Genomic DNA, 144,179 nt, shown 5'->3' on the forward strand with positions numbered 1-144,179 from the left:
CAAGCAGTGGTACAGGAAGAAGTGTGCATCCTTCAAGAAAAACATGATTTTCATGCAGGACAATGCTCCATCACACGCGTCCAAGTACTCCACAGCGTGGCTGGCAAGAAAGGGTATAAAAGAAGAAAATCTAATGACATGGCCTCCTTGTTCAACTGATCTGAACCCCATTGAGAACCTGTGGTCCATCATCAAATGTGAGATTTACAAGGAGGGAAAACAGTACACCTCTCTGAACAGTGTCTGGGAGGCTGTGGTTGCTGCTGCACGCAATGTTGATGGTGAACAGATCAAAACACTGACAGAATCCATGGATGGCAGGCTTTTGAGTGTCCTTGCAAAGAAAGGTGGCTATATTGGTCACTGATTTGTTTTTGTTTTGTTTTTGAATGTCAGAAATGTATATTTGTGAATGTTGAGATGTTATATTGGTTTCACTGGTAAAAATAAATAATTGAAATGGGTATATATTTGTTTTTTGTTAAGTTGCCTAATAATTATGCACAGTAATAGTCACCTGCACACACAGATATCCCCCTAAAATAGCTATAACTAAAAACAAACTAAAAACTACTTCCAAAACTATTCAGCTTTGATATTAATGAGTTTTTTTGGGTTCATTGAGAACATGGTTGTTGTTCAATAATAAAATTAATCCTCAAAAATACAACTTGCCTAATAATTCTGCACTCCCTGTATATATACATACAGTATATAAAAAACTTATATACACTCTCAAAATGATTATCCAGAGGAGCATGAAATATTGTTGAGATACCTTTGGGGGGGCCCAAAAACCTTATTGGACGAGGGCCCTCTGTTGAGTGGGTCTGCTACTGCTCCTAGGATTAATTAATTAGAGAAGATATTTCCCTGGGAGCATGATTTATGTATTTAGATATCTTAAATTGACATTGTACTCAAAATCCTATCCTATAGTGAGTATTTTAAAACATTTTACTGTTTTTATCTTTGTAGGAAAATTGATTTTCATGTACTGAGAACAAAGCTTTTTCCTATTAGGTATGTAATGCGCACATCTTTCTCCAGCGTTAGAGTTTTTGGAGCTCTTCCTATCAACCAGTAAGCAATGAATACCTAGATACGCAAGATATATTAGCTATATAAAAGTGTTTGTCATAAAAATTTGTTAAAAAGATATAACAATATGATAAGAAAGGCATATTTAGACAAATGTTATGAATTGAGTTTCAAAGATAGTGCAGTCAAAATACACATAGTAGTAATCAGTGATAATATTTAGACATTTGGCAGCTTCGATAGGCGCCCCTCGTTGATTTCAACTCTTTTCGACAGTGCTGAATTGGCCCACCAGGATACCAGGAGTATTCCCGGTGGGCTGCTAGTGAGGCACGGCCACATCCTTTAGGCAGGGTGGAAATGGAACAAACATTGTGCGCATGAGTAGCTAATTAGTTCAAGGCGCCTCCGCTCCTGCCAAGGGTGTGGGGGCCTGTGGTAGCAGATAAGTGGCCCTTTAGAACAACTACATGGGCAGGCAAGGTAAAGGGGTGGAGGCTTGGCCGTGGGAGCTGGGGGTCTTTAATAAATTTTAGGGTCGGTCTGATTTGCCAGTCCGGTCCTGCTTTTTGGAACCGGATTTATGTTTTTGCCAATCCAAATTTTAGTGTGGTGATTTTTCACAAGCACAAATCAATGATAAGTCAACGAGGGGCTGTCTACTTCCGCATTCAGCAGCTAAAGAACGTGCTGAATGCCCATGTTTAATAATAGTACAACATGACATTTATTATCATATGTTTCAGACTATGTATAGGTAGGCAGTACAGCCGTTGCCAGTATTAGAGCTTTGAGAGTTCAGTCCTATCAGCCAGTGAGCAATGAAGCATTCCTACAGCAAAGTGTTTGGCTGTTATAAAAATATTAATTAAAGGGACAGTCTACTCCAAAATTTTTATTGTTTAAAAAGATTTATAATCCCTTGATTACCCATTCCCCAGTTTTGCATAACCAACACTGTTATATTAATACACTTTATACCTCTGTGATTACCTTGTATCTAAGCCTCTTCTGACAGCTCCCTTTTTAAGTTCTTTTGACAGACTTGCATTTTAGCCAATCAGTGCTGACTCCTAGGTAACTCCACAAGCGTGAGCACAATGTTATCTATATGGCACACATAAACTAACGCCCTCTAGCTGTGAAAAACTTTGAAATGCATTCAGATAAGATGCAGCCTTCAAGGGCTTAGAAATTAGCATATAAACCTACCTAGGTTTAGCTTTCAACTAAGAATACAAAGAGAACAAAGCAAAGTTGATGATAAAAGTAAATTGGAAAGTGGTTTAAAATTGCATGCCTTATCTGAATCACGAAAGTTTAATTTTGATTAGACTCTCCCTTTAAACAGCAACAAAAATTATAGGAAAATGTTAATTGTGCAAGTGTTATACATTGTGCTTTTTAGGAGATAAAAGAAACTGAAGTGAAACACAGAAGACAGTAGTAATAAGTGCTAATAAATTAATTTACTCATGGCATTTTGCTATCTCATTGGCTGCTTCATTTTTGGTTCTGTGACAGGAATCTAGGGCACACAATGGAATACTGGCAGACTAAATGAAGCTTGTGGTTCGTATCTGCTGCATAATCTATTTTTAATTATGGGCAATAAAAATGTTATATCTGCAAAGGTGCATAAAAAAAACAAACTAGTCCTGTCATTACATACAAACATACAGGGACTGAACTACAGCGGGTGCAGAGGTCACAGTTTCAAAAAAATAAAAAAAATTGTGTACTGAGACGGGTAGGGTCAGGCCAGCCATTTCACTGGCAGATTACAGACTGTGTCACTAACTCACTATGTACAGTACTGGTGGGTTAAACAGTGTCATTAAAAATGTGAATTTGATATTCAGTAATAGGGGGTCAGACCATCTTACAGACTGTGGGCACAGGGTACCTCTTTTTGCAGACATGTAATCTGATTAGCCAAGGGCTATTTAAGCTCTGGCTGGTGTTCAACTAACATGTCTATGAGTAAGGCACACTGCCGAAACGCGTAAGATATTCTTTACCAGCTGAGAGTATGTTTTTATACCATTTAAATAAAGTATATGGACTTTTATATCTGGAGGCTTGCTGAAGTTGTTTCTCAGGTTTATGTAATCTGATTCACATTTCCCCCCCCCCCCGTGTTAAATGTTAAAAAAAAAAAAGGATATGTATCAAATTCACATTTTTTGGGGGGGTGGGGGTTGGGTGGGGGGGCCTTCTTAGATCCTTGCACCTGGGCCCTGTGGTTTCTAGTTACGTCTCTGCAAACATATACTATCGAACCTAAATTCACCTGAAACTTCTGGTAAGTTTTGCTATATGTTAGCAAATTTAAGTAAAAAATACCCTTAAAGGGACACTCAAGTCAAAATTAAACTTTCATGATTCAGATAGAGCAGCAATTTTTAACAACTTTCCAATTTACTTCTATAAAAAAATGTGCACAGTCTTTTTATATTTACAATTTTTGAGTCAATAGCTCCTACTAAGCATGTGCAAGACTTCACAGAATATACATATATGCATTTGTGATTGACTGATGGCTGTCACATGATACAGGAGGAGTGGAAATAGACATATTTTTTAAATTTGTCAGAAAAAAATCAACTACTCATTTGCAGTTTAGTAAAGACCGCTGCTCCATAACCTGTCCACCTGCTCTGAGGCGGCGGACAGACATCGCCGAAAATCAACCCGATCCAATACGATCCGGTTGATTGACACCCCCTGCTGGTGGCTGATTGGGCACGAATCTGCAGTGGGCGGCGTTGCACCAGCAGTTGCACATTTGTTGATGTGCGGAGGACATTATCTGCAATATCGTATCATGTCTGCTCGCACATTAATAAATAGGCCCCTAAGGGGTAAATTTAACAAGCAGCAGATGCTTTCAAGCTCGTAAAACCGCTGCTCCTTAACTTCTCTGCCACCTTTTAGGTGGCGGGCTTCAATCATCCCGTATCCGATCAGATCGGGATGATTGACACCCACTGCTAGCGGATGATTGGCCGCGAGTGTGCAGGGGGTGGAATTGCACAAGCATTTCACCCCTGAGTGCTATTGCATTGTCTTGTTATCATGCATGTGTTGATTATGCAAATCTACTGTATTTACCGGTCCTTTAATTATTAAGATTCATTATGGTCTCTCAAGACACTGATGTGAGGCATCAGCAAGCTGCAGTTGGACGTGATGTGCCAACACATGGTTATACTTTCAGTATGAGTGTGCAGAGGTTGGCATCCTGTTTTGCTGGAGTGATTTGAGGGTTTTTTACCGGCGTCCCACATCAATGGTATAAGTCATAAGTAAGTTTTAGTCGACAAGCTATTGCAGTAGAATATTGAGCAATCTATAGACGGTTTTGGGTTAACTTTTATTACCTAACATTAATAGAGCCTGTATCAGCAGTTAGAAATTGCAAGAGCAAAGCACAGCGATATAAACTGTGCATAGGAAATATACAAAACTGTATTCTAAATATAAAATAACATCAGGTTTAATTACATCTGTGTATCGTGGTATAATGTGTGATGATGCATATGGGGTTATATAAAAGGGACAGTATTCACCAACTTTCATATAACTGCATGTAATAGACATTACTATAAAGAATAAGATGCACAGGTACTGATCTAAAAATCCAGTATAAAACTGTTTAAAAACGTATTTAGAAGCTCTCAGTTTAGCTCTGTTGAAAGGGTAGCTGCAAGGCCGGACTGGGAATAAAAAGCAGCCCTATTTTCCGTTGAGTCGGTAGAATGCACATACCCCATTTTTTTTAAAGGGGTTTACTGGGATACTCCTTCCCCAAAAAATTTTTTAGAATTAAATTATATTACTTTGTATTAAATAAAAATGTCAGATTGATGTTATATAGGCACTCTACAACCCAGTTGCATCCATTAGTCAGCCCCTTAAATTGTAGCTTTCCAGCCCTAGCTGCTGCAGCCCACCGGGAAATCTCCTGGTATCCTGGTAGGCCAATCCGGCCCTGGGTAGCTGGAAAGTCCACTGCAAGTGGCAAATAAGACACTCCCCCCTCTACCTTCTTTTGCATATGAAAAGACCCTTTACACAAACAGGAGCCAGCTGGAGTAGCTATACATCAGTATTCTCCTAATACTTTGGGGCTTGGTTAGGAGTCTGAAAATTAGAGCAATGTTATTTAAAAATAAGCAAAACTAAACATTTAAAAATAAAACTAACAACTTTCTGGGTTATAAAAATAGATCATCTACAAAACATTTCTGCAAAGAAAAAACAAGTGTATAATGTCTCTTTAAAGGGACAGTGTCACATAGGTCAAAGTACAATGTGTGTGTGGTTTTACTAGACAAGCAGAATGACCAGGAGCTATATAATTTGGAAGTATTAAATGGGCATTATTAATCATGTTCTGTATATAAAGTGAAATGTTTGTGCAGTTGCATTAACACCAGATAAATTATATACTGTATTTGTGGGATAAAGCGAAATGTATGTGCCTTAAAAGGACATGAAACCCAATTTTTTTCTTTCATGATTCAGATAGAGAATACAATTTTAAAAACATTTCCAATTTACTTCTGTTATCAAATTTGCTTTGTTCTCGTGTTATTCTTTGTTGAAGAGATATCAAAATAGGAAGCGTGCATATTTCTTCAGCACTACATGACAGGAAATAGTGCTGCCATCTAGAGTTCTTGCTAATGTATAACATTGCTGCAAAACTGCTTTGATATAGTGCTGCTGACATTTGCACACGCCTGAGCTTACCATCCTGCTTTTCAGCAAAGGATAACAAGAAAACAAAGATAATTTGATAAACAAATTAAATTGTAAAGTTGTTTAAAAGTGTATGTTCTATCTGAATCATGAAAGAAAATGTTTGGGTTTTATTTTTCTTTAAATTTATAGGTAAGAGTCACATGACTGACAATGCACTGCATATCTGGGATTATGTGAGATGTATATTTGCTCCGCTAATATAATTAACTGCTCTACGCAGCTGAGTGATAAGGTAGCAAATATTGGTCAGCGCTCTCACAAAATGTATTCAGTGAAAAGGAAGAAGTTGGGCAGAACAAAGTGTCAAAAAGCAGAAGGAACTGTGACTTCTGAAGAGCAATCACTAATTCTCTGTAAAACCGCACAACACGGGCAGAGGGTCCGGCACTACAGTGAGGAAGCACCAGGATTAGGGAGTTTATCTCTTCAGCTATAGGTGCACGTAGGGCAGCCTATAGGGCTGATTGATATCCTAGCTGATCTGTAGTTTCACATCACCTGACCCTCAGTGTGAGGCTGTGTGTGTGTTAAGGCTTCTAGAAACCACAAGGTCCTGTTTCCTTTAAGGTAAGTTGCCTTTGTCAGTGATTAAGAAATAAAGCAACATAATTCTTACTTCTGCTGCTTTAATAAAAGGCTTAGAAGAGAGGATAAAAAATATGTTTTATGAAAAATACTACATATTTATGGCTATGGTTTTTGAAATAAAAAGCACAGACATGGAATAGTTAAGTGTTTTGATTTTATCCTGTGGCGTTGAGAGCACATTTTCCTTCTGTCTCTTAAGTATCATTATTATTATTTTATATTATACAGTTTTCTTCTAATTTTATGCATCCATTTTCATGTGATATTTCCATAAACATGTAATTATTAAAAGAAAACAGTATAATATTTAAAACATAAAAAAAATATAAAAACAAATATTTTTGTGATAAACAGTTTTCTTGTGATACTTCCGTTATTTATTTTTGTATTTAGTTACTACTGATGTATATACCCTAAACGTATTTTATATAAATACAAATTAAAAGAAAGATTCAGATAGATAGGAAATAACAGTGTTTTTGTATGTCATCAGATAGCTCTAAGAATGAATGTAATGTGCTGAGCAAGGGTTAATCCAATAGATATTTATAGTGCAAGCAGCACCTATGTAGACATTTCTGCATACTTTTTTTACATACTCAATTTTTTTTTATCATGAAAAAACAAAGATCTAAGAATTGAAAGTCTTCGTAAACCATGTGGGTGTGTAATAAAGTTTGTAGCAAGTACTACAGAGGCTCTTTTGTTTTTAATCTATTGACTGGACAAATGTTAGACAGGTATACCTATGTATAACAAAATTCATTTTAGAAAACGAAAATTGATCATATCCCAAGAATGTACATGCGTACATGCATATATTGGTCTGAACAGCAAGCCAATTATCTCCCCTTAAAACTCACGTCTTATTTGTAATATCCTGAAACGTATTAAAGAATTTGTATCACATTTATCTGCTGTTACCAACCCAGTTTGTTGACTATTCATTGCAAGTATGACCTCCTTTACTTAAGTAGTAATTTATATAAAATTCAGCTTCTGTCATGCCCAGCTTGAGGGCAGAGTGGTATTCTACTTTATGTTTATCTGTAATTTTGAGATTATTTATTGAAAAGTTTTTCCAAAGTTAAACCCAGATATGTTGTACTTAAAGGGACATATTACTCAAACTATTTCTATCATGTAAATTTAAAAGCAGCAGTTAAACATTGTAAAAATGTTTTCTGTAGATAAGAAGAGCAAAGTAATAGCTATTTAAATCTATGGTGAAATTATTAGGAAGTGCATGATTTCCACAAATGACTCTACTGCTAACTGACTGATAGGGACAACATCTATAGAAAACATTTTTTTTTTTATTCAGCAGAGGAAATACCCACTTTTTAAAAACCAGAACAAATGAATACATTCTGATACATCCTTTTTTTAGACAGAACTGAGAATATCTTTGAGTATCGTGTCCCTTTAAGATCTGCTCAATTTCTGGGCTCAGCAGTTTTTCACTGGGTATATATAACAGGCCAGATTTAACCCTTTCAGTGCTAAGCACTTTCCAACCTGGGTGCTAAGCTGATTTGAGTTTTTTTTAAAATATATATTTTTCAGATCCCCAAGGCGATTACCATTCCAACGGTGGGTCTTGGGGTCTGTAGCTGCTGAGATGCCTGAGATACAGGCTTCTAAGCAACATGCCCCCTTTCCCTATACTTGTCATTTTAATTTTCCAATAAAGTTGTGCGGTAACGTCATCACGTCATTGCGCGTGACGTCACCACGCAAATCGTGAAGCCCCGGCGATGCCTGTCAGTATACAGGCCCGATCGCTGGGGTAGAAGCGGGTGGGAGCCCCCAGATCTCCCTCAAGGTGGGAGAGTGCTAGCGACGGCTCTGAGCCATTGTTAGCACCTGAATGAGACAATTTGCGACGGCTCAGAGCCGTCGTTAACACTCAAGGGGTTAAAGTGGCATAAACTGGGAATCTGAAAGCCACAGCAATTCATTTCAAAATATATCACAAGAAAAGCTACTACAAAAGCTGAATTCTGCATAAATAAATTTATTTCAAATTGTACTTTTTTCTGTTTTGTTACTGAACCCAAATAGGGAAATAGATCTAATCTGTCATGCTAGCGTTACTTGTTGGTGTTGAGAAACACCAAGTTAAGTGACAGCTATTGCTGTTGAGAATTGGGATTTCCTTATTTCGTGTTTGTCATTCTGTGCAAACTTAATGAAAGAACAGAGATTTTTTTTTGTGGTTTTTAATCCCTGGCAGAAAATGAGAATCAATAAAATATTATATTTTTTGTACAGTAGCCTGAAGAAGCAGCCCATAGGAGGCTGAGAAACCCGTTGTTTTTAATAAAGAATATTGTTTTCATGGTATTCACTTGCTGCTGCTTGGATTTTTTCATCCTTCATTTTGTGGATTGGAATGGAACCTGTTTGGCGTTGGAGTTCAGTCAGCTGGGCGGCTGAGTAGTCCCAGCCTGCCTATATTGCACCTGAAGGTGCTTTGGATGTTGTAAGTGTGCACTTAACAGCATATCCTACTTATTCTCAACTGTACTGGGCTATGGTAGTCTTTTTTTCCCATCCATATACAGGCACTGGCTGTGTTAGCTCTGTTATCATCCTGACCTGTGCAGCTGCCCCGCTTCAGACCATTTAGCTGGACTACTGCGAATTTCCAGTCTGCTCCACTAGCACCATTGGGTGCCGCTCTCTTCTGAGTAGTCATTTATCACATTTGTTTGATTACCTGTTGCGGTGGTACTAGGCCATTTTGGCGCCTCTGTGTTCTTCCCTTTTTAAATAATAAGCCTTGGTTCAATCTCTCAATATCCCAATGATGAATAGCTTTTGGAGCAGTAATATAAGGCAACTGCACACTCTGGTCCGCTGATAAGAACAACCGCTACGATACTGAGCGGTTGTTAGTAGCACATTCGCAAATAAAGGGAACGTGCAAATTTGATTACATTCAATTTTGGGATACTGAATACAACATCAGGATGACGTAGGGGTAAGAGGGCTCAGGCGACCATCTCTAAATGGCTGAGGATGAAATAATAAGTTGATTTACTTACACATTTCTTAACATTCCACTTTGGGATACTGTTTGATGTATTTAGGTTCAATAACCTTTTACATATATTTAGGATTTTTTTTTGGTTGACTGGCCCTTTAAATATATATGCATATGAATATACATTTTAACACATAAATATATATGTATATCTTCATATACATATATATTTACAGGGAACGCACAGTTCCCATAGACCACAATATAAAGGCAGTTTTCAGTGCCGTTTTATTTTCCCAAACACCCCACACCTGCTCACTTTAGCCCTCAAAAACTAGTGCAGCTATTCTAAAAAAATAAAAAAATGCTCTTACTTTTTATTTAAAAAAGCACAATACACAGTATTTTGGGGGCAATTGGGGAACATTTAAAAAATTACCTTGTAATATAGCTCATAATAGGTGTTATAAGAATAGTATGGAGGTTATTCCCTACCTCCCTCTTGTCAAGTGTGCCACCATCTTGAAATCTAGTTTTAACTACATTCCAGTGCTGACCTCTCTAAACATGTGCAGCAACTCTTCTACAGATACTTGCACTGTAACCTAGGTACCATAATGGCAGCACCCTTGATTAGAGGGAGGCGCATGAAATTAATTTAGTGTTTAGTGTCCCTTTAAAGGGACAGTCTAGACAAAATTAAACTTTCATTATTCAGATAGGACTTGTATTTTAATCAACGTTCCAATTTACATTTATCATCAAATTTGCTTTGTTATCTTGGTATTCTTAGTTGAAACTAAACCTAGGTAGACTCATATGCTAATTTCTAAGCCCTTGAAGGACACCTCTTGTCACATGCTTTTTAATTGCTTTTCACAGCAAGAGACTGATAGTTCACGTGGGCCATATAGATAACGCTGTGTCCACGCCCGGGGAGTTATTTAAAGGGACAGTCTAGTCAAAATTAAACTTTCATTATTCATATAGGATATGTAATTTTAATCAACTTTTAAATTTACTTTTATCATCAAATTTGCTTTTTTCACTTGGTATTCTGAGTTTAAACTAAACCTAGGTAGGCTCATATGCTAATTTATAAGCCCTTGAGGGCTGCCTCTAATCACATGCTTTTTAAATTGTTTTTCACAACAAAAGACTTGATAGTTCACATGGGCCCTATATATAACACTGTGTTCGTGCACAGAAAGTTATTTAAGATATAGCACAACACAATGCTAAATTCAAGTCAACAGTTAGTAAACAGTAACAGCCATATGATCAGGGGGCTGTCCGAAGGTTCTTAGATACAAGGTAATCACAGTGGTGAAAAGTGTATTAATATAACTGTGTTGGTTATGCAAAACTGGGGGATGGTTAATAAAGGGATTATCTATCTTTTAAAACAAAACAAATTATATTGTAGACTGTCCCTTTAATATTTACCACAACACAGTACTAAATGCAAGTCAATAGATAATAAATAGCCATGAGATAAAGGGGCTAATCAGAAGAGGCTTAGATACAAGGTAATCACAGAGGTAAAAAGTATATTAATATAACTGTGTTGGTTATGCAAAACTGGAGAATGGGTAATAAAGGGATTATGCATCTTTTAAAAGAATAAAAATTCTATTGTAGACTGTCCCTTTAAGGCTAAACCAGCTATATATCTCACAGATGCAGGTATGGACACAGCACAAATCTTTGAAGCAAACGGAGGAGGCTTACCAAGCCAAAAAATTCAGTAGAAACCGCAATTGTCCTCCAGCTTCTGAATTTACAAATTGACCTTTATTAAACAAATATGGGTCCAAAATACAACATAGTAATGTTTCAGCCTAATCCATGCATGATAAAGGGCATGGTATCCCGAAATGTTGCTGTGTTGTTTTTTGGACCCATGTTTGTTCAATTTTAAAATTCAGAAGCTGGAGGACATTGTTTGTTTGTACCAGCTATATATCTGCCACCAAATTGCCTCAGCAGATACCAACAGCAAAACAATGCACATTATACTAACATAATGACCATGACAAGCCTTGGCAGCCACCAATCAGCAAGCGCTACCCAGGTCCTGAACCAAAAATGGGCAGGCTCCTATGCTTACATGCCTGCTTTTTCAAATAATGATAGCAAGAGAATGAAGAAAAAATTATAATAGGAGTAAATTAGAAAGTTGCTTAAAATTGCATGTTCTGAATCATGAAAGAAACAATTTGGGTTTTGTGTCCCTTTAAACAAGCTATAATTTTTTTTTTCATTAAAAAAGACTAAATCTATCAATTTTGAAACAAAACTTAAAACAAAATGAAGTGAAATAAAGATATTTGCCATGCTTTTCCTTTGTGAATGACTGTTTATTTTACACATTGATAGGAGACGGGACAAAGCAGTGGTAACCTCCTCCTACGCGTTTCACTCCCAAAAAAGGTGCTTCACCAGAGATCAGTGACTGTTTTGTCTATTCTGATATGATGACCACAGACCAGGAGGAACACTATTAACCAAAGTTACAAAAGGCACTAAGTTGAAACACCATAAACACAAAGCACTTTAAGATTTATGTCCTGCACCCTGGAGAAAGCTGAGTTAAAGAACAACGTGGACTGATACTTAGGTAAGCTGATCCTAAAAGGCATGTTAGAGCAGTATTTAGACACAAACTGATATAAACAACTCTCATAGCTCGATTAGTAATTGCAATATGTTTTTAAAATGCCCTCTCACTGGACGATAAAAACTCTATTTGTGGAGAGGGAAATACCCCAAAATCATAAAAACAAAATGTACTTTTCAGAATCAAAACAGCCATTTAATAAAATAAAAAATGGACTATGTTTAAAATTTACTTGAAATTTTTTGCCATTTTTTTCTATTTATTTTTATTTGTCTTAATAACACAAGCAATCATACCTTGAATTCTATTTATAACCAGAAATGTATCCAAACCATTTTTAAATGTATCTAAGGTATTGGCATATACTACCTCCTTTGGTAATGAGACTACCTCCTTTGGTAATGAGACTACTGTCACGGGAGACCAGCACTCTATACCATTCAGGCAACTTGGAATAACTCTCTATTTTTCCCCATGCAAAGTGGTTCTGAAAACTGCCTATCTCTCTTGTCAGCTCACAACACGCCCCCCTAGCGATGATCTTAGTAACCAATCGTAACCCAGCACACAGAGGGGCATCACTGTTAACAGCTGTCAGTCCCAACCCCTGATCACTTGCTGAGATAGTAGTCAATTTGGCTGAGGATGTACAAATGCAGCCTTTTAATGTGCCAGATCTGAGGGTAATAGATGGACCAGATGCCACTTTTGTCCCTAGAAGATTTACAGCCATGAGTAATTAACTCTCTGCTTTGAAGCAGCCTGCACACATATATAAATCAGTCTTAAGCAGAGACTGTGAAAATCTTTCTTTATACACTGGCTTGTGACATAATTTGTACAAATAGCAATACACCACTGGTATTGACATACATGCATGAAAGGCAACCCCAAAACACAGAATAAGGGAAACCATGTGGGTCCAACCCCCCATCAGTGAGCCTGGGCACCCACTCTTCCGTCACAATTACCTCCTTTGGTAATGAGATTACCCTCTTTGGTAATGAGACTACCTCCTTTGGTAATTAGACTACCTCCTTTGGTACTGTAAAATGTAATGCCTCAACACCATTTAGAATATATTCATGGAGCTCAATTGCTCAGTTTTATTTTGTGACTTTTTGAAAATAAGAATGGAATTTGGAATTACATTTTTTGTTCAGTTCTACAACATTATAAAAATACAGTATCCACATCTAACATTCTGTACTAGGCGTACAATTTACATTGAAAAAAATAAAGTACCAACCTTACAAGCAGTGAATTAAAGGTAATATTTTATGGATAAATTACACTAGGAAATAACATGAAATTCTTCCAAAGTTACAATTGTAACCAAGGACTTTAGATATTTTTTTAAAATCTTAATAATAACATTAAATGATTATTGTTTAATTACAATTACATTGTTAATGGATTAGTTTAATTACAAAATCTAACTTTCATGATTCCGATAGGGCATGGAATTTTAAATAACTTTACAATTTACTTTTATTATCAAATTTTGTTTGTTCTATTGGTATTCTTTGTGGAAAGCTAAACCTATGTAGGATAAGCCACTGATCTGCCTCTTATCTCAGTGCATTTTGACAGTTTTTTCACAGTAAGAACTGCTAGTTCATGTGTGTCATATAGGTAACATTGTGCTCACCTTCCGTGGAGTTATGAGTCAGCACTGATTGGCTAAAATGCATGTCTGTCAAAATAACTGTAATAAGGGGCAGTCTACAAAGGCGTAGAAACAAGGTAACCACAGAGGTAAAAAGTGTATTAAAGGGACAGTCTACACAAAAATTGTTATTGTTTAAAAAGATAGATAATGGGGCCTATTTAACAAGGTGCGGACGGAAATGATCCGATATTACGGATCATGTCCGCCGCACATCGATAAATGCCGACAGCAATACCGCCCCCTTCAGAATCACGGCCAATCGGACGCTAGCTGGGGGTGTCAATCAACCTGATCATATTGGATCGGGTTGATTTCTTGCGAGTTCTCTCTGCCTCCTTTAGAGCAGACGGACAGGTTATGGAGCAGGGGTCTTTAGACCGCTGCTTCATAACTTGTGTTTCTGGTGAGCCGGAAGGCTCGCCAGAAACATGGGGCTTCAAGCTCCATACGGAGCTTCATAAATATGCCCCAATGCCTTTACTACCCATTCCCCAGCTTTGTACAACCAACAATGTTAGATTAATATACTTTATAACATTTAAACCTCTACATTTCTGACTGTTTCAAAGGCTCTATTGACAGCCTCTTAATCACATGCTTTTGTTTTTGCTTTTCACAACCGGAGACTGATAGTTCATGTGGGCCATATAGATAACAATCACCTAGATAACGAGTTTTGCGCTCCTGTTTTAACGCTGAAAAAATGGCCAATTCAGCGTTAAAACAGCAACGCAGCCATTACGAGTCTTGTCGGTATAGCTGTACCGCCAGCCTTTTAGCCTGTAACGCAACGTCAGTCCCGCACACAAAAAAATTACGTTTTTGTGTGGGATTCCCATAGCACTGCCATTACAAGTTTTGCGGTGAAGCTAAAAAGCTTGCGTTACACACTATACCGACACAATCCGTTTCGTAATCTGAGACCAGTAGTTATGAGTTTTATGCAACAAAACTGTTACACAAAACTCATAACTAAACTGTTACAAAGTACACTAACACCCATAAACTACTTATTAACCCCTAAACCGAGGCCCTCCCGCATAGCAAACACTTTATTAAAGTTATTAACCCCTAATCTGCCGCTCCCAACATCGCCGCCACTAATAACATTTATTAACCCCTATTCCGCCACTCCCCGACATCGCTGCCACTATAATAAAGTTATTAACCCCTATTCCCCCACACCCCAACATCGCACACACTATAATAAAGATATTAACCCCTATTCCGCCGCTCCCCGACATCGCCACCACTAAATAAAGTTATTAACCCCTAAACCTCTGGCCTCCCACATCACTACCACTAAATAAAGCTATTAACCTTTAAACCGCCAGTCCCCCACATTGCAAAAACTAAATTAAACTATTAACCCTTAAACCTAACAACCCCCTAACTTTAAATTAAAATTACAATATCCCTATCTCAAAATAAATAAAAACCTACCTGGGAAATTAAAAAAAACCCTACGTTTAAACTATAAATTAAACTAACATTACTATTAAACTAAAATTAAAATAACTATCAATTGGGGGGGCGGAGCTAACCGCCGAGACGACTGGTCGCATATGATACTAGCTCCTGCCTGTATTATATGTTTTTTTGGGGATATTCTTCATTGGAGAGCCCATAAACAATGAGGATGTAAATTACCCCTAACTGATACCAAACTACACAAGTTGGAGCGAGACCTGAGAGTGCTTTCCCGGTTTGCTGTCTGAACCACAGAGTGCGGCCTAACCACGAGGTGGTGTTATCATGGAGGACCCTCACACAGCTATACTTGCCCTTTTCGAGGAATATGGCCGCAACCTGCTTTCTAGACTGGACCGGCTTCTGGTGATCAGTAGGCGTCCGTGCACGGAAAGAACTGAGCCTCCTGGAGCCCCCGCTGCACATGAGGGCCCTACCCAAGTGTCTACCGCCAGTCACCTTGCTTCAAAGAAGATGTTCGCTGGGTCCCAGAGAGGTGCGAGTGCGGACTTAGCTAGGCGGTGTAACAAAACGCTGCTTGGAGGAGGACCGCGCTCGGATGTGAGAATGCAGGTATGCGAGCGACTGAAAGATTGTGTGCCCTCCCTACTTTCCTTGGTCCCCATCTGGGGAGCTGCCCCTGGCTCTTTGGAGGCTGGGGGTAGTGTGAGAGCTGGGACGGTAACGGGGGAGGAATCGCATACTCAGCCTGAGATGTTGCCGCTAGATCACTTCTTCTACTACACTAACGCTGCCCAGTCCCTGTATGGAGAGGCGGTCGGCTGGCTAAATACCGGGACTTGCTTGGAGGATACATCTGCGGCCCACATCTATCTGCTTTCCCGGATTGTCACAGTCTTCCCAGCTGCCCAGAATGGAATTAAAAGCTGGCGAGCAGGAGTGGGGTAACGTGAGGACTTAACTCTGGGACTCAGGATACTTATCTGCCCGGTCCTTACAGCCATATATCGACTGACTCAATTGAGGCTGACCTGTGAGCATTACCCATTGATATGCGCAAAAGAACTAATTTTTGCTTTCAGAGATATGTCTCCTACTCCACAGCCACAGCCTGCACAAGAGGGACTTATCCTTTTACTACATATATTACACTTCTCACTTTAATTATACAATACCTAGAGTCCTTATAAGTATAAGCCTACTGTGATAATGTCTCACAGATAGGTAGTATGTGCTACAGTCGCCTATATTATCTTCACTTATCGTGTATATCCATACAATTCTCTGACACTTATCTTATATAGAACCAAGTGTTTTGTAATAAACTTGGACAACTATGCTCTTGGGTCCAGCCCTTACTTTAGTGCTTGATGACGCCTGCTGCCCCTAGTGTGCTAGGCCACAATGCATATAGTCTATGTCCTTTAGATATATCTATTACTTTGGGGTGTTATCTACTTTGTATGTATAAGCTATATATGCTATGTAAGATAGCTTTCTAGTATCAGCACAATAACTGGAATTGTATACTCTAACACATATTAAGTGGGCCAATCGTTTAGTGGGCCCAGGAATTAACTGGGGATGTGTATTTAACTTTTTAAGTGATATGCCCCGTACGTAGATTATACTACATCTAATTAGCATTCCAGCAAACTACTATTACGCACAAATAGCCACATACTAGATCTAGTGTCCCTAAAGTTAATCTTAAGTGACATTCTGAAGCTCCAGGCTAAACGTAACGCTAAATGAGAATATTCCCTTGGCACTACTGTAATCCCCTCAAGAAAATATATATTCGTCAATTTTATGAGAGAGCACATTTATGATGTGAGTATCTTAATCTGTATTACCTTTCTAATGATGGGAAAGTCTTCACCGGGTCTGGATCCGCCCCCCCCCCCACACATCTGTGTGGCAAGGGACAAATAATTTATCCCCCACTCTCCCTTTTGGCAGAGTGAAGTAGTCTCTGCCCTGTCCTGTAGAGCCTTGGTCTTAGATTGTATTTATAGAAGTGAGAAGACGGCTCACCGGATTTTATTACTGATTAATAGCTGAAGTTTATCTATCTCCATAATTTTAATTTGCAACAAAACTTTTATCCAGTATATCTATTCACTATAGGGAATTTAGGTTGTGAGGATCATGGTTCCAGTGGATTTAGTTGCGACAAATGCAGAAGTTCTCAATGTGAGAACTCTTTATTTTTGTTACTCTGTGTCTGACGCAGTAATTGTAAAGTGAATAACTCTAATGTCACTTATTTTAGTACTTAGATTAATTAACGAAACCCATATAGGACCAACTTGTACCATTCCATTACTTGTAGTTCAAACATGTTACTATGTTTTATTGTGTTATGTCTAGTTTTTCTTGTAGATGTTTGGCTGAGATCAGTTTGAATCCATAGTATTCCCTGTCTTTCCACATGATGCTATTGTATAAATAACGTGTCTTCAACTATATTTTAGATTTCAGATCCCTTATGTGGATCTTTGTCCCACTGAGGATGCTATGTAGTTTATCAATAAAAGGAGGTGAAATGTTGTAGGGTAATATTTAGAACTGACTTGGTGAGATGTAATTTCCTACTAATTGGGATATTTAACTATGTATTCAATGTACCTTGCATTATTGTACTTGTGTTGCTGCCCTTCAACTTGTGATTATTTTGTGTATGTTTTCATCACCTCAATAAAAAAATATTTATAAAAAAAATAAAAAAAAATAACTATCAATTAAATAAATTAAATTACACATTAAAAAACCTAACATTACTAAAAAAAAATTAAATCTACAATTACAAAAAATAAAAAATACTAAATTACAAAAAATTAAAAAATACTAAAGTACAAAAAAATAACAAACACTAAATTACGAAAAATAAAAAAAATGAAATTATCCAAAATAAAAACAATTACACCTAATCTAATAGCCCTATAAAAATAAAAAAGCACCCCAAAATAAAAAAAAAACCCTAGCCTACAATAAACTACCAATAGCCCTTAAAAGGGCCTTTTGTAGGGCATTGCCCTAAAGAAATCTTTTTATTTCCCTGAAAAAAAAATACAAAGACCCCCCCCACCAGTAAAACCCAACACCCAAACAACCCCTCAAAATGAAAAACTTCACTCTAAGAAAAAACTAAAGCTACCCATTGCCCTGAAAAGGGCATTTGTATGGGCATTGCCCTTAAAAGGGCAGTCAGCTCTTTTTCCTGCCCTGAAAAGGGCATTCATCTCTTTTAAGAAAACCCCAAACCCTAATCTAAAAAAAAACCCCACCCAAAAAAAGTTAAAAAAAACCTAACACTAACCCCCGACGATCCACTTACTGTTTCTGAAGTCTGGACATCCATCCTCATCCAGGCGTCGAGAAGTCTTCATCCAGGCAGCGAGGTCTTCATCCATCCAGGCGCCGTCTTCTATCTTCATCCAGGCGGCGTCTTTTATCATCATCCCATCGGAGCAGAGCAGGTCCATCCTGAAGACATCTGGCGCGGAGCATCCACTTCATACAGTCGCCGCCGTATACTGAATCTTCAATGCAAAGGAGCCTTTTCAAAATTGCGTCCCTTACATTCCTATTGGCCGATTTGATTTTTGAAATTTAAATCAGCCAATAGGATGAGAGCTACTGAAATCCTATTTGCTGTTCAAATCAGCCAATAGGATGAGAGCTGGTGAAATTATATTGGCTGATTTCTAACACTCTCTCCCTTATTGATGTCTATGGGGAGAGCGTGCACGAGCATGTCAAAGCAGCATTGGATTTTGTGCGGTATGGAGCTTAAAGCCACCATATCGCACACACAAGGCGGCTTTTCCAAAACTCGCAATGGCAGCGCTATGGAGTGTGAAATAACGCAACTTTTGTTGCGTTCATTTCGCATCCTCTTTAGGGATTATCTATCTTTTAAAACAATAACAATTATATTGTAGACTGTCCCTTTAATATAAGGGTGTTAGTTATGCAAACTGGGGAATGGGTAATAAAGAGATTATCCATGTTTTTAAACAATAACAATTCTGGTATAGACTGTTTCTTTAAGTCAACCTTTAACCACTGATATAACTTAGTCCTTGTAATTGGCTGTATATATATTTTTTATATATGTTGGTCTATGCAAACCAATGAGGAAAACATTTATTGTTAAAACATTGTGTGTGTGTATTTTTACTTGAACCAAATGTAAGAAAAATATTTTGGATGTATATAATAAGTAATTCAGAAAGCTATACAATTCCATAGTCTTGCACTTCAAATTAATTGCAAAGCCATAGAAAACAAAAAAATCCCCAGAGAGATTTTAAAGTTAATACGCAGCAAATTCTAATGCACTGTGGGCTGTGAATATTATCTTTTGTAATCTAATATTTCTAATATCAGTTGTTCTAATAAAGACCAACATTTTTAACTAGTATTGTAAAATAACATTTCTAGGTGGCAATTTAGGATTCAAAAATTCTCATACTTGTATGGAACAGTTAACATAAAATAGGAAAAAAGTAAATAGTTGCTCCCTTACAAAAGCTACTAATTATTAATACCTTGGTGCTTAATTATTATAGAATTACAAAATTGTAAGCAATAAAAAATATATAATCATTTTAGGGTAGCTATTAAATTTATGCGCTCTGTCTTACCCAAAAATAGTACAAATGATTCAGCTTGTAGTGATGTCACTCGAGGAGGATGATAATGCAGGATACCAGCACAGTAGCAGGCTCTTTATACTTTCTATTATTAAGAGACCTAAGAAAAGAAAAAAAACAGTTAAGATTATTTTTCTTCCCAAGTAACACTACAACAAACATTCATTGACTAATTTAGAAGGCAGAACAAATTCAAATAGGAATTAATCATCTTTAACCATAAAGATAACAATAGGAAATCTCTAGCTACATTTAAAGGATTCTATAAACATTTCTGTGATTGCTAAACGTATGTAGTATACTTTTTTAGCTAATGATTTCGAAATAGTGTTGCAAAATCAAGTATGTTGCAATTTGTTTTAGAATTCTGAGACAAAGTCTTATAGCATAAGCACATTACATGACGGTGGATCTCATATTTAAAAAATGTACATTAGTGAAAATATTTCTTATTAAATTAAGTAGAATTTTATGAGCAATTTACCACTTTACTCATAATTTATAAATATGTTATTTTCTGAAAATCAAATTTTTATATTCCGAAAATGTAAGATACATGTAACACATTAGCATGAGCTGGTATTACAAGCGATATTTAGCGCTTCATTTGTAATCTAGGCCTAAATGTGAAATGTGCTGATGTCCGTTATAGTTTTAGTTAAAACATCTGCTTAACCTCTATTATTTGCCATTTTAGCAAGCCGTTAAAGGGATACTGAACCCATTTTTATTATTTCATGATTAAGATAGAGCATGCAATTTTAAGCAACTTTCTAATTTACTCCAATTTTTCTTTGTTCTCTTGCTATCTTTTATTGAAAAAGCAGTACTGTAAGCTTACGAGCCGGCACATCTTTTGTTCAGCCCCTGGGTAGCGCTTGCGGATTGTGGCTAAATGTAGCCACCAATCAGCAAGCGCTACCCAGGGTTCTCAACCAAAAATCGGCCAGCTCGTAAGCTTACAATACTGCTTTTTTCAAGAAAAGATACCAAGAGAACAAAGAAAATTTGATTATAGGAGTAAATTAGAACGTTGCTTATAAGTACATGTTCTATCTGAATCATGAAAGAAAAAAAAATTGGGTATAGTATCCCTTAAAGATTGGGTTTATGCACAGGACTATTATTATTTTAATTTGTATTACATGCCCAGGTCTACAGGCCATGTCCAGGCTAGCGACCTGATGGTAAATTATAGCTCCACCCACTGACTAGGGTAGGTCAGTTGTTTTTTTTTACCTGGCTGTCAGGCTGTCTAGTCCACATAACAGAAATTAGCCAAACTAAATGGAGTTTGTGGTCCTTATTTGCTGCATATTCTTATTTAGGGCTAAAAAAAATTTGCTTGTGCACAAGCAATGCTCAAAGTAAGCTTTTAATTGAAAGTAAATTGTTTGTACATGAGCAAATCTTCGGATAGCGCCACCATGTTAACTTCTTTTCCCCAAAGAGTTCAATAGAGCATGCTTTAAAAAAAAATAACACTTCATACTCGTTTGCTAACTCTACACACTGCATTAGACCTACAATGCTAAAGCCGAAGCGAGTTATTCACATACACATATATATATATTTATAAATAAAACGTTCATTTTGTTCTAAGTGAAGAACATTGGAATGTAAAATATTTACAGTAAAAACATAAATTATGCTTACCTGATCATTTTATTTCCATCTGTACGAGGAGAATCCACGGCTTCATTCTTTACTTGTGGGAAATACAGAACCTGGCCACCAGGAGGAGGCAAAGACACCCCAGCCAAAGGCTTAAATACCTCCCCCACTCCCCTAATCCCCCAGTCATTCTGCTGAGGGAACAAGGAACAGTATGAGAAATATAAGGGTATAAATGGTGCCAGAAGAAAAACAAAAGAAAGTTAGGTCTGCCCAACGGAGAACTGGGCAGGAGCCATTGACTCTCCTCATACAGATGGAAATGAAATTACCAGGTAAGCATAATTTATGTTTTCCATCTTAATATGAGGAAAGTCCACGGCTTCATTCATTACTTGTGGGAAACAAATACCCAAGCTCTAGAGGAAACTGAATGAAAACGGGAGGGTAAAAGAGAGGCGGACCCTAGTCTGAGGGCACCACAGCCTGTAAAACCGTTCTCCCAAAAGCTGCTTCAGCAGAAGCAAACACAACACATTTGTAAAACTTTGAAAAAGTATGTAAGGAGGACCAGGCAGCCGCCTTACAAATCTGCTCAATAGAGGCCTCATTCTTGAAGGCCCAAGAAGAAGCAACAGCTCTAGTTGAGTGAGCTGTAATCCTCTGAGGATGCTTATGTCCCACTGTCTCATAAGCCAGATGAATCATGCTCCTCAGCCAAAAAGATAGAGAAGTGGAAGAAGCCTTCTGACCTTTGCACTTCCCTGAATAGACAACAAACAATGCTGAAGTCTGACTGAAATCCTTCGTAGCCTGAAGATAAAATTTCAAAGCTCAAACCACATCCAAATTATGAAGTAACCGTTCTTTTGAAGAAGAAGGGTTAGGACACACGGAAGGAACTACAATCTGATTAATGTTGTGATCAGACACAATCTTAGGGAGAAATCCCAACCCAGTGCGAAGGACAGCCTTATTGGCATGAAAAATCAGGTAAGGAGGCTCACTTTGCAAGGCTGCCAACTCAGAGACAGTATCTTAATGTCAAGAGAATGCATAGGCTCAAACAGAACCCTCTGCAAAACCCTAAGAACCAGATTCAAATTTCAAGGAGGAGTAGAATGTCTAAATACAGACCTGATCCTGGATAGAGCCTGAACAAAGACTGTATATCAGGAAGCTCAGCAAGCTTCTTGTGTAACAACACAGATAGAGTTGAAATCTGTCCCTTTAAGGAACTGGCACCAAGTCCCTTCTCTAAACCATCCTGGAGGAAGGAAATTATCCTGGATACTCTGCCCTTATGCTAGGAATATCCACGAGTCTCACACCAGAGTAAGTAGGTCCTCCACACTTTATGATAGATGCATCAGGTGACCGGCTTCCTGGCTTGAATGAGAGTATCATCACACTCTCAGAAAACCCTCTCCTGGCTAAGACTAAGCATTCAATCTCCACACAGTCAGCCTCAGAAAATCTAGATTTTGATGCACAAAGGGGCCCTGTACCAGCATATCCCTGCGACAGGGCAACCTCCACGGAGGAGACAATGACATCCCCACTATATCCGCAAACCACATCCTCCGAGGCCACAACGGAGCAATAAGAATAGTTGATGCATGCTCCTGCTTGATGCGGTCCACTACTCGAGGTAGAAGTGGTAACGGTGGAAATATGTAGACTAGGTTGAATCCCCAAGGCACTGCTAAGGCATCTATCAGTTCTGCCTGGGGATCCTTGGACAGTGGCCCGTATCTGGATAGCTTGAAGTTGAGTCTGGACCCCATGAAATTTATCTCCGGAGTCCCCCATCTGTTGCAAATCTCCACAAACACTTTGGGGTGAAGAGACCATTCCCTGGATGAAACGATTGCTGAGAAATCCGCTTCCCAGTTGTCCACACCCGGAATGTGGATCGCTGACAGCGAGCAGTTGTGAGTCTCCGCCCAATCCAGAATCCGAGATACTTCCCTCATGGCTAGGGAGCTTCTCGTTCCCCCTGATGGTTGATGTAAGCCACCAAGGTAATGTTGTCCGACTAGAATCTGATGAACTGGGACGAACCCAGGAGGGGCCAAGCCCTCAGAGCGTTGAAGATCGCTCAAAAATCCAGGATGATAATCGGAAGAAGCAACTCCTCCCGATTCCACCTGCCCTGTGCCTTTCTGGCACCCCAAACAGCTCCCCATCCTGAGAGGCTTGCGTACGTAGTCACAATCTCCCAGGATGGTCTCAGGAAGGATGTCCCTTGGGACAGCTGATTTGGACGGAACCACCAAGAGAGGGATTCCCTTGACCGGTTGTCCAGAGAAATCTGTTGGGATAGATCTGAGTGATCACCGTTCCATTGCCTCAGCATGCACAACTGAAGAGGTCGGAGATGGAACCTGGCAAATGGAATTATATCTATACTGGATACCATGAGCCCAATCACCTCCATACATCAGGTCACAGATGGCCTTCAGGAGGTTTGAAGGGCTAGACAGCTGGAGGCAATTTTGCAACGTCTCTCGTCTGTCAGGAATATCTTTATGGATATGGAGTCTATTATCGTGCCCAGGAACTCCACTTTGGTACTGGGAACCAGAGAACTCTTTCCTGAGTTTATCTTCCATCCATGAGATCAAAGAAATAGAAGAGCTCTCAAATGGTCCTCTGCCAGCTGTCAGGACGGTGCCTGGACCAGTATGTCGTCCAGATAAGGTGCTACTGCAATACCTCTAGATCACGCCACTGTGAGCAAAGCTTCCAGAACCTTCCTAAAGACTCTTGGGGCAGTAGCCAGACTGAAGGGAAGAGCTACAAACTGGAAGTGCTGGTCCAGAAAAGCGAATCTTAGGAACTTGAAGTGATCCTTGTGTATTGGCACATGAAGGTAAGCGTCCTTCAAGTCTATCATAGTCATTAACTGACCCTCTTGAACAAAGGGCAGAATAGACCTTATCGTCTCCATCTTGAACGATTGGACTGACAGGAACTTGTTTAAGCACTTTAGGTCTAGAATTGGCCGAAACATGCCCTCCTTCTTTGGGACCATGAAAAGGTTTGAATAGTACCCTAGACCTCTTTCTGCTAGAGGTAGCAGTACAAATACTCCTAGAGAGGAGAGATCCCTCACGCACTCTAGAAAGGCATCTCGTTTCTCTGGTCTTGACGATGGATTTGACAAGAGGAATCTGTCCCTGGGAGGGTGAGTTTTGAAACCTATCCTGTAACCCTTGGCAATAACCTCCAGAACCCAAGGATCCTGTACGTCTCTAATCCAAGCCTCCGTGAAAAGAGATAGTCTGCCCCTACGAGATCCAGAGACGGATTGGGGGCGGCCCCTTAATGCTGATTTTGTCTTGGCAGGCTTCTTGCCCTACTTGGTTTTATTCCAAGACTGAGATGGTTTCCAAGATCCCTTGGACTGCTCGGGTTTCGCGGCAGGCTGCTGTCGTTGGGACTTGTCCGAACGAAAGGAACGAAAATTAGGACCCTTAGGTTTATTCTTCTTATCCTGCAGTTGAAAGGCATCCTTTCACCCTGTGACCGTGGATATGATAAAGTCCAGGCCTGGACCGCAAAGAACCTTTCCCTTAAATGGCAGGGAAAGTAATCTAGATTTGGATTTCATGTCTGCAGACCACAACTTCAACCACAGGACCCTCCGGTCCAGAACAGAAAAGTCTGATGTCTTGGCATGCAAGCGAATAATCTGCATATTTGCATCACAGATAAATGAATTAGCTAATTCATTTATCTGTGATGCAAATATGCACATTATTCGCTTGCATGCCAAGACATCAGACTTGGCATGCAAGCGAATAAAGCTACCCTCAGGGACTTAATTCTTTCCTGTATCTCATCGAGGGGAGTTTCCACCTCGATCATCTCTGACAGGCTGAAATATGAACCCTGTGTGCTGAAACATTTTTCTTAACAGGGTCTCTAATTTCTTATCCATGGGTTACTTAAACGACGAACTATCCTCGAGTGGGATAGTGGTGCGTTATAGCGAGCGTGGAAATAGCTCCATCCACCTTAGGGACAGATCCCCACAATTCTAGCTGAGAATCAGGAACCGGGAACAATTTCTTAAACGAAGAAGAAGGGGAGAAAGATGAACCAAGTCTCTCCCATTCATTCTTAATAATATTTGCCATCTTTACGGGAACCGGAAAAGCTTGGGGCACCACCCTGTCCTCATAAACCTTATCAAGCTTAGGAATAGAAGGTTCCTCCGGTAACTTTGGTTCCGGAATCTCTAGAGTAGCCAACACCTCTTTTAATAAAAAGCGTAAGTGCTCCATCCTAATCCTAAAGTCTGGTTCCTCTGCAGCCAGAGGTTTAGAGGCCGCAGATTCCAACCCAGAGAAAGAGTCCTCCGAAGTATCAGAGTCCTCTGCATCAGCGGATAATCTAGTCTCGGATATATCAATGGAGTAGATGACCCCTGGGAAGGATAGCAATGTTTAACCTTTCGCTTGCGCTTAGCAGTGTGAGATATAGCACTGAAGGCCGCAGACACCGCCGTTTGCAACTGATCAGCAAAATCTGGCAGCCACAGGGCACTGGGGAGCTGCAGGTGTAATCGGAGATGAATGTAGGGAACGCACCTCACGGGACAGAGACCCTTCAGAAGTGGACAGCTCAGTGGTACTAAACATCTTGTTCTTTTTAGATATCACTATTTTATCAAGTCATGTGGAACATTGTTGAGCAGGCGGATATACCGTAGCCTCCTCACAATAAACACAGGCATTAGATTTAGGCAAAGAGTGAGTACCCTCTAACGCATCAGAGTCCTCCATAGCTTGCGCCTTTAATATGGTCGAGAAAAAGCGTGCCAAACAAAACAGGCTGCGCAATAATCAAAATGAAGGAAGAACCTGACTGTTCACACATTGCAAAAAACACAGTAAAGCAATCATGTATAAATCCCCTCCTGTTCAATAATCACCTTTCGGAGATATTAACCCTTGATTCTATACAGATAAAAGGAGTCACACTTTGACCCTGTCTTCTTGCGTTATCATTACAGGTATAAAAAATGAAGTGATCTTACCAGAATCTACGCCGTGGGACAGGAACACGGCCTCTCAAGTTTGACAGTGTTATAGCATCACTCCTGACATGGACTTAAAGGGCCACTGTAAGTAAATATTTTCTATGCCTGTTACTAACTAACTACCCCAAATACGCTTTTTATCAATAGCATTTCATTAACATATCTCTACCGTATATCAGAAATCTTGTCTGCAAATTTAATTGTTTTCCAAACCCACTCCGTGGGTATCCTTTGCTCTGTACCAATCCGTTTACAATACCTAGGTTTCAAAATGGCGCTTTAAACACAAAGTTATTGGTTTAAGTATTTTGAACATGCAGTGCTGAAAATAGTGGGCAGGATAACGTGACATCATCGGCGAATAAAATATATAACTTTTAGAACGTTATGAAACTTCGTTTTGGAGAAAATATAGGTCAGTAGGTTTTAATTAATGTTTATTAACTTTAATATGTTAGTTGTTTAGCTTAAAAATTATAACAGAAAGTAATCCTTTAAGTGATAGAAAGCAGGCAGTGTCAACACTGATTGCTTAAGGAGCTGTTAATACAAGTCTGGATGGTTTTGCAGAAAGACTCTCCGTGCATCTCCAGACCCTAACATTCTTCAATGCTCTCACTGAGAGGCTGACAAGACTACTTAAAACGTACTTAAAACTCCAGTCCCATTCCGAAGAGTACTACCCTCTATAAGAAACTACTCTGATTCTTCCGACACTTCTCTGCCATCCTCCTGTGACAAAAGGCAAAGAATGACTGGGGGATGAGGGAAGTGGGGGAGGTATTTAAGCCTTTGGCTGGCGTGTCTTTGGGTCTTCCTGGTGGCCAGGTTCTGTATTTCCCACAAGTAATGAATGAAGCCGTGGACTCTCCTCGTATTAAGATGGAAAACAGAGTTAATCACATTATTAAATATTAAAATTAAAGAAAAAGGAGAGGGCGCCTCATAGTGTGAATAAGTCTTGATAAGACCGTATAATACAAATTGAAAAGGCTTACAGAATAATGTTGCACCGTACTTGTGACCGGTGCCAGCAGGCAGACTAACTCTTAACAGTGGTTAGCACACTGATATGGCTCGTTGGTCCACTGTGTCTGGATCTGCACCGGAGTAATCTCGGCCATGCTCCAGGAACCCTTGTTCAAAACAGTGAGTTTGATGTAACGATTTGCTTGCTGTGCGACCAAAAAGCAATGCAACTGTGTATGAACCAAATGACAACTCCCGATCAAGGTAAAAATAAAAGGCTTTTATTCCAACACTGCAATGAGTTTCTCGACCGTCATATGGTCGTTTCCTCAGACAATACAAACTTTAACTTGCATGCAGACAGGTATTTAACAGGTGGAGACATGCACCAGTGCAGCTTGATACTGAGACCACTGAGACTGAGATACTGAGGTCTCAGTATCAAGCTGCACTGGTGCATGTCTCCACCTGTTAAATACCTGTCTGCATGCAAGTTAAAGTTTGTATTGTCTGAGGAAACGACCATATGACGGTCGAGAAACTCATTGCAGTGTTGGAATAAAAGCCTTTTATTTTTACCTTGATCGGGAGTTGTCATTTGGTTCATACACAGTTGCATTGCTTTTTGGTCGCACAGCAAGCAAATCGTTACATCAAACTCACTGTTTTGAACAAGGGTTCCTGGAGCACGGCCGAGATTACTCCGGTGCAGATCCAGACACAGTGGACCATCGAGGCATATCAGTGTGCTAACCACTGTTAAGAGTTAGTCTGCCTGCTGGCACCGGTCACAAGTACGGTGCAACATTATTCGGTAAGCCTTTTCAATTTGTATTATACAGTCTCATCAAGACTTATTCAAACTATGAGGCGCCCTCTCCTTTTTCTTTGATTGCCCAAATTATCCCACACAACGGGAACAAGAGGAGCGGCCTACACTTCAGATCTTGCCAAGACGGTTTTACAACCATTGATCAGTCGCCACTTTGGGTGATTTCTCCCCTCCGGGAGTAAAACATTATATCACATTAGCTGAACATTGACTTACGTCTAACATTATATAAAGCACGCACCTTTCTAGTTACCACTCTGGGAATTTTTTCAGAAATATTAAAATTGTTAAAGGGACAGTCTACCCTAGAATTTTTATTGTTTTAAAAGATAGATAATACCTTTATTTTACCCATTCCCTAGTTTTGCATAACCAATACATTTATATTAATACACTTTTTACCTCTGTGATACCTTGTATCTAATTCTCTGCAAACTGTCCCCTTGTTTCAGTTTTTTTGACAGGTAACTCAACGTGCAAGAGCACAATGTTATCTATATGACACACATGAACTAACACCCTCTAGTGGTGAAAAAATGTCAAAATGCATTCAGTTAAGAGGGGGCTTTTAAGGTCTAAGAAATTAGCATATGAACCTCCTAGGTTTAGTTTCAACTAAGAATACCAAGAGAACAAAGCAAAATTGGTGATACAAGTAAATTGGAAAGTTGTTTAAAATGACATGCCCTATCTAAATCATGAATGTTTATTTTGGACTAGACTGTGCCTTTAAAAATGATACATTTTATTAATTTTATCAATTTTATTATTCAACTTGTAAGGCTTTTGAATGGAATGGGCTCCAAAGTGTATATGTATATATATATATATATATATATATATATATATATATATATATATATATATATATATATATATATATATATATATATATATATGTGTAGAGAAAATAACTCATTGTGTAAACCATTTACAAATCTAGACAAGTCAGAAGTCTTCGGACATGTCTAAATTTATAAATGGTTTACACAATGAGTTATTTTCTCTATATTTTGGATTTATTGGAGGATTTTAAACTCACTTTTCGCCTCCCCATATTTTAAATTGCTGTTGTGTGTGTATATATATATATATAAATATAAATAAATAAATAAATATACAATTGTATGCAAAAGTTTAGGCACCCCTGACAATTTCCATGATTTTCATTTATAAATAACTGGGTGTTTGGATCAGCAATTTCATTTTGATCTATCAAATAACTGAGGGACAAGTAATATTCAGTAGTGAAATTAGGTTTATTGGATTAACAGAAAATGTGCAATATGCATCAAAACAAAATTAGACAGGTGCATAAATTTGGGCACCCTTGTCATTTTGTTGATTTGAATACCTGTAACTACCTAGCACTGATTAATTGGAGCACACAATTGGTTTGGTAAACCCATTAAGCCTTGAACCTCATAGACAGGTGCATCCAATCATGAGAAAAGGTATTAAAGGTGGCAAATTGCAAGTTGTTGTTCTCTTTGACTCTACTCTGAAGAGTGGCAACATGGGGGCCTCAAATTATTGTTTTCAAATGACCTGAAAACAAAGATTGTTAAACATTATGGTTTAGGGGAAGGCTACAAAAAGCTATTGCAGAAATTTAAGCTGTCACTGTCCACCGTGAGGAACATAGTGAGGAAATGGAAGACCACAGGCACAGTTCTTGTTAAGACCAGAAGTAACAGGGCAAGTAAAATATCAGAGAGACAAAGGATGGTGAGAACGGTCAAAAACAGCCAACAGACCACCTCCAAAGACCTACAACATCATCTTGCTGCAGATGGTGTCACTGTGTCACTGTGCATCGTTCAACAATTCAGCGCACTTTGCACAAGGAGAAGCTGTATGGAAGAGAGATGCAGAAGAAGTCTTTTCTGCACACACGCCACAAACAGAGTTGCTTGAGGTATGCAAACGCACATTTGGACAAACCAGCTTCATTTTGGAATAAGGTGCTGTGGACTGATGAAACAAAGATTGAGTTATTTGGTCATAACAAGGGGCTTTATGCATGGCAGCAAAAAAACACAGCGTTCCAAGACAAACACTTGCTACCCACAGTAAAATTTGGTGGATGTTCCATCATGCTGTGGGGCTGTGGGGCTGTGTGGCCAGTGCCGGTACTGGGAATCTTGTTAAAGTTGAGGGTTACATGGATTCCACTCAATATCAGCAGATACTTTAGAATAATGTTGAGGAATCAGTCACAAAGTTGAAGTTACGCCGGGGCTGGATATTTAAGCAAGACAACGACCCAAAACAATGTTCTATACATTATATATATATATATATATATATATATATATATATATATATATATATATATATATATACACAATGTTCTGGAATGACCATCCCAGTCCCCAGACCTGAATATCATTGAAAATCTGTGGGGTGATTTGAAGCGGGCTGTTCATGCTCGGCAACCTAGAGGCTGTTATTTCTGCTTAAGGAGGCTCTACTAAATATTGATGCAATATTTCTGTTGGGGTGCCCAAATGTATGCACCTGTCTAATTTCGTTTTGATGCATATTGCACATTTTCTGTTAATCCAATAACCCTCATTTCAATACTGAAATATTACTGTGTCCTTCAGTTATTTGATAGATCGAAATGAAATTTCTGATCCAAACACACAATTATTAATAAATTAAAATCATGGAAATTGTCAGGGGTGCCTAAAGTTTTGCATACAACTGTGTATATATATATGTTTATACGTGATTATATGTGTATATATATGTATTTACCTGCAAAATGTGATATCATTTATAACATAAAGCAAAAAAATTAAGACAAAATAATATAAATTATCACCACTCATTATAGTATTTCAAAAGACTGAGTGAGGCATCAGCTAGCTGCAGTTAGAGGTGATGTGCCAACGCACGGCTGGCATCCTGTTTTGCTGGCGTGATTTGAGTTTTATTTAGTGGCATCCCACATCAATGATATGGGTGATAAATAAGATTTAGGTGACACATTATTGCAGTAGACTGTTGAGCAATCTGTAGAAGGTATTTGTATTTTATTAAACCATAAATAGAGGCTGTACCTTCAGTAAGAGGGTAGCACGGATATATATACTGCAGATAGGAAATACACAGAACTGTTTTATTAGATCTTCACTGCATATCGAATAGTCAATAGCACAGGATTAATTTGATCTTCTTTGTATCATATTACATGAGATATGTTCATGTTCCTATTAAAGGGACAGTATCACCAGGATTAATCACATGCTGTGTGATGTATGCCGTTATATTAAATGGACATTTTAATGCAATAATAAAAAGATATAATTCCCTAAAGTATTTTATTACTACACTAATGTTCCTTCGTTACTATGGTGTCAATTCTAATCCTGTAGAAAAACGTATCAACTGATTTATCTACAAAAATCATCATAGACTTTAATGGTGATTTTTCTGTAGGAAATTATTATGTTATTTTTCTAAAGGATTAGAATTGAGCCCTATGGCCCCAATTTAACAAAGTCTGGCGGACCTGATCCGACAGTGCGGATCAGGTCCGCCAGACCTCGCTGAATACAGTGAGCAATACGCTCGCCGTATTCAGCATTGCACCGGCAGCTCACAAGAGGATGTTCGACCACCCCCTGCAGACTCGCGGCCAATGGGCCGCCAGCAGGGGGTGTCAATCAACCCGATCGTACTCGAACGGGTTGATTTCCGGCGATGTCTGTCTGCCTGCTCAGAGCAGGCGGACAGGTTATGGAGCAGCGGTCTTTGTGACCGCTGCTTCATAACTGCTGTTTCTGGCGAGTCTGCAGGCTCGCCAGAAACACGGGGCATCAAGCTCCATACGGAGCTTGATAGATAGGCCCTTATGTGTCTAACCCCTTAAAGGGATAGGAAAGTCAAAATTAAACTTGCATGATTTAGCTAGAGTTGTCTTTTTAAGACACTTTTAAATTCACTTCTATTTTCAAATGGACTTCGTTCTCTTGGTATCCCTTGTTTAAAAATAATACGCACATATCCTACACTAGTAGGAGCTAGCTGCTGATTGGGGCCTGCACACATTTGTCTCTAGTGATTGGCTAACTACAGTGAGTAGATGTGTTCATCTAACTGCCAGTAGTGCAATGCTGTTCCTTCAGCAAAGGATAGCAAAAGAATGAAGCAAATGTGATGGTAGAAGTAAATTGGAAAGTTGTTTAAAATTGTATGTTCTATCCAAATCATGAAAGAAAAATTTGCGGTTTCCTGTCACTTTAAAGTAGACTTGTGCAGCACCAAATCATTTGCTTCAGACTAATCATTTGAAACAAATAGTTAGAAAATGTAGTTTTTCAGAATATTTGTTTGCTGCCCTATTCGGTATTCGTTTAGTTTAAAACAAAATAAAGACTGAATATCCGTTAACATTTCCATTTGTTTTTTGGTAAAACAATGTAAATGTTCCTTTATTTCCGGTGAAAAAGAATCATCTGCAGACTTATACTTACATATGTCGTGCTGGGCGAGCCGCGCTAATGCCGACTTCACAGAGGCGCAGCCCTAGGCCCTGTAAAGAAGGGTCACAATTAGCGCAGCTCCCCAGTAGGTAATTTAACAGAAACAAATGTATACTAAGGAATTTGTTAGTATATATTTGTTGGCTTTAAAGTTAGTTTGTGCATTTTCTCAGGTATTCGTTTTGTGAAAAGAATGAATATCCGTATTTTCATTACGAATATGCATTCGTAACGAAACTAATGCACATTTCTACCTTAAAGGGAAAGTCTACTCCAGATTTTTTATTGTTTAGAAAGATAGATAATCCCTTTATTACCTATTCCCCAGTTTTGCACAGAAAACACAGTTATATTAATATACTTTTTACCTCTGTGATTACCTCGTGTCTAAGCCTCTGTAGACTGCCCCCTTATCTCAGTTCTTTTGACAGACTTGCATTTTAGCCAATCAGTGCCCTCTCATAAAAAACTCCACAGGCTGGGGCACAATGTTATCTATATGGCACACATGAACTAGCATTGTCTAGCTGTGAAACTCTCAAATGCACTCAGAAAAGAGGCGGCCTTAAATGGCTTATAAATTAGCATATGATCCTACCTAGTTTAGCTATTAACAAAGAATAAAAGTAAATTGGAAAATTGTTTAACATTACATGCCCTATCGGAATCATGAAAGTTTAATTTTGTTTAGTATGTCCCTTTAAAGACATTGTTAAGGTCTCACTGCAGGAGATCTGATCAAGCAGAACACAGATGGTCACTGGTGGCTACATGTGTATGCTGATCATGGTTGTCTCACTGTGCAAGTCCAGTTTATAAGCAACAGAGCAATGTGGCTAATGAGCAGGGCTTTAGTTATGTGTTTAACACAAAGGGACTGGTTATCTAAATAGACGTGAAAACCCTTAATGACATTTGCAGGGGCTGCCTTCAGTGAATTCTCTTAAAAAACAAAACCTGTGCTGCGCATGTGATTTGTGAGATGCCTCCCTTAGAAAGCAAATACCTAACAGTCCAGATTTTGAGGATATGTAAACTGGAACACAGGTGAAATAATCAGCTGATTAGTAAACATGTAATTAACCTGCCCGTTAGGGAGAACTGAGGACAGTTTTGAAAATCAGTCCTCTAATTCATTAGAGCATGTAAGTTTTTCACTACTTGCTCTAGAATTCTATAGCCCCTATTTATCAAGCCGTCAACCGCAAATACGCTGGAATTCCGCAGCGTATTTGTGGCGAGCCTGATTCGCCTTATTTATCAAGGGCTACAGTCCGGCAAAAGTAGAATTTTGTGACGTAACATACGATCCGCCGGTCTCAGTCCGACACAGATCTATGCTTACGTCACTACAGATGTTCCGAATGCAAATTCGGCACTATCTGACTACTTTTGCTAGTTATCAAAATTCTACCAGGTACGCTCGGCACTATTCCGGCCCAGCATACGTGGATGCCATAGGAATCAATGGGAGTCTGAAAGCAGCGAAAACTCATGTTCGCTGCTGCCTGATATCCCATTGATTCCTATGGGAGAATAAAAGTTATGTTTACACCTAACACCGCTGCTACCTATATTATACTTAATAACCCCTAATCTGCCGTCCCGACACCGCCACCTATATTATACTTATTAACCCCTAATCTGCTGTCCCGACACCGCCGCCACCTATATTATACTTATTAACCCCTAATCTGCCGTCTCGACACCGCCACCACCTACATTATGTCATTAACCCCTAATCTGCCGTCCCCAATGTCGCCGACACTATATTAAATTTATTAACCCCTAAAACTAAGTCTAACCCTAACTCTATCACCCCCTAACTTAAATATAATTTAAATAAATCTAAATACAAATTACTATCATTACCTAAATTATTCCTATTTAAAATTAAATACTTACCTATAAAATAAACCCTAAGATAGCTACAATATAACTAATAGTTACACTGTAGCTAGCTTAGGGCTTTTGTTTATTTTACAGGCAAGTTTGTATTTATTTTAACTAGGTACAATAGTTATTAAATAGTTATTAACTATTTAATAACAACCTAGCTAAAATAAATACAAAAGTACCTGTAAAATAAAACCTAACCTTAGTTACAATAACACCTAACACTACACTATAATTAAATTAATTCCCTAAATTAAATACAATTAAATACAATTAAATTAAATTAGCTAATGTACAAAAAAACAAACAAACACTAAATTACAGAAAATAATAAACAAATTACAAGATTTCTAAACTAATTACACCTAATCTAATCCCCCTAACAAAATAAAATAGCCCCCCCAAAATAAAAAAAGCCCTAACCTACAATAAATTACAAATAGCCCTTAAAAGGGCCTTTTGCGGGGCATTGCCCCAAAGTAATCAGCTCTTTTACCTGTAAAAAAAATTACAAATCCCCCCCAATATTAAAATCCACCACCCACACAACCAACCCTACTCTAAAACTCACCCAATACCCCCTTAAAAAAACCTAACACTAACCCCTTGAAGATCACCTTTCCGGGAGAAGTATTCATCCAACCGGGCCGAAGTCCTCAATGAATCCGGCAGAAGTGGTCCTCCAGACGGGCAGAAGTGGTCCTCCAGACGAGCAGAAGTCTTCATCCAGACGGCATCTTCTATCTTCATCCATCCGGCGCGGAGCGGGTCCATCTTCAAGACATCTGACGTGGAGCATCCTCTTCTTTCCACGGCGACTGAACAATGAAGGTTCCTTTAAGTGACGTCATCCAAGATGACGTCCCTTAGATTCTGATTAGCTGATAGAATTCTATCAGCCAATCGGAATTAAGGTAGGAAAAATCCTATTGGCTGATCCAATCAGCCAATAGGATTGAGCTGGTATTCTATTGGCTGTTCCAATCAGCCAATAGAATGCCAGCTCAATCCTATTGGCTGATTGCATCAGCCAATAGGATTTTTTATACCTTAATTCCGATTGGCTGATAGAATTCTATCAGCCAATCGGAATTGAAGGGACGCCATCTTGGATGACGTCACTTAAAGGTACCTTGATTCTTTAGTCGCCGTGGAAAGAAGAGGATGCTCCGCGTCTGATGTCTTGCAGATGAAGCCGCTCCGCGCCGGATGGATGAAGATAGGAGATGCCGTCTGGATGAAGACTTCTGCCCGTCTGGAGGACCACTTCGCCTGGTTGGATGAAGACTTCTCCCGGTAAGGTGATCTTCAAGGGGTTAGAGGATAGCTATTTTAGGATTTATATTTATTTTACAGGTAACTTTGTATTTATTTTAACCAGGTACAATAGCTATTAAATAGTTAAGAACTATTTAATAGCTAAAATAGTTAAAATAATTACAAATTTACCTGTAAAAGAAATCCTAACCTAAGTTACAATTAAACCTAACACTATACTATTAATAAATTAATTAAATAAACTACCTACAATTACCTACAATTAACCTAACACTACACTATCAATAAATGAATTAAATACAATTCCTACAAATAAATACAATTAAATAAACTTGCTAAAGTACAAAAAATAAAAAAGAACTAAGTTAAAAAAAATAAAAAAATATTTACAAACATAAGAAAAATATTACAACAATTTTAAACTAATTACACCTACTCTAAGCCCCCTAATAAAATAACAAAGCCCCCCAAAATAAAAAAAATGCCCTACCCTATTCTAAATAACTAAAGTTCAAAGCTCTTTTACCTTACCAGCCCTGAACAGGGCCCTTTGCGGGGCATGCCCCAAGAAGTTCAGCTCTTTTGCCTGTAAAAGAAAAAATACATTACCCAAGCCCCCCAACATTACAACCCAACACCCACATACCCCTAATCTAACCCAAACCCCCCTTAAATAAACCTAACACTAAGCCCCTGAAGATCTTCCTACCTTATCTTCACCTCACCGGGTTCAACGATCTGTCCAGAAGAGCTCCTCCGATGTCCTGATCCAAGCCCAAGCGGGGGGCTGAAGAGGTCCATGATCCGGATGAAGTCTTCATCCAAGCGGGAGCTGAAGAGGTCCATGATCCGGATGAAGTCTTCTATCAACGGCATCTTCAATCTTCTTTCTTCCGGATCCATCTTGCAGACCTCCGACGCGGAACATCCTGCTGGCCCGACGGACTAACGACGAATGACGGTTCCTTTAAGGGACGTCATCCAAGATGGCGTCCCTCGAATTCCAATTGGCTGATAAGATTCTATCAGCCAATCGGAATTAAGGTAGGAATATTCTGATTGGCTGATGGAATCAGCCAATCAGAATCAAGTTCAATCCGATTGGCTGATCCAATCAGCCAATCAGATTGAGCTCGCATTCTATTGGCTGATCGGAATTTTGGGGGGCTTTGGCTGATTTTATTTTGGGGGGCTTTGTTATTTTATTAGGGGGCTTAGAGTAGGTGTAATTAGTTTAAAATTGTTGTAATATTTTTCTTATGTTATATTTTTTTATTTTTTGTAACTTAGTTCTTTTTTATTTTTTGTACTTTAGCAAGTTTATTTAATTGTATTTATTTGTAGGAATTGCATTTAATTAATTTATTGATAGTGTAGTGTTAGGTTAATTGTAGGTAGTTTATTTAATTAATTTATTGATAGTATAGTGTTAGGTTTAATTGTAACTTAGGTTAGGATTTCTTTTACAGGTAAATTTGTAATTATTTTAACTATTTTAGCTATTAAATAGTTCTTAACTATTTAATAGCTATTGTACCTGGTTAAAATAAATACAAAGTTACCTGTAAAATAAATATTAATCCTAAAATAGCTATAATATAATTATAATTTATATTGTAGCTATATTAGGGTTTATTTTACAGGTAAGTATTTATCTTTAAATAGGAATAATTTATTTAATAAGAGATAATTAATTTCGTTAGATTAAAATTATATTTAACTTAGGGGGGTGTTAGTGTTAGGGTTAGACTTAGCTTTAGGGGTTAATACATTTATTAGAATAGCGGTGAGCTCCGGTCGGCAGATTAGGGGTTAATAATTGAAGTTAGGTGTCGGCGATGTTAGGGAGGGCAGATTAGGGGTTAATACTATTTATTATAGGGTTAGTGAGGCGGATTAGGGGTTAATAACTTTATTATAGTAGCGGTGCGGTCCGGTCGGCAGATTAGGGGTTAATAAGTGTAGGCAGGTGGAGGCGAAGTTGTGGGGGGCAGATTAGGGGTTAATAAATATAATATAGGGGTCGGCGATGTTAGGGCAGCAGATTAGGGGTACATAGGGATAATGTAAGTAGCGGCGGTTTACGGAGCGGCAGATTAGGGGTTAATAATAATATGCAGGGGTCAGCGATAGCTGGGGTGGCAGATTAGGGGTTAATAAGTGTAAGGCTAGGGGTGTTTAGACTCGGGGTACATGTTAGGGTGTTAGGTGCAGACGTAGAAGTGTTTCCCCATAGCAAACAATGGGGCTGCGTTAAGAGCTGAACGCGGCTTTTTTGAAGGTGTTAGGTTTTTTTTCCAGCTCAAACAGCCCCATTGTTTCCTATGGGGGAATCGTGCACGAGCACGTTTTTGAGGCTGGCCGCTTGCGTAAGCAACTCTGGTATCGAGAGTTGAAGCTGCTTTAAAAATGCTCTACGCTCCTTTTTTGGAGCCTAACGCAGCCTTTTTGTGGACTCTCAATACCAGAGTTATTTTTATGGTGCGGCCAGAAAAAAGCCGGCGTTAGTTTTTCGGGTCGTTACCGACAAAACTCCAAATCTAGCCGTTAGGGTTTATAGGTAAGTATTTAGTTTTAAATAGGAATAATGTAGTTAATGATAGTAATTTTATTTATATTTATTTAAATTAGATTTAAGTTAGGTGGTGTTAGGGTTAGACTTAGTTTTAGGGGTTAATACATTTAATATAGTGGTGGCGACGGCAGATTAAGGGTTAATAACATAATGTAGGTGGCGGCGGTGTTGGGGGGGCAGATTAGGTGTTAATAAGTATAATGTAGGTGGCGGCGGTGTAGGGGCAGCAGATTAGAGGTTAATAAGTATAATGTAGGTGGTGGTGGACTCCGGGAGCAGAGGTTTAGGGGTTAATAACTTTATTTAGTTGAGGCGGGGTCCGTGAGCAGCGGGATAGGGGTTAAACAGTGTAGTATAGTGGCTGTGTTTAGTGACAGTATACCAATAAAGCTGTGAAAACGCCGAAGAGCAGCGAGATCAATGACTTTTAGTTAACAACAATCCGCTGCTCATCGCCCCGTACTTGGTGCGCGGCTTTTTGACAGCTTTTTTGATAACTTTGGAGAACGTATTCAGGTCCGCGGCAGCAATGTTAGGCGATCTTAGGCAAGCGTATTGGTGCCGGTGAATGCAGGTAAGTTGACTGGTTGATAAATAGGGGCCTATATGTTAAACCCCCACAGAGATCTGCAATGATCCAAGCAGCTGTCCCACAACCCTGCCAAACTTAAGCTGTGCAATGCTTATGGCTCATATATAGGACTTTACATATATGTGTAACACCTTTACAGTGGTTCAACTCATACAGGGCCGGAGTTAGGCAACAAAATCTGAAGTGCCCCACCATGCTCCCTGTTCACCGATGTGCCATAAACCATAACAAAGATTGCCGGCGGCAGTGAAATAACAGCCCCTCTCCCCTGGCCACATACTTTATCAGGGGTATGAGAAGGTACAATGTAAATCCTGTATTTAGTTTATGAAGAATACAGATATAATAAATCTATACAGACACATTACCAACTAGAAACAAAGCTGTGCTTATAGTTACAGACTTCTATTTGTAGGGGCTACAAAAGCATCATATATGCTTTAACATATAATAGTATCAATAATATGGAGCAGACTCAATTAGTACATAAATTATTTTATATTATTTATTATAAATAATAATGTGCTTAAAGTTACCTACATGAAGCCACCATATTGCGGGTCACTACGGTGGTTTCACAAAGGTAATTTTTAGCTGACTGGTATTTATAATAGGCAGAGACAGGCGCCCCTCTATGGAGGGCACCTGTAGGCATGTGCCTACTCTGCCTAATTATAAATCCGGCCCTGAACAGTGTTCTAGGGTGAGTAGTAATAAGGATTTTATGGGACAGTCCCGAATTTAGAGCCTCTGTCCCTAATTTCCAAGGGACAGTTCAGGACACCTGATTTTCGCTCTGGTGTCCAGCATCGGTCCCCCACAGCTGGCCGCTGTGAAGAAACATGCGGTTACAGAGTGCAGTTAGGAGGTGGAGAGCAGCAGTGGAGCTCCACATAGCGTTAGGACCATCTTGGACTCGGATACTCAGAGGTAATTGCAGCGGGGGGGGGGGGTGATCCACCACATTGTCTTTTTTTATTATAAGATACACTACTACAGAGTTCTCTCCCTCTCTCTGTGCTGTGTCCTCTCTCCCCTCTGTCCTCCCCTCCATGTCCCATGTCTGTCCCTGCCTTTCTCTCTCTCTCTCTCTCCCTCCCTCCCATCTCTCTTCATCTTGTTCCCTCCCTCTCTTTCTCACTCCCTCTCCGTCCCTCTGTGCCCTCTCCCTTTCTCCTTTTTTTTTTTTTTGTTAATGGTACTACCTCCTCAACATTTACTGTATGAGGTTTCCCAAATTTGGGTCTGAAATATCCAGAGTCACCTTAGTAGTATAAAAAAACTTACTCTTACAAATTATAGCCAGAAATGTTTTACACTACAAAGTCCCTTTAGGTTTACACTGTATTTGTGGGATACTGTGAAATTGTGTCTGGGATTATGTGAGATGTATATATGCTCTGCTAATAAATTTCACTGCTCTATGCAGCTGAGTGATACGGTAGCAAATATTGGTAAGCACTCTCACGAAATGTATTCATTTAAAAGGAAGAAGTTTGGCAAAACAAAGTGTCAAACAGCAGAAGGAACTGTGACTTCTGAAGAGCAATCACTAATTCTCTGTAAAACCACACAACACGGGCTGAAGGTCCGGCATCGCAGGAGTTTATTTCTTCAGCTATAGGTGTAGGTGGGGCAGTCTGTAGTGCTGTGCTGTGTGTGGTAGTACTGACTGATATAAACTGTGATATCCTATCTGATCTGTAGTTTTCACATCACTTGACTCTCAGTGTGAGGCTGTGACCTCTAGCAACCACAGGGTCCTATTTCCTTTAAGGTAAATTGCCTTTGTCAGTAATTCAGAAACAAACTGTAAAAACAAAAAATACTTTTAACTGCTGCTTTACTAAAAAATATTAGAAGAAATATAAAAATATATATAAAGGAAAATTAAATCAGATATTTTATAGTTTTTTCTTTATAATTATTTTAATAGAAAGTGCATTTCCTGCCAGTGCATATCACAAACAGTATACTTTTTTAATATATAAATTATGCTGATTTATTTCAGCTTTCTTGGGAAAGTTATATCTTTTTTAGCCAAGTATGTGACAGCACCAATTGGTAAAAAGTCTTTATTAGAGGATTAAAGAAATATCATTTTTAATCTCACAAAATAAATCTGTAAATAAGTGATGTGTATTCATACAGCAAACACATTGTAACTATGCCTACGTATATAAAGACTAGATTAAAAAAAATTAAAGTAATAACCATTGATGAAATCCTAAGAATGTTCCCGCGTATATGCATATATTGGGTGGAACAGCAAACCAATTCTTTCCCCTTTAACTCTAAAGCCGATTTAAAGATTTGCATTTCATTTACCTTATTTTCTATTATCTGTGCTGGTTGTAGGTATAATGTATGTTTTGCTAAAGTGGTAATTATTGTAAAAATTAGCTTGCACCACACCCAACTTGAGAGCAGACTTGCATTCTACTGCATACACATATCTATAGTTTTGAGATACTTAAATGTGAAGTTTATCTGCCGTATATACTAGTGGTAGTGTATTAAACACAGAGGGCAAGATTACAAGTACCCCGTTATTTGCTTTCCACACGCAATGTGATCTTTTCGCAACCAATTTCCATTGCGCAGCTATTACAAGTCTTGAAAAATTGCGATTGTGCGTGCATTCGCCTTTTACGCAACAATCCTTTCCACACTCGAAGAGCTGTAGTTAACAATTTTGCACAACATAAAAGTTTCACAAAACACTTCAAAAATACATTACAAAGTACACTAACACTTCTATTAAAGGGACAGTCTAGTCCAAAATAATCTTTAATTATTCAGATAGGGCATGTCATTTTAAACAATTTTCCAATTTACTTTTATCACCAATTTTGCTTTGATCTTTTGGTATTCTTAGTTGAAAGCTAAACCTAGGAGGTTCATATGCTAATTTCTAAGCCCTTGAAGGTCACCTCTTCTCTCAGGTCATTTTGACAGTTTTTCACCACTAGAGGCTGTTAGTTCATGTGCTTCATATAGATAACACAGTGCTCAAGCACGTGAAGTTCCTAGGAGCCAGCACTGATTGGCTAAAATTCATGTCTGTCAAAAGAACTGAAATAAGGGGACAGTTTGCAGAGACTGAGATACAAGATAATCACAGAGGTAAAAAGTGTATTAATATAACTGTGTTGGTTATGCAAAACTAGGGAATGGGTAATAAAGGGATTATCTATCTTTTAAAACAATAAAAATTCTGGTGTAGACTGTCCCTTTAACACTGACTAATAAAAATTATTTTAAAAAATATTGCACACAAAAGTTATAAGGGATCAAAGATACGAGTTCTCAGGTATTAGGGAAAAAAAAGTGGACGCAGGGATTTTACATCGACATATATACACATACATAGAAAAACATGGATTTATATGTATATAGATATGTTTACCTATGGAGATAAAGAAAAGATTTTAGTTTACAATCTTATGCCCATTAAACAATATCTCAGATGTATTTTCAATGCAATATTCGCATATAGATCTTGAGATATCTATATATATATATATCGCTATAAATAGATATATTAGTCCAAAAATCATCACATATATAGAGACATGTTTATTTAGAAATAAATAGAACATATTCCGTTGTGAAAACTTTTTCGCAATATGAAATAACAAAATGTATGCTTACCAGAAAAATACCTTTCTTTCCTGGCAGGGAGAGTCCACGACTTAATTTATTACTGCTGGGAATATCAACACCTGGCCACCAGGAGGATGCAAAGACACCCCAGCCAAAGGCTATAAATATCCCTCCCACTTCCCCTATCCCGCCAGTCATTCGGCCGAGGGTACAAGGAAAAGTAAGAGAAACATTAGGGTATAGAGGTGCCAGAAGAAAATAACATGGAAGCCGCCTAAAAGAATTACAAGCGGAATAGTGGACCCTCCCAGGAAAGAAAGGAATTTATCTGATAACAATACATTTTGTTTTCTTTCCAAAGGCAGGGAGAGTCCACAACTTTATTCATTACTGTTGGGAACCAATACCTAAGCTTCAGAGGACACTGAATGAATAAAATGGAAGGGTACAAAGGAAAGGCAGACCCTAATCTGAGGGCACCACAGCCTGTAACACTTTTCTCCCAAAATTTGCCTCTGCAGAAGCAAAAAGCATCAAATTTATAGAGCTTTGAAAAAGCATGTAAGGAGGACCAAGTAGCCGCCTTACAAATCTGATCCATAGAAGCTTCATTCTTAAAAGCCCAAGAAGAAGAAACTCTAGTGGAATGAGCTGTGAGCTGTTATCCTATCAGGAGGCTGTTGTCCAGCTTTCTCATAAGCCAAACAGATGATACTTCTCAGCCAGAAAGATAAAGAAGTCACAGTGGCCTTCTGACCCTTGCACTTACCAGTGTAAAACACAAACAAGGAAGAGGATTGTCTGAAATCCTTAGTAGCCTGAAGATATAATTTAAAAGCACGTACAACGTCCAGATTGTGAAGCAAACTTTCCTTCAAAGAAGAAGGATTAGGACAAAGGGAAGAAACAACAATTTCCTGATTGATGCTGAGATTTGAGACTACCTTAGGTAGGAAACCTAACTTAGTACGTAAAACTGCCTTATCAGCATGTAAAAACATAAATTATGCTTACCTGATAATTTAATTTCCATTGAGGGGAGGAGAGTCCACGGCTTCATTCATTACTATTGGGAATTAAGAACCTAGCCACCAGAAGGAGGCAAAGACACCCCAGCCAAAGGCTTAAATACCTCCCCCTACTTCCCTCATCCCCCAGTCATTCTGCCAAGGGAACCAGGAACAGTAGGAGAAATATCAGGGTATAAAAAGTGCCAGAAGAATAGAAAATTTAGGTCCGCCCCACGGAGATACGGGCGGGAGCCATGGACTCTCCTTCCCTCGATGGAATAGAAATTATCAGATAAGCATAATTTATGTTTTCCATCTAAAGGGGAGGAGAGTCCACGGCTTCATTCATTACTATTGGGAACATATAAAAGGCGGACCCTAATCTGAGGGTACCACAGTCTGCAAAACCTTTCTCCCAAAAACCCCTTCCGCAGAAGCAAAAACGTAAAATTTGTAAAACTTTGTAAAAGTGTATAAGGAGGACCAGGTAGCCGCCTTACAAATAGAGGCCTCATTCTTGAATACCCAAGACGAAGCCACAGCTCTAGTTGAATGAGCTGTGATCCTCTGAGGAGGCTTATGTCCCGATGTCTCATAAGCCAAGCGAATCAAGCTCCTCAACTAAAAAGACAAAGAAGTAGCAGAGGCCCTTTGCCCCTTGCGCTTCCCAGAATACACCACAAAAAGAGATGTAGACTGTCGGAAATCCTTTGTAGCCTGAAGATAGAATTTAAAGGCACAAACCACATCCAAGTTATGAAGTAACCTCTCCTTAGAAGAAGAAGGGTTAGGACACAAGTAAGGAATCACTATTTCCTGATTGATGTTATGGTTAGACACCACCTTCAGAAGAAACCCCAAACCAGTGTGAAGGACAGCCTTATCCACATGAAACACCAGATAAGGATGGTTGCTTTGCAAGGCAGCTAGCTCAGATACTCTGCGCGCCGATGTAATAGCCAACAGGAAGAGAACCTTCCAGGACAAAATCTTAATGTCAATGGAATGCATAGGTTCAACTTCAAACGGAACCCTCTGCAAAACCTTAAGGACTAAGTTTAAGCTACAAGGCAGAGCCGACTGTCGAAAGACAGGTCTAATTCTAGACAGAGCCTGAACAAAAGATTGGATGTCCGGGAGCTCAGCCAGTCTCCTATGCAACAAAACTGATAATGCCGAAATCTGTCCCTTTAAGGAACTAGGGGCAAGACCTTTCTCCAAACCTTCTTGGAGAAAAGCCAGAATCCTAGATACCTTCACCTTGTGCCAAGGTTATCCATGCTTCTCACACCAGGACAAGTAAGTTCTTCACACATTATGGTAGATGCAACAAGTGACTGGCTTCCTTGCCTGAATTAGAGTATGAATCACACTTTCAGAAAAGCCTCTCTTGGCTAAGACTAGGCTTCAAACTCCACGCAGTCAGCCTCAGAGAATCTAGATTTCAATGTTGAAAGGGACCTTGTGACAGTAGATCCCTGAGACAGGGTAATCTCCAGGGTAATCGGCAGAGAGGATGACATCCCCACCAGATCCGCAAACCACGTCCTCTACGGCCACGAAAGAGCAATCAGAATGGCCAAGGCCCGCTCCTGTTTAATGCGTGTCACTACTTGAGGTAGGAGTGGTAGCGGTGGAAAGATGTAAGCTAGGCGGAAACCCCAAGGGACCACTAAGGCATCTGTCAGCTCTTCCTGGGGATCCCTGGACCTCGACCCGTATCGATGGCAGCTTGAAATTGAGTCTGGACGCCATGAGATTTATCTCCGACATCCCCCATCTGTGACAAATCTCCGCAAACACCTCGGGGTGAAGAGACCATTTCCCCGGATGGAAGGATTGTCTGCTGAGAAAATCCGCTTCCCAGTTGTCCACACCTGGAATGTGAATCGCTGAAAGCAAGCAGTCATAGGACTCCGCCCACTCCAGAATCCAAAACACCTCCCTCAGCCCAAGGAAGCTCCTAGTACCCCCTGATGGTTGATGTAAGCCACCGAGGTAATGTTGTCGGTCTGGAACCTGATGAAACTGACCAACTCCACAGAAGGCCATGCCTTCAGAGCATTGTAAATTGCTTGCAGTTCTAGGCTGTTGATCGGAAGGAGAGACTCCTCCCTGGACTACTTTCCTTGTGCCATTTTGGCACCCCAAACAGCTCCCCATCCTGTCAGACTGGCGTCCGTGGTCACAATCTCCCAGGACGGCCTCAAGAAAGATGTCCCCATGGACAGTTGCTCCGAACGGGTCCACCAAGAGAGGGAGTTCCGAGTCCGAGCATCCATAGATATCAGCTGTGATAGATCTGTATGATCTCCGTTTCACTGTCTCAACATGCACAATTGAAGAGGTCTGAGATGGAACCTGGCGAATGGGATGACATCTATGCTTGACACCATGAGACCTATTACCTCCATACATTGAGCCACCGAGAAGCTTGTGAAGGACTGAAGGGCCAGACAGATCGACGCAAGCTTCCTATGTCGCTGATCTGTGAGAAATATCTTCATGGACATAGAGTATATTTTCGTACCCAGGAACTCTACCCTGTTGCTGGGAACCAAGGAACTCTTTCCTGAGTTGATCTTCCAATTGTGAGATTGGAGCAGAAGAAGAATAGCCCGCGTATGATCCTCTGCAAGGCTGAATGACGATGCCTGAACTAGGATGTCGTCCGGGTAAGGCGCCAACGCAATGCCCCTGGATCTGGCTACTGCAAGCAGCGCCCCCAGAACCTTTGTGAAGACTCTCGGGGCCGTCGCCAGACCAAAGGGAAGGGCCACAAACTGGAAGTGTTGGTCCAGAAATGCAAATCTTAGTAACCTAAAGTGATCCCTGTGAATTGGCACATGAAGGCAAGCGTCCTTCAAATCTGCAGTTGTCATAAACTGCCCCTCTTGAACTAGGGGCAGGATAGATCTGATGGTTTCCATTCTGAACGTTGGAACACTCAGAAACTTGTTTAAACACTTTAGGTCCAGAATCGGGCAGAACGTGCCCTTCTTCTTTGGGACCACAAAAAGGTTGGAATAGTACCCTAGACCCCTCTCTGCTAGGAGTACTGGTATGATAACCCCAAGAGAGGCGAGATCTCTCACACACCTTAGAAAGGCCTCTCTCTTCTCTGGTCTTGACAACAGGTTTGACAGGAGGAATCTTCCCTCTGGCGGATGGGATCTGAACCCTATCCTGTAGCCCTGAGAGACAACTTCTAGAACCCATGGGTCCTGAACGTCCTGCAACCATGCGTCTGAGAATTGAGATAATCTTCCCCCTACATGATGCGGAGACCGGTCGGGGGCCGTCCCTTCATGCCAATTTAGTCTCTGCGGGCTTCTTGCTCTGCTTAGACTTGTTCAAAGAATGAGCCGGTTTCCAAGATCCCTTGGACTGGTCCGCTTTTGCGGCAGGTTGCTGGCTCTGGGCCTTGTACACACGAAAGGGACAAAAAGTAGATCCCTTGGTGTTACAGAAGCATTAGTTATTTTGTTGTGAAGAGCTTATTTCCCAGCAGCAATGCCTGAACCAGCAAGCCAGCGCCTAAGAAGGGCTCCAAGAAAACCGTAACAAGTATCATTTCATAAAGAGTTAACTCTTTTTTTTCAGCTTTTAGAAACTATTGCCTAAATACACATTTTTGCTGGCCTCAGCTCTAAGTTTAGGGATAACCAATCCCATTGTCTAATCACCTCTGGAGCCAGACTGCTAATTGATAAGATGAACTTGTAAACTTGTTATCTTAAGTACTGTAATCCTATTGTGGCCTGTCAAAGGACAGTGCTCTCTATCTAAATGTGTGATGGGGGATTTTGTGCTTCCCCCCCCTCTCCCCCTGGGAGTGCCCTGTGTGCATGTAACCTTAATAAAAAGCAGGCTGGGCATCCCAGTGCTGAGTTCTTGTTTGACCCTCAATCGCAGCGTTGACTCGTTTTTGTGGGCAGAAGGGTATCCTAGCTGTACTACAGCTAAGGGAGATTATTCTATATTTGCGAGACTCATATAGAATACTATGGAAAGCAGCTTCTCCCCTCTTTAGCAATAGGGATCCAGGCTACTAAGCGGTCCATCTCTCAGCGAGACTAAGGGTAACCGTAACATTTGGCGGCAGCGGCGGGATTTTCCTGGATTTCCTAGGAGAGGTACAGAACGGATGGAGAGCGCTTACGAAAAATTGAAGCGTACAACCCTAAAGGATTTACTTGAAAGCAGAGGGGGGTACGCCAGCAACCGGCCGAGGAGAGAGCTGATCGCAGAATTGAACGAACTGGATCAGAGCTTCACAATGGCGGAAACACCGACCACGATTAGTGACGAAAAAACCAGGATTGTTCGGGAAAGGCTCTCATTATACGGGCCGAACCCCTCAATGGAATTGGTACAGCAGTTGATGGCGGAGGCGGACGAGGATATACGAGAGACTCGAGCCCACAAACTCAACCTAGCGAACGCACACCGCAATGCTGTAGCCCCGCAGGTAATCATCCCTGTCGAAAATGCTGGGAGGCCCAAGATACCCTATACGGCATTTCGACCCTTTCTAGAGAGCGAGACAGGGATTGATGAATATTTGGCGGACTTCGAAAGGCAATGTGCCCTGCACCAGATTCCCAACAGAGAGTGGCCCACGATATTGTCTGGGAAACTATCCGGGCGAGCCCTGGAAGCCTTTCGTACTCTGGGTGCTAAGGAAGTGACACAGTATGAGCTAGTTAAGGAGACACTGTTGCGACGGTACGCTGTAACTCCGGACACGTATCGCCGACAGTTTCGGGGCACGGAAAAGAAGCCTAACGATACCCATATGGAATGGGCGCACCGAATGCGGAGAGCGGCAAATCACTGGCTGAGCGGAAGTAAAGCGGTGACTGGGGAGGAAATTTTACAATTGTTTCTCTTAGAACATTTTTATAATGGCATGGAACAGCAAGGGAAGGAATGGCTGCGAGACAGGCGGCCTTCTACCTTAGAAGAAGCAGCCAAATTGGCCGATGAACATTATGACTCCCGTCTTCACGAACCCATGAACTACCGAGCTCCAGCACGGGTCGAACCCAGAGAGGTTTACCGTGCACCCCCTCGTGCTGAATTCCGAGCCCCGGTGCCCACAGGGCCCGTCCGACACTCAGGACCACCCAATAACAGCTCTGAGCGTCACAGACCGACTTGCCACCGATGCAAGCAACCAGGGCATTTCATGGCTAGCTGCCCCCTTAATACGCACCAGACACCCAGGAATTACAATTACCCCTCTGGGTCCTATCGTCCGGCCCGGGCCCTCTGTGTTAACCAAGAGGCCCCTATGGAGGGATATGTGGGGCCGCTTCACGAGGCAGACCCTGTATATGCTGCCTCAGATAACCGCCAGCACCATCGGCAGAGGGTATGGCTCGAGGGGCGATCTACCGAGGGATTGCGAGACACAGGGGCTACTATCACGCTGGTACAGAGTCATTTGGTGCCAGAGCACAAGCGATCCGGACAGACTGTGGCCGTTAGAGTGGCGGGGGGGGATGTGTACAAAATTCCAACAGCTAAAGTGCATCTTGATTGGGGAGCGGGAAAGGGGGCTGTGAACGTGGGCCTAATGGATAATTTACCTGCCGAAGTACTACTGGGCAACGATTTGGGCCCCATGACTTCTGCCTATGCTCCAGTATGCAACAACGAGGCGGACCCAGTGACTACACGGGCCCAAGCCCGGACGGAGCGAGAGCTCTCACCAGTGCGGGAGACACAGGTAAGACCTACCCCGACCTTGCCTGACAGGTTAGGCCCCATACCCTGGGACACCCCAGATGCTTTCGAGGCAGAGTCTAAGACTGACCCGACCTTACAAAAGTACCGGGAACGAGCAGAGACCAGAGGGGGCGGGGCAGATAACGAAACATTCTTATGGGAAAAAGGGAAACTATACCGCTGGACAGAGAAAAGGGGACAGCGTAGGCGACAGCTGGTAGTGCCCCACAAATACCGTCAAGAAATCCTCAAAATAGGCCACGACATCCCCTTAGCAGGCCACCTAGCCGTTACCCGTACCCTACACCGCATTACTCACACGTTCTTTTGGCCAGGGGTGCACGCTGACGTTAGAACTTACTGTAACACCTGCGATGTGTGTCAACGAGTAGGAAGGCGAGGCGATCACCCTAAAGCCCAGCTAGTAAATATGCCCATTGTAGAGGAACCCTTCAGCCGGGTTGCTATTGACCTAGTGGGACCACTGGCTACCCCTAGTCCCTCCGGTAAGCGCTACATTCTTACCGTAGTGGACTACGCTACCAGGTACCCAGAGGCTGTCGCCCTATCCAACATACAAGCGGATACGGTAGCGAATGCACTAGTACAGGTGTTCTGCCGGGTAGGATTTCCAAAAGAAATCCTATCCGACCGAGGCACCCAATTTACGGCTGAATTAACCCAACAACTCTGGCAGGTTTGCAAAATTAAGTCCCTCCTGAGCTCCCCATACCACCCCCAGACGAACGGGCTGTGTGAGAGGTTCAATGGGACCCTCAAGCAAATGCTCAAGACGTTCACTCAGGAATACCGAGACTGGGAACGCTTCCTGCCGCACCTCCTATTTGCTTATCGGGAGGTGCCCCAGGAAACGACAGGGTTCTCTCCCTTCGAGTTGCTCTACGGAAGAAAGGTACGGGGACCCCTAAACCTGATCCGGGAGCACTGGGAGGGAGAGATGGAGGCTGACGGTGTCCCCATTGTGCCATACGTGCTGGAACTCAGGGACCGAATGGAGCAATTAGCCAAATCCGTGCGGGCTAATCTCCAGTTGGCCCAGAGAAGACAGAAAGTATGGTACGATCGGGGGGCCCGAAAGAGAATCTTCACCATAGGACAAAAGGTGTTAGTACTTAAGCCGGTGAAGACAGACAAATTGCAGGCGTCCTGGCAGGGTCCCTACCAGATCGTAGAGAAAAGGGGAGACACCACTTATGTGATAGCTAGCTGCCATGACAACAATCTTAGAAAGACATTCCATGTAAACATGCTCAAGGAATATTTTGAGCGACCAGAGAACGTGACGGCCGTATGTTGTTCCCCTCAGGAAGACCCCGACAGTTTACCCATTCCAGACCTATTAGAAAAGAGTCTCCCCACAGGTATAGTGGCGCAGGTTCAGATAGGGGACCGACTTAGCCCCACTGAAAGGGAGCAGCTCAACCAACTCCTCCAGTCCAAACACCTCACCTTCTCCCCGAAGCCAGGGTACACTACTTTAACCACCCACCAGGTAGATACTCCGGGACAAGCTCCCTTGCGCCAGGCTCCGTACCGAATCCCCGAAGCAGTTAGGACAGGAATGAAGAAGGAGATCGATGAGATGCTCCAGCTCAGGGTAATTGAGCCCTCCGATAGTCCATGGGCCTCCCCAGTTGTCTTGGTGCCCAAGAAAGATGGGACCACCCGGTTCTGTGTAGACTATCGGAGGCTCAATGAAAATACTGTGACGGACGCTTACCCTATGCCCAGGGTAGACGAGCTACTCGATCGTATAGCCAGGGGAAATTACCTGACCACTATTGACCTCTGCAAAGGTTACTGGCAGATTCCCCTGGCCCCGGAGGCTATCCCCAAGTCGGCATTCGTCACCCCATTCGGCTTATATCAGTTTAGGGTAATGCCGTTTGGGATGAAGAATGCCCCAGCTACATTCCAGCGCTTGGTGGATAGGCTCCTGGATGGCTTCCAGAGTTTTGCTTGCGCCTACCTGGACGACATAGCGATCCACAGTGAGTCCTGGGAGGACCACTTAGCTCATGTGGGAATGGTTCTGGATCAGATCCGGGCTGCTGGCCTGACTCTGAAGCCAGAAAAATGCCACTTTGGGATGGCCGAGGTACAGTACCTGGGTCACCGGGTGGGGTGTGGAAAGCAGCGACCAGAGCCGGCCAAAATAGAAGCTGTCGCCAATTGGCCCACCCCCATCACTAAGACTCAGGTCCTAGCCTTCCTGGGCACGGCAGGGTACTATAGACGGTTCGTACCAGACTACAGCACACTTGCCAAACCCCTGACTGACTTGACCAAGAAGAACTTACCTCGACAGGTCCTGTGGTCTCCCCACTGTGAAACGGCTTTCCAGGCTCTCAAAAATGCTCTAATTAACGCTCCTGTCTTGGCGGCCCCAGCCCTTAACAAACGTTTTATCGTCCATACAGACGCTTCCATGTTCGGGCTGGGAGCTGTCCTTAGCCAAGTAGGCGAAGATGGAGGGGAGCATCCAGTTGCCTACATCAGCCGGAAGCTCCTGCCCCGCGAAGTCAGCTATGCAGCGGTCGAAAAGGAGTGTTTGGCTTTGGTGTGGGCATTAAAGAAATTGACTCCCTATTTATATGGTCAGGAGTTCACTCTGGTCACCGACCATAACCCGTTGGTGTGGCTGAACCGGGTCTCTGGAGATAACGGCAGGCTATTACGTTGGAGCTTATCGTTGCAACCCTTCAATTTCACCATTACTTACAGACCTGGGAAACAGAATGGCAACGCCGACGGGTTGTCCAGACAAACAGACCTCAGCCCCGCATAACCAGCGGTCTGGACAGCCTTAGTCTGCCCCGAAAAGGGGTCAGACCGTGTCTGCCAGAGTGTTCCACAGAAAGGGAGCACTGTTACAGAAGCATTAGTTATTTTGTTGTGAAGAGCTTATTTCCCAGCAGCAATGCCTGAACCAGCAAGCCAGCGCCTAAGAAGGGCTCCAAGAAAACCGTAACAAGTATCATTTCATAAAGAGTTAACTCTTTTTTTTCAGCTTTTAGAAACTATTGCCTAAATACACATTTTTGCTGGCCTCAGCTCTAAGTTTAGGGATAACCAATCCCATTGTCTAATCACCTCTGGAGCCAGACTGCTAATTGATAAGATGAACTTGTAAACTTGTTATCTTAAGTACTGTAATCCTATTGTGGCCTGTCAAAGGACAGTGCTCTCTATCTAAATGTGTGATGGGGGATTTTGTGCTTCCCCCCCCTCTCCCCCTGGGAGTGCCCTGTGTGCATGTAACCTTAATAAAAAGCAGGCTGGGCATCCCAGTGCTGAGTTCTTGTTTGACCCTCAATCGCAGCGTTGACTCGTTTTTGTGGGCAGAAGGGTATCCTAGCTGTACTACAGCTAAGGGAGATTATTCTATATTTGCGAGACTCATATAGAATACTATGGAAAGCAGCTTCTCCCCTCTTTAGCAATAGGGATCCAGGCTACTAAGCGGTCCATCTCTCAGCGAGACTAAGGGTAACCGTAACACTTGGGCTAAGCCTTTTTATCCTGCGGTAGGAAAGCTCCCTTGCCTCTCGTAACCGTGGATATGATCGAATCCAATCCTGGACCGAACAGGATCTTACCTTGAAAAGGCAGGGACAACAGCCTCGACTTGGAAGTCATATCCGCAGACCAAGATATTAGCCACAGAGCCCTGCGCGCTAAAACCAAAAAACCTGACACCTTAGCATTCAGGCGAATAATTCGCATATTGGCATCAAAGATGAAAGAATTGGCGACCTTCAGCGCCTTAATCTTCTCCTGTATATTGTCGATGGAAGTCTCCCCTTCGACCATATCACACAGAGATTCACCCCAATATGTCGCAGTTTTGGCGACCGCTGCAACGGCCACTGCAGGCTGAAAAACAAACCCCATGTGCTGAAACATCTTTCTCAACATGTTTTCCAGCTTTTTATCCATGAGCTCTTTAAACAACGAACTATCCTCGAGAGGAATAATTGTCCGCTTTGCGAGCGTAGAGATAGCCCCATCCACCTTGGGACTGGTCCCCCACAGCTCAAGCTGAGAGTCCGGAATGGGAAACAGTTTTTTAAAAGAAGGAGAAGGGGAAAAGGGTGATCCTAATCGCTCCCATTAATTCTTAATAATATTTGCCATCTTAATGGGAACCGGGAAAGTCTGAGGCACCACCCTGTCCTCGTACACCTTGTCAAGTTTAGGAATCACAAGTTTCTCCGGGATCTTAGGTTCCAGAACCTCCAGAGTAGCAAGTACCTGTCGCAGCAGAAAACGTAAATATTCCATCCTAAACCTATAATCAGGCTCCTCCGCAGTAGGAGGCTTAGATGACACGGACTCCGACCCAGAATGGGCCTCCTCCAAAGAGTCGGAGTGGGCATCGCCCTCGTATAGAGCCTCTGGATCTGCCATCGGCGAGGACAAACCCTGGCTCGAGCCGCCATGATACACCCTACACTTGCGCTTAACAGAATGTGGTAAGGCATGGATCACTTTAGAAACCGCCGATTCCAGTTGGCCCGCAAAGTCTGACAGCCAATGAATCTCTCCCGAAGGAGTAACGGTTGGACTCCGGGGCGCTGCATGTGCAATCGGAGATGAAAGTAGGGAACGCACCTCACGGGACGAAGAACCCTCAGAGATGGACGGCTCAGTAACACTAGACATTCGTTTACATTTAGATGTTGTAACTTTATCAAGGCATGTGGAACATAGTTCAGCTGGCTGATCTACCAGAACCTCCTCATAATAAACACAGGAATGAGACTTTGTTAAGGAGGGAGAGCCCTCTAACGCATCAGAGTCCTCCATCACTTGCGTTTATGGGAAGACTAGCTTAATTTACAAAAAGGCACCTTTATACCACCAAAGGCCGGGCACTCACCACCTCCTAGGACCCGGACTACAGAAACCGCTATGTCTCCTGCGCCACAGATCAACAGAGAAGGATAGACACACCCTGTCACGTGGAATGCCTGGCAGGACCGCCCCTGCACTAGGGAAGAAACGCGGCAAAAATGGTCGCACAAGATTCCTGCAAGTCACCTGAAAGTTCCACACATTGCCAGAGCCTAATCTCGCACATAATGCAGCAATGACACAATAAACAAAATCATGTATAAACCCCCCCCCCCCCGTTCAATAATCCCCCTTCCAGGAATATTAACCCTTGATTCTGGAAAGATAAAAAGTCTTCTATGTTATCATCATTATCATCAATAATAAAAAATAAACGATCTTACCAGAATCTACGCCGTGGAACAGGAAAACGGGGCTTCAAGTGTGACAGGTTAGAAGCGTCGCTCCTGACATGGATTTGAGTGAAGAAAGCCGGCAGTAAAACTTGTCAACACTGATTGCTTATGGAGCTGTTAACATGAGTCGGGATGGTTTTGCAGAAAGACTCTCCCTGCATCTCCGGACTCTAACTTTCGCCCAGGCCTTCACTGAAAGACTGACAGGACTACTTAAAACTCCAGTCTAACTGCGAAGAGAATTACCCTCCATCCGAGACTACTCCAAAACTCTGGCACTCCTCTGCCATCCTCCTGTGATGAAAGGCAAAGAATGACTGGGAGATTAGGGAAGTGGGGAGGTATTTAAGCCTTTGGCTGGGGTGTCTTTGCCTCCTCCTGGTGGCCAGGTACTTAATTCCCAATAGTAATGAATGAAGCCGTGGACTCTCCTACCTTTTAGATGGAAATAAGGTAAGGTGGCTCACACTGTGAAGCAGAAATCTCAGAGACTCTGTGAGCTGAGGCCATAGGCAACAACAACAAAACCTTGCTTAAGATCAACAAAATGCATAGGCTCAAACAGAGCCTGCTGCAAAACACGAAGAACAAGGTTGTAGTAGATTTAATTTCAGATACCTCTGATTCCGAAAGCTCACCTTCGGATGCAACCAAGGTTAGATCATCCTCAGAAAGGTGAGACAAACTAGCCAACTCAGACTGAAGAGAGATGTTAACCCCCAAGTCAGTGGAACTATGCTTAACCTTTCTCTTACGTTTTCCAGAGATGAGAAAAGCATTTAATGCAGCTGATACCTCATACTGAAGCTGTGAAGTAAAGTCTGCTGGCAAACAATTAACTCCAGCCGGAGATAAAGTTGCGCCACGAGGCACTGCCTGTGTCATAGGGTTAAAAGGGGACTGCGACTGCAGAATAAGCATCTCATGGTTACAGAGTCCTGAGAGGTAGTAGGCTCAGAGTGCATAAAAGTACCAGGGGATAAACCAGATTTAGACCCAATTCTTGGTCTTTAACACAGAACATAAGCAGACAGAACAGAATTGTTAAGAAGGCCAAACCATAGTCTCCTCACAATATAAACATGCATTTGTAACAGTGATCGCTGAAATAGAACCCTCTGAGGGGTTAATATCAGAATCCTCCATAGCGGATATAAGGTCTCAAAGAAGTAGCAACGAAAAATAAATTTAAAACTTTGCATGGCACCTTTACGCTCAGCCCTGGCTGAGGTACTCACCACCTCCTGGCTAGACAAGCGTGACTGGAATGAAGTCAGGATCTCTACCAATGCCTGCAACGGACTCTATGTGCTGATCGCTACGTAGAAGGAGCAAATTTCTGACTGGCCTGAGATAGAAACTACGCCCTAGTCACATGGTGCGCATCTAAAGACCACCCCCAGCTAGTAGAGAAACCGCACAAAGCTGTATAACAGCTGCATAGCGGGAAAAAAAGAGAAAGAAAAAGGACCCATTGGGAAATATTTTCCAAACTGTCCTACAACATCTGTCTGCGTTCTTATGGCCCCCAAAAAAACTTACACACGTGCTCCGGTTGGCAAGGAGCTAAGCAGCACACATTTGGCCCCAACTGCTCAATAAAATAACCTCTTTATATAAGGTACTAAATATCCCCATATCCTGAAAATAATAAAAGTATCACACTGTGAACTATGCATTTCAATGTCCCCATAACCTCAGGGAATTTGCCCATAAACCCTCAAAACAATATAAAGGACTTACCCTCCAGGATCAAAGCTGTGGGGCAGGCACAGCACTTCAAGGTCTGACAGTCTTACCAAACACACCTGACAGGGACCTGAAGAGAAGGAGAAAACAGTGTAAAGCGGTAACACTGATTACCCAGAGGTGATAGCTTTAAGTCTAGATCGTGGTCAGAGATTGCTCCCTGCTACATCTATAGCCAGCGTTCACCACAACTCTCACTGAGACGATTACATGGTTACTCAAACACCTAAGTCCACACTTGAAGGAAACATACCCATTAACAGACTACAATTTTCGTCTAACACTTTTCTGCCATCCTCCTATAGTGATGAAAGGCAAAGAATGACTGGGGAGATAGGGGAAGTGGGAGAGATATTTATAGCCTTTGGCTGGGGTGGCTTTCCAACAGTAATGAATGAAGTTGTGGACTCTTCCTGCCTTTGAAAGAAATTCACATTTTCAAGTACACTTTTCAAGGAGAATATACGTTATGGGCTTTGCATAACATTTTAGGGTTTTAGTGTGTTTTTTTCTATTTGTCTTCTCCATTGATTTCTATGGGGAATTTGTGAACACGCAAACAATTTGGCTGTTTGCTTAACACTTGTGCAAAATAAGTTGTTTTGCAACTTGTAATAGCTGCGCAACCCCAAATGCGAAACAGCCAAAATGCGAGCGGTGTTTTCGCAACTGATTTGCCATGCGACTTGTAATCTTGCCCAGAGGATGTTGCACTTTCAAATTGCTTTTAAAGAACTATTGCAGTATGTTGCTTTTTTTCTTTTGAAATCATCATATCAAGCATTTGGATCATGTGTGAGTGGTGGATTTGTGGGCACAAGGCCTACCACAAGATGATTGGCGAGTATTATGTACAAGAAAAATTATTTTAAAAGCTGTGATTACTTTTTAAATTACTTTTTTTGCAAAAATAATGCAAATTCTACTTAATGTCCCTTTAAATAATTTCCCTACCAGAGCACAGATTGAATAATCTCAGTTACTGTTGCAATAACATGCCCATACAGGGACATATTGTATTGTTAGGTTGCATGAGCACTGTAGTTGAGAAACAATTTCCTAATTTTGTTTTTATTTTGTCATTCCGTGTGCACTTAAAGGGTCACTAAAGTTAAAATTAAAGGGACACTCAAGACAAAATTAAAGCGACAGTCAACACCAGAATTTTTGTTGTTTAAAAAGATAGATAATCCCTTTATTACCCATTCCCCAGTTTTGCATAACCAACACACTTATAATAATACACTTTTTACCTCTGTGATTACCTTGTATCTAAGCCTCTGCAAAATGCCCCCTTATTTCATTTATTTTGACAGACTTGCAGACTCTACAAGCTCAATGTTATCTATATGAAACACAGGAACTAACACCCTCTAGTGGTGAAAAACTTTCAAAATGCATTCAGATTAGAGGCGGCCTTCAAGGTCTAAGAAATTAGCATATGAGCCTACCTAGATTTAGCTTTCAACTAAGAATAAGAAGAGAACAAAGCAAAATTGGGGATAAAAGTAAATTGAAAAGTTGTTTAAAATTACATGCCCTTATACCTCCTTATCTGTTATTGTTTTGGGACATATCTTCTATGTTACACGTGTTTATGACTTCAATAGAAAAAAGAAATTACATGCCCTATCTGAATCATGAAAGTTTATTTTGGACTTGACTGTCCCTTTTTAAACTTTCATGATTCAAATAGAGCAAGCAGTTTTAAACAACTTTTCAATGTACTGTCATTAATAAAATGTGCACAGTTCTTTTTATATTTACAGTTTTTGAGTCACCAGCTCCTACTGAGCATGTGCAAGAATACACACAATATATGTATATTCATTTGTGATTGGCTGAAGGCTGTCACATGATACAGGAGGAGTGGAAATAGACATAACTTTGAAATTTGGCAGAAAAAAATCTACTACTCATTTGAAGTTCAGACTCAGGCCCCTATGTTCGAAAATGCTTCAAAGGAGGCAAAATATTCCAAGGTATCCACTGCTTTTTTGAGCAAGCTTGTCGGAACATTCCATGCTCTCGACATAGCCGCATCGCTGAGAGGCATTTACTATACATGCCATTGGCCGGCGATGCTGGCTTAAGCAACACCCAGCATCGCCAACCATATTGGCAAAGTATAGTAAACAAAGTTCAAGTGCCCATGCTCCCAATACTATTAAATAATTGCCGACAGGAGAATATTTACGCATGAGGTGTAATTGCTCAACGGAACAGAATTACAAACAGAGAGCAAAAGAACTACAGGAGAGATTATTAGCCAGAGGCTACAGCAACAAACTATCAAAAAAGCTGAATTTAGTGCCAGATTAACACCAAGACAGGAACTTCTAGTAAATAAAGCAAATACCTCCGGGTGGAGTTCCCACTCCCCCGGGTGAAAAGTCTGACGACTTAGAAAATCCGCCTCCCAGTTGTCTACTCCTGGGATGTGAATTGCTGAGAGATGGCAGGAGTGATCCTCCGCCCACCTGATTATTTTGGTTACTTCCGTCATCGCTAGGGAACTCTTTGTTCCCCCCTGATGATTGACGTAAGCTACAGTCGTGAAGTTGTCCGACTGAAATCTGATGAATTTGGCCGCAGCTAGTTGAGGCCATGCCTGAAGAGCGTTGAATATCGCCCTCAGTTCCAGAATGTTTATCGGGAGAAGAGTTTCTTCCCGAGACCATAAGCCCTGAGCTTTCAGGGAGTCCCAGACCGCACCCCAGCCTAACAGACTGGCATCGGTTGTTACAATGATCCACTCTGGCCTGCGGAAACATATTCCCTGAGACAGGTGATCCTGAGACAACCACCAGAGAAGAGAATCTCTGGTCTCCTGGTCCAACTGAATTTGAGGAGACAAATCTGCATAATCCCCATTCCACTGTTTGAGCATGCATTATTGCAGTGGTCTGAGGTGTATCCGAGCGAAAGGGACTATGTCCATTGCTGCTACCATTAGACCGATTGTCTCCATGCACTGAGCTACAGATGGCCGAGGAATGGAATGAAGAGCTCGGCAAGTAGTTAAGAGTTTTAACTTTCTGACCTCCGTCAGAAATATTTTCATTTCTACCGAGTCTATCAGGGTTCCTAGAATGGAACTCTTGTGAGGGGGGAGAGAGAACTCTTTTTGATGTTCACCTTCCACCCGTGAGACCTCAGAAAGGCCAATACAATCTCCGTGTGAGACTTGGTTCTTTGGAAAGTCGACGCCTGAATTAAGATGTCGTCTAGGTAAGGCGCCACTGCTATGCCCCGCGGTCTTAGAACCGCCAGGAGGGACCCTAGCACCTTTGTGAAAATTCTGGGAGCAGTGGCCAACCCGAAAGGAAGAGCCACAAACTGATAATTCTTGTCCAGAAAGGCGAACCTGAGAAACTGGTGATGATCTTTGTGGATAGGAATGTGCAGGTACGCATCCTTTAGATCCACGGTAGTCATATATTGACCCTCCTGGATCATTGGTAAGATTGTCCGAATGGTCTCCATCTTGAATGATGAGGAATTTGTTTAGAATTTTGAGATCCAGGATTGGTCTGAAAGTTCCTTCTTTTTTGGGAACCACAAACAGGTTTGAGTAAAACCCCAGTCCTTGTTCTGCAATTGGAACTGGGTGGATCACTCCCATTGTATGTAGATCTTCTACACAGCGTAAAAGCGCCTCTTGTTTGGCTGATCTGTAGACAGACGAGAAATGTGGAACCTTCCCCTTGGAGGAGAGTCCTTGAATTCTAGAAGGTATCCCTAGGCTACAATCTCTAATGCCCAAGGATCGTGTACATTTCTTGCCCAGGTCTGAGCGAAGAGAAAGAGTCTGCCCCCTACTAGATCCGGTCCCGGATCGGGGGGCTACCCCTTCATGCTGTCTTGGTGGCAGCTGCAGGCTTTTTGGCCTGTTTACCCTTATTCCAGCCCTGGTAAGGTTTCCAGGTTGCCTTGGGCTGTGAAGCGTTACCCTCTTGCTTTGCAGCCGGAGAGGATGAAAATTGCGAAAGGAACGAAAATTAGCTTTGTTCTTTGTTTTAAAGGGCTTGTCCTGAGGGAGAGCATGGCCTTTTCCCCCGGTGATATCTGAAATAATCTCTTTAAATTCAGGCCAGAAGAGGGTCTTTCCTTTGAAAGGAATGTTCAAAAGCTTGGATTTAGACGACACATCGGCCGAACAGGACTTTAGCCATAGCACCCTGCACGCCAAAATTGCAAAACCTGATTTTTTTCGCCGCTAACTTAGCTATTTGGAAAACGGCGTCAGTGATAAAAGAATTAGCTAGCTTTAGAGCCTTAATTCTATCCATAATTTCCTCATATGAGGTCTCCGTCTGGAGCGAGTCTTCCAGCGCCTCAAACCAGAAAGCAGCTGCAGTAGTTACAAGAATAATGCAGGCAATAGGTTGGAGAAGAAAACCTTGTTGAACAAAAATTTTCTTAAGTAAACCCTCTAATTTTTTATCCATAGGGTCTTTAAAAGCACAACTGTCTTCAATTGGTATGGTTGTGCGTTTAGCAAGTGTAGAAACAGCCCCCTCCACCTTAGGGACCGTCTGCCACGAGTCCCGCATGGGGTCAGATATGGGGAACATTTTCTTAAAAACAGGAGGGGGGACAAAAGGGACACTTGGTCTATCACACTCCCTAGTAACGATATCCGCTATCCTCTTAGGGACCGGAAACGCATCAGTGTAAACAGGGACCTCTAAGTACTTGTCCATTTTACACAATTTCTCTGGGACCACCAAAGGGTCGCAGTCATCCAGAGTAGCTAATACCTCTAGTTTAAATTTAAAAGCCAATGTATCTGAATCTGTCTGAGGAGGAACCTTTCCTGAATCAGAAACTTCTCCCTCAGACATCAAATCCCTCGCTCCCACTTCAGAGCGTTGTGAGGGTATATCAGATACAGCTACCAAAGCGTCAGAATGCTCATAATCTGTTCTTAAAACGGAGCTATCACGCTTTGCAGGTAACACAGGAAGTTTAGATAAGAAAGCTGCAAGAGAATTATCCATGACTGCCGCTAAGTCTTGTAATGTAAAAGGGTCAGACGCACTAGAGGTACTAGGCGTCGCTTGAGCGGGCGTAACTGGTTGTGACACTTGGGGAGAGGCAGACGGGCTACCCTCGTTACCTTCAGTCTGAGAATCATCTTGGGCCACATTCTTAAGTGCAACAATATGATCTTTAAAGTGTATAGACATATCAGTACAAGTGGGACACATTCTGAGAGGGGGTTCCACCATGGCTTCTAAACACATTGAACAAGGATTTTCCTTAGTGTCAGACATGTTTAACAGACTAGTAGAGTACACAAACAGGCTTGGAAATCACTTTAATCAAATAGAAAACACAATTTGAAAAAAAAACGTTACTGTGCCTTTAAGAGATAAAAAGAGCACACAATTTTACAAAACAGTGAAAAATGCAGCAATACTTCTGAAATTTTCACAGTATGTAGATAAAGCCTTAATAAGATTGCACCACAAGTTTCAAAACGATTAACCCCTTAATGCCCAAACCGGAGCAGCCTAAAGCCAACACCCGGTTAAATTACTACAGCACCTTGCCACAGCCTTGCTGTGGCCCTACCTGCCCTTAGGGATCAGATTTGGGGGAATATAGCTTCTTTTAGGCCCTCAAACATCAGCAGGACCCTCCATGTGAAGCAGCATGAACTTCTCTGCAATTCTAACTGCGCATCTGAGGCGCGAAATTAGGCCCCTCCCACTCTACTCCGGAGCTGTGAGGCCAAGTAAATCACTCCTAAGTGACTAAAAAACAGCCATGTGGGTAATAACCCCAGAAAGAACCCAAAGGGGCTTTCAAAAGTGTCTTGCAAACAATATTTTCCTTAGCTAAACAATCGATTGCCCTGAATAAGTGTCAACCAGCATAATTAGCCCTATAATGTAAGCATTCAATTCCTTACTAAGTCTGTGAACATAGCTTACCCTCCCCTCATGGGGATATTGTCAGTCTCTTCTAGCATTATCTCAGTCTTGTCTAGAAATAAATGACTGAACATACCTTGTTGCAGTTCCCCCTGCAAACTGTTCCCCCCTACTGAAGTTTTCCGGTACTCCTCAGTCCTGTGTGGGAACAGCAGTGGATTTTAGTTACAACATGCTAAAATCATTTTCCTCTCAGCAGAAATCTTCATCACTTTTCTGCTAGAGAGTAAATAGTACAAACCGGTACCATTTAAAATAACAAACTTTTGATTGAAGATAATGAAAACTACAATTCTAACACCACATTCACTTTACCCTCCCGTAAAGAGACCCTAGTGCTTAGAGCCGGCAAAGAGAATGACTGGGGGGTGGAGCTAGAGGGGGAGCTATATGGACAGCTTTGCTGTGTGCTCTCTTTGCCACTTCCTGTAGGGAAGGAGAATATCCCACAAGTAAACGATGAATCCGTGGACTGGATACACCTTACAAGAGAAAACAAAAAAAAACAAATGAAATCTAACTCTACTCTAACACCTAACCCCTCCTAAACTAAGTTACACAAAATAAAAAAAGTCTAAGTTACAAAAAATAAAAAACTACATTATCCAAAAAAAAGCATTTTACCTAACGCTAAACTACATGCTCCATAAAATAAAAAAGCCCCCCCAAATAAAAAAACCCTGTAAACCCTAACTCTAAAATTAATCCCAATAGCCTTTAAAAGGGCATTTTGGAGGGCATTTCCCTTAGCTCTTTTGCATAAAAAAATAACAAAATTACAAAACCCCACACTTACATTAAAGGAACCCCCACTTCCAAAGTTAAAAAAAAATCTTAAAAAATAAAACCTTAAAAATCTAGCCTACAAAATAAATTTAAGAATAACAAAGCGAATTCTAAAAAATAAAAAAACCCTAATTAACCCCAAAAGTGTTACTCACATCTGCTCCTCTTGATCCATCACAGGCCCATCTTCAACCCATTACTCCAGGCGGCAGGGGCCTATCTTTGGGGTGGCTGAGGCGGTCTTTCCCGCCCCCTCTGCTCTGCATATTTCTTTCTCCGTGTCTCTTCAGGGAGCCCTCCTTTTCATGCAATCTCCGCTGCCCACTGAAGCCCGGCACCCTAATAAATAGGGGTACCACTTACTTTTGATTGGCTGATTTCAAATCAGTCAATCCCTACTGTCTGATTTGAATCAGTCAAAATAAATATCTTTTATAAATTTAAATTTAATATAAATTCATCCTTTTCTATTGGCTACACACATACACCTGTTGACATTGGCTCAACAGATGTGTTCAGCTAAATTCCAGTAGTGCATTGCTGCTCTAGAGATCTGCAGGGGCTAAATATTAGGGTCAATTCCATTCTTTTTGATCATGTTTATCTGCTGTTTTACAGCTCCTGGTGTGCCTTTTCTATTATCAGAGCCATGACAATGCAAATGATAACATTTCCTTATTTTAAAAATATTGTATCGGCTCTAAACAGATATCAGAAATGTCACCCATACAATGCATGGACAGCATTGATTTTGGCAATCACCGCAAGATCTCAACTAAATATTGAACACAAAATTGACACATTGGGGCCGATTAATTAAAGTGCGGACGGACATGATACGATGTAGCATTTATCATTGCACAAGTAGTTCTTGGGAACTGCTTGTGCAGTGCCGCCCCCTGCAGATTCAAAGCCAATTGGCTGCTTGCAGGGGGTGTCAATCAGCCCGATCGTATAGGATCAGGTGGATTGATGTCCGCAGCCTCAGAGCAGGTGGACAAGTTATGGAGTAGCGGTCTTTAGAAGGCTCGCGCAGAAACAGGGGCATAAAGCTACATTCGGAGCTTGATAATTTGGCCCCATTGAGTTCAACAGACAAAGGCACTTGATAAAAACTTACCACTCACAGCTAGAACAATAAGGCATATGGGCCAAAGATCTGTACATACATGGACTAGAAAAACAAGATAGCTAAGCCATTTTTTATGACGATGGATTTGTACCAAATAAAGAATAATACTGAATCATCATCAACAATATTTAAATGTAAAAACATGAATAACACATACCTACAATATATGGCCAGAAATCAGTAAATATATCAATACTAATGTATACCTATCAGTAAATAACATTCAAAGTTATTTTAATAAAATAAATAAATGACACAATCCAATTGCAACATACATATACATGGACCTCATTAAACCTTTGATGACCGGGTTAATTTGTCTACATCGGCAAATTGAAATCCTGTGATCGTGCACGCGATCGCAAGATTTCAATGATGGGATTGGGGCAGGGGGGCGTCCCTGTGACGCTAGAGCACGCCCTCCAGACTGCGATCACATCATAAAAGTGCAGTTGGCTTTAGGACAGTCAACGGTTATGATGTTCTATTTCGTCAAAACGGCACTAAAGCCCAGTGTAATTATGACGGAATAGAACGGCATAACGGCGTTAAAAGGTTAAACCCATTACCCCACTATAAAAGTAAGCACTCACTGATTGGAGCCATTGTATATGTTCACCATATTGTCAATGTTTCTGAGGTAATAGGGATGTGATGTAAGGTAAAAAGAGTCCAATCCACCATTTTAGATTTGCATAGTTGTTTTATTTGGTTATTAACATTGGTGTTTATCGACAGCCATTATCATTTATTAAAGGGATAGTCTAGTCAAAATTAAACTTTCATGATTTAGATTTAGTTATGTAATTTCAAACAACTTTCCAATTTACTTTTATCATCAAATTTGCTTGTTCTCTTGGTATTTTTTGTTGAAAGCTAAACCTCGGTATGCTCATATGTTAATTTTAAAGCCCTTGAAGGCCACCTCTTATCTGAATGCATTTGACAGATTTTCACTGCTAGAGGGCAGTAAGTTTATGTGCTATATAGATAACATTGTGCTCACTCCCGTGAAGTTATTTATAAGTCAGCACTGATTGGCTAAAATGCAAGTCTGTTAAAAGAACTGAAATAAGGAGGCAGTCTGCAGAGGCTTAGCTACAAGGTAATCACAGAGGTAAAAAGTAAATTAATATAACTGTGTTGGTTATGCAAAACTGGGTAATGGGTAATACAGGGATTATCTATATTTTTAAACAATAAAATTCGGGAGTAGATTGTCCCTTTAAGGTTGCCTTTGTTCTGAAGGTTAAATGTTCTGGGAGTAGGTTGTGTTTGACTTGAGACAATTGTGATCACTTTTGCCTAGATTTAGAGTTCTGTGTTAGCCGTCAAAAGCAGCGTTAAGAGGTCCTAGCGCTGCTTTTGGCCGCCCGCTGGTATTTAGAGTCAGCCAGGAAAGGGTCTAACGCTCACTTTCCAGCCGCGACTTTTCCATACCGCAGATCCCCTTACGTCAATTGCGTATCCTATCTTTTCAATGGAATCTTCCTAACGCCGGTATTATGAGTCTTGGCTGAAGTGAGCAGTAGACCCTCTACCGACAAGACTCCAGCCGCAGAAAAAAGTCAGTAGTTAAGAGCTTTCTGGGCTAACGCCGGTTTATAAAGCTCTTAACTACTGTGCTTTAAAGTACACTAACACCCATAAACTACCTATGTACCTCTAAACCGAGGCCCCCCCACATCGCCGCCACTATAATAAATATTTTTAACCCCTAATCTGCCGACCGCACACCGCCGCCAACTACATTATCCCTATGAACCCCTAATCTGCTGCCCCTAACATCGCCAACACCTACATAATATTTATTAACCCCTAATCTGCCCCCTCCAACGTCGCCGCTACCTAACTATACTTATTAACCCCTAATCTGCCGACCGGACCTCGCTGCTACTATAATAAATGTATTAACCCCTAAAGCTAAGTCTAACCCTAACACTAACACCCCCCTAAATTAAATATAATTTTAATCTAACGAAATAAATTAAATATTATTAACTAAAGTATTCCTATTTAAAGCTAAATACTTACCTGTAAAATAAACCCTAATATAGCTACAATATAACGAATAATTATATTGTAGCTATTTTAGGGTTTATTTTTATTTTACAGGCAATTTTGTATTTATTTTAACTAGGTACAATAGCTATTAAATAGTTATTAACTATTTAATAGCTACCTATTTAAAATAATTACCAAATTACCTGTAAAATAAATCCTAACCTAAGTTACAATTAAACCTAACACTACACTATCAATAAATTAATTAAATAAATTACCTACAATTACATACAATTAAATAAACTAAATTACAAAAAAAAAATATTACAAGAATTTTAAGCTAATTACACCTACTCTAAGCCCCCTAATAAAATAACAAAGCCCCCCAAAATAATAAAGGTCCCTACCCTATTCTAAATTAAAAAGTAACCAGCTCTTTTACCAGCCCTTAAAAGGGCTTTTTGCGGGGCATGCCCCAAAGTAAACAGCTCTTTTGCCTGTAAAAAAAAACACAATACCACCCCCCAACATTACCCTGTTCCGATCAGCCAATAGAATGCGAGCTCAATCTGATTGGCTGATTGGATCAGCCAATCCGATTGAACTTGAATCTGATTGGCTGATTCAATCAGCTAATCAGATTTTTCCTACCTTAATTCCGATTGGCTGATAGAATCCTATCAGCCAATCGGAATTCAAGGGACGCCATCTTGGATGACGTCCCTTAAAGGAACCTTCATTCGGCGAGTAGGCGTCGGTGAAGAAGGATGGATCCGCGTCAGCTGGAAGAGGATGGCTCCGCTCCGCTCCGGATGGATGAAGATAGAAGATGCCGCTTGGATGAAGATGTCTGCCTGTCCGGATGTCCTCTTCTGCCACAGCTCTTTTGCCTGTAAAAAAAAAACACAATACCACCCCCCCAACATTACAACCCACCACCCACATACCCCTACTCTAACCCAAACCCCCCTTAAATAAACCTAACAATAAACCTAACACTACCCCCCTGAAGATCTCCCTATCTTTAGTCGTCTTCACCCAGCCGGGCACCGATGGACCAAAAGAGGACATGCAGAGCAGCAGAAGTCTTCATCCTATCCGGGCAGAAGAGGACATCCGGACAGGCAGACATCTTCATCCAAGCGGCATCTTCTATCTTCATCCATCCGGAGCGGAGCAGAGACATCTTCTTCCAGCTGACGCGGATCCATCCTTCTTCACCGACGCCTACTCGCCGAATGAAGGTTCCTTTAAGGGACGTCATCCAAGATGGCATCCCTCGAATTCCGATTGGCTGATAGGATTCTATCAGCCAATCGGAATTAAGGTAGGAAAAATCTGATTAGCTGATTGAATCAGCCAATCAAATTCAAGTTCAATCGGATTGGCTGATCCAATCAGCCAATCAGATTGAGCTCGCATTCTATTGGCTGATCGGAACAGGGTAATGTTGGGGGGTGGTATTGTATTTTTTTTTACAGGCAAAAGAGCTGTTTACTTTGGGGCATGCCCTGCAAAAAGCCCTTTTAAGGGCTGGTAAAAGAGCTGGTTACTTTTTAATTTAGAATAGGGTAGAGACCTTTATTATTTTGGGGGGCTTTGTTATTTTATTAGGGGGCTTAGAGTAGGTGTAATTAGCTTAAAATTCTTGTAATCTTTTTTTTTTTTAATTTAGTGTTTGTTTGTTTTGTAATTTAGTTTATTTTATTTAATTGTATGTAATTGTAGGTAATTTATTTAATTAATTTATTGATAGTGTAGTGTTAGGTTTAATTGTAATTTAGGTTAGGATTTATTTTACAGGTAATTTGGTAATTATTTTAAATAGGTAGCTATTAAATAGTTAATAACTATTTAATAGCTATTGTACCTAGTTAAAATAAATACAAAGTTGCCTGTAAAATAAAAATAAACCCTAAAATAGCTACAATATAATTATTCGTTATATTGTAGCTATATTAGGGTTTATTTTACAGGTAAGTATTTAGCTTTAAATAGGAATACTTTAGTTAATAATATTTAATTTATTTCGTTAGATTAAAATTATATTTAACTTAGGGGGTGTTAGGGTTAGGGTTAGACTTAGCTTTAGGGGTTAATACATTTATTATAGTAGTGGCGAGATCCAGTCGGCAGATTAGGGGTTAATAAGTGTAGTTAGGTAGCAGCGACGTTGGGGGGGGCAGATTAGGGGTTAATAAATATTATGTAGGTGTCGGCGATGTTAGGGGCAGCAGATTAGGGGTACATAGGTATAATGTAGGTTGCGGCGGTGTCCGGAGCAGCAGATTAGGGGTTAATAATAATATGCAGGGGTCAGCGATAGCGGGGGCGGCAGATTAGGGGTTAATAAGTGTAAGGTTAGGGGTGTTTAGACTCGGGGTTCATGTTAGGGTGTTAGGTGCAGACTTAGAGAGTGTTTCCCAATAGGAAACAATGGGGCTGCGTTAGGAGCTGAACGCTGCTTTTTTTTTCAGCCCAAACTGCCCCATTGTTTCCTATGGGGGAATCGTGCACGAGCACGTTTTTCCAGCTAGCCGCTACCATAAGCAACGCTGGTATTGAGGGTTGAAGTGGCGGTAAATTCGGCTCAACGCTCCCTTTTTGGAGCCTAACGCAGCCATTCAGAGAACGCTCAATACCAGCGTTGTTTAGAAGCAGCGCTAGAAAAAAAAGACGCGTAGCTAACGCACCCCTTCGGCCGCAAAACTCTAAATCTAGCTGTTAGATTGTAAAAAAAATCTAGTTTTTCCAATATTGAAAAAGAAAATCATAAAGATTAGAACTGACCCCAATGCTACCTACAAGCAACAGTGAAATAATAAAGGGAATAATATAATAATAATATAATTTTGTCTATATTTATGCAGTGAGAATTTCTCTCATTGAATTTTATTCCCATTTTTACCCTCCCTTTTTTACTCTCTCTATCTGTCTTAATTGACTCACCCCTCCTGTTTCTTTCCCTTTTATTCCTAACTAACTGTCTCTAGATTTGCCCTCTATCAATGTCTCATTTCCTATTTTCCCCAGACTCCCGCTCCAGTCTCTTTTCAATCACATTTTATTTCAGAGTAAAATATGCAGCCTCAACACTGTAGGGATTATATTCTTGTATTTTAACTGCTCGGCTATCTTTTGTGATTTTTTTAAAATGACAATATAAATTAAAACGACTCTTTCAGCAATTCTGTAATGTTACAAAAATATTATTTTGGCATTTTACATACTCTGTACTGTGTTAAGGATTATACAATAAAATCTTGAAATTGCAAAGAAATGCTTATCTTGCAGATTGTGAATTAAAAGACAATAATGCCCGCATAAATAACAGTAGATAATAATGTGAAATTCATGAAAATATAACAATCATATTAACATACGCCTAGATTTAGAGTTCTGCGTTAGCCGTCCAAACCAGCGTTAGGGGGTCCTAACGCTGGTTTTTACCGCCAGCTGGTATTTAGAGTCAGTCAGGAAAGAGTCTAACGCTCACTTTCCAGCCGCGACTTTTCCATACCGCAGATCCCCTTACGCCATTTGCGTATCCTATCTTTTCAATGGGATCTTTCTAACGCCGGTATTTGGAGTCTTGGCTGAAGTGAGCGTTAGACATCTAACGACAAAACTCCAGCCGCAGAAAAAAGCCAGGTTTTAAGAGCTTTCTGGGCTAACGCCGGTTCATAAAGCTCTTAACTACTGTGCTCTAAAGTACACTAACACCCATAAACTACCTATGTACCCCTAAACCAAGGCCCCCCCACATCGCCGCCACTCTATTAAATTTTTTTAACCCCTAATCTGCCGACCGCACACCGCCGCCACCTACGTTATACTTATGTACCCCTAATCTGCTGCCCCTAACACCGCCGACCCCTATATTATATTTATTAACCCCTAATCTGCCCCCCCAACGTCGCTGCTACCTTACCTACAATTATTAACCCCTAATCTGCCGACCGGACCTCACCGATACTATAATAAAGTTATTAACCCCTAATCCGCCTCACTGCCGCCTCAATAACCCTATCATAAATAGTATTAACCCCTAATCTGTCCTCCCTAACATTGCCGACACCTAACTTCAATTATTAACCCCTAATCTGCCGACCGGACCTCGCCGCTACTCTAATAAATGTATTAACCCCTAAAGCTAACTCTAACCCTAACACCCCCCTAAGTTAAATATTATTTAAATCTAACGAAATAAATTAACTCTTATTAAATAAATTATTCCTATTTAAAGCTAAATACTTACCTGTAAAATAAATCCTAATATAGCTACAATATAAATTATAATTATATTGTAGCTATTTTAGGATTAATATTTATTTTACAGGCAACTTTGTATTTATTTTAACCAGGTACAATAGCTATTAAATAGTTAATAACTATTTAATAGTTACCTAGTTAAAATAATTACAAAATTACCTGTAAAATAAACCCTAACCTAAGTTACAATTAAACCTAACACTACACTATCAATAAATTAATTAAATAAAATACCTACAATTAAACCTAACACTACACTATCAATAAATTAATTAAATACAATACCTACAAATAAATACAATTAAATAAACTAATTAAAGTACAAAAAATAAAAAAGAACTAAGTTACAAAAAATAAAAAAATATTTACAAACATTAGAAAAATATTACAACAATTTTAAGCTAATTACACCTACTCTAAGCCCCCTAATAAAATAACAAAGCCCCCCAAAATAAAAAAAATGCCCTACCCTATTCTAAAATAAAAATAGAAAAGCTCTTTTACCTTACCAGCCCTTAAAAGGGCCTTTTGCGGGGCATGCCCCAAAGAAAACAGCTCTTTTGCCTGGAAAAAAAAACATAATTTATGCTTACCTGATAAATTTATTTCTCTTGTAGTGTAGTCAATCCACGGGTCATCCATTACTTATGGGATTATATCTCTTCCCCAACAGGAAGTTGCAAGAGGATCACCCAAGCAGAGCTGCTATATAGCTCCTCCCCTCACATGTCATATCCAGTCATTCGACCGAAACAAGACGAGAAAGGAGAAACCATAGGGTGCAGTGGTGACTGGAGTTTAATTAAAAATTTAGAACTGCCGTAAAAGACAGGGCGGGCCGTGGACTGACTACACTACAAGAGAAATAAATTTATCAGGTAAGCATAAATTATGTTTTCTCTTGTTAAGTGTAGTCAGTCCACGGGTCATCCATTACTTATGGGATACCAATACCAAAGCTAAAAGTACATGGATGATGGGAGGGACAAGGCAGGAACTTTAAACGGAAGGAACCACTGCCTGTAGAACCTTTCTCCCAAAAACAGCCTCCGAAGAAGCAAAAGTGTCAAATTTGTAAAATTTTGAAAAAGTGTGAAGTGAAGACCAAGTTGCAGCCTTGCAAATCTGTTCAACAGAGGCCTCATTTTTAAAGGCCCAGGTGGAAGCCACAGCTCTAGTAGAATGAGCTATAATCCTTTCAGGAGGCTGCTGTCCAGCAGTCTCATAGGCTAAACGTATTATGCTACGAAGCCAAAAAGAGAGAGAGGTAGCCGAAGCTTTTTGACCTCTCCTCTGTCCAGAGTAAACGACAAACAGGTAAGAAGTTTGACGAAAATCTTTAGTTGCCTGCAAATAGAACTTCAGGGCACGGACTACGTCCAGATTATGCAAAAGTCGTTCCTTCTTTGAAGAAGGGTTAGGACACAATGATGGAACAACAATTTCTTGATTGATATTCCTGTTAGAAACTACCTTAGGTAAGAACCCGGGTTTAGTACGCAGAACTACCTTGTCTGAATGAAAAATCAGATAAGGAGAATCACAATGCAAGGCGGATAACTCAGAGACTCTTCGAGCCGAGGAAATAGCCATCAAAAACAGAACTTTCCAAGATAACAGCTTGATATCAACGGAATGAAGGGGTTCAAACGGAACGCCTTGCAGAACGTTAAGAACTAAGTTTAAGCTCCACGGCGGAGCAACAGTCTTAAACACAGGCTTAATCCTAGCCAAAGCCTGACAAAAAACCTGAACGTCTGGAACTTCTGCCAGACGTTTGTGCAGAAGAATAGACAGAGCAGAAATCTGTCCCTTTAACGAACTAGCAGATAAGCCCTTTTCTAAACCCTCTTGTAGAAAAGACAATATCCTAGGAATCCTAACCTTACTCCATGAGTAACTCTTGGATTCGCACCAATATAAATATTTACGCCATATCTTATGGTAAATTCTTCTGGTAACAGGTTTCCTAGCCTGTATTAAGGTATCAATAACCGACTCCGAGAAGCCACGCTTTGATAAACTCAAGCGTTCAATCTCCATGCAGTCAGCCTCAGAGAAATTAGATTTGGATGGTTGAAAGGACCCTGAATTAGAAGGTCCTGCCTCAGAGGCAGAGACCATGGTGGACAGGACGACATGTCAAATAGGTCTGCATACCAGGTCCTGCGTGGCCACGCAGGCGCTATCAGAATCACTGATGCTCTCTCCTGTTTGATCTTGGCAATCAATCGAGGAAGCATCGGAAATGGTGGAAACACATAAGCCATGTTGAAGACCCAATGTGCTGTCAGAGCATCTATCAGCACCGCTCCCGGGTCCCTGGACCTGGATCCGTAACAAGAAAGCTTGGCGTTCTGGCGAGACGCCATGCGATCCAGATCTGGTTTGCCCCAACGATGAATCAGTTGAGCGAAGACCTCCGGATGAAGTTCCCACTCCCCCGGATGAAAAGTCTGGCGACTTAGAAAATCCGCCTCCCAGTTCTCCACGCCTGGGATGTAGATCGCTGACAGGTGGCAAGAGTGAGACTCTGCCCAGCGAATTATCTTTGAGACTTCCAACATTGCTAGGGAACTCCTGGTTCCCCCCTGATGGTTGATGTAAGCCACAGTCGTGATGTTGTCCGACTGAAATCTGATGAACCTCAGAGTTGCTAACTGAGGCCAAGCTAGAAGAGCATTGAATATTGCTCTTAATTCCAGAATATTTATTGGGAGGAGTTTCTCCTCCTGAGTCCATGATCCCTGAGCCTTCAGGGAATTCCAGACTGCGCCCCAACCTAGAAGGCTGGCATCTGTTGTTACAATCGTCCAATCTGGCCTGCGAAAGGTCATCCCTTTGGACAGATGGGGCCGAGAAAGCCACCATAGAAGAGAATCTCTGGTCTCTTGATCCAGATTTAGCAGAGGGGACAAATCTGAGTAATCCCCATTCCACTGACTTAGCATGCACAATTGCAGCGGTCTGAGATGCAGGCGCGCAAATGGTACTATGTCCATTGCCACTACCATTAAGCCGACTACCTCCATGCACTGAGCCACTGACGGGTGTGGAATGGAATGAAGGGCACGGCAAGCATTTAGAAGTTTTGATAACCTGGCCTCCGTCAGGTAAATTCTCATCTCTACAGAATCTATAAGAGTCCCTAGGAAGGGAACCCTTGTAAGTGGCAATAGAGAACTCTTTTCCACGTTCACCTTCCACCCATGCGACCTCAGAAATGCCAGAACTATCTCTGTATGAGACTTGGCAGTTTGAAAACTTGACGCTTGTATCAGAATGTCGTCTAGGTACGGAGCCACCGCTATGCCTCACGGTCTTAGTACCGCCAGAAGTGAGCCCAGAACCTTTGTGAAGATTCTTGGGGCCGTAGCTAACCCGAAGGGAAGCGCTACAAACTGGTAATGCCTGTCTAGGAAGGCAAATCTTAAGTACCGGTAATGATCCTTGTGAATCGGTATGTGAAGGTAGGCATCCTTTAAGTCCACTGTGGTCATGTACTGACCCTCTTGGATCATGGGTAGGATGGTTCGAATAGTTTCCATTTTGAATGATGGAACTCTTAGGAATTTGTTTAGGATCTTTAAGTCCAAGATTGGTCTGAAGGTTCCCTCTTTCTTGGGAACCACAAATAGATTTGAATAGAATCCTTGCCCGTGTTCCGTCCGCGGAACTGGGTGGATCACCCCCATTAGTAAGAGGTCTTGTACACAGCGTAGAAACGCCTCTTTCTTTAGTTGGTTTGCTGATAACCTTGAAAGATGAAATCTCCCTTGTGGAGGAGAAGCTTTGAAGTCCAGAAGATATCCCTGAGATATGATCTCCAACGCCCAGGGATCCTGGACATCTCTTGCCCAAGCCTGGGCAAAGAGTGAAAGTCTGCCCCCCACTAGATCCGTTTCCGGATAGGGGGCCCTCTCTTCATGCTGTCTTAGGGGCAGCAGCAGGTTTTCTGGCCTGCTTACCCTTGTTCCAGGACTGGTTAGCTTTCCAGCCCTGTCTGTAACGAGCAACAGCTCCTTCCTGTTTTGGAGCGGAGGAAGTTGATGCTGCTCCTGCCTTGAAGTTACGAAAGGCACGAAAATTAGACTGTTTGGCCTTTGATTTGGCCCTGTCCTGAGGCAGAGCATGGCCCTTACCTCCCGTAATGTCAGCGATAATTTCTTTCAAGCCGGGCCCGAATAAGGTCTGCCCTTTGAAAGGAATATTAAGCAATTTAGATTTAGAAGTCACATCAGCTGACCATGATTTAAGCCACATCGCTCTGCGCGCTTGGATGGCGAATCCGGAGTTCTTAGCCGTAAGTTTTGTTAAATGTACGACGGCATCAGAAACAAATGCGTTAGCTAGCTTAAGTGCTTTAAGCTTGTTCATAATTTCATCCAATGGAGCTGTGCGAATGGCCTCCTCCAGAGACTCAAACCAGAATGCCGCCGCAGCAGTGACAGGCGCAATGCATGCAAGGGGCTGTAAGATAAACCCTTGTTGAACAAACATTTTCTTAAGGTAACCCTCTAATTTTTTATCCATTGGATCAGAAAAGGCACAACTATCCTCCACCGGGATAGTGGTACGCTTAGCCAAAGTAGAAACTGCTCCCTCCACCTTAGGGATCGTCTGCCATAAGTCCCGTGTGGTGGCGTCTATTGGAAACATTTTAATAAATATAGGAGGGGGGGAAAAAGGCACACCGGGTCTATCCCACTCCTTTCTAATAATTTCTGTAAGCCTCTTAGGTATAGGAAAAACGTCAGTACACACCGGTACCGCATAGTATTTATCCAGCCTACATAATTTCTCTGGAATTGCAACCGTGTTACAATCATTCAGAGCCGCTAATGCCTCCCCTAGCAATACGCGGAGGTTCTCAAGCTTAAATTTAAAATTAGAAATCTCTGAATCCAGTCTTCCTGGATCAGATCCGTCACCCACAGAATGAAGCTCTCCGTCCTCATGTTCTGCAAATTGTGACGCAGTATCGGACATGGCTCTCCCATCATCAGCGCGCTCTGTCCTTAACCCAGAGCAATCGCGCTTGCCTCTTAATTCTGGCAATTTAGATAATACTTCTGTCATAACAGTAGCCATGTCTTGCAAAGTGATTTGTATGGGCCTCCCTGTTGGCGCCACAATATCACGCACCTCCTGAGCGGGAGGCGAAGGTACTGACACGTGAGGAGAGTTAGTCGGCATAACTTCCCCCTCGTTGTCTGGTGATAATTTCTTTACATGTAAAGATTGACTTTTATTTAAAGTGACATCAATGCAATTAGTACACACATTTCTATTGGCACCACATTGGCCTTTAAACATAGTGAACAAAGAGATTCATCTGAGTCAGACATGTTTAAACAGACTAGCAATGAGACTAGCAAGCTTGGAAAAACTTTCAATAAATTTACAAGCAATATAAAAAACGCTACTGCGCCTTTAAGAAGCATAAAAAGCTGTCACAGTTGAAATAACAATGAACCAAATTAGTTATAGCAACCAAATTTTCACAGTAAATGTATAAAGTTAGCAGAGCATTGCACCCACTTGCAAATGGATGATTAACCCCTTAATACCCAAAAACGGATAACACATATAATTAATGTTTTTTTTTTCACAGTCAAACACACTGTCACAGGTCTGCTGTGACTGATTACCTCCCTCAAAACGAATTTTGAAGACCCCTGAGCTCTCTAGAGACGTCCTGGATCATGGAGGATGAAGTAGGAAGATTGTGACTGAAATTTTACTGCGCAAAAAAGCGCTAAAATAGGCCCCTCCCACTCATATTACAACAGTGGGGAAGCTCAGTAAACTGTTTCTATGCAGAAAACAAAGATAGCCATGTGGTAAAAATCATGCCCCAATAAGTTTTATCACCAAGTACCTCACAAAAAACGATTAACATGCTAGTAAACGTTTTGAACATATATTTTAAAAGCTATGAAGTGTTATTAATAAGCCTGCTACGCATTTACTGCAGTGAAGGCTCATACATTACTTCAGTATTAACAGTATTTTCTCAAGTCAAATTCCATTCCCTAGAAAAATTCTTCAGTGTACACACACTCATCAGCCTAATACCAGTCGCTACCACTGCATTTAAGGCTGAACTTACATTACATTGGTATTAGCAGTATTTTCTCAGTCAATTCCATTCCTTAGAAAAATAATTTACTGCACATACCTCGTTTGCAGGGGGGCCCTGCATGCTATTCCCCTTTTCTGAAGTTACCTCACTCCTCAGAATGTAAGAGAACAGCCAGTGGATCTTAGTTACGTCTGCTAAGATCATAGAAAACGCAGGCAGATTCTTCTTCTAATGCTGCCTGAGAACAAACAGCACACTCCGGTGCCATTTAAAATAACAAACTTTTGATTGAAGAAATAAACTAAGTTTAAAAACATCACAGACCTCTCACAACGACCTATCTTTAGTTAGGTTGCAAGAGAATGACTGGATATGACATGTGAGGGGAGGAGCTATATAGCAGCTCTGCTTGGGTGATCCTCTTGCAACTTCCTGTTGGGGAAGAGATATAATCCCATAAGTAATGGATGACCCGTGGACTGACTACACTTAACAAGAGAAAACATACAATACCCCCCCCCAACATTACAACCCACCACCCACATACCCCTACTCTAACCCAAACCCCCCTTAAATAAATCTAACACTAAGCCCCTGAAGATCTTCCTACCTTATCTTCACCACGCCGGGTATCACCGATCGATCCAGGCTCCGATGTCTTGATCCAAGCCCAAGCAGGGGCTGAAGACGTCCATCCTCCGGCTGAAGTCTTGATCCAAGCGGCGGCTAAAGAAGTCCATCATCGGGCAGAAGTCTTCATCCTATCCGGGCAGAAGAGGAGATCCGGACCGGTAGACATCTTCATCCAAGCGGCATCTTCTATATTCTTCCATCCGACGACGAGCGGCTCCATCTTCAAGACCTCCGGCGCGGATCCATCCTCTTCTTCCGACGACTAGACGACGAATGAAGGTTCCTTTAAGGGACGTCATCCAAGATGGCGTCCCTCGAATTCCGATTGGCTGATAGGATTCTATCAGCCAATCGGAATTAAGGTAGGAACAATCTGATTGGCTGATGGAATCAGCCAATCAGATTCAAGTTCAATCCGATTGGCTGATTGGATCAGCCAATCGGATTGAACTTGAATCTGATTGGCTGATTCCATCAGCCAATCAGAATTTTCCTACCTTAATTCCGATTGGCTGATAGAATCCTATCAGCCAATCGGAATTCGAGGGACGCCATTTTGGATGACGCCCCTTAAAGGAACCTTCATTCTGTTTTAGGACGTCTGAAGAAGAGGATGGATCCGCGCCGGAGGTCTTGAAGATGGAGCCGCTCGTCATCGGATGGAAGAAGATAGAAGATGCCGCTTGGCTGAAGATGTCTACCGGTCCGGATCTCCTCTTCTGCCCGGATAGGATGAAGACTTCTGCCCGATGATGGACTTCTTCATTCGCCGCTTGGATCAAGACTTCAGCCGGAGGATGGACGTCTTCAGCCCCCGCTTGGGCTTGGATCAAGACATTGGAGCCTGGAAGGATCGGTGATACCCGGCGTGGTGAAGATAAGGTAGGAAGATCTTCAGGGGCTTAGTGTTAGGTTTATTAAAGGGGGGTTTGGGTTAGATTAGGGGTATGTGGGTGGTGGGTTGTAATGTTGGGGGGGTATTGTGTTTATTTTTACAGGCAAAAGAGCTGTTTTCTTTGGGGCATGCCCCGCAAAAGGCCCTTTTAAGGGCTGTTAAGGTAAAAGAGCTTTTCTATTTTAATTTTAGAATAGGGTAGGGCATTTTTTTTATTTTGGGGGGCTTTGTTATTTTATTAGGGGGCTTAGAGTAGGTGTAATTAGTTTAAAATTGTTGTAATATTTTTAATATGTTTGTAAATATTTTTTTATTTTTTGTAACTTAGTTCTTTTTTATTTTTTGTACTTTAGTTAGTTTATTTAATTGTATTTATTTGTAGGTATTGTATTTAATTAATTTATTGATAGTGTAGTGTTAGGTTTAATTGTAGATAATTGTAGGTATTTTATTTAATTAATTTATTGATAGTGTAGTAATTGTAATTTAGGTTAGGATTTATTTTACAGGTAATTTTGTAATTATTTTAACTAGGTAACTATTAAATAGTTATTAACTATTTAATAGCTATTGTACCTGGTTAAAATAAATACAAAGTTGCCTGTAAAATAAATATTAATCCTAAAATAGCTACAATATAATTATTCGTTATATTGTAGCTATATTAGGATTTATTTTACAGGTAAGTATTTAGCTTTAAATAGGAATAATTTATTTAATAAGAGTTAATTTATTTTGTTAGATTTAAATTATATTTAACTTAGGGGGGTGTTAGGGTTAGACTTAGCTTTAGGGGTTAATACATTTATTAGAGTAGCGGTGAGGTCCGGTCGGCAGATTAGGGGTTAATAATTGTAGGTAGGTGGAGGCGACGTTGGGGGCGGCAGATTAAGGGTTAATAAATATAATATAAGGGTCGGCGGTGTTAGGGGCAGCAGATTAGGGGTACATAGGGATAACGTAGGTTGCAGCGGTGTACGGAGCGGCAGATTAGGGGTTAATTGTGTAATGCAGGGGTCAGCGATAGCGGGGGCGGCAGATTAGGGGTTAATAAGTGTAAGGTTAGGGGTGTTTGGACTCGGGGTTCATGTTAGGGTGTTAGGTGCAGACTTAGGAAGTGATTCCCCATAGGAAACAATGGGGCCGCGTTAGGAGCTGAACGCTGCTTTTTTGCAGGTGTTAGGTTTTTTTTCAGCTCAAAATGCCCCATTGTTTCCTATGGGGGAATCGTGCACGAGCACGTTTTTGAAGCTGGCCGCGTCCGTAAGCACCGCTGGTATTTAGAGTTGCAGTGTCGGTAAATTATGCTCTACGCTCCCTTTTTGGAGCCTAACGCAGCCCTTCTGTGAACTCTAAATACCAGCGGTATTTAAAAGGTGCGGGGGGAAAAAAAACATGCGTAGCTAACGCACCCCTTTGGCCGCAGAACTCTAAATCTAGCCGATAGTAACATAGTAGATGACCTATACAAAAAAAAAGCTCCAGTTGAGCTTAAATTAATCCCATTAAAAGGAGACCTTTTTAACACAAACAATCATATTGCTGAATTCTGTTTCTTGACAGAAATTTATCTAAACCGTATTTAAATATATTTAAGGATTTCTTTTTTGACATTGGTCCCTAGAACTACACTCCATACTCAAGGTGAGGTCTTACCAGGGCTTTATATAGTGACAGAATTATGCTTTCCTCCCTTGAATCAATGCCTCTTTTAATACAAGCTAGTATCTTATTAGCCTTAGAAGCCACTGCCTTGCATTGTGCACCCATCTTTAGCTTGTTATCTATTACTACTCCCAAATCCCTTTCCTCCTCTGTTTTGCTAAGTGTAGTCCCATGTAAATAATAGGTGGCCTGCTTATTTTTACTTCCAAAATACAGAACCTTGCATTTTCCAGCATTAAATCCCATTTTCCATTTACCTGCCCAGTCTCCTAATTTTTGTAGATCCCCTTGACCTAATGACCTTACACAAAACGTTCTATTATCTGCAAAAATAGAGATGTTGCTATTTATTACTTGTTCCAATTCATTAATAAAAATATTAAAAAGAACAGGGCCCAGTACTGATCCCTGGGGGACTCCACTGATTACATTTGTCCAATCTGAGTATGATCCGTTAACTAGTACTCGTTGCTCCCTGTCTTTTATCCAGTTATTTATCCATGAGCTAACATTTCCAGCTATTCCCAGTCCCTTAAATTGTGCATTAATCTCTCATGCGACACTGTATCAAACGCCTTTTGCAAAATCCAAGTATATCAAATCAACTGATTCCCCTTTATCTATATTTTACTTCCTTCCTCGTAGAATCTAATCAAATTACATAGTAACATAGTAGATGAGGTTGAAAAAGAGACTGAAGTCCCTCGAGTTCAACCTATACAAATCTAACATAATTACAAAAAAGCTCCAGTTGAGCTTAAAATAATCCCACTAAAAGGTGACCCAGTTAACACAAGCCATCATATCTCTGAATTCTGTTTCTAGACAGAAATGTATCCAAACCATTTTTAAATGTATCTAAGGTATTGGCACTCACTACCTCCTTTGGTAATGAGTTCCACAATTTTATTGCTCTTACAGTGAAAAAAATTTTCCGTTGCAGGAGATTAAATCTCCTTTCCTCCAGCTTTAAATTTTGACCTCTTGTCACAAACAATTTTCTTGGAATAAATAGAGCTTTTGCCATTTCTGTATATGGGTCTTTCATTATCAAAGTGCACACGATTTTTATACGCACACTCCCACTGAGCATGTGCAAGAGTTCACAGTGTATACGTTTATGAGTCCTGTGATTGGCTAATGGCTGTCACATGATACAGGAGGCTGATAAATTAAAGTACATTTTGACAGTTGTAAGATAAACAAAAATCTTATTATTTAAAATTCAGGGTAAGTGCAATTGCATTGTCTTTTTAATATGTATTTGATAAATATGCAATTCTACTTTATTTAATAGTCCATTAAGTTTTCTGTATTTGTGTGAAGATATACTGGACAGTCTGCTAAAATAGTGTGACATTCTAGTTGAATACCAGACAACTGGCAACCCTAGCTGTACTCAGGGGTGTAATTACCAAATCAAGACTATGGGGCCTATTTATCAAGCCGTCAACCGCAAATACGCTGGAATTCCACAGCGTAATTGTGGGGAGCCTGATTCGCCTTAGTTATCAAACCCTACAGACCGGCAAAAGTAGAATTTTGTGACGTAACATACGATCCGCCGGACTCAGTCCGACACAGATCGATGCTTACGTCATTACAGATGTTCCGAATGCAAATTCGGAACAATCTGACTACTTTTGCTAGTTATCAATTTTCTACCAGGTACAATCGCCACTATTCCGGCCCAGGGTAACTGGTTTTCAGTTGCCATAGGAATCAATGGGAGTCTGAAAGCAGACTCCCATTTAGCCAGTAGGATTCAGACTACCAATCAGACTCCCATTCAGACTCCCAATCAGCCAATAGGATTGAGCTTGCATTCTATTGGCTGTTCCAATCAGCCAATAGAATGTGAGCTCAATCCTATTGGCTGATGGGATCAGTCAATAGGATTGAACTTAAATCCCATTGGCTGATTGCATCAGCCAATAGGAGTTTTTCTACCTTAATTCCGATTGGCTGATAGAATTCTATCAGCCAATTGGAATTGAAGGGACGCCATCTTGGATGACGTCACTTAAAGGTACCTTCATTCAACAAAAAGACGTCGTCAGAAGAGGATGCTCCGCGTCGGATGTCTTGAAGATGGACCCGCTCCGCGCCGGATGGATGAAGATAGAAGATGCCGTCTGGATGAAGACTTCTGCCCGTCTGGAGGACCACTGCCCGCCTGGAGGACCACTTCTGCCGGAATCGTTGAGGACTTCGGCCCGGTTGGGTGAAGACTTCTCACGGTAAGGTGATAGGTTTTTTTAAGGGGGTATTGGGTGGGTTTTAGAGTAGGTTTGGTTGTGTGGGTGGTGGGTTTTAATGTTGGGGGGGGCCTAATTTTTTTTTACAGGTAAAAAAGCTGATTACTTTGGGGCAATGCCCCACAAAAGGTCCTTTTAAGGGCTATTTGTAATTTAGTGTAGGGTAGGGATTTTTTTTATTTTGGGGGGACTTTTTTATTTTGTTAAGGGGATTAGATTAGGTGTAATTAGTTTAAAAATCTTGTAATTTGTTTATTATTTTCTGTAATTTAGTGGGGGGGTTGTACTTTAGATCATTTTATTTAATTGTATTTTATTGTATTTAGTTTAGGGAATTTATTTAATTATAGTGTAGTGTTAGGTGTAATTGTAACTTAGGTTAGGTTTTATTTTACAGGTATATTTGTATTTATTTTAACTAGGAAGTTATTAAATAGTTAATAACTATTTAATAACTATTGTACCTAGTTAAAATAAATACAAACTTGCCTGTAAAATAAAAATAAACCCTAAGATAGCTACAATGTAACTATTAGTTATATTGTAGCTAGCTTAGGGTTTATTTTATAGGTAAATATTTAGTTTTAAATAGGAATAATTTATTTAATGATAGGAATATTTATTTAGATTTATTTAAATTATATTTAAGTTAGTGGGTGTTAGGGTTAGACTTAGGTTTAGGGGTTAATAAATTTAATATAGTGGAGGCGGTGGCGGGGCTGCAGATTAGGGGTTTAATAAGTATAATGTAGGTGTCGGCGGTATAGGGGGGCAGATTAGGGGTTAATAAATATAATGTAGGTGGTGGCGGTGTAGGGGGGCAGATTAGGGGTTAATAAATATAATGTAGGTAGCGGTGGTGTAGGGGGCGGCAGATTAGGGGTTAATAAGTATAATGTAGGTGGCGGTGGGCTCCGGGAGCGGCGGTTTAGGGGTTAAACACTTTATTTAGTTGCGGTGGGCTCCGGGAGCGGCGCTATAGGGGGTAAACAGTATAGTATAGTGTGGGTGTTTAGTGACAGGGTACCAACAAAGCTGGGAAAAAGCCGAAGAGCAGCGAGATCGATGACTGTTAGTTAACAACAGTCCGCTGTTTATCGCCCCGTACTTGGTGCGCGGCTTTTTGACAGCTTTTTTGGTAACTTTGGAGAACGTATTCAGGTCCGTGGCAGCAATGTTAGGTGATCTTATTGGTGCCAGCGAATGCAAGTAAGTTAACGGGTTGATAAATAGGGGCCTATGGGGCCTATTTATCAAGCCCCGTATGGAGCTTGATGCCCCTTGTTTCCGGCAAGCCTTCAGGCTCGCCCGAAACAAAAGTTATGAAGCAGCGGTCTAAAGACCACTGCTAAATAACTTGTCTGCCTGCTCTGAGGCTGTGAACAGAAATCAACCTGATCGAATATGATTGGGTTGATTGACACCCCCTGCTAGTGGCCGCAAATCTACAGGGGGCGGCATTGCACCAGCAGGTAACAAGAACTGCTGGTGCAATGATAAATGCCGACAGTGTATGCTGTCGGCATTTATCGATGTGCGGCGAACATGATACGCTACTTCGTATCATGTCCTCTCGCACATTGTTAAATATGCCCCATAAGTGTTCTCTAAAGCAATAGCATCCATGCATTTACCTCTTGGTAGAACAGGAGTCTTAGGTCTCATGGCAGTAACTTTTATTCTGTGAGCAAAGTAGAATGTTGCAGTATATTCGCCATCAAAGATATTCAGAAGGTAAAACAACACGATAGCAGACATATCTGTAAGCAAAATGACTGTGAATCCTAGCTAATAGCATTATATCAGATTCCACAAGTTTGAGGGCAAAATTATAAGTCATACTGAAAAAAACATAGGGGGTCCGCTGCTCCTTAACTCGTCCGCCGCCTCTGAGGCTACGGGCATCAATTCGCCCAATCTCAGGTTGATTGAACATCCCCTGTGATTGGCTGCGGATCTGCAAGGGAGCCGGAATTGCACAAGCAGTTCATTTAGTGAAGCAGGGCGGACATGATTCACTATAGCGAATCATGTCCACCTGGGGTATGATAAATCTACCCCTAAGTGCTATTGCATTGTCTTTTTTATCATCTAGTTGTTTATTATGCAAATCTATTTTATTTACTGGTCCTTTAATTAAATGTAACTACAGCTACACCCTATCACAACGCACACATGACCTCTCCAATGCAAATGTCCCCCACTAAAGTTATCCCCCTCTCTTTGCAACCACCACCATTGTAACTGACTGCCACTATGCAAACCCCCATCAGCTTTTCATCAATTTATCACTTCTGAAGAACTTGGTGTCGTCAGTCTCTATCTATCTATTGGGTTCTTGTAAAGCGAGGCTATTCACCCGTAAGGGTCTCAAGGCGCTGATAAAAAGCTGCTTATACTTAATGTTAGACGTTCCCTGAGTATAGATGCAATAAATCCATTCATTAAATCAGTAGTAACCAGAGAATGCAATAAGATAAGAAGCAGAACATTTCATTTGTTGCAAGCTAAAGCTACTTCCCATAAAACAATATAACTGTGCTCTCTGGAAAGCTGCTTTTTGCAGAACTCGGATTTAATTGGCTACTATATTGCACTGTATCTGTTTTGCGTTTTCAAACTATTACAGGTTACAAATCCACAAATCCAGAATTCCATTGCACCAGCAGTTCTTGTGAACTGCTGGTGCAATGCCGTCCCCTGCGGATTCACGGCCACTAGAAGGAGGTGTCAATCTACCCGATCGTATTCGATCGGGTTGATTTCTGTCCGCCACCTCAGAGCAGGCGGACAGATTACGGAGCATCAGTCTTTAGACTGCTGCTTCAAAACTTCTATTTTGGTACGGAGCTTGATAAATTGACCCCTTGGTCCCATTTTACAGATACAAATATTATGAAACCCAAACCTTTTACAGTCCCAGGCAGTTTGGATACCTGTACAACCTTCCTGTATTCTGAAGGACTGTAACTCTGTAGTAACTCTGCCCTGTTGTTCCTTCCCTTTACCTTCTCTGCCCTATTGCCTGGCTATGCCAAAGGAATGCAGACACACACCATTGGGTACAACTATTCCCAGCAATCCTGACTCTACTTCTTACTTTCTCCGTCCCTGGTTCATTAGAAGAAATGTTGGGAGGTATGGAGATATACAATGACAATAACTGAACTACAGATAAAACTAGGTTATTTTAGGATTTTTGAGTGCCTTACTCCACTAAAATATCACAAATACGTTGCATCAAGTTAATTTATGTTTGTAAATTAATTTTTGGATGTTTATAATCTGGTAATTATAAAGTTACCCAAAATTATATGAACATTTTAAAAGGTCATTATGGTAAAAAAAAATTTTTTAGCAGCCCTGCACCACTATGTGTTTAAACCAGTAAAGGGGTAAAACACATAGTTAAAGTACCACTCGGAGGCTGCAGAGAACTGCTGATCATGAGCAGAAACTGAGGCTGATCCAATCAGTAGCGCTAGTAGCATGACCCAGCTGTGTGATACCCTGCTGATTGGGTCATCAACAGTTTTTGCTCAGGACCAACAGTTCTGTATAATTTGCGAGCACCACTTTAACTATGTGTTTAAACTCTTTGAGCAGGTCATTTTTCAACTATAATAGCATTTTACTTGTATGCAAGCTGCGTTATTGGTTAATTGAAAAAAATCTGCATTCAAACATATTAGCCATTAGTCATTACCAATATTGGGGCCTAGTTATCAAGCCGTCAACCTCAAATACGCTGCGTATTCCGCAGCGTATTTGTGGCGAGGCTGATACGCCTTAGTTATCAAAGGCTCGAGACCGGCAAAAGTAGAATTTTGTGACGTCAGCTTCGATCCGCCGGACTCAGTCCGACACAGATCGATTCTTACGTCACTCCAGATGTTCCGCACACAAGTGCGGCACATTCTCACTACTTTTGCTAGCTATCAAAAAACTAGCAGGTACGCTCGGCACTTTTACGGCCCAGCGTACCTGGTTTTCAAAGCGCCAGCCTGGAGGCGGCGGATCCCATAGGAATCAATGGGAGTCTGACCATAGCGAAAGTACAAGTTCGCTGCTGACAGACATCCCATTGATTTCTATGGGAGCTGTCTACACCTAACACCCTAACATGTACCCCGAGTCTAAACACCACTAATCTGACCCCCCCTACACCGCCGCAAATAAATAAAGTTATTACCCCCTAAACCGCCGCTCCCGGAGCCCACCGCAACTATAATAAATGTATTAACCCCTAACCCGCCGCTCCCTGAACCCGCCGCAACCTATATTAAATGTATTAACCCCTATCCTGCCCCCCCTACACCGTCGCCACCTATAATACATTTATTAACCCCTAATCTGCCCCCCCTACACCGTCGCCACCTATAATAAATTTATTAACCCCTATCCTGCCCCCCACTACGCCGCCGCCACTGTAATAAAATGATTAACCCCTAAACCTAACCCTAACCCTAACGCCCCCTAACTTAAATATTAATTAAATAAATCTAAATAAATTAACTCTTATTAACTAAATGAATCCTATTTAAAACTAAATACTTACCTTTAAAATAAACCCTAATATAGCTACAATATAAATAATAATTATATTCTAGCTATCTTAGGATTTATTTTTATTTTACAGGTACCTTTCAATTTATTTTTACTAGGTACAATAGCTATTAAATAGTTATTAACTATTTAATAGCTTACCTAGCTAAAATAAAGAGAAATGTACCTGTGAAATAAATCCTAACCTAAGTTACAATTACACCTAACACTACACTATACTTTAATAAATTATTCCTATTTAAAAATAAATACTTACCTGTAAAATAAACCCTAAGATAGCTACAATGTAATTAATAATTATATTATAGCTATCTTAGGATTTATATTTATTTTACAGGTAACTTTGTATTTATTTTAGCTAGTTAGAATAGTTATTAAATAGTTATTAACTATTTAATAACTACCTAGCTAAAAGAAATACAAAATTACCTGTAAAATAAATCCTAACTTAAGTTACAATTAAACCTAATACTACACTATCATTAAATTAACTAAATAAACTACCTACAAAGAACTACAATGAAATACAATTACATAAACTAACTAAAGTACAAAAAATAAAAAAAGCTAAGTTACAAAAAATAAAAAAATAAGTTACAAACATGTTAAAAATATTACAACAATTTTAAGCTACTTACACCTAATCTAAGCCCCCTAATAAAATAACAAACCCCCCCAAAATAAAAAAAATCCCTACCCTATTCTAAATTACATAAATTTCAAAGCTCTTTTACCTTACCAGCCCTTAAAAGGGCCATTTGTGGGGGCATGCCCCAAAAAGTTCAGCTCTTTTGCCTGTAAAATAAAAATACAACCCCCCCCAACATTAAAACCCACCACCCACATACCCCTAATCTAACCCAAACCCCCCTTACAAAAACCTAACACTAATCCCCTGAAGATCATCCTACCTTGAGTCGTCTTCACTCAGCCGAGCCACCGATGGAACTGAAGAGGACATCCGGAGCGGAAGAAGTTAATCCTCCAAGCGGCGCTGAAGAAATCTTCCATCCGATGAAGTCATCATCCAGGCGGCGCTGAAGAAGTCTTTGATCCGGCCGATGTCATCTTCAAAGAGGCGCTGAAGAGGTCTTCTATCCGGGCGAAGTCATCTTCCAAGCCGGGTCTTGAATCTTCCTTCCGCCGACGCGGAACCACCTTCTTCACCGACGGACTACGACGAATGACGGCTCCTTTAAGGGACGTCATCCAAGATGGCGTCCCCTCAATTCCGATTGGCTGATAGGATTCTATCAGCCAATCAGAATTAAGGTAGGAAAATCTGATTGGCTGATGGAATCAGCCAATCAGATTCAAGTTCAATCCGATTGGCTGATCCAATCAGCCAATCAGATTGAGCTCGCATTCTATTGGCTGATCGGAACAGCCAATAGAATGCGAGCTCAATCTGATTGGCTGATTCCATCAGCCAATCAGATTTTCCTACCTTAATTCCGATTGGCTGATAGAATCCTATCAGCCAATCGGAATTGAGGGGACGCCATCTTGGATGACGTCCCTTAAAGGAGCCGTCATTCGTCGTAGTCCGTCGGTGAAGAAGGTGGTTCCGCGTCGGCGGAAGGAAGATTCAAGACCCGGCTTGGAAGATGACTTCGCCCGGATAGAAGACCTCTTCAGCGCCTCTTTGAAGATGACATCGGCCGGATCGAAGACTTCTTCAGCGCCGCCTGGATGATGACTTCATCGGATGGAAGATTTCTTCAGCGCCGCTTGGAGGATTAACTTCTTCCGCTCCGGATGTCCTCTTCAGTTCCATCGGTGGCTCGGCTGAGTGAAGACGACTCAAGGTAGGATGATCTTCAGGGGATTAGTGTTAGGTTTTTGTAAGGGGGGTTTGGGTTAGATTAGGGGTATGTGGGTGGTGGGTTTTAATGTTGGGGGGGGGTTGTATTTTTATTTTACAGGCAAAAGAGCTGAACTTTTTGGGGCATGCCCCCACAAATGGCCCTTTTAAGGGCTGGTAAGGTAAAAGAGCTTTGAAATTTATGTAATTTAGAATAGGGTAGGGATTTTTTTTATTTTGGGGGGGTTTGTTATTTTATTAGGGGGCTTAGATTAGGTGTAAGTAGCTTAAAATTGTTGTAATATTTTTAACATGTTTGTAACTTATTTTTTTATTTTTTGTAACTTAGCTTTTTTATTTTTTGTACTTTAGTTAGTTTATGTAATTGTATTTCATTGTAGTTCTTTGTAGGTAGTTTATTTAGTTAATTTAATGATAGTGTAGTATTAGGTTTAATTGTAACTTAAGTTAGGATTTATTTTACAGGTAATTTTGTATTTCTTTTAGCTAGGTAGTTATTAAATAGTTAATAACTATTTAATAACTATTCTAACTAGCTAAAATAAATACAAAGTTACCTGTAAAATAAATATAAATCCTAAGATAGCTATAATATAATTATTAATTACATTGTAGCTATCTTAGGGTTTATTTTACAGGTAAGTATTTATTTTTAAATAGGAATAATTTATTAAAGTATAGTGTAGTGTTAGGTGTAATTGTAACTTAGGTTAGGATTTATTTCACAGGTACATTTCTCTTTATTTTAGCTAGGTAAGCTATTAAATAGTTAATAACTATTTAATAGTTATTGTACATGGTTAAAATAAATTGAAAGGTACCTGTAAAATAAAAATAAATCCTAAGATAGCTAGAATATAATTATTATTTATATTGTAGCTATATTAGGGTTTATTTTAAAGGTAAGTATTTAGTTTTAAATAGGATTCATTTAGTTAATAAGAGTTAATTTATTTAGATTTATTTAATTAATATTTAAGTTAGGGGGGCGTTATGGTTAGGGTTAGACTTAGGTTTAGGGGTTAATCATTTTATTACAGTGGCGGCGGCGTAGTGGGGGGCAGGATAGGGGTTAATAAATTTATTATAGGTTGCGGCGGGTTCATGGAGCGGCGGTTTAGGGGTTAAACTATTTATTTAGTTGCGGAGAGGTGCGGGATCAGCAGGATAGGGGTTAATAATTTTATAATAGAGGGCGACGGTATAGGGGTTACTAGGTATAATGTAGGTGGCAGCGGTGTCCGGGAGCGGCGGTTTAGGGGTTAATACATTTATCAGAGTTGCGGCAGGGTCTAGGAGCGGCGGTTTAGGGGTTAGTAACTTTATTTAGTTGCGGGGGGCTCCAGGGGCGCCGGTATAGGGGGTAGAACAGTGCAGTTTAGTGTGAGTGCTTAGTGACAGGCTAGCAATAAAGCTGGGAAAAAGCCGAAGGGCAGCGAGATCGGATGAGTGATAACTGTCACAGTCCGCTGCTCATCGCCCCGCGGCTTTTTGACAGCTTTATTTGATAACTTAGGCGAACGTATTCAAGGTCCGCGGCGGCGAAGGTAGGCGAGCTTAGGCGGACGTATTGGGCCGGCGAAGCCAGAAAAGTAGACGGCTTGATAACTAGCCCCCATTGTCTCAATATTGTCTAAAAGAGGGTATTTAAATGTATTCCATGTTTTGTTTTGTTTTAAAAGCATATTTCCCTATGTTTTATGCTTCTGGGGATTGTCACTGTCCACAAATTGAAGAGTTTGCCTTATCAACCAATGAGTTTGCCTTATCAACCAATGATTTTCCTTATAAGCCAATGAGTTTGCCTTCTCATCTCACAGTGCACAAAGGTGCATCTATGATAGTTTCAAATCAGTTTAAAAAACATTGAATTGTCCTATTTCATGCGATAAAGTACTTTATAACATTGTTAAATAGGGCTCCTTCATATGTATGATGGAAATTACAAAGGCTTTATGTTCCATTAAGACTGTGAGATAGTTCATCTGAAGGCAACAAGTTAAAATGTATTTCCTGTTGTTTTAAATCCTCTATATGACCAGTTATGTCTTTCTCTCTTCCACAGAGAACATTGACTCTCACCAGATGCGTGAGCAGCATGATGTTCAGAAATTTGCTGCAATGTGGCTCAACCAAGAGGACATTAATACTAGTTATATTTATCTGGAATATGATGTTTGTGTTCTACTTTCATGGCTCTGTCAAATTAAAACCTCAAACTAACCCTCTAACAGTCCTAATATGGCACTGGCCATTTGACCGACCTTTGGAACTCTATGATAACATTTGCTCAGATATTTATGGAATCAACAACTGCCATCTAACAGCCAACCGTAGCAGATACAATGATGCAGATGTAGTGGTGTTTCACCATAGGGAGCTTGATCGGAAGAGTAATGATTTACCTTCAGGAATTAGACTCCCTGGGCAGAAGTGGGTTTGGGCAACACTAGAGTCTCCATCTAACATTAAAAAGCTTTGGAAATGGAATAACATTTTTAACTGGACTCTGAGTTACCGGAATGACTCAGACATTTTTGCACCATATGGGATGATGGTTTCTCATACTCCCCTTTCCACATATTTTAATGGCCCCATCAAGACAGGTCTGGTTACATGGGTGATTAGTAACTATCATCATTCTCAAGAAAGAGCTTCATTCTTCAAAAATGTATCTTCCTACCTCAAGGTTGATGTGTATGGACGAGCAGCCAAAAAGCCTTTATGTCCGTCTTGCCTCCTTCCCACTGTGTCTCGTTACTACTTTTACCTCGCCTTGGAAAACTCCATACACCGTGACTACATAACAGAAAAGCTCTGGAAGAACTCATTCATTGCTGGGGCAGTTCCTATTGTATTGGGGCCACCTCGACACAACTATGAAAAATTTATACCTCCTGACTCATTTATCCACATCTCTGACTTCCCATCACCAGAACACTTAGCAAACTTTTTGGAGTCCATGACCACACAACAATACCAACAATTTTTCCGCTGGCGGAAACAATATTCTGTTAAAACATATACAGACTGGAGAGAACGTTTCTGCACTATCTGCTCCAAATATTCCAGTTTACCACCAGCCAAAGTATACTCAGATTTGGAAGGATGGTTCATGGATTATTAAAAAAAATAATATATATATATTATTATTAATAATAATAATAATAAAAATTATATATATATATAGTATATGGAAACAAAGAAAGTGAATGTCCCAAATAAGGTGCATTTAAAAGACTAGGATACTGCACACATACTGTTAGAAATTAGATCAAAACAGGGTCACTTGTTCAGCTAAAGCACAAAATGTTTAATAAATAAATGAATATACAAATAATTAACACTAAAAATACCTGAATGGGACCCTCACAACAGGAACTAAGGCCGGCTTACATCCTAATGTGGTGCACTACTAATAAAATGTTTGGTAATAGGGCACAAGTTCAAGTCAGTGCATCAAAAGTCTGGCAGCACAAGCAAAAAGACCGGTCGGTTCCAAACAAAATATAACCTCCTCCCAGTAAATTTAAAGGCAGTATCCACAAGAGCTGTGAAGGGGAGCATGACACATTTCATTTAAACAGGTAGACTACTACCAGAGTGTCCTCCGACTCCACCAATCACCACTTCGATACCTGAATTTTCTTACGTGGCCGCTCCTCCAGACTGTAATCTGCTCAATCAGCGTGCCTTAATGGTACTGGAGTCCGTGGGGGGGTTTCACTATAGGTATGCTGCAACACACCAACATGTCCTATCATGCGTTTCGCTCTTCCATACACGCAGTCAGGAGCTTCTTCCAGGTGATTATTAGTTTGGAGGAGAAGCCACTTAAAGTGAAGGTAAACTTAGCAGGATTCGATTATAGTCAACGTTAATACTAATAAAATAAATGGTACTTTAATTCATGATTTTTTTCAATTTCATATATTAAGAGAGTTATCACCTTATTTGTTTCTATATCGTTGCATTTCCCAAACAACCCGTTTTTTTTTTGTTTTTTTTAAATCTGTCCAGTCACGTTTTGTCATCATCCAATAGTAAGTCTGGCCATTAGGCGCCCGTCATTTGACGTCACAACAGTTCTTGTCCTTCTGCGCATGCGTTTGGATTACTTCATGTCCATTCTAAGCCGGGCTCGCTCCAGATTCGCGCCTGCGCAGATAAAAGCAAGCACTGACTACGTCGTCTGTCGCAAAGGATTTCAGTCACGCAGGCACAAATAGAACATAGGGCGAAGTGTGCGCATGCGTAAATTGTCCGGGAAGCGAGAACGTGCTTTTGAAGAACGTATAGAGCGGGTGGGACCGCTCTGTACGTAATAGACTGAAAAACCAGGAAATTCATGGAGGGAGGAGCTAATAATGGAAGCGTGAGTAAATAAAAATACTTTATAATACAATCATATATATTGAAATAGTTAAAAATAAAATAGCGATCATACTATATAGCATATGCCAAATATAATAAAGCTTAAAAAACAGGAAAACTTTACCTTCACTTTAAGAAAATACAGGTATCAAAGGTTGTAAGCCGGCCTTAGTTCCTATAGTGAGGGGCCCATTATGGCATTTTTAGTGCTAATTATTTGTATATTCATTTATTTATTAAACATTTTGTGCTTTAGCTGAACAAATGTCCATTTTTTATCTAATTTCTATCAGTTTGAGTGCAGTATCCTAGTCTTTTGAATGAATCTTATTTGGGACAGTCACTTTCTTTGTTTTCATATACAAGGTATACCCTATTCATACAGCGGGTTAGGGACCGGAGCCCCGCTGTAAAGTGAAAACCGCCTTAAAGTGAAACAAGGCAGTTTTAGCTTTCTTTTCACTTGCCAGTGTGTTTAAAAACTTCAAAACATTTTTGAACTAACATATATTAGGGGTACAATAATGCTATGTTTAGTTTAACACTAGCTCAGTACAGTATTCAATTAGTATTCAATAAATACTGTACCTGTAAAATAGTAACAATAACTATAGTAAAATTTGCCAGACTATAACACTGAGACACAGATTGCGCTGTAATGCTGTAAACAGAGTGAACTTAGCATAACAAAATGGTGCCAGTCACTTTTCTCGCAATCTCACGATGATTACAGTACTGTTTCAAAATCCTTGGAGGTTGAACTTCAGCTCCACAAAGCGCTGTATTAGCGAAGCGCTGTAAAGTGATGCGCTGTAAAGTGGGGTATACCTGTACTATATAATCAGTTACTAGGTTGCACCTTCTGTTTATTTTTTAATATATGAATATTTTAGGGGGAGCAAACTTTTTCCCTTAGATATATATATATGTATTAACACCATGTGCCAACAGTGAACGTATAAGATACACTTGATGATATATTGTATAGGACTAATACATGAAATGTGTTGCTGCTGAAATAAAGAATATAGGCTAGATTACAAGTGGTGTGCTTTAGCGCTTTTGCTCGAGCGTAATGTTTGCTAGAAGTAATCTTTTTGAGTGCATTGGGTAGCATGCATATTACAAGTTAAAAGTAAAAAGTTTGCACTTGAGTGAAACCCGACGCACACTAATCAAACGACTTGGCGATATCGTATTCTCCCATAGAAGTCAATGGAGAGCACAGAAGAAAAAACAGCGCGATAACCCGACAGGAGTTATTAATATTTCACATTCCAATGCTCTTCACATACAGGGCAATGTAATTTTCATTGTAAATACATATTTCGCGCTCTCTCTCTCTATATATATACATAAAATATATAATATATCTGTATATACCTATATGCGTATATCTATTCCTATAGATATATAGGTATAAATATCTATTTTACATTAACATTATCAGATATATATACAAACATATATTTAATAATAAAAATTAAAAAAATTCTATGTGAAGAACATTGGAATGTAAAATATGCATATCACTCTTCACGTTTTGCGATTTAGGTCTAATGCAGTGTCGGGTTAGCACACATGAAGAATTGCTAACATCATTAAGCGTTATTGAAATAGTAAATATTAAAAAATGTATATATATATTCTATGGATTATTTAGAATTTTGTACAGTATGTATATATATATATATATATATATATATATATATATATATATATATATATATATATATACACACACAGTATATATATATATATATATATATATATATATATATATATATATATATATATATATATATAATAACTAAGTCAAACAACTTGTCATATACCATGACCTTTTAAATCCTATATCAATTTTTTTTGTTTATATGAGTATAACTGTAATTTTCAATGTATTTATGTTGTGTTTAGTGCCACTTTTTTAACGCACTACCTTTTATGCGAGGGTTTCGTTCGCACTAACCCGCCGAGCGTAAACTGCAATTTCGCATTAACAATGGTGTTTTTTTTCAACACCCAATAATAATCCCAATATCGCCTGGATGGAATAGTTAATGCGCCACTTGTAATCTACCGATATGTTTTTATTTCAGTATTCCAAGCCATAAGCTTTGTTGTGATTGGATTATATAATTTAATGTCCTGATGTCCCTATTTTAACACTTTGTTAAAGCTCTAGTAACTACAGTATCTCCAAGAAAAAACGTGCTTTTTAAGCACCTCCCTCTAATCATGGATGCTGCCATTATGGAACTTAGGTTACACTGCAGGTATCTGAAGGACAGTTACTGCACATCTGCAAACAGGTCAGCACTGAAAAGCAGTGAAAGTTCAATTTCAACATGGCGGTCCCCATGGCTAGAGGTAGGTGTGGGAATAACCTCAATAATATGCTTATAAAATGTATTTATGGCCAGATTACATGTTGAGCGTTAAATATTGCTTATTGGTAAATCAATATTTGTGCTCAACTGAGTAATACCAGTGCACGCTATTGTGTGCAGGTATTACAAGTGAGGTGCAATGTGAACGCAACCTAACATTCGCATTGCGCTCACGAGAGGGCACTTCCATAGGTTCCAACGGGAGCCTCATTCTCATGCTGTAAGACACGGCATTAGAACAAGCACAGCGAATGGGGTAAGTCGTGCAGCGATGGGCAGCAAATATAAATATATATGTATATGCTAATGTATATACACATATTAACACATAAATATATATGTATATAAGCATATACATATATATTTACAGGGAACAAACAATTCCCATAGACTGCAATGTAAAGGAACTTTTCAGTGCCTTTTTTTCTAACACCCCACACCCGCCGCTTTTAACCCCAAGAAACTGCTCTGTGCAGTATTTTTTTAATGAAAAAAAAAGCTACATTTTCGGGGGCAAATGGGGCACTTTTAGAAAATTAACCAGAGATCTGATTTCTGGTTAATGTATAAGCGCTAATTGATACTGCAAGCTTGCGGTAGCAATAACCAGCCACTTGTAATGGCTGGTTATTTATCGTGCTCCAGCAAACAGACAAATTTGTCCATTTGCAAGAGCGAGATAAATTAGCGCTCCACTTGTAAATAGCCCTTAGTGCTTTATGTCCCATGGATACAACAAAGCCTCACCTTAATACCCTTTCACCTTCACAACAAACCTAAAAGATTATTTTTGTTGGAATGGTGGTAACAATAATCTCAGGGTTTGTGGGAACCTCATTAAAGAGCTCTGACAGAAGAGAAACCTGGGATAGTGCAGTAACATAAAGCAATAGACTGACACTAAATGGAAAAACATGGAGAAAAAGGAAATTTATGCTTACCTGATAAATTTATTTCTTTTACGATATGACGAGTCCACGGATTTCATCCTTACTTATGGGATATCGCCTCCTGGTCAGCAGGAGGAGGCAAAGAGCTCCACAGCAGAGCTGTATATATAGCTCCTCCCTTCCCTCCCACTCCAGTCATTTGGCCGAAGTTAGGAAGAGAAAGGAAAAGCCAAGGAGCAGAGGTGACTGAAGTTTGACAAAAATAAAAACCTGTCTCTTATAAAAAACGACCGGGTGGGCCGTGGACTCGTCATATCGTAAAAGAAATAAATTTATCAGGAAAGCATAAATTTCCTTTTCTTTTACAAGATATGACGAGTCCACGGATTTCATCCTTACTTATGGGATACAATACCAAAGCTATAGGACACGGATGAAAGGGAGGGACAAGACAGGAACCTAAACGGAAGGCACCACTGCTTGAAGAACCTTTCTCCCAAAAACAGCCTCAGACGAGGCAAAAGTATCAAATTTGTAAAATTTGGAAAAAGTGTGAAGAGACGACCAAGTTGCAGCCTTGCAAATCTGTTCAACAGAAGCATAATTTTTAAATGCCCAAGAGGAAGCCACAGCCCTAGTAGAATGAGCCGTAATTCGTTCTGGAGGCTGCTGTCCAGCAGTCTCATATGCAAGACGGATGATACTCTTCAGCCAAAAAGAAAGAGAGGTAGCCGTAGCTTTCTGACCCCTACGTTTCCCAGTAAAAACCACAAACAATGAAGATGTTTGACGAAAATCCTTATTCGCCTGCAAGTAAAACTTTAAGGCATGAACAACGTCCAAGTTATGTAATATACGCTCCTTCTTAGAAGAAGGGTTAGGACATAATGAAGGAACAACAATTTCCTGATTAATATTCTTGTTAGAAACAACCTTAGGAAGAAAACCAAGTTTGGTACGTAACACCACCTTATCAGAATGGAAAATAAGATAAGGAGAATCACATTGTAATGCCGAAAGCTCAGAAACCCTGCAAGCAGAAGAAATAGCAACCAAAAATAAAACTTTCCAAGATAACAACTTAATATCTATGGAATGCATAGGTTCAAACGGAACCCCTTGAAGAACATTAAGAACTAAATTCAAACTCCAAGGAAGAGCAATCGGTCTAAACACAGGCCTGATTCTAGTCAGGGCCTGACAGAAAGATTGGACATCTGGAACATCTGCCAGACGCTTGTGTAGCAAAATAGTCAAAGCAGAAATCTGTCCCTTTAAGGAACTTGCTGATAACCCTTTCTCCAATCCCTCCTGGGGAAAAGATAAAATCCTGGGAATCCTATCCCTACTCCATGAGTAGCCCTTGGATTCACACCAATAAAGATATTTACACCAAATCTTATGGTAAATTTTTCTAGTAACAGGCTTGCGTGCCTGAATTAAGGTATCAATTACTGCATCAGAGAACCCTCGCTTAGATAAAATCAAGCGTTCAATCTCCAAGCAGTCAGCTGCAGAGAAATTAGATTCGGATGATGGAAGGGTCCTTGAACGAGAAGGTCCTGCCTCAATGGAAGCTTCCACGGCGGCAGAGAAGACGTCCACCAGATCGGCATACCAAGTCCTGCGGGGCCACGCAGGAGCGATTAGAATCACCAAAGCTTTCTCCTGTTTGATCCATGCAATCACCCGGGGAAGGAGAGCAAACAGTGGAAACACATAAGCTAGGCTGAATGACCAAGGCACTGCCAAGGCATCTATCAGTTCGGCCAGAGGATCCCTAGACCTGGATCCGTACTTTGGGAGCTTGGCATTCTGACGAGATGCCATCAGATCCAAATCCGGTCTGCCCCATCTGAGAATCAGAGTGGCAAAGACCTCCGGGTGGAGTTCCCATTCCCCCGGATGAAACGTCTGTCTGCTCAAAAAAGCCGCCTCCCAGTTGTCCACTCCTGGGAGGTAGATTGCTGACAGATAACAAGAGTGAGCCTCCGTCCACCGAATTATCTTGGACACTTCTGTCATCGCTAAGGAACTCCTTGTTCCTCCCTGATGATTGATGTAAGCCACAGTCGTGATGTTGTCCGACTGAAATCGGATGAATTTGGCAAAAGCCAACTGAGGCCAGGTCTGAAGCGCCAACTGAGGCCAGGTCTGAATATTGCTCTCAATTCCAAAATATTGATTGGAAGAAGAGACTCCGACAGAGTCCACACACCCTGAGCCTTCAGGGAATTCCAGACTGCTCCCCATCCTAGTAGGCTGGCGTCCGTTGTCACTATCACCCATGAGGGTCTGCGGAAGCACATCCCTTGGGACAGGTGATCCTGCGACAACCACCAGAGAAGAGAGTCTCTTGTCTCCTGATCCAGATCTATCTGAGGAGACAAATCTGCATAATCTCCATTCCACTGCTTGAGCATGCTCAGCTGTAGCGGTCTGAGATGAAAACGAGCAAAAGGAATGATGTCCATTGCCGCCACTATCAACCCAATTTCCTCCATGCACTGAGCCACTGATGGCCGAGGATTGGACTGAAGGGTTCGGCATGTATTCAGAATCTTTAATTTTCTGACTTCCGTCAAGAAAATCTTCATGGCTATAGAATCTATTAGAGTTTCCAGGAAAGGAACCCTTGTCTGTGGAATTAGTGAACTCTTTTCTAGATTTACCTTCCACCCATGAGTCCTTAGAAAGGACAGAACCATGTCGGTATGAGACTTTGTCAGTTGATAAGACAACGCCTAGATCAGAATATCGTCCAGATAAGGCGCCACTGCAATGCCCCGCGGTCTGAGAACCGCCAGCTGAGATCCCAGAACCTTTGTGAAGATCCTGGGCGCCGTGGCCAGCCCGAAAGGAAGAGCCACGAACTGAAAATGTTTGTCCAGAAAGGCAAACCTTAGAAACTGGTGATGATCTTTGTGGATAGGAATATGAAGATAAGCATCCTTTAAGCCCATGGTAGTCATATATTGACCCTCCTGGATCAATGGAAGAATTGTCCGAATCATCTCCATCTTGAAGGATGGGACTCTGAGGAACTTGTTTAGACTCTTAAGGTCTAAAATGGGTTGAAACGTTCCCTCTTTTTTTTGGAACAGAACAAATTACTCCCATAGTGGAGAGGTCTTTTACACAACGTAAGAACGCCTCTCTTTTTATCTGGTCTACAGACAATCGTGAAAGAAGAAACCTTCCCCTTGGAAAGGAATTTTTGAACTCCAACTGATACCCTTGAGACACGATTTCCAGTGTCCATGGATCCTGAACGTCTCTTATACAAGCCTGGACAAAGAGAGAAAGTCTGCCCCCTACTAGATCCGGTCCCGGATCGGGGGCCACCCCTTCATGCTGTCTTGGGAGCAGCGGGCTTCTTGGGTTGTTTACCCTTGTTCCAAGTCTGATTGGGTCTCCAGACGGACTTGGATTGTGCAAAGTTTCCTTCCTGCTTAGCGGAAGAGGAAGAGGGGACACCCTTGAAATTTCGAAAGGAACGAAAATTACTCTGTCTACCCCTCTGCTTAGACGTTTTATCCTGAGGTAGGAGATGACCTTTACCTCCCGTAATGTCAGAAATGATCTCCTTCAAGTCAGGCCCGAATAGAGTCTTCCTCTTGAAAGGAATAGCCAAAAGTTTGGATTTAGAGGACACATCCGCAGACCAAGATTTTAACCATAAGGCTCTGCGCGCTAGAATGGCAAACCCTGTATTCTTAGCCGCCAATTTGGCTATCTGAAAGGCGGCATCCATAACAAAAGAATTGGCCAGCCTAAGGGCCTTAATTCTATCCATTATTTCCTCTAAAGAAGTCTCAGTCTTAAGAGACTCCGCTAAGGCGTCAAACCAAAAGGCAGCCGCAGTTGTGATTGGTACAATGCAGGCCGTCGGTTGTAAAAGAAACCCTTGGTGAACAAATAGCTTTTTTAGAAGACCCTCCAACTTTTTATCCATAGGGTCTTTGAAAGCACAACTGTCCTCAACAGGGATAGTCGTACGCTTAGCTAGGGTAGAAATAGCCCCCTCCACCTTAGGGACCGTTTGCCAAGAATCCGAACAGTGTCAGGTATAGGGTACATTTTCTTAAAAATAGGGGAGGGTGAAAATGTGATACCCGGTCTTTCCCATTCCCTAGTAATAATTTCCAAAATTCTCTTAGGAACTGGAAAAAACGTCAGAATAAGATGGAACCTCTAAATACTTGTCCATCTTACATAATTTCTCTGGAGGGACCACAATAGAGTCACAGTCATCCAGAGTCACCAGAACCTCCCTTAGTAACAGGCGAAGGTGTTCAAGCTTAAATCTGAAGGACATCACGTCCGAATCTGTCTGAATAAGACAGCTCCCCTTCAGACAGAGCCTCCATACCCCCTCCCTCAGAGCCCTGGGAGGGTACATCGGAGATTGCCATCAAAGAATCAGAAGTCGTATGGCCCACCTGGGTCTCTTTTCTACTACGTTTGCCCTGTAACACCAGCAACTTAGATAAAACTTCTGTAAGAGTAGAGGACATAACTGCAGCCATATCCTGCAGAGTAAATGAAGCAGACGCCATGGAAGAACATGGCGTTACTTGCGTGGGCGTTAAAGGCTGTGACGCTTTGGGAGAAAGTTGCGGCATACCCTGAGACCCATCAGTCTGAGGACCGTCATTAGACATATCTTTATTGAAGAAAAATTTCTCTCTACACTCTAATGCCCTGTCAATACATGGGGGACAAAGTGTAACTGGGGGTTCCACAATGGCATTTAAACACATAAGACATGTAGTTTGCTCAAGGTCATCCATTTTTACAACCTGAACAGAAAAATGCAAGCTTGGTCAGTAACACTGAAAAATATAAGAATTAAAAATCTTAACTTTTTTTTTTTTAAAGTAATGTGTCTTTAATAAGAAGAAAAACGTTTATGTTAACCTTGCTATATGAACTATGTCAGATAGTAATCCTCTTCACATTCCCTATTAGAGAGTGAACCGTTATTCCATATAACACAAAAACTTCTCAGTCACCATGCCGCAGCTCTGCTGCGGCTCCTACCTGTCCTCACTGACCAAGGATAAAGTGAACCTGCGTGTTGAAGATCACTTGTGTAAACTATGAGACAAGTGTACATGCAGCCATAATGACAAGCGGTACAACTGCGCTAAAGCGCTCCAGAACAAAGCCCCACCCATCGTGGGCGTCAGAACCCGGGAAAAAGAAAAAATGACTCACAGTGTCAGGGGGTCTAATCTTCCTCCTGAGGTCCTGTGCAGTAAGAAGGGCTTTAGTTAAACTGCTCTAAAGCCATCACAGAAGAGCAGCATAAATGTGGGAGGCGCAGTGCAGGAAAATTTATGAGAAAACCATGAAATGTAAGTCTTCCAAACTCGATAATAAATCTTACTAGAGACAGATTTACGAGCTTGTAACATAGTATTAATTACTGAGTCAGAGAAACCTCTATGACTTAGCACTAAGCGTTCAATATCCATACCTTCAAATTTAATGATTTGAGATCCTGATGGAAAAACGGACCTTGAGACAGTAGGTTCGGCCTTAACGGAAGTGGCCAAGGTTGGCAACTGGACATCCGAACAAGATCTGCATACCAAAACCTGTGGGGCCATGCTGGAGCCACCAGCAACACAAATGATTGTTCCATGATGATTATGGAGATCACTCTTGGAAGAAGAACTAGAGGTGGGAAGATATAAGCAGGTTGATAACACCAAGGAAGTGTCAGCGCATCCACTGCTTCCGCCTGAGAATCCCTGGACCTGGACAGGTATCTGGGAAGTTTCTTGTTTAGATGAGAAGCCATCAGATCTATTTCTGGAAGACCCCACATCTGAACAATATGAGAAAACACATCCGGATGGAGAGACCACTCCCCTGGATGTAAAGTCTGACGGCTGAGATAATCCGCCTCCCAGTTGTCTACACCTGGGATATGAACCGCAGAAATTCGACAGGAGCTGGATTCCGCCCAAACAAGTATCCGAGGTACTTCTTTCATAGCTTGGGGACTGTGAGTCCCACCCTGATGATTGACATATGCCACCGTTGTAATATTGTCTGTCTGAAAACAAATGAACGGTTCTCTCTTCAACAGAGGCCAAAACTGAAGAGCTCTGAGAATTGCACGGAGTTCTAAAATATTGATTGGTAATCTCGCCTCTTGAGATTTCCAAACCCCTTGTGCTGTCAGAGATCCCCAGACAGCTCCCCAACCTAAAAGACTTGCATCTGTTGTGATCACAGTCCAGGTTGGCCGAACAAAAGAGGCCCCTTGAACTAAACACTGGTGATTTAACCACCACGTCAGAGAGTGCCGAACATTGGGATTTAAGGATATTAATTGTGATATCTTTGTATAATCCCGGCACCATTGATTCAGCATACAAAGCTGGAGAGGTCTCATGTGAAAATAAGCAAAAGGAATCGCGTCCGATGCTGCAGTCATGAGGCCTTAAACTTCCATGCACATAGCCACTGAAGGGAATGACTGAGACTGAAGGTGCTGACATGCTGCAACCAATTTAAAACATCTCTTGTCTGTTAGAGACAGAGTCATGGACACTGAATCTATCTGGAAACCTAAAAAGGTGACCCTTGTCTGAGGAATCAAGAAACATTTTGGTAAATTGATCCTCCAACCATGTTTTCGAAGAAACAACACTAGCTGATTTGTGTGAGATTCTGCAGAACGTAAAGACTGAGCTAGTACCAAGATATCATCCAAATAAGGAAACACCGCAATACCCTGTTCTCTGATTACAGAGAGAAGGGCACCCAGAACATTTGAAAAGATTCTTGGAGCTGTTGCTAGGCCAAATGGAAGAGCAACAAATTGGTAATGCTTGTCTAGAAAAGAGAATCTCAGGAACTGATAATGTTCTGGATGAATAGGAATATGAAGGTAAGCATCCTGCAAGTCTATTGTAGACATATAATGTCCTTGCTGAACAAAAGGCAGAATAGTCTTTATAGTTATCATCTTGAAAGTTGGTACTCTTTCATAACGATTCAAAATTTTCAGATCCAGAACTGGTCTGAATGAATTTTCTTTCTTTGGGACAATGAATAGATTTGAATAAAACCCCAGACCTTGTTCCTGAAAAGGAACCGGCATGATTACCCCTGAAACATCCAGGTCTGAAACACACTTCAGGAAAGTCTGAGCTTTTACTGGATTTACTGGGATGCGTGAGAGAACAAATCTTCTCACAGGAGGTCTTACTCTGAATCCTATTCGGTACCCCTGAGAGACAATGCTCTGAATCCATTGATTTTGGACAGAATTTGCCCAAACATCCTTGAAAAACCTTTATCTGCCCCCTACCAGCTGAGCTGGAATGAGGGCCACACCTTCATGCGGACTTAGGGGCTGACTTTGGTTTCTTAAAAGGCTTGGATTTATTCCAATTTGAGGAAGGCTTCCAATTGGCAACAGTTTCCTTGGGGGAAGGATTAGGTTTTTGTTCCTTATTTTGACGAAAGGAACGAAAACAATTAGAAGCCTTAGATTTACCCTTAGGCTTCTTATCCTGAGGCAAAAAAACTCCCTTCCCCTCAGTAACAGTTGAAATAATAGAATCCAACTGAGAACCAAATAAATTATTAACTTGGAAAGAAAGAGATAGTAATAGGAATAGGAAAAACCTCTGGAGTAACCACAGGAGGTTTAAAAATAGAATTTAAACGTTTACTGGTTTTAATATCAAGAGGACTAGCTTCCTCAATATCCAAAGTAATTAACACTTCTTTTAACAAAGAACGCATATACTCCATTTTAAATAAATAAGTAGATTTGTCAGTGTTAATATCTGAGGAAGGATCTTCTGAATCAGATAGATCCTCATCAGAGGTGGATAATTCATTATGTTGTCGGTCATTTGAAATTTCATCAACTTTATGAGAAGTGTTAAAAGACCTCTTACGCTTATTAGAAGGTGGAAATGCAGACAAAGCCTTCTGAATAGAATCAGTAACAAATTCTTTAAAATTCATAGGTATATCATGTACATTAGAAGTTGAAGGAACTGCAACCGGCAATGTACAATTACTGATGGACACACTATCTGCATGTAAAAGTTTATCATGGCAACTAATACAAATGACATTAGGAGAAATAATATCCACAATTTTACAACAAATGCACTTAGCTTTGGTAGAACCGATGTCAGGCAGTAAAGTTCCAACAGATACTTCTGAGGCAGGATCAGATTGAGACATCTTGCAGAATATAAAAGAAAAAACAACATATAAAGCAAAATTATCAATTTCCTTATATGACAGTTTCAGGAATGGGAAAAAATGCAAATAGCATAGCCCTCTGACATAGAAAATGGCAAGAGGCAAACAGCAATGGGGCAAATAAATAATGAAAAAAGTTTGGCGCCAAGTATGACGCACAACGTAACTTAAAAATTTTTTGGCGCCAACCATGTCCGGAAATGACACACTCGTGTCACTAATGACGCAACCATGTGTGAAACCTCTGCGTCACTTACGACGCCGGAAATTACGAACTTGCGCCAACGGACGTGCCTTTCGCACCAAAAAATTCTTGCGCCAAGAATGATGCAATAAAGTGTAGCATTTGGCGCACCCGCGAGCCTAAGTCAATTTGAAACAAAGTAGTCAATTGAAAAAAAGACTAAACCCCAGGTAAGAAAAATATTTCTTAATATTAACTTTCCTCAAATATGAAACTGACAATCTGCAAAAGGAAATACATGAACCTGACTCATGGCAAATATAAGTACAATACATATATTTAGAACTTTATATAAATGCATAAAGTGCCAAAACCATAGCTGAGAGTGTCTTAATTAATGAAAACATACTTACCCAAAGACACCCAGCACATATAGCAGATAGCCAAACCAGCACTGAAACAGTTATCAGTAGAGGTAATGGTATATGAGAGTATATCGTCGATCTGAAAAGGGAGGTAGGAGATGAATCTCTACGACCGATAACAGAGAACCTATGAAAAAGACACCTGTTAGGAAAATCATTGCATTCAATAGGTGATACTCTCCACGTCCCTCTGACATTCGCTGTACTCTGAGAGGAATCGGGATTCAAAATGCTGAGAAGCGCATATCAACGTAGAAATCTTAGCACAAACTTACTTCACCACCTCCATAGGAGGCAAAGTTTGTAAAACTGAATTGTGGGTGTGGTGAGGGGTGCATTTATAGGCATTTTGAGGTTTGGGAAACTTTGCCCCTCCTGGTAGGATTGTATATCCCATACCTCACTAGCTTATGGACTCTTGCCAATTACATGAAAGAAAACTAAAATTGTGAAAAATCCTGATGGCCAATTGAGTATATATGCTTCAAATGTATATGATGCCATATCATCTTTATTATAGAGACTGGTGCACGATACCCACATGTTAAAGCACTTGAAAGTGATGCAGCACTGCTGTAAAAAGCTGACTAGAAAATATCACCTGAACCTATGTAAAAAAGGAAGATATTCACCTCAAAATTCACATCCCATTGTAAAGAGACTTTCAGTAGCCAATCAGGATGCTAGCCCCAGGACTTGCAAGGGAGTGCACATCTGGTATGTGCTGGCACAGTCATGATATTTCCCTGTACAGTTTAAACGGATATTAAAAGCCAATTTTTTTCTTTTATGATTCAGATAAAGCAGGCATTTTTAAGCAACTTTATCATTTACTCCTATTATCAATTTTTATTTGTTCGCTTGGTATCTTTATTTGAAAAAACAGGAATGTAAGCCTAGGAGACGGCCCATTTTTGGTTCAGCACCTGGGTAGCGCTTGCGGATTGGTGGCTACATTTATATGGTCAGAGAAGAAGGGGAAAACATAATTTATGCTTACCTGATAAATTCCTTTCTTCTGTAGTGTGATCAGTCCACGGGTCATCATTACTTGTGGTATATTAACTGCTCCCCTACAGGAAGTGCAAGAGGATTCACCCAGCAGAGTTGCTATATAGCTCCTCCCCTCTACATCACCTCCAGTCATTCGACCAAGGACCAACGAGAAAGGAGAAGCCAAGGGTGTAGTGGTGACTGAAGTATAATTTAAAAAATATTTACCTGCCTTAAAAAACAGGGAGGGGCCGTGGACTGATCACACTACAGAAGAAAGGAATTTATCAGGTAAGCATAAATTATGTTTTCTTCTGTTAAGTGTGATCAGTCCACGGGTCATCATTACTTGTGGGATACCAATACCAAAGCAAAAGTACACGGATGACGGGAGGGATAGGCAGGCTCTTTATACAGAAGGAACCACTGCCTGAAGAACCTTTCTCCCAAAAATAGCCTCCGAGGAAGCAAAAGTGTCAAATTTGTAAAATTTGGAAAAAGTATGAAGCGAAGACCAAGTTGCAGCCTTGCAAATCTGTTCAACAGAGGCCTCATTCTTAAAGGCCCAAGTGGAAGCCACAGCTCTAGTGGAATGAGCTGTAATTCTTTCAGGAGGCTGCTGTCCAGCAGTCTCATAAGCTAAACGAATTATGCTACGAAGCCAAAAAGAGAGAGAGGTAGCAGAAGCTTTTTGACCTCTCCTCTGACCAGAGTAAACGACAAACAGGGAAGACGTTTGTCGAAAATCTTTAGTTGCCTGTAAATAAAATTTAAGGGCACGAACTACATCCAGATTGTGCAAAAGACGTTCCTTCCTCGAAGAAGGATTTGGGCACAAGGATGGAACAACAATCTCCTGATTGATATTCCTGTTAGTGACTACCTTAGGTAAGAACCCAGGCTTAGTACGCAGAACTACCTTATCCGAGTGAAAAATCAAATAAGGAGAATCACAATGTAAGGCTGATAACTCAGAGACTCTTCGAGCCGAGGAAATAGCCATTAAAAATAGAACTTTCCAAGATAACAACTTTATATCAATGGAATGAAGGGGTTCAAACGGAACACCCTGTAAAACGTTAAGAACAAGGTTTAAACTCCATGGTGGAGCCACAGCTTTAAACACAGGTTTAATCCTGGCCAAAGCCTGACAAAAAGCCTGAACGTCTGGAACTTCTGACAGACGCTTGTGTAACAGAATGGACAGAGCTGAGATCTGTCCCTTTAAGGAACTAGCGGATAACCCCTTTTCTAAACCTTCTTGTAGAAAAGACAATATCCTAGGAATCCTAACCTTACCCCAAGAGTAACCTTTGGATTCGCACCAATATAGGTATTTACGCCATATTTTATGGTAAATCTTTCTGGTAACAGGCTTCCTAGCCTGTATTAAGGTATCAATAACTGACTCAGAAAAACCACGCTTTGATAAGATCAAGCGTTCAATTTCCAAGCAGTCAGCTTCAGAGAAGTTAGATTTTGATGTTTGAAAGGACCCTGAATCAGAAGGTCCTGTTTCAGAGGTAACGACCAAGGTGGACAGAATGACATGTCCACCAGATCTGTATACCAAGTCCTGCGTGGCCATGCAGGCACTATTAGAATCACTGATGCTTTCTCCTGTTTGATTCTGGCAATCAATCGAGGAAGCATCGGGAAAGGTGGAAACACATAAGCCATCCTGAAGGTCCATGGTGCTGTCAAGGCATCTATCAGGACCGCTCCCGGATCCCTGGATCTGGACCCGTAGCGCGGAAGCTTGGCGTTCTGTCGAGACGCCATGAGATCTATCTCTGGTTTGCCCCAACGTCGAAGTATTTGGGCAAAGACCTCTGGATGAAGTTCCCACTCCCCCGGATGAAAAGTCTGACGACTTAAGAAATCCGCCTCCCAGTTCTCCACTCCCGGGATGTGGATTGCAGACAGGTGGCAAGAGTGAGACTCTGCCCAGCGAATTATCTTCGATACTTCCATCATTGCTAGGGAGCTTCTTGTCCCTCCCTGATGGTTGATATAAGTTACAGTCGTGATGTTGTCCGACTGGAACCTGATGAACCCCCGAGTTGCTAACTGGGGCCAAGCCAGAAGAGCATTGAGGACTGCTCTCAATTCCAGAATGTTTATTGGAAGAAGACTCTCCTCCTGATTCCATAGTCCCTGAGCCTTCAGAGAATTCCAGACAGCGCCCCAACCTAGTAGGCTGGCGTCTGTTGTTACAATTGACCAGTCTGGCCTGCTGAATGGCATTCCCCTGGACAGATGTGGCCGATAAAGCCACCATAGAAGAGAATTTCTGGTCTCTTGAATGGAATGAAGGACACGGCATGCATTTAGAAGTTTTGTTAACCTGTCCTCTGTCAGGTAAATCTTCATTTCTACAGAATCTATCAGAGTCCCCAGGAAGGGAACTCTTGTGAGTGGAAAGAGAGAACTTTTCTCTTCGTTCACTTTCCATCCATGCGACCTTAGAAATGCCAATACTATCTCTGTATGAGATTTGGCAGTTTGAAAGCTTGAAGCTTGTATCAGTATGTCGTCTAAGTACGGAGTTACTGAAATTCCTCGCGGTCTTAGTACCGCCAGAAGAGTGCCCAGAACCTTTGTGAAGATTCTTGGAGCCGTAGCCAGTCCGAATGGAAGAGCTACAAACTGGTAATGCCTGTCTAAAAAGGCAAACCTTAGATACCGGTAATGACTTCTGTGAATCGGTATGTGAAGGTAAGCATCCTTTAAATCCACTGTGGTCAAGTACTGACCCTCTTGGATCATGGTCAAAATTGTTCGAATAGTTTCCATCTTGAACGATGGAAATCTTAGGAATTTGTTTAGGATCTTTAAATCCAAGATTGGCCTGAAGGTTCCCTCTTTTTTGGGAACTACAAACAGATTTGAGTAAAACCCTTGTCCTTGTTCCAACCGCGGAACTGGATGGATCACTCCCATTAATAAAAGATCTTGTACGCAGCGTAGAAACGCTTCCTTCTTTGTTAGGTTTGTTGACAACCTTGACAGATGAAATCTCCCTCTTGGGGGAGAGGATTTGAAGTGCAGAAGGTATCCCTGAGATATGATCTCTAACGCCCAGGGATCCTGAACATCTCTTGCCCAAGCCTGGGCGAAGAGGGAAAGTCTGCCCCCCACTAGATCCGGTCCCGGATCGGGGGCCCTCAATTCATGCTGTCTTAGGGGCAGCAGCAGGTTTTCTGGCCTGTTTGCCCCTGTTCCAGGACTGGTTAGGTTTCCAGCCTTGTCTGTAGCGAGCAACAGCTCCTTCCTGTTTTGGTGCAGAGGAAGTTGATGCTGCTCCTGCTTTGAAATTACGAAAGGAATGAAAATTGGACTGTCTAGCCTTGGCTTTGGCCTTGTCCTGAGGCAGGGCATGACCTTTACCTCCTGTAATGTCATCAATAATCTCTTTCAAGCCGGGCCCGAATAAGGTCTGCCCTTTGAAAGGAATATTAAGAAATTTAGATTTTGACGTAACATCAGCCGACCAGGATTTTAGCCACAGAGCTCTGCGTGCCTGAATGGCAAATCCTGAATTTTTAGCCGCAATTTTAGTTAAATGTACTACGGCATCTGAAATAAATGAATTAGCTAACTTAAGGAATTTAAGTTTGTGTGTGATGTCATCTAGTGTGGATGATTGAAGTGTCTCTTCCAGAGACTCAAACCAAAATGCTGCTGCAGCCGTGACAGGCGCAATACATGCAAGAGGTTGCAATATAAACCCTTGTTGAACAAACATTTTCTTAAGGTAACCCTCTAATTTTTTATCCATTGGATCTGAAAAAGCACAGCTATCCTCCACTGGGATAGTGGTACGCTTAGCTAAAGTAGAAACTGCTCCCTCCACCTTAGGGACCATTTGCCATAAGTCCCGTGTGGCGGCGTCTATTGGAAACATTTTTCTGAATATAGGAGGGGGTGAGAAAGGCACACCGGGTCTATCCCACTCCTTAGTAACAATGTCAGTAAGTCTCTTAGGTATAGGAAAAACGTCAGTACTCGTCGGTACCGCAAAATATTTATCCAACCTACACATTTTTTCTGGGATTGCAACTGTGTTACAATCATTCAGAGCCGCTAATACCTCCCCTAGTAACACACGGAGGTTCTCAAGCTTAAATTTAAAATTTGAAATGTCTGAGTCCAGTTTATTTGGATCAGAACCGTCACACACAGAATGAAGCTCTCCGTCTTCACGTTCTGCAAACTGTGACGCAGTATCAGACATGGCCCTTGCATTATCAGCGCACTCTGTTCTCATCCCAGAGTGATCACGTTTACCTCTTAGTTCTGGTAGTTTAGCCAAAACTTCAGTCATAACAGTAGCCATATCTTGTAATGTGATTTGTAATGGCCGCCCAGATGCACTCGGCGCTACAATATCACGCACCTCCTGAGCGGGAGATGCAGGTACTGACACGTGAGGCGAGTTAGTCGGCATAACTCTCCCCTCGTTGTTTGGTGAAATATGTTCAATTTGTACAGATTGACTATTTTTTAAAGTAGCATCAATACATTTAGTACATAAATTTCTATTGGGCTCCACTTTGGCATTAACACATATAGCACAGAGATATTCCTCTGAATCAGACATGTTTAACACACTAGCAAATAAACAGCAACTTGGAAATACTTTTCAAAGTAATTTACAAATAATATGAAAACGAACTGTGCCTTTAAGAAGCACAGAAAAATATTATAACAGATAAAATAATTAAGTTATAGCATCAATCTTTGTCAAAATATACAGTTTTAGCAAAGGATTGTTCCCCTCAGCAAATGATAACTAACCCAGGCAGCAGAAAAAAATACACAAATAAACGTTTTTTATATCACAGTCAATACCATCAGCACAGCTCTGCTGTAATGATTACTTCCCTCAAAAAAGGCTTTTGAGATCCCTGAACTCTGTAGAGATGAACCGGATCATGCAGGAAGAAAATGAACCTCTGACTGAGTTTTTTCTGATGCGTAGTGAAAGCACCAAAATGGCCCCTCCCCCACACACATAACAGTGAGAGGGATCAGTGAACTGCTCTAATTTAAATCAAAACTATTGCCAAGTGGAAAAAAAGTGCCCAAAATATTTTTTCACCCAGTACCTCAGAGAAAAAAACGTTTTTACATGCCAGCAAAAAAAACGTTTTACCTCAATAATTAATTGTCATTTAAAACCTATTGCAAGTCCCTGCAAAATAGGTTAAGTCTATGTATACAGTTTAAAAGCCAGAGAAGTACCATTTCCCAGAAAACTGAAGTGTAAAATATACATACATGACAGCCTGATATCAGCTACATCTACTGCATTCAAGGCTGAGTTTACATTATAACGGTATGGCAGGATTTTCTCATCAATTCCATGTCAGAAAATAATAAACTGCTACATACCTCTTTGCAGATTAATCTGCCTGCTGTCCCCTGGTCTGAAGTTTACCTCTCCTCAGATGGCCGAGAAACAGCAATATGATCTTAACTACTCCGGCTAAAATCATAGAAAAACTCAGGTAGATTCTTCCTCAAATTCTACCAGAGAAGGAATAACACACTCCGGTGCTATTATAAAATAACAAACTTTTGATTGAAGATATAAAAACTAAATATATCACCATAGTCCTCTCACACATCCTATCTAGTCGTTGGGTGCAAGAGAATGACTGGAGGTGACGTAGAGGGGAGGAGCTATATAGCAACTCTGCTGGGTGAATCCTCTTGCACTTCCTGTAGGGGAGCAGTTAATATCCCACAAGTAATGATGACCCGTGGACTGATCACACTTAACAGAAGAAAGTAAGCTTCTTCATGGCAATATATTTTTTAGCAACCAATTTGCTTTTTTTCCTATATTGAGATATAAATTAGCTATTTTTGTTTGCTACTGCGGTATGAAACTTCAGCATATAAAACAGTTTCAGTTCTAGGGCTGCATTAGTACATTAATCAATTGAGTGGTGAGCAAAGGCACAGGATTACATATTTGTGGGGTTATGATTGACTGTATTTACTTACTCATTTACATTGTGTTTAATTACTGCAGGGTCCTTAGATCATGCTGGGCATCTGCACTAGATATTCTAACACCTCGAGGAAGCTTACTGAGGCACAGCACACTCTTCACTTGCAATATATGCTAGGGGGTCAATTTATCAAGCCCCGTACGAATCTTGATGCCCCGTGTTTAGAGCGAGCCTTCAGGCTCACCGGAAACAGAATCGGGTTGATGGACACCGACTGCTACCGGTCAATTGGCCGTGAATCTGCAGGGGGCGGCATTGCACCAGCAGTTCACAAGAACTGCTTGTGCAATGATAAATGCGAACTGCGCATTTATCAATGTGCGGCGGACATGATACGCTACATCGTATCATGTCCATCAGCACTATCATAAATAGACCCCTAGGAGTGGAGTGGAACTGACCTGTATCTGTATCGCTGTTGGGTGGGGCTCCTATTTTGTGCGCTCTATAATGGGCCGCACAAGTACCAGAGACATCTAAATTTAAGGATCTGAATAAATTTATAATAAAAAGCTTACCCTCCCTTTTAGAGATACCTGGCTCAAGACAAGAGTTCATAATAGAGAGAGTTCACAGAATAGCGCAGGAAAGAACAAGGCCGGACGGTTCAAAAGGTAGTAAGACCAATTATTGTGAAGATGCTACCTTTTCAAGATAAGGTTGATCTGCTAAATGTTTATAGAAAGAATAAAACAATTATGATAGGAGAATCCAGAATAACGATATTCCAGGACTATTCAGTAGACAACCAATCGCAGAAAGGAAATGGCCCTTTTATGTACTTGAATAATTAAGTAAGGCTTTGAAGCTTTCTTAATGTATCATGCTAGAATTAAGGTCCTTAAGGACAAGATGTGGCACATACTGAATACACAAGAGGAAGCTAGCAGGTTTTTTAGATAAAAGCTAATAAAGATATCAGAGAGATGAGAAATAATAAGGATGGATCTAGTTGTTTGCTTGTATAAAAGAGTTAAGATTTATAGAACGTATACCAAGTGAATGGTCTATTTATAAGTTGTGTTTTATGGTTATGGGTGGTTTTCTTTTTCTTTTTTTCTATTTCCCCTCTACTCCTCCATTCCTATACTCGCTCAAGCTATTTATGTAGCACCTATTTTTAATGTTGGATAAAACTAGCATAAATCTAGTATCATGGAATATACGAGGTATCACCTCTCCTATTAAGAGAACAATTATTATAAAACACCTTAAAAAACTCAAAAGCAATATAGCTTTTCTGCAAGAAACCATATATACAGGAGAATGCGAGGCTGTTGCAACCTCTGGAATCACTAGAAAAAGAGGTGTAGCAATACTTTTAGACAAAAACTTGAAATATTACATTTTAAAATTAGAAATAGATGTAGAAGGAAGATTTATAATTTTACCAATTAATATAATAAAACAAATATATGTTTTATGTAACATCTATGGCCCTAATACCCAAGGAAAAGAATTTTGGGATAAAATGAAAAGGAAATTAATGTAATTTGCGGACAGTAGGTTGATAGTGGCAGGTGATCTTAACTTAAAGTGAAAGTAAAGTTAGTCCCTTTCGAACAGATTATTTTATTCCACTACCTTAATCTATTAATCGCTAACTTTATTTTAATACATTTTTCAATTATTGTAAGTTTTTTAACATATGTAATTTCCCTACGGTTATCATCCGAACTCCACTCAATCTTTTACTTCCTATCTTTTGGAGCTTTGACATATAAAGCAGTCCCACCTGCTCTATACGTAACTCAAAAGCGCGTGCACAATGACAATTTGTTTTGCGCATGCACTAATCCGGTATATCTCTGTTAACTTACTGCCCAGTTAATGCGATGCGCTTCACAGTTTAACAGTTTAACATTCACAGTTTCACGGTTTAACATCAATGCCGATGACGTTTTTATTTTATGGCCAGAGAAAACAAATGCGCATGCGCGAAACTGGAGCGTGTTCCTGAAATAATAGTGTTGGGTAAAATATTTGTACATGCGTAGATTACGAAGTAGGCAGGTGACGTGGTTTCACGGCCGCCTAATGGACAGATTTTCAATTGGCTGTTTAAAAAACGTGGCCGCTAGCAGGGGGTCTCAATCAACCCAATCGTATCCGATCAGGCTGACTGCTGTCCGCCACCTCAGAGGTGGCGGACAAGTTAAGGAGCAGCGGTCTTACTTTTCTCAGGGACATACAATTTCTAACAACTTTTGTAGTTCCTTAATTGCTCTTGTGCCCACAAATGCGGATTACAAAATGTTATCTAGTATTTTAGCAACTAGATTACAGATAATTATTCTGAATTGAATCAATAACGATCAAACAGGCTTCACGAAGGGCAGATCTTCTTTTTCAAATTTAAGGAAACTACTGTTAACAGTTGATTACTATTATGCAGAAAGAAAAGGGGGAGATAGATAAAGAAGATAAGGTAATTATCACACTAGATGCCGAAAAGGCGTTCGATTCCATCAGTTGGGACCACTAATTTGAAACCTTGGTACGCTTTGGTTTTGATGGCCCCTTTTCGACATTTATTCACTCGTTATATAATAAACCATGTTTGGCACTTATAGTCAATGGGCTTTGTATATTTTATTTTCAATTGTTATGGGGTACTCGAAAGGGTTGCCCCTTATCACCCTTGCTATTCAACTTAAGCATTAAACAACTTGCAATCACACTTCGTAACACTATTAAGGGTATAACAGTTGGAACTGCAGATATTAAAATCTCATTATATGCAAATGATCTACTTATATTTCTAGCTAATACTGTTGAGACTATACCTAAGCTGATAACAGTTTTAGGATCTTTTGGCTCTTTTTCTGGATACATTCAGCTAGATTACGAGTTTTTTGTTTTGAGCTGTGCGGTGCTAACGAGCAGTTTTGTCTCACTGCTCACTTACCTACAGCGCTGGTATTACGGGTTTTTACAAACCCGGCATTAAAAGGCAAGAAGTGAGCGTAGAGCAAAATTTAGCTCCTTACCGCACTCCAATACAAGCGCTGCTTAAGTCAGCGGTGAGCTGGTCGTACATGCTCATGCACGATTTCCCCACAGGAATCAACGGGGAGAGCCGGCTGAAAAAAAGTCTAACACCTGCAAAAAAGCAGCGTAAAACTCAGTAACACAGCCCCATTGATTCCTATGGGGAAACACATTTTATGTTTACACCTAACACCCTAACATGAACCCCGAGTCTAAACACCCCTAATTTTACACTTATTAACCCCTAATCTGCCGCCCCCGACATCTCCGCCACCTGCATTATATTTATTAACCCCTAATCTGCTGCTCCGGACACCGCCGTCACCTACATTATACTTATGAACCCCTAATCTGCTGCCCCCAACATCGCCAACACCTACATTATATTTATTAACCCCTAATCTGCCACCCCCAATGTCGCCGCAACCTACCTACACTTATTAACCCCTAATCTGCTGCCCCCAACGTCGCCGCCACTATAATAAACATATTAACCCCTAAACCGCCGCACTCCCGCCTCGCAAACATTAGTTAAATATTATTAACCCCTAATCTGCAGCCCCTAACATCGCTGCCAAGTACCTACATTTATTAACCCCTAATCTGCCGCCCCCAACGCCGCTGCCACTATACTAAATGTATTAACCCCTAAACCTAAGTCTAACCCTAACACCCCCTAACTTAAATATAATTTAAATAAATCTAAATAAAATTCCTATCATTAAAGGGACAGTTCACCCAAAAAATGTCTCCCCTTTATATTGTTCCCAATGATCCATTTTATCTGCTAGAGTGTATTCAATTGTTTCCAAGTAGCTCCTTTACCCCTATTTCAGCATATGAAATAGCTGATTTAGCCTGTGGTATCACAACCTTTACTAAAAGTTTTGATACTGGAGTATATGCTATTCACAGACTATGTAAACACAGCCAGCAGAAGAAATTAAACTCTCAGTGGGTTTCAGGATAGTTTAAGTAATAAAATGTTAATTTTCCATTGTTCTTTCAAGTATTGAGCTTAGTCTGTGTGAATAAAAGTGATAACATAATGAGATCTGATATTAGCTGGAAGCTCAACCCATTGTAATAGGCTGTGGTTTAAAAGCACAAAACCAGCTACTTCAGATACATAAATAAACCTGAAAATGCAAATTCTCAAACAATTTATATATATAACAATTTATTAAAAATACATTAATTGGAAAACAATTTAACTGCGGACTGTCCCTTTAACTAAATTATTCCTATTTAAAAATAAATACTTACCTATAAAATAAACCCTAAGCTATCTACAATATAACTAATAGTTACATTGTAGCTAGCTTAGGGCTTATTTTTATTTTACAGGCAAGTTTGTATTTATTTTAACTAGGTAGAATAGTTATTAAATAGTTATTAACTATTAATAACTACCTAGCTAAAATAAATACAAAAGTAGCTGTAAAATAAAACCTAACCTAAGTTACAATAACACCTAACACTAAACTATAATTAAATAAATGAACTACATTAACAACAATTAAATAAATTAAATTAGCTAAAGTACAAAAAACAAACACTAAATTACAGAAAATAATAAACAAATTACAAGATATTTAAACTAATTACACCTAATCTAATAGCCCTATCAAAATAAAAAAAGCCCCCCCAAAATAAAAAAAACCCTAGCCTAAACTACCAATAGCCATTAAAAGGGCCTTTTGCTGGGCATTGCCCCAAAGAAATCCGCTCTTTTACCTGTAAAAAAAAATACAAACAACCCCCCCAACAGTAAAACCCACCACCCACACAACCAACCCCAAAAATAAAATACTATCTAAAAAAAACTAAGCTCCCCATTGCCCTGAAAAGGGCATTTGGGTGGGCATTGCCCTTAAAAGGGCAGTTAGCTCTATTGCGGCCCAAACCCTAATCTAAAAAATAAAACCCACCCAATACACCCTTAAAAAAACCTAACACTAACCCCCTGAAGATCAAATTACTGTTCTGAAGATCCGACATCCATCCTCAAGGAAGCGACAGAAGTCTTCATCCAACCGGGCCGAAGTCCTCAACGAAGCCGGGAGAAGTCTTCATCCAAGCCGGGCAAAGTGGTCCTCCAGACGGGCAGAAATCTTCATCCATCCGACGTGGAGCGGCTCCATCTTTAAGACATCCGACGCGGAGCATCCTCTTCAAACGACGGCTTCTTACTGAATGACGGTTCCTTTAAATGACATCATCCAAGATGGCGTCCCTTAGATTCCGATTGGCTGATAGAATTCTATCAGCCAATCGGAATTAAGGTATAAAAAATCCTATTGGCTGATCCAATCAGCCAATAGGATTGAAGTTCAATCCTATTGGCTGATCCAATCAGCCAATATGATTGAGCTCGCATTCTATTGGCTGATTGGAACAGCCAATAGAATGCAAGCTCAATCCTAGTTAGGTAGTTTATGGGTGTTAGTGTATTTTTTAGCACTTTAGTTATGAGTTTTATGTTACGGCGTTGTACCATAAAACTCTTAACTACTGACTTTAAAATGCGTTAGGACTCTTGGCGCCGTAGGGTGTACCGCTCACTTTTTGGCCTCCCAGGACAGACTCGTAATACCGGCGCTATGGAAGTCCCATAGAAAAAAGTCTTTACGACGTTTACGTAAGTTGTTTTGCGGTAAGGCCAAAAAAGTGTGCGGTGACCCTATACCTGCAAGACTCGTAATACCAGCGGGCGTAAAAAAGCAGCGTTAGAACCTGTTAACGCTGCTTTTTTACCCTAACGCACATGGCTATATAGAAATAAATAGTCATACCCCTCCATGCCATGTAAAGTAGTAGGTAGTCTAAAATATCTAGGAATCAATATAACTAGGTGCCTGGAAGAATGGTATAGGGAAAAAAAATTCAGGAGTTATTAAGAAAATTTTAACCGACATCCAAAAATAAAAATGGTACCCTTACCTAAATTATTGTATGTAATGCAAAATATCCCACTCTTCTTAAAAAAATTCTGATATAAAACAATTAAATGCTGCCTTCAAATTATTCCTATGGGGTAAGTCTAAACCTAAGCTTTCATTAAAGAGACTTTCTCAGCTTAAGGAATATGCTGGACTTAATTTTCCCTCAATTCAGAAAGATAACTTAGTCTGTCTGATGAAAATAGTTCCAGACTGGCTAATGGATAGTTCTTTCTTAACTTTAAGAAATATAGAATATAACATTTTTAAGCCATAATTATTGAAAGCTTTAGTACATATGGATGCTAAAGAATGGCCCTCTATACTTAAATAAATGTGTACTTTTAAAAATGCTATAATAGTAAGGCAAAAGCTGTGCACTTTTCTTGGTGCAGATTTCCATTATTCAAAATTCCTCCCGATTCACGGCAAATCCGGCCTTCTTACCAGGTTGTGACACAGAAAATTTTAAGAGATGAAAATTTAAGGGTTTAGAATACTTTTCACAATGTACAGATATGGACAGAAATGTTATACAAACCAGGGTATTTTAAAACAAGTAAGAAAATATCATCTTGATCTCGCTCTGCTGTAGGAAACACACCTAAAGATACAGGAGATAGAGAAACTTAAGACTGGATGGGTTGGAGAAGTAATAGCTACCCCATGTAAGAATAAAAAAAGGATTGGCAGTTTTAATTAATAAAAATTTACAATATGAGATTCTCTCACAAGAGCTAGATGAGGATGAAAGATACTTTATTCTCCACATAAAAATAGAAGGTCTGCAGTTAACTGTTTGTAATGTCTATGGGCCTAATAAAATGGATACAGATTTTTGGGATAATTTGCAATTAAAACCCTTGCAATTTAGCGACAAAAATCTAATTCTTGCAGGGGATTTTAATTTAGTAATGTATCCATCTTTGGATAGGTTAAAATCATCAACTAATCGAAACAGTAAACAAGAAGCTAAAATTATTTGGAATCTATGCTCTAATATAGGTCTAAAAGATGTTTGGAGGCTACAAAACCCTGACACTCGTATGTTTTCATGTGAGTCCAAGTCATACAAAACAACGTCCAGGATTGATGTTTCTAGTATCAGAGAAAATGTTGGGCCTAGGGATTGAAACAGACATCAAAGAAATAGTTTTATCTGACCAGCAATTATCTCAATAGATCTCCGGATAAGGGACTATAGCAAGAATAATTTGGGGAGATTTTTTTATCCACGTTACCTCTTGTTCAGCCCCCACTTTAGGAACTGGATGAAAGAAAAATGGAAAGAGTTTATAAATTTTAACGCTACATATATAGATAAACCGGAAATCCTTTGGGAAACATTTAAAGCTGTTATTAGAAGAGAGATTAAGGCATACCTAGTCAGACATAAACGGAAAACACAAACTAGAGACATACAATTGGCTAACCAACTACGAAATAGTCTTAATACCTACATTAATAACCCCACTAAAAAATATTGGGAGAAATATTTGTCGTCTAAAAAGGAAAGGGAGATCTTTCTGAATGAAAAAACTAAGAGGAACTAAGAACCAGAGCACTATTTTATAGGCACGGGGGGAAGGCTGGAAAATATCAACTTCAATAGATACTTCAACTGAAGTACTTAAAATAGATGGCGTCAAATGTGGCAATATTCAAGATATAAACAATTTTATAACTAATTACTTTAGACAAGTCTTCACTGCCACTTTGATCGATCTCAATATTAAACAAAATTTCTGGGACAAAATTCAAATCCCATGCATTTCCCTAGAAAATCTGAACAAGACAGTCTACAATAGAATTTTTATTGTTTTAAAAGATAGATAATACTTTTATTACCCATTCACCAGTTTTGCATAACCAACACAGTTATATTAATATACTTTTTACCTCTGTGATTACCTTGTATCTAAGAACCTTCTTCCAGCCCCCTGATCACATGACTGTGACTGTTTATTATCTATTGACTTGTATTTAGTATTGTCTTGTGCTGCCCGCTGTCAGACAGAGTAGGAGCGAGCTGCACTGAGAGTAATGCCGCGGTCGGGCCGGGCTGTGACTAGACAGCTGGCCAGATGCGCTCTGTGAAAAAAACAGACCTGCTCAGAAGAGCACAGAGAGCGGGTCTGAAAAACTGCTTTTTAATAAAAGTTTACAGGCAATATTAGATTGCATAAAGCTGCTGCTAATATAATGTTATATAATTCTGCACTATGTGCAGAATTATATAACATATTTTTTTTAGGTTTACTGGGCCTTTAACACAGTGTTATCTATATCAGTGTTTTTCAACCAGTGTGCCGTGGCACACTATAGTGTGCCGTGAGAGATCCTCAGGTGTGCCGCGGCAGACCGACAACAGTGCGGGGGTGTCCCTCTTTCAAATTTTGAAATATTGGGAGGTATGTGACAGGCTCATCAGGCATCATTTACAACCATGATATTGACATTCATTCACAGACAATCATTATATGTATAGTTTGTAGGAGGCATGGCATGACAGCACAGTGTGTGTATATATGTATATATATATATATATATAAATATATACTGTATATATATACTGTATTAGGCTACAATGTGTGATTTTGTAACATTTTGGGATGGTGGTGTGCCACAGGATTTCTTAATGTAAAAAAGTGTGCCACGGCAAAAAAAGGTTGCAAATCACTGATCTATATGACCCACATGAACTTATCAGTCTCTTGTTGTGACAAGGAATTTAAAAAACATTTGATAAGAGGCAGCCCTCAAGGTCTTAGAAATTAGCATAAGAGCCTACTTAGGTTTTGTTTCAAATAAGAATATCAAGAGAACAAAGCAAATTTGATGATAAAAGTACATTGGAAAGTTTATTAAAATTACAAGTCTTATCTGAATAATTAAAGTTTAATTTTGACTAGACTGACCCTTTAATGCACCAATTTCTAGAGAGGAAATTAGTAAGGCTATTAAAGACGCGTCAATAAACAAAGTCCCAGGGCCGATCAAAACCCAGTAGAAATGTACAAACTCCTGAACAAAGATATTATTTCCTCCTTAGAACGTCAATTTCATAAATATTTTGATAAAGGAATCATGAACTCTGTTTCACATCCTCCTTAGTTTCCCTAATAATGAAGAAAGACAAAGATCCAGAGCAGATAGATTCATATAAACTTATATCCCTATTAAATGTGGATTATAAACTGTTGACTAGTATCATTGCACAAAGACTCAAATACATTATAGGTTCACTAATACAGTAAGATCAGTCTGGGTTTATGTCAGGCAGGAATGCCACAAGCAGTTTAAGGAAGCTTCAAATAGTTTTTTTTTTTTTTTTTTAAATATCTTTATTAGTCTTAGCCATTGAAAAATAACAAATCAGAAACACGATGAAATAACATATGTTCTCGCCCGGTCTCGCAGGACCAGCAAGGTCTCGCAGGACCACTATAAATCAGTAGTACAACAACACTGGTACAACATTAGCAATCCTATATACTTAATAATGTTTCTGGACCCAACTTCAAGAGAAAAAAAAAATGGCTAATTTTCCACCCTATATACATAAAAATAGAAGTAAAAGAAACAAAAAACACAACAAAACAAAACACAACAAAAAAAAAAACAAAAAAAAAAAAAAAGGGGGGGGGGGAAATCATCGAAAAAAGGGGAGAGATCTGGTCCCCCGCTCCTCCGCCAAGAACCCAGGAGAACTACCCTGACACTTAAGTATTGAATCTTGAACAAGGTTATTCTACCGCACCCCTATTTCTGATCCAGGAGTCTGGAAATACCCCATCTAGGACCAGTTCTGCAAAACTTATTGAGGCCACAAAGGGTCTCAATATCTGTCTCTGGACGCCACTAGAATATGTCTTAATAATCGGGGCCCAGCCCACCAGAAATTCTTTAATTTTTCCCTCAGATGCTAACTGTAGATGAAAAGATTCAAAAATAATCTGGGCTTGGATGTCCCTTAAAACTTGTGTAAGAGTAGGAGGACTCTTCATTATCCATTTTTTTAAGATATTAAACCTCACTGTTAGTATAATTGTGTTCAAAATACGCCTCCTTTCTCCTCCTTTTCTTTCCGGGAGGAGCAGCACTATATCTTCAAACGAGAAGATAAAAGCACCTGAAAAGATCCTATTATACCAGAACTGAATCTTCAACCATAGTTGGGATATCTTAGGACAAGTCCATAACATGTGGCACAGATCTGCCCGGATGAACGCGCAATGTTCACATTGGAAATTTTTATTAGGGAAATATTTGGCCATAGTGGCCGGAGAAAAATAGGCATTATTTAATAATTTTAAATGGGATTCTTTCCAACTAGTAGGCAACGGGAGTTTCGCCACTCTTACAAGACTATTACTTAGCTCCTCAAAATCTATAGGGCTGATATGTGGTAGCCAAAAATTGATCAGTTTATCTTCCCCCAACATCCCTTGCTTAGTCAGCATGATGTCGTAAAGAAGCGAAATTGAAGCATCCCCGAGGATGAATTTTCTAATACAAGTCATGATCTCTGACCACTCACTTCTTCGGCCTGTCTGCCATTTCTGAGCATTTACAAAATGTCGAACCTGAAAGTACGCAAACCGATGCTGTCTAGGGAGATAAAACTGTTCCCTAATTGTTTCCCAAGGAAGCATCTGTAAATCCACATCAATTAGTTGATGTGCATATTCTAACCCCTTAACCTGCCACTCGAGGAAACATTTCTGGTCCACGCCGGGCGGGAACTGAGGATTCCCCCTAATAGGTAGAAATTCGGAGAAGGAAGAGTCAATTCCAAGCAATTTACAAAGCCTGGACCAAGCTATGATTACACTCCTGAAAGAGATCAATGAAGAAACCTCCAAAGGGAGAGACTGCGGAGCACAGTGGATAAGGGCTTTCAAAGACCAAGGTGCAACAAAATAAGATTCAATACCAGTAGTAGTAACCAACTCGGACCCGGAGATCCAGTCAAAGGCAATCTTTCCCAACGTGGCATAATTATATAGCCTGATATCGGGCAGCGCCAATCCTGCACTCGTATATTTTTGTGCAAGCCTGTTAAGCGAGAGACGAGGCTTTTTAGATTTCCATAAAAACTTTGAAAACCCGGATGCCAATTTCTTCAGATCCTTATTTAGGATCAAAAGAGGTAAATTTTGCAGATAGTAAAGAATTTTTGGGAAGATTATTGTTTTGATCAATGTAACTGAAGCTGTCAGAGATAGAGGAAATGCTGCCCAATTCTTAAGATCCTCTTGGATTTTCTGGAAAAGCCCGCCAAAATTGGCCTGATACCATAGTTTTGGATTCCTATTTATCTCCAAACCAAGATAACGAACAGCATCTACCTTATGAAAGATCGTATCAGGTGGTTTGGTACACTGTACCCCCAGCCACATCAGTTCACTCTTTTCCATATTGATCTTGTATCCTGCAAATGTACTAAATTGGTTTATTACATTGATCACCTCAGGAATAGAATCCTTCGGGTTATGCAGGAAGAGTAAGATATCATCTGCATAAAGAAGTATTTTCAACTTCTGGCCTCCTAATGGAATCCCGGGGAGAACTTCACGAAGTTTAATAGCCAGGGGTTCCAGGACAATATTGAACAGCAAGGGCGAAAGCGGACAACCCTGTCTTGTTCCTCTTTGTAATACAATCTCGGGAGAGGTCATACCATTGACTAATAAATATGAAATCGGCTTTCGATATATCATCTGAACAAAATTAAAAAAATTACCAAGAAAGCCAAATTTATGGAGAGATGAGAACATATGATATCACGAGATGCAGTCAAAAGCTTTGACTGCATCTAAGGTGAGAACCGCTATGTTCTTTAAATCCAACCTATCCCTACACTGTTCTGAATTCCAGATAAAATCGACTAAAGTTGTTAGTTTCCTTATATGCTTTGAAGAGCACCGGGATGGCATAAAGCCCACTTGGTCCTTATGTATTAGTTTCTCCATACCTAAAACCAACCTATGAGATAAAATGGATGCAAGTATTTTATAATCAGCGTTGAGAACCGAGATAGGCCTATATGAGGCCGGATCCTCTGGGTTTTTGCCTTTTTTTAGAATCAATGAAATATTGGCAGCCGAAAATACAGTAGAAGGTAAGTTCCCTGATATAAAATAGCTATTATAAAGCTTTTCTAATATGGGAATAAACAAATCAGACAAACTTTTATAGAATTCTATAGGTAGTCCGTCCGGACCAGCGGCCTTATTCATTTTAGCCTGTGAAATCGCACTACTGATTTCCTTGGCTGAAATGGGAGCATTCAACATTTCCAAATCTTCTACTTGAATTTTGGGTACCGAAAGCATAGACCAGAATTTTATTTCATTATCTTGATTAAAGTCACCTTCCCCATATAATCGTTTATAGAAGTCAAAAAAGATTCCTGCGATTTCTTCCGTATCAGAAGTAGATCTATCTAAATACCGTATTACCGGGATAAAATTTTTATTTTTCTTAGCTTTGACCCATCTCGCTAGGCTTTTAACTGAACTGCCATAGATGCCCTTAAATCGTAAGTTGGTTTTTAGCTGTTCTTCCTGATGTTTACGTAACAAGACGGCATCTCTCTCTTTCTTAGCACTAGCATATATATTCCAGTTGGCCCTGGAGCGCACACAACAATAATGCCTGAAGGCATTTCTTACCTGATTGGTTAATTGGATATCTCTGGCACAGATTTTCTTATTCCTAGCAGAGAGAAATCCCTTTATTTCACCCCGTAATACAGCTTTGCCAGTTTCCCAGAAGGTTTGAATTTTATGTAGATATGTCGCGTTGAGCCTAGCATATTCATTCCATTTTTCTTTTAGCCAAGACAAAAATCTGGGGTTATTGGATAAAAATTTGGGATAAAAGAATCTAATGGTCTTACAACTAGTTCTATCTTGTGGGCTCAGCGAAACCGATATTATGGCATGATCGGAGATTAAGATCTCCCCGATTTCAGCTTCCAATTTACCCCTTAATAGCGGAACTGAGATCAAAAACAAATCTATACGTGAAAACGTTCTGTGCGCTTTTGACTCGCAAGTATAATTTTGTGCATCCGGGTTCAACCCACGCCACACATCATGGACCTGTAGCTGCTGAAAAAATTTCCGAAAATACTTTGAACTTCTCTTATTCTCTGATAGATTTCTAGAAGAAAACCTGTCCAGTTCTGGATATAGGGTCATATTAAAATCGCCAGCAATTATTAAATTCTCATTAGCATATGGGAGTAATTTGATTTTGATTTTGTCCCAAAACTCTAAATTGAATTTGTTAGGGCCATATAAATTGCAAAGGATAAATTTTATATTATTTATGTCGATGTGTAAAATGATAAATCTGGCTTCTGGATCTATCTCGGCCTGCAAAACCTTAAAATCAAGGGTCTTATTGATTAGGATCGCAACCCCACATTTCCTTCCCTTAAGCGTGGAGGTTACCACCTCTCCAACCCACTTAAACCTAAGCTTCTTAGCTTCCTGTTCATTCAAGTGAGTTTCCTGAAGGAAGGCAATATCTGGGTTCTTCTTTGCTAGAAGTTTAATAATAAGTTTGCGTTTATGGGGAGAGGAAATTCCTCCCACATTCCAGGAAGTTATCTTTAAAACCATGGTTACTATTAACTATTTATTACTCACAATCTATACGGAGGAGGAGAGGGGGAAGAGAGAAAGAAAAAAAAAAAAAAAAAAAAAAAACAATAACGACAAATAAACTAAAAAGCTGGTGGGCATCCTTAACTATAAAATAAACATTTTTACTTATAACATTCCATATATCAATTTTATCAATATCAGAGTTCCACTTCAGAAAATATCTCCTGAATCTAACAAAAAGTACTAATAATAGAAAAAAAAAGAGCTGTATCCTGGACAAAATTTTAGCCATATAAAGGATGACTGTAATCAATCTCATTTGTCCTTAAGGACATCTCTTATTTCCCCCACCTCTGAGAAGGTCAGACGGGATCCTCCGTACTCAACAATTATTTTGGCAGGATAGATCATTCGCGCCTGGATACCTTTATTAATAATTTGGGTACAGAGGGGAGCCATCGTCCGCCTTCTCTGTGAGGTTTCAATTGAAAAATTCTGAAATAATAGGACTTTACTATTGCCGAAAATAAGAGGGTCCTTCAATTTTTTAAACAATCTCAATATTTCTATTTTATCCTGGAAATTCAATACCTTACAAATAGCCATTCTACTCCTTCCTTGAACTAGCTCTGTAGTTTTTTTAGGACCAATTCTATGGGCTCTTTCAATCGGGATAGGTAATCTAGATTGTGGGACTCCCAGCCTCTGAGGTAATATCGTGGAAGTGAACTGCAGCAAATCTTCAAACTCAGCAGATTCTGGGAGACCCACAATTCTAATATTATTTCTTCTCGCCCTATCCTCAAATTCATCCAATCTTCCTTGCAGATTATTAATTTTAGAACCCTGCTGAGTGATTATGCTATCTTGGGTGTTAACCTGATCCTCCAGATCAGAGATTCTGCTCTCTGCTTCTAGCAATCTACTAGAGAATTGTCTTACTTCTGCCGATAGTGTGGACATTTCAGTAGAAATTACACCCAACTCTTTTTTAATCAAGTCAAATTGGGGTGAAAATAGGTCAGAAAGTTGAGTGAACAGGGCCTTAGTGTCCACAGGAACTAGCAATGGGTCTACTATACTGTCGGTACTAGATTCCAGAGCCTTAGCTCTTTTATCTTTAACTTTACTCGGCATTCTAGGAGAAGAAGATTTCCCTTGTGATAAAAATTTATCCATATATTAAAAAAAAATAATAATAGCCGTGAACCACACGTGCGTGAAAAAAAATAAAACAAACAGAGCCGTGAAAAAAAAAATTAAAAATTAAGGGTGCAGTGAAAGACTAACCAATACAACCCCACCTAGTGAATAAGAGAATATAAATTCAAGTATGATACGTCTTGCTGACGTAAAAGTGAAGAAAAAGGGTTAAAGAAAAAAAAGTGAAGACTAGTGAAGTGCTCACTGTGAACTTTCAGATCACGTGCATAAACCAAGGAAAATAGAAGAATATCCAACCTTCCGATAGTTGTATCAGTGCTTTTAAATATATACTTATTAAGAGAGCAGAATAATCCCGTTAGAAAGTGAAGAGAAAGAAAAAATTAATCGAATGCCAGAAGGGCTAATCTATTCTTATTTGTCAGATCTGTATCACCTGAGATAGTTAACCCTGAAAGAGGTGTTCAGGACTGAGAAGAAGGGGAAAAAATAAAGTAATTCCCCCTACAGCTGGATTTGTTGCCAATGAACGTATTACTGGCCGGGTATTATATGGACACTGAGTCAAAACAGTTTTTATAAAAAATCACCCTTCCATATGCACATATCAAAGTCAGAGCTATGATTAATTTAACAAAGGGAGAATTAGCTTCTAGCTCTAAGAAATGTGCACACCCCTGTAATGTTCTTTAGTCTAAAGGCATAACTGACCAGAATAAAATTAAACTGGGGGAGATACAACCAAAGATAATAAAATTGACGATCACATAAACTGAATTAAGGAGAGTAATAATCCTTCATACAATTATACGGCTATACAATACTGTGCATTATCTAATTCGCCTAATACAAAAACACCAGCTTTGACATAAAAAAAGAAAACATTAACTAGGATTATAGGATTTATAACTCAAAATGGATCTTCTTTGTCCTCCCTCGCTTTACAAATTCTCCTTGCTAACCGTGTGATTCGTTACCATTACAGCCAACTTGAGAATAAGCATAAAAAAAAAATTTGCTACAACTTATTTCTTAGAGTAGCTAATACCAGGACAAAACAATACAAAACCTAATCGGAAAATGATCTTGTTGCAAACTGTGTGCTGGTCACAGTATTACCACACAGTACAGAAAAATAGTGTATTAGTCCTGTCAGCAGGAGAGAGTACCGCTGCCTTCTATACCACACTGTAGCTCTCAGAACCGATATTATGGGGCAAAAACGACAGCGCTCAAGATAAATTTCTTTCAGCCTGCCCCCAGTGAACTGAGTCTCTCCTTGCAGTAATTCAGCCCCTTCTTACCGCTGTATAGTCAAGCATATTGGGGCCACCTGGCCGTTGTGTGTTCAAAACAGACACTGCTGATATTTCCCAAAAGTAGCTCTAATAAGAAAAAGTACCTTGAGTTTAGTGCAAATCCCAGTTTTCCACCGCCTGTCAGGCGTCTATTGCAACCTTGCCGGAGCTCCCGGGTCTCCTAGTAGGTATGATCGATTCTAGCCTCGCTTCCAACGCTCACCAGGGAGCGTCTGCGGGTGTAGCCAAGACCGGCACCAGAACCGGCATCAGAACGTGAGGCATGCAGCTCATTCTAGGTGCATAAGCTCCGGGGAACCAGGAAGTCTCTTCAGCAATATGCCTTAGCGGTGGCTTATATGTCGAGAAAGGAGCCGGGTTGTTTTTACTGCTCACCAGGGAGCATCTAAGTAAAAAGCAGGAGATCCGGATCTGACTCTCAGTCTTTGTTGCAGGTAACTCCCTCCAGGATACTTGAAAGCGCCAGGTGTGGTAGCGAACCGGCCGAATAAGGTCTTACTATCCTAACGGATTTCTTCACCAGACACGGATAGCCCTTAGCCGGAAAGAACTTGGGGAGGTAATCTTTTCTTTAACCCACAGGAACATACAACAGAAGAGGGCAGCTGACACACAGCTGCAATCCAAACTTGTCTTGAGACTTCAATCTCTCGTGCGGGACGTAGCCCAGCTGAGCGCCACACTCGATCCCTCGGCAGGCTTCCAAGGTAAGTGGCAGAGAGCGGGGAGCTGTTGGAACGGCGTCCTCTCACAGCACCGGCATGCAGGTAAGTTGCATGTCTCCTCCCCCACCGGAAGTCGCCTGGGAGGTATGTGACAGGCTCATCAGGCATCATTTACAACCATGATATTGACATTCATTCACAGACAATCATTATATGTATAGTTTGTAGGAGGCATGGCATGACAGCACAGTGTGTGTATATATGTATATATATATATATATATATATATATATATATATATATATATATATATATATATATATATATATAAATATATATACTGTATATATATACTGTATTAGGCTACAATGTGTGATTTTGTAACATTTTGGGATGGTGGTGTGCCACAGGATTTCTTAATGTAAAAAAGTGTGCCACGGCAAAAAAAGGTTGCAAATCACTGATCTATATGACCCACATGAACTTATCAGTCTCTTGTTGTGACAAGGAATTTAAAAACATTTGATAAGAGGCAGCCCTCAAGATCTTAGAAATTAGCATAAGAGCCTACCTAGGTTTTGTTTCAAATAAGAATATCAAGAGAACAAAGCAAATTTGATGATAAAAGTACATTGGAAAGTTTATTAAATATTATCTGAATAATTAAAGTTTAATTTTGACTAGACTGACCCTTTAATGCACCAATTTCTAGAGAGGAAATTAGTAAGGCTATTAAAGACGCGTCAATAAACAAAGTCCCAGGGCCGATCAAAACCCAGTAGAAATGTACAAACTCCTGAACAAAGATATTATTTCCTCCTTAGAACGTCAATTTCATAAATATTTTGATAAAGGAATCATGAACTCTGTTTCACATCCTCCTTAGTTTCCCTAATAATGAAGAAAGACAAAGATCCAGAGCAGATAGATTCATATAAACTTATATCCCTATTAAATGTGGATTATAAACTGTTGACTAGTATCATTGCACAAAGACTCAAATACATTATAGGTTCACTAATACAGTAAGATCAGTCTGGGTTTATGTCAGGCAGGAATGCCACAAGCAGTTTAAGGAAGCTTCAAATAGTTATAGAACACTTGGCAAAAAAATCAAAAAGGGAAAGCACAGTTAAAATCAGATATGGCCATTATAGCGACAGACACAGAAAAAGCTTTTGATACTGTCTCATGGGACCATCAAACTACTACTCTCGAGAAGTTTGGGTTTAAGGGTGTTTTTCTAAGGTTTATACAATTAATTTATAATAACCCTAAAACATCTATCCTGGTTAATGGATACCCGAGTGATTATATTAATCTTCAAAAGGGGACCAGACAGAGATGCCCCCTATCTCCCTATCTTTTCAACTTAGTAATAGAGACATTAGCGATATTATTGAGAAAAGAGTTGGATGGTATACGCATCGGTCAAGAGGTTAATCTAGCTCTATATGCAGATGATTATTATTTGTTAGTGATATCCAAAGGAATATACCAATCCTGGTACAAATCTTGGAAGATTTCAGCTCCTTTTCAGGCTACAGAGTTAATACTAATAAGTCTGAAATATTGTGGTTGTTCCATAACAGAAACAGTTTTAGGAAAGTCCTGTTTAGGGAAGTCCACATCTATATTAAGTATCTTGGTATCAAAATGGGTAGAAACCCTGATAAGTGGTACCTTTTGAATTACCCACAATTATTGACTAGGATCAAAAAAGATTTAGCGAACTGGACTAAATTTCCACTTTCCTTGACCGGTAGAGTTAACTTGATCAAATGATGATCTTCCCTAAGATGTTATATCTTATGCAGAGCTTACCTCTATTTATCACGAGGAAGGATATTAATGCTTTCAAACAGACATGCCTTGTTTTTTGTGGGGTAAAAGAAGGAAAGCTCTTGCATTAAATAAATTAACTCTTTTCATAAACAGTGGGGGGTTGGCTCTTCCAGACATTGAATATTACAATTGGGTATATGTAGAAAAATGTGCACTTGAACGGATTACTGAAACTAAATATTATACACCATATATACTCGAATCACAACTAGTGAAATCCTACTCCCTCAAAGCTCTATTACATTATGCTCCAAATAAAATTCCAGTAGAGGTAATAGGTTTAACTAGTATAAAAAATATCATTCATGCATGGCATAACATTTTTAAAAATTTGAGACTTAATGTTTGCTGTTTTACCTATTATTCGGAAACAAGGCTTCACATATGCACTAAACTCTAAAAATTTTAAATGTTGGAGTGAGAAAGGCCTGGCATATTTGTGTCAGTTTAACCCTTTGAGTGCTAATGACAGCTCTGAGCCGTCACAGAGTTTCTCACTCTGGTGCTAATGACGGCTCAGAGCTGTCATGAGCACTCTCCCACCTTGAGGGTGATCTGGGGGCTCCTAACCTCTCCTACCCAGACGATCGTGCCTGTAGAGTGACAGGCATCGTCAGGGATTCACGTGATGCGCAGTGACGTCATGCGCAATGACGTGATGACGTCACAGCGCAACTTTATTTATACTTAACAATGTTAAGTATAGGAGGAGGGGGCATGCTGCTTAGAAGCCTGTATCTCAGGCATTTAAGCAGCTAAAGACCCCCCAAGACCCACTGTTGGAAAGGTAATCTCCTAACCTTTCCAACAGTGTAAGTCTTGGGGGTGTGTAAAAAAAATAAGCTTAAGTTTTTTCCCCAAAATATTAGCACCCAGGTGGGAAAGTGCATAGCACTCAAAAGGGTTAAAGTAACAGATGGTCAAAATTGCAAGACCTTTGAAGAGCTTAGAAACAAATTTAATATTCTGTATAAAGAGTTTTTCGCATATCTGCAGATACGGCACTATTTTTTTAGAACTATCTAGGGATTATCCTGATAGCTGGTCTTGGGGCTCCCTAGAGCCTATAATTAATTTATACAAGTTAGGTAAGAAATCTGTTTCTTTAATATATAAGACTCTTAAGAAACTCAAAGGCCAGGAAAATATACAGAAGATTGCCAACAAATGGTATACAATATATGAAGGGGATCCAGTAGAGAGCATTCAAAAAAGTGTCCTATTAGTTAATCAAGCAACTATTTCATCATCTTGGAGAGAATCTCATATTAAACTTATAAATAAGATATACATTACACCATATTTAGGCCTAGATTTAGAGTTCGGCGGTAGCCGTCAAAACCAGCGTTAGAGGCTCCTAACGCTGGTTTTGGCCGCCCGCTGGTATTTGGAGTCAGTGATTAAAGGGTCTAACGCTCACTTTACAGCCGCGACTTTTCCATACCGCAGATCCCCCTACGCCATTTGCGTATCCTATCTTTTCAATGGGATCTTCCTAACGCCGGTATTTAGAGTCGTTTCTGAAGTGAGCGTTAGAGCTCTAACGACAAAACTCCAGCCGCCTGAAAATAGCAGGAGTTAAGAGCTTTCTGGGCTAACGCCGGTTCATAAAGCTCTTAACTACTGTACCCTAAAGTACACTAACACCCATAAACTACCTATGTACCCTTAAACCGAGCTCCCCCCACATCGCCGCCACTCGATTAAAATATTTTAACCCCTAATCTTCCGACCGCCACCTACGTTATACTTATGTACCCCTAATCTGCTGCCCCTAACCCCGCCGACCCCTGTATTACATTTATTAACCCCTAACCTGCCCCCCACAACGTCGCCGCCAGCTACTTAAAATAATTAACCCCTAATCTTCCGACCGCAAAGCGCCGCCACCTACGTTATCCCTATGTACCCCTAATCTGCTGCCCCTAACACCGCCGACCCCTATATTATATTTATTAACCCCTAATCTGCCCCCCTCAACGTCGCCGACACCTGCCTACACTTATTAACCCCTAATCTGCCGAGCGGACCGCACCGCTACTATAATAAAGTTATTAACCCCTAACCCGCCTCACTAACCCTATCATAAATAGTATTAACCCCTAATCTGCCCTCCCTAACATCGCCGACACCTACCTTCAATTATTAACCCCTAATCTGACGACCGGAGCTCATCGCTACTATAATAAATGGATTAACCCCTAAAGCTAAGTCTAACCCTAACACTAACACCCCCCTAACTTAAATATAATTTACATCTAACGAAATAAATTAACTCTTATTAAATAAATTATTCCTATTTAAAGCTAAATACTTACCTGTAAAATAAATCCTAATATAGCTACAATATAAATTATAATTATATTATAGCTATTTTAGGATTAATATTTATTTTACAGGCAACTTTGTAATTATGTTAACCAGGTACAATAGCTATTAAATAGTTAAGAACTATTTAATAGTTACCTAGTTAAAATAATAACAAATTTACCTGTAAAATAAATCCTAACCTAAGATATAATTAAACCTAACACTACCCTATCAATAAATTAATTAAATAAACTACCTACAATTACCTACAATTAACCTAACACTACACTATCAATAAATTAATTAAACACAATTCCTACAAATAAATACAATTAAATAAACTAGCTAAAGTACAAAAAATAAAAAAGAACTAAGTTACAAAAAATAATAAAATATTTACAAACATAAGAAAAATATTACAACAATTTTAAACTAATTACACCTACTCTAAGCCCCCTAATAAAATAACAAAGCCCCCCAAAATAAAAAAATTCCCTACCCTATTCTAAATTAAAAAAGTTACAAGCTCTTTTACCTTACCAGCCCTGAACAGGGCCCTTTGCGGGGCATGCCCCAAGAATTTCAGCTCTTTTGCCTGTAAAAAAAACATACAATACCCCCCCCCAACATTACCCAACATTACAACCCACCACCCACATACCCCTAATCTAACCCAAACCCCCCTTAAATAAACCTAACACTAAGCCCTGAAGATCTTCCTACCTTGTCTTCACCATCCAGGTTCACTGATCCGTCCTGAAGAGCTCCTCCGATGTCCTGATCCAAGCCCAAGCGGGGGGCTGAAGAGGTCCATGATCCGGTCAAAGTCTTCATCCAAGCGGGCAGAAGAGGATCTTCCATCCGATTGAAGTCATCATCCAGGCGGCATCTTCTATGGTCTTCCATCCGGAGCGAAGCGGCAGGATCCTGAAGACCTCCAGCGCGGAACATCCATCCGGCCCGACAACTGAACGACGAATGACTGTTCCTTTAAGGAACGTCATCCAAGATGGCGTCCCTCGAATTCCGATTGGCTGATAGGATTCTATCAGCCAATCGGAATTAAGGTAGGAATTTTCTGATTGGCTGATGGAATCAGCCAATCAGAATCAAGTTCAATCCGATTGGCTGATCCAATCAGCCAATCAGATTGAGCTCGCATTCTATTGGCTGATCGGAATAGCCAATAGAATGCGAGCTCAATCTGATTGGCTGATTGGATCATCCAATCGGATTGAACTTGATTCTGATTGGCTGATTCCATCAGCCAATCAGAAAATTCCTACCTTAATTCCGATTGGCTGATAGAATCCTATCAGCCAATCGGAATTCGAGGGACGCCATCTTGGATGACGTCCCTTAAAGGAACAGTCATTCGTCGTTCAGTCGTCGGGCCGGATGGATGTTCCGCGCTGGAGGTCTTCAGGATCCTGCCGCTTCGCTCCGGATGGAAGACCATAGAAGATGCCGCCTGGATGATGACTTCAATCGGATGGAAGATCCTCTTCTGCCCCGCTTGGATGAAGACTTTGACCGGATCATGGACCTCTTCAGCCCCCCGCTTGGGCTTGGATCAGGACATCGGAGGAGCTCTTCAGGACGGATCGGTGAACCTGGATGGTGAAGACAAGGTAGGAAGATCTTCAGGGGCTTAGTGTTAGGTTTATTTAAGGGGGGTTTGGGTTAGATTAGGGGTATGTGGGTGGTGGGTTGTAATGTTGGGGGGGGGTATTGTATGTTTTTTTTTACAGGCAAAAGAGCTGAAATTCTTGGGGCATGCCCCGCAAAGGGCTCTGTTCAGGGCTGGTAAGGTAAAAGAGCTTGTAACTTTTTTAATTTAGAATAGGGTAGGGAATTTTTTATTTTGGGGGCTTTGTTATTTTATTAGGGGGCTTAGAGTAGGTGTAATTAGTTTAAAATTGTTGTAATATTTTTCTTATGTTTGTAAATATTTTTTTATTTTTTGTAACTTAGTTCTTTTTTATTTTTTGTACTTTAGCTAGTTTATTTAATTGTATTTATTTGTAGGAATTGTGTTTAATTAATTTATTGATAGTGTAGTGTTAGGTTAATTGTAGGTAATTGTAGGTTGTTTATTTAATTAATTTATTGATAGGGTAGTGTTAGGTTTAATTATATCTTAGGTTAGGATTTATTTTACAGGTAAATTTGATATTATTTTAACTAGGTAACTATTAAATAGTTCTTAACTATTTAATAGCTATTGTACCTGGTTAAAATAATTACAAAGTTGCCTGTAAAATAAATATTAATCCTAAAATAGCTATAATATAATTATAATTTATATTGTAGCTATATTAGGATTTATTTTACAGGTAAGTATTTAGCTTTAAATAGGAATCATTTATTTAATAAGAGTTAATTTATTTCGTTAGATGTAAATTATATTTAAGTTAGGGGGGTGTTAGTGTTAGGGTTAGACTTAGCTTTAGGGGTTAATACATTTATTAGAATAGCGGTGAGCTCCGGTCGGCAGATTAGGGGTTAATAATTGAAGTTAGGTGTCGGCGATGTTAGGGAGGGCAGATTAGGGGTTAATACTATTTATGATAGGGTTAGTGAGGCGGATTAGGGGTTAATAACTTTATTATAGTAGCGCTCAGGTCCGCTCGGCAGATTAGGGGTTAATAAGTGTAGGCAGGTGGAGGCGACGTTGTGGGGGGCAGGTTAGGGGGTAATAAATATAATACAGGGGTCGGCGATGTTAGGGCAGCAGATTAGGGGTACATAGGGATAACGTAGGTTGCGGCGGTTTACGGAGCGGAAGATTAGGGGTTAAAAAAAATATGCAGGGGTCAGCGATAGCGGGGGGCGACAGATTAGGGGTTAATAAGTGTAAGGTTAGGGGTGTTTAGACTCGGGGTACATGTTAGGGTGTTAGGTGCAGACGTAGGAAGTGTTTCCCCATAGGAAACAATGGGGCTGCGTTAGGAGCTGAACGCTGCTTTTTTGCAGGTGTTAGGTTTTTTTTTCAGCTCAAACAGCCCCATTGTTTCCTATGGGAGAATCGTGCACGAGCACGTTTTTGAGGCTGGCCGCGTCCGTAAGCAACTCTGGTATCGAGAGTTGCATTTGCGGTAAAAATGCTCTACGCTCCTTTTTTGGAGCCTAACGCAGCATTTGTTTGAACTCTCGATACCAGAGTTAAATTTATGGTGCGGCCAGAAAAAAGCCCGCGGAGCGTTAACAGCCCTTCTACCGCAAAACTCCAAATCTAGGCCTTAGAATCAAATGGGGCAGGAATGAGAATTCAGTAAGCTGTAAGTGTAATTTCCATGCAGCATCTATACCACTGCTTCTGGAGCTGCCCTAAGATCCAACAATTATGGAAAAAAAATAATTTCTAGTACAATAAAGTAACTAAATCTGTATTGATTCTACTGGATATTCGTGTCTTTTTTTTTTAGTGGCCAACTTAAGTCTACGAAGAGACAATAAGTTCCTACATATCGTAATCCTAAAGGGTAGAAACATACTCCTAAAACATTGGAAATCTGAAAAAAAATCCCAGATTGACTGAATTTTGTCAATTTATACGTACCTAACTGATAACAGAACCATATGACACATCTATTGAATCTGAAATTATTATTTTTTTTTTTTTTTCAGCAAATGGGAATAACTGATCATGTCTTATGACCATGAACTCCAAAGGCAAATAATCTATCCCTTTAGGGCAGTGTTTCCCAACCGCGGTCCTCAAGTGCCCCCAACAGGCCTGGTTTTCATTATAGCTGAACCAGTGCACAGGTGAAGTAATCAGCTGATCAGTAACCAACCTGCTCTCATCCATCAGCTGATTATTTCACCTGCGCTCTAGTTCAGCTATAATGAAAACCAGGACTGTTGGGGGTACTTTAGGACCGCAGTTGGGAAACACTGCTTTAGAGGATCTGAATATTTATTCGGAGCAATAGAAAGAGGAGAATATCTTGATAGCTACAGAACATTAACTGAGTAATTTTGGGAAGGGAGAGAGAGGGATGGGCTTCGTCTGTTTAGCTATCTGTTTTGTTAGGTTTTGTTCTGTTCTTGTTTGGTTGGTCTGGTTTGCTTCTATTACTCCAAAGAGGGTGGATTTTTTAAGTTTAAAGAGGGTTGGATCTGGGATGGGACTGCTAAAGAAAATGCATGTATATTGTTATAAATTATTACTGTTCCTCTACAATAATACCCTTATGAGGCGTTCTGCTATTTTCATGGGTGTATGAATTTTAAGATAAAAGCTCAGCAATCTAAATGTAAGAATAAAGGTTAATGCCTGTTCTTCCTGCTGTTAATCTGATCATATCGATAGCTCACCTGTACACTTTCTGTATTCTCTTTATTATTTTGCCTTGCAAGGTTACGCTGTTGAAGTTAAACAACTACCTAGTTAACAATACCTTCATGAGGTGCACTGTTGCTTTAAGAACACAGTTATATGCCTTATTCTTTTTGTTAATTAATATGATTATATATACGGCCTACTTGTACAATATTTGTATTCTTCTTTCTATTGTTATGACTTGCAAGGCGCAATTTAGATACTTTGCTGAATATAAATAAATACTTTAAAAAAAAAAGAAATGTTATACAAACCTTTGATTATCTAAAGGAAAAATATAATATCCTTAACACAGATCTATTTGGATATTTTCAATTGAGGCACTTTATTAATGCACCTGATCCTTGTAATACTCGTGGGATATTCCTCTATCAGACCAAACTTGGCCAGTAGTCTTCTTATCCCGGCATCAAGTGAAATGGTAGGAAATATCCCAGAGCAGAGAGAGTTTGTAAAATGGGGTAAGCAGTACTCACAATAGGCAGGGTAGTCCTTGGCGGCAACAGGAAGACAATAAAGCAGTACAGCAGTTCAGGGTAAACCAATAGAAGGACCAGACAGGCAGCGTTCAGTAACAGTACAGCAATCCAACAGTTCAGGGATTAAGCAGACAGTGTGGTCAGACAGGCAGAGTTCAGCAACAGTATAGCAATCCAGCAGTTCAGGGGTTAAGCAGGCAGAGTGGTCAGACAAGCAGAAATCAGCAACAATATAACAGTCCAGCATAGAGCAATACAACACCCAGGAGCACACTAAGCAACACCTATACTTGGGCAGTGAAGATAGTAAGTGACAGACTTACATAGGCACAGGTTTCAGAAGGGGAGAGACATGCGGCGATGACGTCATCGCCGCATGCTCACAGGAACCGCCCAAAACCAGGCAACAGCCAGAGCAACAACCGCCACGTCCCTGGCAACAGCCAGAGAAACAACCGCCGCATCCCTGGCAACAGCCAAAGCGGCACAGCGTGACATAGCCCCCCCTTCAAGGGTTCCCTACGGAAACCAGAGTTGGTTTCAAAGGATGTGTAGCATGGAATCTGGAGACCAATGATGGAGCATGTACATCACGGGCAGGAACCCAGGAACGATCTGCCACAGAGTAACCCTTCCAATGCACCTGTATCTGGAGTCAAGAATCTTAGCAACCTCATACTCAGGGTCACCATGGATCAGGAGCAGAGGAGGAGGAGGTCAAAGCTGAGTATATCTGTTCCTGATGTAGGGCTTGAGTAGTGAGATGTGGAAGACTGGGTGTATGTGCATGGTTCTGGGCAAGGCCACTCTAAAGGCTACAGGAGACAGTCTTTTAAGGACCTTGTAAGGGACGATAAACCTAGGCCCTAATTTGTGACTGGGTTGACGTAGACGAATATGTAGAGTAGAGACCTAAACACGTTTACCTACCGAAAAGGCTACGAACAGAAGCTTTATGACGATCAGCAAACCTCGTGTATCCGGAGACAGCTGAACGTAACTGAGAGCGAATATGTTGCCAATGAGTAGTGACGTTAGTAACGTGTCGGTCTGCAGCAGGAACCCCTGTGGACTGAGCCAGAAAGAGGAAAGACAACAGGTTGGTAACCTGCTGTGGCTTGAAATGGAGAACATCGTAGAGAAGAGTGCCAATGAGTGTTCTTTGCCAGCTCAGATAGGAGTAATAATTCAGACCAGTTGGTATGGAGAGTATTAACAAAAATTCTGAGATAGGCTTTGAGATCTTGGTTCACTCTCTCAGTCAGCCCATTAGTTTGAGGATGGTAGCCAGAAGACAAGGAAACAGTGGTTCCAATCAATTTGCAAAAGGCTTTCCAAAAAGTAGAGATGAATTGTGGACCTCTGTCAAAAAAACAATATTCACGGGAATGCCATGTAGTCGTACCACATGTAACAGAAAAAGAGATGATAATTCTTGGGCAGATGGCAGTTTCTTTAGGGTTACAAAATGAGCCAATCTGGAAAATAGATCCACCACAACCCAGATAACCGTATGATGGTCAGAAGCAGGGAGGGCCCACAATGAAATCCATTGTTATGTGCGTCCAAGGCTGTTTGGGAATGGACAACGGTTGGAGTAAACCAGGAGGCAAGGATCGGGGAGTCTTATTGGCAGCACAAGTTGTGCAGGCTTTCACATAGTCCTGAGCGTCAGACTTCATGGTAGGCCACCATACATGTTGGGATGGGAAAGAAGCTTAAAAGTTCTTCTCAAACCAGGATGTCCTGAAAGTTTACTATCCTGAGCCCAGGATAGCACGGGGTGCGTAGGTTCAGAGGTACAAAAAAGATATCAGGAGCCGCGGGGGCTTCAGGAGGATCTAGACTGGGCACATTGCAGTCTCTGAAGAAGAGAGGTGTTAAGTTGAGCAACCACACAGGAGGGGGGTATGATGTGTTCCATAGGAGCTTCAGTGGAATTGCTTGTAGGCAAAGTGTAATCCAAGCGGTATAGCTGCAACCGGAACTGGAACAAGTTCACACAGTAGATGCGTCCAATGACAGGTAAGCTGGCAGAGTGCCGTAGCTGCGGTCTAATCCGTGACCGCAAATGAACAATGCAGACAAGGAAGGCGAGGTAGCAGGCACTACTACAAAACAGGCGCAGTTAAAAAATTTAACTTTAATGAAAAAAAGATTAAAATACATAATCAGGCTAGACACAGGACAAGGGAGGGAAGTAGAGCAATGGCCTGACGCGTTTCGCGCCCTCTAGTGGCGCTTAATCATAGGCTAAGGTGCAAGGGAAGTGAGACCTATTTAAAGGATAAAGTGGAAGATAAACAAGGGGCGCCAACATAGTGTGAATCATAAAAACAACAAATATAAAAGTGATGTGCAAAAAACTACTCACAAGGAAAGTGGCACCTTAATGAATAAGGTGTGATAAAGCAGGCTGACATTCAAATTCCAGCAGTCAGTACGCTGGAGGTCTCACCCAGAGGACCTGTGGAATCCAGATAGGCGTCTAGAAAGTAGCACCCACGTTTTTAAGGGCCAATGGCTGGACCAGGTGAGCTGCAAGCTGATAGGTGTTCTCCTGCTGCACTCACGCCACCGAGACTTTTCTCCAAAACTGACAGTGTCAGTGTATGAAAGGTTCCGTGGTAAAAGTCCTGTTTCAAAAACAAGTGGATCGTGGAAAGAAGCAAAAATACCGGGTCGTGGTATAAAACAAACAGTATTTATTTTGCAACGCGTTTCTCAGTCTATTCCAGACCGTTTCATCAGGCATAATTATAGTTAACAATAGAGATCTATTTAAACCCACAGTGACCCGGAACTGAAACAAAAGGTCAACTCCATTAAAAATGTTGCAATTGCAAAAACATTTAACTTTTGATACATTGTATAAATTGGTTTGAACAATTGTGATAACACTTAAATAAAAAGTATATTAAAAAATCCTATTCGCAATTACCAAATATATCTGGAAAAAATAAATAAATATATCATTGTAAACTGGACATATATTAACATGTGTGTATATGTATATCTCATCTCCTGGTTGGATTCGAACCCAGGACCTAATGTGTGCTAGGCAATGGAAAAATCAAAAGGCTACCTTTATGTCTTGTTTAAATTTCTTGCAAAAAGGATTAGTATTGATACAAAATATATAAATTGATCTACATGTCTCACAATGTCTAGAAGATAATCTTATTTGGTCTTTTTAATAAATGACTCTAATTTTTTAAAAACAAACTAAAAGGAATTTTTTTATAAATATAAAACTAAAAAAGAAATGTTCGTGACAAATGCTTACTATAAATAAGTGACATATAAAAATGATAAAAAATATATATGTGTATATATATATTTTATTTTATGGCTCCACTGGACTCGAACTTGGGACCTTCTGTATGTTAAGCGAGCATGAAATTAATAAGGCTATCTTGAAGGCCTATTTTTGTTATATATTAGAGCAGAAATATGTTAGGAATTATGTTATTAATAATATGTATATATATATTTGGGACTCCACTGGACTCGAACTTGGGACCTTCTGTATGTTAGGCGAATATGAAATTGATAAGGCTATCTTGAAAGTTTATGTTATATATTGGGGCAAAAATGTATTTAGGAATTATGTTATTAATTGTTTCCAATCATATACAACAACCAAATAGACTAAAAAGTGTATCCAGAATGTATATAAACAATTGTAGGTGTATGTGTTGATGAATAATCAAACATTCAAAAAGATGAAATGTGCAAAATAGTGTATCGTAAAAAATAATATAAATCAGGTATGTAAAATATAATATAATATGAAACTATATAGGTGCTTGGACTATTAGGTTTAGAACCGGATAGACAAGTGCATACATATACACAACTATGTGGACATGCTCGTCATGGGCATATACACATAAATATAAGTGTATGGAAATATAACATATTCTATATGTGTCTAAATTGCAATAATGCAATATATTATTGAAGACTGACAAAGAAGAGAACAAGAAATAAGAGAGATATAATGTAGTGGTATCGACGTATAGTAGTGTTTGTTAATGTATATCAAAAAATATAAGAAAATATGATGTACTAGACCCTAAAAGCTAAATCTCGTGTTAGACACAAATGTAACCTGTATAAAAGTAATAATTTATGTGAAGGCTGCCAAATATACATTGGCATTTAAGCCTAATGGATACAAGGTTTTGAGTTTATGTATCCAATATGTTTCTAATTGCCTGAGTTTAATCAGACGATCATAATCTGTGGAAGGTGGTACATGATCAATAGGGATAATTTTATAGATATCTGAACTCCCGTCGTGTATCATTTCACAATGGTTGGGGACACTATGGTTGGTTTTAGTTTTTTTACAATTTTTACCAATTTCGATGATGTTCACCCCAACGGGTACGGAGATTTCTAATAGGTGCGCCCTACATACTGGACGCCACAAATACAATTAAGGAGATACACTATATATTTAGATTCGCAATTGAGACGATGTGTGATTTGATAAGTTAAACCAGTAATATTGGATTTAAAAGATTTTTGTGAAATTGTAAATTTGCACATGTTGCATCCTCTTTTGCCACATTTAAATGATCACCATGGGAAGCTAAAAAGTTTACAGTTTTGGTTTGTTTATTGGACCGAATTGGCAATGTTTTACTCTTTTACTGGGGGCTAATTGATCCTTAAAGTGGGAGCTCGTCTATATACAATTTTGGGTTTTTCACCGACTATATCTTTAAGAAAAGGATCCTTTTGGATAATGTTCCAATGTTTATGTAGTATGTTTCGAATTTTGTAGTGGTTGTTATTGTATTGTGTAATGAAAAGTGGTTCACAAACAACGTTGTTTGTGGATTTCTTTTTGGTTTGATTGTTGGTGCTATTTGGACTTTTTCAAAGATTAATTCTCTATCTAGATTGCGTGCTTTATTAAGACATTGATTTAGTAGATCTATAGGATAACCTTTGTCTACAAAGCGTTGGTAAAGAACCTTGCTTTTGAATGTCAAAAGATTATAAATTGGAGCAATTTCCTGGTATTCTCTTAAATTGGCTGTATGGATGTTTCTTTTCCACCCTATATAGGTGGTAACTAGAGAAGTTCTAGATAGCTGTCTGCTATCGCTTTTTTGAAAAAAGTTGAGAAATGATGTTACTTGATTATCCCCAACTTAGTAATAGATCCAAGCATTCTATTGAAGATTTTTGTATATTAGCTGTGAAGGTTAAAACCAATATGATTCTGATTTAAGTGTTCTATAGTGCTGTTAGCTAGCTCGTAGTTCCCCTCTTAAAATAAAAATCAGGTCATCTATATCAAGCGGCATAGTATACAGGTTCTTTCTAGTTTAATCAAATTTTTGATCGAACATAGACAAAAATTAACTGATGAATGCAGTCCAGAATATTGAAAAGATACAAAAAGCTCTATTATCACAATTTAATAACCCAGAATATCAAAAAATTCTTAAAGAAATTACTGACCCGCACACTGATAAATATCAAGATGACATCGTCCAGAGTAAAGCAAAAAAATCTACAGAGGGACCAAATAGATTATTAATAATAACCAAGTTTCACACTTCTCAATAGAGTTGAAAAAGAAAAAACTCACACTTTCTAATAATCCAAATGAAGGAAAACAAGGGACAAAAAAAAACTCTATACATCACACAAAACAGAGGGTGAAAACTGGACGACCTGTTCAGAATAAAAAACTATAGAAGAGAACAAAACAGAACCTACAGGCATACACATAACAATACAATGCTAATTATAGACCGCACTACATGAGAATACAGATTCAATTCCCCAAACCCCCGTAAAACTATGGACCTAGAACTCATTACTCCAACACAAATAGACATTCCCAACAATATCCACAAGGGACATATCAAGAGTCAATTTCGTGATAACCATTCTAACACATATCAACAACATTTTTCACCCCAGCATGGCTTCAGGCCTCATTCCAATCATCCTACTTCTCACAATCAGGTTACAACAAATTATCATACACAACAACCTAATAGAACACTTCTGGAGAGACCCCATGGGCATATACTCAAACCAAATAGTCCATTAGAACACACAAATAGATTCAATATTTTAGCATCTTTGCCAGATGAAGAAAACACACCAGGCACCTCATATGAACATTTCTCTTCTTTTTTAGAGAATGGCCAATATCACAACAGACATCCCTTTCCAAACAGCAACCTAAGTGTAGAAAAACAACGAAAAAGACCGTACACTTCAGACCAAGAGGGTCTAGAGGAAGGGGTTTATCAGCCAAAAAAGAAAAATTATCCAAATTAGAACAAGGTATATTCAATTTATCATCGCACATTCTAACAACTAATGAGAAAAGAGTACTCCACAAAGGCCTTTCATACTGCCCACCGAATCCTCACAATTTATATCATCTATTTGTGGATGTTAATAAATTTACAAGGAAACTATCCTTGCAGAA

General features: G+C 40.3%; 1 protein-coding gene across 1 annotated transcript; it reads left to right on the forward strand.

Annotated features, from left to right (window-relative positions):
• The first annotated feature begins 6,215 nt into the window (after positions 1–6,215).
• Positions 6,216–93,084, forward strand: FUT7 (fucosyltransferase 7). The gene is made up of 3 exons (XM_053696069.1): positions 6,216–6,378; positions 11,768–12,008; positions 90,571–93,084. The coding sequence occupies exon 3, from the start codon at positions 90,604–90,606 to the stop codon at positions 91,630–91,632; it is 1,029 nt and encodes a 342-aa protein (XP_053552044.1). The 5' UTR covers positions 6,216–6,378; positions 11,768–12,008; positions 90,571–90,603; the 3' UTR covers positions 91,633–93,084.
• Positions 93,085–144,179: the final 51,095 nt, after the last annotated feature.

The sequence above is a fragment of the Bombina bombina genome, chromosome 12 (assembly GCF_027579735.1).
Source record: "Bombina bombina isolate aBomBom1 chromosome 12, aBomBom1.pri, whole genome shotgun sequence".
In the NCBI taxonomy this organism is placed as follows: Eukaryota; Metazoa; Chordata; class Amphibia; order Anura; family Bombinatoridae; genus Bombina; species Bombina bombina.

Coding starts and splice junctions, on each gene's coding strand:
- FUT7 (XM_053696069.1), top strand. CDS start 90,604: ATGATGTTCAGAAATTTGCTGCAATGTGGCTCAACCAAGAGGACATTA.